A 131,932-nucleotide genomic window follows, 5' to 3' on the forward strand; every position below is an offset into this window, starting at 1 on the left:
GTTGGAGTCAAGCCGATGTCCTTTGAGCTCCCTTTTCATTTGCAGAAACAAGAAAATGTCTGGTGGAGCCAGGTCTGGACAGTTTAGTGGGTGGGACAACGTTGCCACGCCGAATTTCACCAGAAGCTGCCGCACAACATTCATACCGTGGCACGGCGCACTGTCATGGTGAATTTTTAAATTCTTCACAATAACTGGTTGCATGCGTGTTAGGTGATTTCGCAAGTGTGTCAGTAGTTGTACGTAAAATGCAGCAATTACGGTCGTTCCAGTAGCCACGAACCCCTCGTGAACAACGCCATATCGGTCAAAACCACGCCAGCATGGTTTTGGTATTTTGATTTTGACATACGAGCTTTTATCGGGCGAGGGGATCCCTACGTGTGTCATTCTGACTTGTTTTTGTACGTGTTTTTGTTTTGTTTCTGGGTCGCACTGGAACACCCTCGTATTATAGCCGGAAATAACGTTGTAGAGAAAACTTCATCTTTCTAGACGCAGTCCAAAATGTCCACCTGCTACAGTTTTTGTTCCTCGCTCAAGACTTTCGGCACCAGCTTCGCGCACACTCATCACAATACTATATTACTAAGGTCTGGACAGTTCCGACTGAAAGGCCGGTCTCCTCACTAATAAGGGCGATGGTTACACGCCTGTCAGAGTCCAAAACTGTTTTCATTATAGCCATCTAAGGTTCGCCACCAAAAACTATTGTGCGCCTTAATTCATCATCCCCATAAGTCTGTGTAATGAGTTCGTGGGTTTCGGGCGCGGATTTCCCGATTTCAAATAAAACTTCACAGCCTTGCGTTGCTCGATGGTTTGCTTTATGTTGGCATGATGACACAATATAAAATTACATGTCACAAAAATTAACGTCCTGTCTCAACGTATGCCCACAGGCTACTAAATTAGGTACTAAAAGTGCGCCTGGGTGTTGGGAAACTCCTCTACCGAGGCCTACTAGTCCGGACCCCCTCTCCTCCACCGCTACGTTGAGGATACAGCGACCCAGTCCCGATACTTATTGAACTGACCCTGTTTATTTGACTGGCACAACAGCATAACGCTCAGACGGTTAGTGCAAAAGTCTTCTATAATGTGTTGTGGTCACTGTTAGCCTATTAAGGTAATCGAGAATCTGCATACTGGTACAAATTTAAATGGTCTGAACAATAATACATGTTTAATGATTTTACATTCTAATATATTTTCCATTGTCACCCAATCCATGTTGGAATAGAATGTAATAAAGAAGTAAATAGATTAGCAGAAGAGGTTATCTATGATAAAACCAATGTTTTAATTTCTCAGTCCAAAAAAAGACTTCAGGTCTGTTTGTAAACAAAAATATATTGTAACACGTTTGCTGTTACTGTGCGACCATCCCTTAAAACACGTTGGTTTGAAAATATACAAGAGAAAGTTATCTCTGCATAGTTCGGTTTTATTAATATTAACAGATAAAATACAGTTAGTATTTATTATACTGTATAAGAATAGGTAATGAATCTACCAATAACACAACACATGCTTTGTAATGTTTTATTCCAGTCCATCATGAGTATTGATTATAAACTAGGTGTAAATAAAACTATAGTATTTTTTAGTTATTCTAGATCATCGTTATATTGTTGTTTCGAAACAATTTTTTACACTAAAAAGTGCAATCGAGATTTAGTGAGTGCGCTTAAATTGCGTGACTATAAAATACTTTAAATTATTAACTGTTGTTTACTTTTTGAATAATATATAAAACTATCTATCATTACTTATATGTTGTTAATATCTGTATGTGTTTCAAAATATATGTCATATATAACTTCTTATTGTTATGCCTGTGTTGTGAATAGTATGTCGAAAATAAATGTGTTGCCATTTTTAAATTTGTTGTTGCTGTGTGTTCATATTTTAAGTAGTTTGTATGTGTGATATAGTAGTTGATTTCTAAATTGTAATGGTTTATGAAAATAAAGAATATAGAGGTGCAAAAGTATATTACAGTTTAAAAAAAAAATATGGTTACTGAAAACTGATTATATGCAGAGCTACAAACTCATTTCGGGTCATTAGGGACATAAAGTATAAAAATTTGTGACGCCCTCACGGGGCTTTGGAAAAAATAAATTGTTCATCACGATTTTCTACCGGTACTTGGTATCCATCCTTGATCCTTCCTTTATAATTACTACACTGATGGAATAAGTACATTATTGTTGATATATTTGATAATCTATCAATAAAGTATCTCAATCTATCTCGGTTATAGTTAACTTAACAATCTATTTTTGAACCCATGATTCAGACGGGGATAGCGATAACTCCCCAACTCAGACCGTTTTATAAATATAAATATTTTATGCTTTCCAGAATTTTAATTAAAGCCTTTTATATCAAGAAATTAAAAGAGGAGGAACCACATACTGTTTTAAGTTTCAAGACGCTCCCTTAAAAGTACAATGCAGAAAAACTAAACTATGAATTTGGATTTCTTGTTCAGTGATAAGAGATTTTGTTTTAATAGCAGAATAGAACGATTCTTTTTTATTTAACTGAAATTTAAAGTAGTATAACAGAGAACAACAATGCCGCATAGTGTACAACTAAAGTTTTCCTATGTATATAACAAAAGGATGAGACAGTATAATTTTGTTCGCTGCTGACAGCTGTTGTTACTTATGTGATTTGAGTACTGACTAGCTGTCGGTGTTTTTGTTATTGTGTCTGTGACTGTGTCAATAGTTTTGAGTTATTGGTCTGACATTCCATTACAGATTAACTCTATAATATTTGTTTATGACTGTAATATTGAGAAAATCCATTGTTTTTTGTTATTTTTAATTGTAATGGTTCATCTTACTGGAGAAGAAATGGTAAGTTCATTGTTATAGGTCTGAGACATGCCTGATGTTTATGATAGTTAAATCAAAGAACTAGCTTATTTGGTAAATATTACAATCTTATTTGCCTATTTTTAAATTTGTATGGCTTATGGATTTTCTGGAAGAAAATAAATTGTGTAGTAGCTATTAAAATTTTCAAATTGTTTTGAATTACCATTATGCTGAAACCTAACCTCCAGTTTTAGCCAGACTCCAACACTGATAATTATCATGGATAATTACAAATTAATTACTTGAACCTTATCAAAGAAACTCCTTATTAAGGGAAGAGAATCCCTATTTGAGTTTCCTCGTTTGACCCCTAGAAGCATCGGTCCACCCATAACAACACAAACAACTCAATCTATATTTGTGTTCATTTTTCAGATATTACCTGACACTGGCTTCCAAAGTTGTTTAGTAACTGGCATTGGGTAGCACAGTAGATTTAGCTTATGTAAGCTGTATGTGGTTGAATGTTTTATATTGATATAGCTCAAGCTGTAGTATGTACACAACTAATGCTATCAATTTGGTTCCCAAGCTACAGTGTTTAGTCATAGCTGGTGAAGCGTAGCTCGATAGTGTGTACTTCAGGGGTGAATTGTTTTGGTAGGCTTTACTAGTTACAGGTTCCTGTCATTAATCTATTTGGCTGCATTATAAGTGACCACAATGACAATCAAATCATTGGACCAAATTATCAATTAGAAATATCTAAACTATTGAATACGAAAACATTCTAATTATGGTTAATTATAATTAATTTTTTGATGTATTAAAAAAGCTTTTGTGATATATTAAATTTTGATTATTTAAATTACATTCAAACAAAAGTAAATTCACTTACATTGTGGTATTTGAGTAAGAGCTGCAAACACAATAGCGATGAACATGCGTTTTCTGTGTCACATTCTGTCAGATTGTACATTTATCATTCAAAATAGTTAACTAAATTTTACACTACTTTTGTTACATTTAATAAATACACATAGATAGTTTATAATCCATTATTAAATTGTTACTTCTTTAAATATAAAAACAGCTACACCAGGGTTTAAGATGAAATGAAAATTCTCGTAGCAAAAGTGCTACAAGCTCCTCAGACTTTTTAGCAAAAATGTTTTTCTTGTAACACTAATTAATAGTATTGGTATCCTGCAAAGATTACAATAATACTTATCGAAAAACAGTCTGCAGTTCTATAATACTTTAGCCTCCAGAACCATTATTTGCTTTGATAAATATACTGGTGTTAAAATATTTAAAACCTCAGTAATTAAATGATTTTTTTCAGAGGTTTTATTAAAAGCAATATAGTTTGAAAATAACGTTTTTAACTCATTGTCAAAAAATATGAAAAACAAAATCTTTTCCTAGTTTTAAACACAAAATAAATTAAGTGATATGGTTTTTTTTTTACAAAACAAGGCCTTTTATCTTTAAAAAACTTATTAGGCCCTACCAACATCATTCAAACTATAGCATTCTTTGGTTTGTAAACACCAATGTTTAATCCTCATTGAAATGGACCTTTCTATTAGTGCCTTCAACACACATCATTAACAATTTGCTTAGATTGGTTATGCTTTACTTTTTATGAATGTCTGACATTTCAAAATAAAATCTGACTATAACATAACCTCAAATCTCCAGTGCTAGTTACAGACGCCAAGACAAGACATTTAGAAGTATCAGCCACGGCACTGTAGTATCAGTGTAAATAGTACACAGGCTAGTCGTCTAGTCAGACGTCCCTATATTAATAAAAATGTTAATTTTTATAACATTAACTTATTATGTTTTTATTGTATGTTTTCGATTTTATAGCAACAAGGATGGGTGTTAGTTGGATACTACTCTCGCATCAAAAATTACAGATAACCTTGTTTGAACGTTGACCGCAAACTAACTAGTTTATCAAAAATCACGAGTTAAATCTAAATGTAGCTTGTTTATTTCTGCATCTAGAAATAAATCAAATAAATTGTTTGCAAACATTAAATTTAGGTTTTATGTTGGTAAGAACGAAAAATGGTACCTGTTTTGGCACTAATTTACAGTTAATGCACTACAATTTTGAACATTCATAAGCAGGAAAACTTGTAATCCTATTAAGACCAAAGTCTTAAACAAGATATGTACAACAGTACTAACTTAGAGATTGTAATTTAGAATTTTAGAATTATATGGATAAAAGTTGTTGTCAAACCAGTTCTTTGTAAATCATTTTAACTTTATTCTCAGTCAGGTTCTGTTAAAAAAATTAACTTAGTCATGTAATTGAGCTTAGATAGTCATTATTTTTGTATTAAAGGCCATTTATTTTCATAAACACAAATTTAAAAATATAGTTTTTAACACTACTTTAACTTAACTAAACAGATTTTGTTCATTTGCCACGGCTGGCACCTGCTTGGAACGTGTGAACCGTCAGACCGTTGTTGCAACGATCATGCGCGGCCCACTTGTGCCCTTAAGTGCGAGAGGAAGCTGTAGTAAATTATATATTATTCTAATATATTGGATCATTTACCATCATCTTTTTCATACGAGCTTTGGGCCTCCAATGGCAGGTTTAACAATGAATGCTTTAACTTTCAAAATTACAGTTTAGTAATAAAGCGCCAAAAACCGGTACCTTCTTTCTTTGTTACAGACACTAAACTTGGTTATTGTTTGTAAGTAATTTGCTTTATACGTCTGGATGCAGACATAAACAAGCCTAAGTTTAATGTAACTCCCATAATTTTATCTCTATTAGCTAGTTAGTGGTTAACGTTCAGACTCGGGTATCTATTCTTTTTAATCCGAGAGTAGGCAGGCATTTTCCATCTAGACAGTTTGTTGACCGGCTTTCTTGCTTTCATCGCAATTTTACAAGATCTTTTGCAAAATGCAACAAATTTTATCGCAACTTAAACCCTGAGTTACAATATACCATAGTTTAAAATATCAATAATGTAACTTTGTTCAACACTTTGTCACCTGATCTAAGCCTAGATAGCTCCAACAATATGGATTTGTATAAATTTTATTTTTTACAGTTTATTGTAATAGTATGTTAAAAAACAAAAGAAATAAGATACATACAGTATATTCAATAAATCAAATATGATTTGATGCACCAGCAGCTTTAATATATACATTATACTTGAGATTTTGGATAAAAAACAAGAACAAAATATGTTTTTAATTATTAAATTATAAAGTAAAAATATAATGGTGTAACAAAAATCATTGTTTATACCTTGTTCAACTCTACATAAAAAATCATGCATTATTTTTTCAAAATAATGTTAGTTAAAAAAAATACAACACAGTACTTTAACCGAAAATTTAAATACAACCAGATAGAGAAATTAGCACTTCTTATTGAGTCCCAAAAGGGTTAAAGATAAAAAAATACTTAAATTTAAAAATCTAGGTAGTATTGATAGGTGTAATGAAAGCCTTACTTTGCTATTTGAATGTTTTTAGGTTTTATAAGTGAAATGTCCTAAATTTGAGCTATTAAATAAAATTTAATATGCTGAAAAGTGACAACTGTAACATATTTTTATAAAGAATACTTCTTTGGTAACCTTGGTTAAAGTTTGGATTTGCTAAACATTTTAACAAAGTAACAGTAACAAATTATGAAACCATACAACTTTGACCTTTTGGACAACCCTGTATACAAGGAGTGAAATAAATTAAAACTTTTTTCCAAAATAAAGCAAACAGAGACCTTTAAAATGAAGTATGGCTTTAGCTACCTTTACATTTGAAAATCTCCCAAAAGTACCACTTTATCTTTGGGTGTTTAAAATTATTTTTCCAAATTCTTTAGAGTCGAAATATAATGGTTTTCGTTAAAATGAAGAAGGTAAGTTTCTCGTTCAGCCGTTTTAAATCGCAGAAGGATGGTCTGCCTCACCCTGTGCATAGTCCTCTAAGTAATTTTCACTATTTGTGTCTGTATCATCATCATCATCATCATACAAATGAACTAAATAGTCTATTTTGTATTGAATATTTTCATGATACAATAAACACTTGAAATAAAACTAAAACATAGTACAAGGTGGGTGACATGCAACAATAACATACAATAGCTGGCTGCAGTATGCAACTGTAGAGAACTCACCAAGGTGCAAATACTTATTATAGAGGACCAAGGAAGTGCTGATATCAAGTAGAAAACACTAAAACTATTTGTGCAATGTGCAGTTGTCATGGAAATGCTTCTTGTGTAATAGTGTGTCAGTAGCACGTTTTACGCAATCACTACAATCATAATATTATGTCAAAAACATATGGTATTAGATGTTCATGGAAGGTACTTAAAAGTAAAATCATGTTGAAACCATCTTCACGACTGTCTATATGTCAAGTGAAAATCTCTAAAGAAGGCACATGTGCACTATTATGAAAGTAACTTCCAAGGTATATCAGAACTTTTAAATTAGTATGTTTTTTGTGTTAGTTTTATTTTAGTTTCTTTTTACCTTGCATTTTAACCATATATCTGCCCATAGTAACTTCTGTACTGTTAAGCGCATGTTGGCTGATTTGCAAGGGTTTTTCTGAACTTTTATAAAATACACATGCTTCATGCTTCATGCTTCATACACAACTCTAACTCTGGGTACACTACTGATGCTTTGTTAACTTACCCCTATATAATTAGTTAAGGCCTATCTATATAGATGTGTATAACATAATCAGTAATAGACTATGTATTTATTTTCCAGAGCTTTGACAAACCCATTTTCCCCCCGGGTACAGCGACTCTGCTGGATGAACTGGACAGTAAGTAACACACAAAAATATACTATTTATCATAAATTTTTTGACATGATAAATGTATATTCCAAGTTGTTATTAAAGGTGGAATATAAAGTAGACGAAATTTCTGACTCAAAAAGTATCAGTGAGTGGTAAGAAATGTTTGAGCATAATTTGTTTTTGAATATTGAGGGAGGGCAAATCAACATAAGTCACTTGCCAGAACTTATCTACTGGTAAGTATCATGTTTGAGTAAGAAGTGCGCATCGTATTATTGAACAACATTATAATTTAAGTAATATGTTTAACCTGAGAACTACCTGTTTTGGTGTAAAAGCGTGTATGTTCATGTAACCACATAATAATCACAACCCCATTATAATCATAATCTAGCAAAAAGATAAGAACAAAAAAGTTAGTTTTTATGGATTACGTTGCAACTGATGATACATTGTTAATTAATTCTGTAATGTTTACATTATGTTAATTGATTGCATGGTTTATACAAATTTAATTTATTGGCAGATTTACTGGAGAAGGGATATATTTTCAGTTATGACACATCCATTTGACAATACTTTCCTGACTCCAGGCTCACCGTGGTGAGGATTAGGCTTGCCAGAAAGCAGTCAACAGCAAATATTAACAGTCACTGCAGGTTCATGCCCAAATGTAAGAACAATAAATTCAGAAAAGGTCACTGTAATGTCAATCCAAAGATATCGCAGTGATGCAGCTGTCACCTGTGCACATTGCATTTCAGGAGATATACGCTGAAAAATACATAAGTGTCGGTGTGGCTGTGATGTTCATGAAAGAGTTTGGGAAACAGAATAAGTAAGATTTTCTTCAGAATAAAAATTTGTGTACCAACATAGCACAAGTGGAGCATCAGTGTATGGTTTGCTCACAAAATCATTTGAATAAATAATAAATCATTTGAAGTTGGACAGTTTCCCTCTGCTCTAACAATAAGCAAAGTTTATCCCAAACACAAAAAGGGCCCAACTACAGATCTCCAGAACTACCGACCAATCTCCCTTGTCTCCACTTTCTCCAAAATTACAGAAAAAATTGCTCTAGCCAGACTAATGCAACACATAATCCAAAACAACTTACTGACTGATAAACAGCATGTTCCTAAAAAAGAAATTTACAACCACAGCTCTGATTGACTTAACTGAATTCATCATTGACCAAATAGACAATGAGCAGTACGTGTCAGATGTATTTTTGGACTACAGTAAAGCATTTGACTGCTTGGGGCACGAATTACTGTGCAACAAATTGGAAGACCTAGGAGTGAGAGGTTTGGCCAATAAATGGTTTAAAAGCTACCTAGAGGATCGGTCACAAATCGTGGAATTACAACACTCATGGAAAGGTCAAGTCTCCATCTATCAATCCAAACCACAACAGATGACAAGAGGAGTGCTCCAAGGCTCAGTCCTGGGACCAATACTCTTTCTATTAGTAACAAATGACTGCCCCATAGTAATGCAGAGCCAAAACACAAATACAGTTATGTATGCTAACAACACCACACTACTAATTAGCAACAACACAGCTATTGAACAATCCAACCACATAAAAACAGCCATGAATACAGCAATACTACTGCAATATAAACGACCTAGCAATAAATCCCACCAAGACAACCCAAATACACTTCACCATAAAAAAGACCAAGTCCCCAACGAAGTAGGCATAACAGAATCAAAACAAACAAAATTCCTTGGTGTATTGCTCGATAGCAAGTTCACTTGGACGGACCACATCGACCACTTGTGTAGAAAAATCAGTACAAGCATATATGTCGTCTGAAGAATAAAATGGATTGCAGGACTAGCAGCAGCCAAAACAGCTTGATTTGCATTAGTAGAATCTTATATCCGCTATAGTCTACTAATCTGGGGAGGAACCTCAACACACAATATCAACCGGATTCTCCTTCTACAGAAGAAGGCTGTCAGAGCATTGGCGAACCTTGAACCACGTCAAACCTGTCGTCAGGCATTCCAAGACCTAGAGATTATGACAGTTGTATCTCTTTACATACAAGAAAGTATCCTCTATGTGGACAAACTTACACCACCAAAAAACAGAGACTTCCACTCCTACCACACTCGTCATGGCTCAAGATATAACTTGACAGTCCATCACACCCCCTATCAGAGAAAAAACCATCTTACGCCGGCTGCAGATTTCAAAACCATCTACCTGCATTCATGAAGGACTTCACTGGAGATCGGCTAAGACGAGAATTGAAGACATGGCTAGTGAGAAGACCATTCTACAGCATAAGCGAATTCTTAAAAAACAACGGAGAACCCCTACAATCTGACTAAAGCTGAAATGATTTCTGTGTATTGACAATATTGTAATTCTTGATGAATTTACAATAAAAATATTTTGACTTTACTCCTTGTTAAGAATCAGCAGTTCATCAACATTAATAAATTTATTGGTGTATTTTAAGAGAGGAATGGCACTCAGTAACACTTTTATTACTCAATTATTATTTATCAAAGTAAAATAAACTTTGTATCAAAATAATCATTTAAAAAAAGCTCACACTATTCATACACAAAATCTCCTGATCCCAGTTATTACAGTTTGAAGCTTTTGTATGGCAGCCATTTTGAAACCTGATAAATCAAACATTTTTCGGAACCTCTCAAAACAGATTCTAACTGGTCTAAACATTTTGCTGTTTTAACTCATATCTTCATCCAATTTAAACACTGTCACACTGAATAAACTGGTTCATTTCAGCAGTGATGGTGCATTCACAACCGAAACTAATATCTATTTCCTGGTAATTTTCTCAAGTTTGTTCTAATCTAATCGTTCAACATCTAACCCAACCTATAACATAATTTCATCTAATGAGAAATTTTAAACTTTTTAAAGATGTCCTGGTTTATTTGTGTCAAATATTGACTGGTTACATTGATATTATGAGTAATCATGTAGGTGATGAGAAAAACACAGAATAAACAAATTAGGAAACAGAGTATATTGTGAAGATTGTTACTTTTTATTATTGTTACTTTACTTTTTTCCAATAACTTACCAATACGTGTGAAGTTTTTTTATTGGCTCTGTACAAAGCTGAAAGATTTTAGCAATCTACAATGTTATTTTCATAAGCTAAATAGTAAAAGCCTTTTTACAGTCTTATGTTGACTAAAATTACTGATTAAAACTGAGATAGGCGTAGCATGAATCTCAAGTATGGTAGTGTAAAGTTTCTAATAACTCTCTTTCTTGTCTGTAAAGCACAAATATTGTACTGACTTTAAACATTGCAAAGACTTTGAGCCTTGTAGTTTGGAACATGCTGTAGCTCAGAACCGGATAACAGTGTAATAATATGCTATTTACTGCTTTACATAATAAACACCCTTATAAACTTATACAAAATTTTGCATATTCTTAAAACATAGAGATTACCTTCAGCCACTTAAAGATCAATACTATTATGATTTGTCCATCCTTAAAAATAATCCATTTTGACTGAGTTAACTTTTATGGTTGAAATTGGGTTTGAAACTTCACATCTACTACCTCCATATTAAAATGATAAACATTGGTTCATTGAGAGTCATTCTCCAGGCTAGGATCTTGTCTGATGTGTGGAAAATGTGAAGCCTTCCACACTGACCTAAGGTCTGGCCAACGTTTATCTAGTTTATGTATACACTATATTATATGCATCTCTGAATGTGAAATAAAGATCAGTAAAAGATACTAATCTTTCTTCAATAATATACTGCATTTGTAAAATATAGAGTTTTATTTTGCTTTCAGAAAAATTAATGGTTCTACTTAGAGATGGAAGAACCTTAATAGGATATCTACGTAGTGTGGATCAGTTTGCCAACTTAGTCCTCCATCGAACCATAGAGAGGATACATGTAGGGAACGAGTATGGCGATATCCCACGTGGAGTTTTCATTGTTAGAGGAGAAAATGTTGTTCTCTTGGGAGAAATTGTGAGTTAAATATGCTTTATCTTCATTTCTTGAGTGATAAGTTACCTTTCTTGTTTCATGAGATATTTACCAAACCTATAATTTAATAGTGTTATTAAAAAATATGAAAGATCTTAACAATATATATCATATTGTAATGCATGAGTTAGTTTTGCATTAGACCTAGACAGTCTGCACACGTGTTTATGCTGTTTCTCTTAGACACAGTTATTTGAAAATTGTGTAAAAGCAAATCAGGTAGTATATTTTCTTTTGTTATCAGAGGCAGCCTAAGGTAAAAGTTAGTTCAGATTGAAGGAGGCTCTTTGTGTAGAGTAAGAGCTATGCTGTTGATTAAGCTATAGTAGTGTTCAGATCAATAGAAGCTTCATTTATCAGTGCAATATTTAATATATATAAATCTCATGCCATGTGTTTGAGGTCGTACTTCTCCAAAATGCCTTGACCAATTTTTATGAAATTTTGTGTGTATTTGGTAGGTATGAAAATAAATGATAAAGTCTATTTCATACCACTTGGTGATTAGGGTGTCCCAATCCAGAAATATTGTTCTGTATTTGATGTTAACAATATAAAGTCTGGTTTTCTTTAAGTTATAGTAAGTTTTTGCTGTTTATAATATTGAAACACAAGAGGTAGCCTTTTGAATGTTGAAAGGTTACACCTGGGTGATAAGTATCTCATAGGACTACTGATTGCTACAGGCAACTCATGAAATGGAAGTTGGAAACCAGCATCAATAACATTCAGATAGTTTCTTATTAGCCATTTTCTTTTTCTTTCTATTTTTAGGCTATATCATTTTGTTTAGAATCAAATTATTATTTGAAACTGTAACAATAAAATTTTTTAGAACTTGTTGTCTAATGAGAATATTTGTTTTACAGGACAATGAGAAAGAAGTCTCTCTACCTCTGGTGGAAGTGACAGTAGACGAGATATTGGATGCCCAACGCCGTGAACAAGAGGCCAAACAGGAACATGACAAATTGTTAGCTAAAGCATTGAAAGAACGTGGTCTCAGGTTAATACCTGACCTGAGTCATGATGATATGTTTTGATAATGGCTTTCCAACTAGGAGAAACATCAGGCAACATTGAATTGATTGGCTTACTGTACATCATTAATGCTGTCCAGTTATATGACATAGCTGTGTCATTAAACCTATACTCTGTTCTGAGTGTATTAAGGAAATCTAACGATACTAATTAGATTTAATTTATGTTGTACTTTATTCGGGTATATACTTCATAACAGTGTTGCACATAAATTGGTTTCCATCCTAAACTCACAGATTTAGATGTCATTAGATTCTTTAATACTAAATGTGGGAACTTAAGATTCTAAGGGTTAATGCAAAATAATGAAACAAGATAGAGACAAATCATTCTTCTGAAGTCAGGAGATTTTAATAATGTGCAATGTGTTAGAATTCAAACATTAGAATTGAAATACATTTTCTTTATAAATAATATTCTGAATGATCGTTCTTGTTCACTCTTAAATTTATTTAAATCAAGTTTACATACACTACAAGTTTTATCAAATTTTATATGCTTAACTCGATTGATTGTTGTGTATGATACTTGAAAGACGGTTTTCACTATAATTTTGTTATGTATATACATATACCCTCTCCTTCTCAGCAAATATTCGTATTGCCATACCCAATCAACCACATTATAAAGTAATGTAATATAGCCACAAGGTGTGATTCAATTATTTTATCATTAAAGTAAATATAATTCTGATGTTTAGTTTTATTCTTTACACCTATAAAAACAGGATTTTCCTTTTATTTTTATTATTTACTGCATGTTAAGGTTTTAAAGAAATAATTTTATTTTGTTAAACATGTCAGAGCACAATGATACTAGGTGGGGTCACCCAATATTTTATATAGGTGAAAAATAATTTTTAGCTTAATGTATCATCTTTGCATATTGTGTGACAAATCATGTATTACATTTTAAAGTAAAAATGACAGAATTAATTTGCTGTACTAAGAGAAAACTCCATCTGCTGTTTTTATTTATTAACACTTTGGCTGTCAGCCTAATTCTGTTTCACACAATCTCTACCAGAATGTATGTGTCCAACACAAATAATTTGTGTTAAAAAAGCCAAACTGTATTTTTAATAATTTGCAAATGGTCAGGGAATAATGTATGATACTTCAACAAACTTATACATGGCCTTACATGTATTAACATATTCTTTGGCGAAGGCTGTAACCTAATATAATATTGTATAGTAAAACCTGTCATATCCAGCATAATGTGGCATTGGATATTGTTAAAGGGAATGTGGAATTGAATCATAAAGAATATAATTAATTTAATCCAAGTGCTCTACCGATGTGGTTTACTATATGCAGACACTATGAAATCGTTTAATACTGCACTGTGAAATGCATCCCATCCACAATTTTATAAACTTATAATACAGCAAACAATTACTCCAGTTGAAACATTAAAATTAAACTAATGCACTGGATAATTTTACTTTTTGGAGTTACATATGTAAAATAAAACACAATTCAATAGATAATAAATATAGGTTTATTTTAGGGAAAAGGAAACCTAAAATAATTACTAATTAATTTAGTAGTGTTTAATGATGCGCCAAATAGTGGTTTCACCGAATAACCGAATGCTATTTGTTTCAACCTATTCTGAACCGGAAATTCGGCCGAATTATGTTGGTTTACCATTTTATTGTATTGCTGTGTAAACAGGTTTTAACATGTCGCTGCTTACTAAATGACGAGTGAGCAGTACCGCACAGCCCGCCACCCGCACTGTCAATTTGCTTCAAAACATCGCACGATTACGTTACCAACTTACAAATAAAAAAAGGTGCATATTATTGCAAAAATATTGATAATACTAACTTTATTGTGTTTGCAATATGAGTGGGCGTAAAAGATCACATGCTTGGGTTTTTTTGACGAAATGGGAGATGATAATACAAAAGTTAAGTGCATTTTGTGCAGTTGTGTTATTTCTCGTGGTGGAACAGGGTGCAGTGCTTCCGGCGATTGGTATGACAAATCATTTGAAGCTGAAACATAAAGAACAACTGCCAGTAACCATGTCTACTTCTGTAAGTGCTTCTGAACATAGCTCAGACACTTTACCTACAACTTACAGTGTAAAGTCCAATAAAGGCCGGTCTCATTCAGAAAGTACTCTAGAGGAGGCTTTTATTACAAATTGGGTCATAAAAGATTCTCAAGCAAAGGAAATCCATAACGCCATCGCTGAAATGATCGCAACTGACAATCAGCCTATTTCAATTCTGGAAAACAAAGGCTTTAACAGATTACTGCATTTATTGAAGCCTAAATATAAGTTGCCTGGAAGAAAGTATATAAGTGAAGTGCTGATTCCGGCAATTTATGAGAGAGTACAAAATTGATCCAGGCTGTTTCGATTACATCTGATATGAGGACTTGCTTAAACAACATGCTTAGCTTCTCTGCACACTGGCTTAATGAGGACTTCGTTCTACAACATAGAGTTCTGCAAATAAAACTTTTACTGGGTCTCACTTAGTTGATTATATACGTTCTGTATTGGAAGAGTTAGCTTCAACTTGGGACATTGCTTCGCTAATCCACATGATTATGAGAGATGGTGGTCCCAGTATGGTTAAAGCTATCAATGATAGTTCATTTGTTGGTAAGGGCTGTTTTATACATGCATTGCAATTGGCAATTAAAGCTTCATTACAGGTTGAAAACGTAAGTGATGCTTTGACCTCTGCTAGAAGAATAGTGACACACTTCAACCACTCCAGCACGGCGCAAGAAAAACTGAAAAATATTCAGAAAGAACTAAATCTAGCTGAGCATCAGCTTATACAGGACGTCACAACGAGGTGGAACAGCACCTATTATATGTTGGAAAGAATCATTGAACAAAAACTTGCAATTTCGCTTTACATTTACAATTCTGACTCAGTTAACATTCGAAATTTTACCGAAAGACAGTGGCTGATTCTCAAAGAATTTTTAATTCTATTAAAACCGTTTGAAGAAGTCACCAAAATTACCAGTTCTAGACGTTTGTCAATTTCAGAAGTGATTCCCCATAGTAACACTCTGAACAAATATTTTACAAAGCCTGAAATTTTAGAAATATGTCCAAATACACCAGAAATGGTACAGAAGCTGCAAGAAGTTCAAAGTCATTTTCAAAATTTGGAAGAAGACAAATACTACTGCCTGTCTACATTATTGGACCCTCAGTTTAGAATGAGATTTTTTGCTCCCCAAAATTGTGAACTGGTAAGAAGAAGGCTTTTTCTAGAAGCCATTCATAGAAGCGACTCTGATTCTCAAAACTCAAGTGAAGATCAATCTGTAACAAACCTTAAAAAAGAGACCTCTACAAGATGTTACACATTTTTTAGAAGAACCTCATGTGACATTTTGGAACTGTTATGAACTTGCATCAAGAATCAAGAATTTTATTGCCATTGACAATTTACATTGAATAGGCAAAGTCAACCTAGTTTGTAGTTATATAAATATTGCAAGAATAATAACGAGAAAGTACAGAATGAGAATCATTATAAATATAACTATTACGAAACAGTTAACCTAGACATCCCTTTAATAGTTTATAGATATATATAAAAAGAGAGAGAAAAAAAAAAAAATTATTATAATAGTAACAATAAAATATAAAATTCAATCTTAGGCACAGTAAATTAAGTTATTTAGTTAAAATTGAACATCTATGTTACAATTTAAAAATTCATTTATACTATAAAATGGGTTTTGAAGAAGCCAATTGTATATTTTATGTTTAAAAGGTCTAAAACTAACAGACTTTGCACCATCAGGCAGCCTATTGAAAAAATTAATACAATTTAGCTTGAAAGAGGTGCCAGTTTTAGCCAGTCTATGAGGAAGTATATTGAGTTTATTCCCCCCTCTAGTGTTATAATGATGAATATTATTCCTAATTGGAAAATTCTGTAGGTTTGATTTAGTGTATAATAGTACTTGAAAAATATACAAATTGACAACTGTGGGAATCTTAAGCATCGACTAATCTGGTCATTTCGGAAGATCCTAAAAGCCCAATCGCTGTGGAATTGGACTGCTATGTAGCTGAAAGTCTTTTACCTAGAACCCAGAGCCCTTTTGATTGGTGGACAAAGCATAAGTCTAAATATGCACATTTAGCTAACTTAGCCCTAGTATTTCTAAGTGCTCCTGGTAATAGTGTGTATTGCGAACGATTATTATCAGAAGCAGGGAACCTATACGAAGAAAAACCCAACAGACTCTTGCCGGAGAGTGCCGAAAGCTTGGTGTTTCTGCACCATAATTTACCATTAATTAATTATAAATATTAGAATATGTATGGTTCCTTTTTGCTTGTCTTTTATTTTATTTCAGATCTCTATTACATTTTTAGTTTTTTTTTCTTTATATATATCTGTTATAGTGTATTATTATCAATTTGCTACTTAATGTGTTCATTGAAAAATTTAAAATTTTGGTTTGAGGTTTAAAAAGAAATGTGGGTTTGATAGAGATTTACAAAATTTTGATTTGAATTTAAGTTTAAGTATAAAAGTTGATAAGTATAAAAATAGATGCTGATTTAAGGTTAAGATATAAAATACAAGTTGACTGTAAATAATTACAGGTTAAGAAATAAATATTTTGATTTGAAGTTTAAAAAAAATATTGATTTGAAATTTAATGGTTTTATTTTATTAGCTTTATTCAACACATTATTCATAAGATTTCTTTGGCTTATAAAATGACATAAGAAGTTTTGTCTTTTAGTTAGATACCGTGTTGTGTAGCCAAAAAAATAGAAACATTCGAACCGAATATATTCGGCACAAAAACCGAATAATTCGGCCAAATACAAATAGTGGAAAAGGTGCTGAATACCGAATACTATACGAATATTCTGCGCATCTCTAGTAGCGTTCAATATTTAAAATTCAAATCTCAACTTCAAAATGTATAAAGTAACTATCCCATAACTACAACACATTGTGATGCATATTTATAAGATAACACAACAGCACTGATAGTGTTGTCTCTCAATCCTGTACCATCCCTGCCCCGCCAACTGACATGTGGGAGAGTGTGATCACACGTGAGAAATTCCTTGTTTACAGAGCAAAGCTTACAGTTTCCACACTTTATCATTTTTCATCAGGCCGGATATCGCATGGTTGTATTTGACAGGTTTTACTTCATTAGACTATGTAATGGCTGGTTATCAGTGTTAAGTTGTATTATTTTGGTTTACTCGAGTACTTTGTTGAAAATATATATATATTAAATTAGATTCAATAATTACTCCCTACAAGGTTGTTGGAATATTAAATCATAGTATGTTGTGATTTTCCATAAATTAAATTAGCAAATTCTTCTTACATAATATTTTGTGTTTACGTATTACTGAAAGTCATAGTTAAATGTAATAAAATTTATATATGTACATGACTAACAGTACAGCTTTACATGTAGTAATTATGTTTATGATTATATTACCTATGTTAGAGATAAGGCTTTTTTTCCCTACTCACATTTTGTATCAAATAGCTTTAAAACAGTTAAGAGATTATACTTAATCTTTTCCTAAAATGCTTAAAGCAGTTTAAGTTTAGTTATGTTACAATAGATTATAATATAAAAAGTGAGCAAGATAGTGATTGAGTAAGAATTTCAATGTAGTACAAATTATAAAAGTATATTGTTTTAAATTATAAAATGCTGCAGACTTGGGTTGGCATATGCTATATTAAAGTAATGTAAAGTCAAACTTTTGAATGTAATATTGCATGACTTTACTTAGATATCAAGAATGTATTTACATTTGTTGTTGCATGATTCAAATACAAATAAACATTGTTATTTTTCATAATGTGTATATGTCTCAAGTTAGAAGAAATTACAGAATTATATAGTGTTTGATTGGTTCTTCTCTTCTCAACCTTTTAAGTACCAACCTTTTTAAGTTAATTTTTGTTAGAACCATAATTATTAATCATTAGCTCATAAAAAGGAATATGCAAAAAATAGCTGTTTATAAAAAAGTTTGATAAAAAAGTCATAAACATTTTGAACCATACTTCCTGAGAAAAATACTAGCCAGCATAAATTTAAATATATAAATAAAAACATTTTAAAATGTTTATGTAAACAATTAAAGTATATATACACAGGGTGATCACAAACTTTGGAGCTGATAGTACTGATGATTTGAAACAAAAAATGTTGTATAAATATAGGTAGAGAAATGTCATTTAGCCATTAGCTGCCATTTTGTGTGTTGTGTAAAAGAATATCTCTAGAACTAGTAAAGCTACAGGTGCCAAACTTTCAAAAGAAATTTACAGCATATTAAAGGTAAAGGTATTTATGGTAAACAAAATGTATGGCTTAACTCTTTAACTAACAATCGATCCGATATTCACCAGTTTTGACAGTTCATATAGTCAACATTACCACCACTATTTATATACAAGTTTGAATAGAAAGAATTGCTGACTGTAATGGTGACAGGGTTTGGGAGCTATAATAATAGTGATACGTCATGGGTATAGTTTTTACAGTTCATATAGTCAACATTACCACCACTATTTATATACAAGTTTGAATAGAAAGAATTGATGACTGTAATGGTGAAAGGGTTTGGGAGCTATAATAATAGTGATACGTTATGGGTATAGTCTGTAGCTTGTTTTAGGCTCTCATTTCAATAATGTCCCAAAATTTTGCTGATAGGTTGTCTGACATGAGGTAATTTGTTGACCTGTCAGATTTAGACAACCTACACCTTGACAGTAACACCTATGTTTCTCTTTATGCTTTCTGGAACTCCAAACTAAGCCAATATTAAGTTCAAAATTAATACTTATTTATTGAAAAATTAATACAATCAGTGAGATTTTGCAATATCAAAATTTAAACAAGAAACTTGATTTATCAAAACATGTTGCTCTCAACATCACTATCCACTACGCCTATGTACCTACGAGCCTACATTAATACCAGGTAGTGATTATTTATTATTTTGAAGTGCACATAATAACTCTAAATTTTGGTATATTTAGTGTACAATTTATATTTTTTGTAAATAATCGAACCCATGGTAACAAATTTAGCCTTTCATGTACTATTAGTAGATTTTACAATATATTTAATTTTTCTTCAAAACAACCTGGATACCATTATACATTTTCTGAAACTATATCATATAAATAATTTTGTTATCTTATATTCTAATATTTGTTATATTATCACACTTTACAAGGTCCAGTTTCAACACTTTTCAAAAATTAAAAAGATTTTAGTTAAACATTTTTTGAACTATTTATGCATAATTTTTGTATACCATAATTATCTCTACAGTCCCCTGAAAAATAATCTGTTACACATGTAAATTTATAATATAAATTTATTTTTTACAAACTTCAAAGAATGGGTACAAACCTTCTAAAATGGCCTGCCAACAAGGGTCGGGGTGGGGTGGGAAATATCTGCCAATTCTACAGTTAATTACGTTTTCATGGTAAATGGAAACCCCGTGTTACAAAATTTGCACGATTAAAATATTTTTTCTGCATAAAAAACATTATTTCTGAGCTCTACGGGAAAGGGAGATAACCCTAAACCCCCTTCCCTCACTGCGCCAATGGTTTTATCTGCTTGTCTGCTCACTGTAGTCTTCAGTTTATGGTCGTGTTCACTGTGCAGTTGTGTATCTTGAATAGTAACTTTCATGAGTAACTTCTTTAGAAACAAAGTGGAATGCTTTGAAGAGACTGGATAAAGGTGAGTTTATTAAGAAGACATGTTAAACAGAGTATGGCAAATAACCATTAGTGATTGGAAGAGGAAGTGGAGAGAAATTGAAAAGTGGATTAACAAAAGAGCTTGTACAAAAGGAAGTAGTATTTTAAGAAAACTAATGGACATATGTCTAGACAAACATTACAAGCATTGATTCTTGTGTTTTTTTAGATGTAAGTTGAGTTTCCACAAAATTGAAACAATTTGGGATTTATAAAAAGAAAATGATATCACTAAATCTTCAAGATGCAACTGAACTCTTGTAGCTTATTAATCCTCCAACATGCAGATTTCCAAAAAAGGGTTTTAATAGTTATTGTTATAGTTATTATCACACTATTATCATAGTTTCTAAAATAAAATTTGAACAGAACTCATTTTACTCAACTAAAAAAAGTCCAGCATATTCACAAGACTGGGTACGATTAGATATTTTTTGTTTGGAATAAAACCACCCATAATTAGGTTGATTAATTATTTTTATTTGTCATAAAATTATGAATTATGATACAATTTGAAATTAACATGCTATTTGGCTAATCGAAAATTACACAAATGTAACATTCATTTTTAGACTAACCTTGTCTGATTTCTATGTTTTACTAAACAGTTGATTTCAATAATGCGCAGTGAAATATCACTCAGGTTTATTAACTATCCCAAAAATAGAATAAAAATTCCCTTTCCACAAACCATACAAAATCAGGTTTCATGAATTTTTTTATGAAAACTGTAATCTACTTTCTTTCGATTAAGTAAAAATTGGATTGTTGCGTCAAAAAAATAATTCAAACCCTACACCTCTTGCCTTGCTTGTCTAGAGAACTTTTTAGTTTTTAAAAACTAGAAAAAAAATTCATGCAGATTTCATATAAAAAAAAGTTTTAATATAGCTACTAATAAGAGAGCTGCTTCAGATTGAAAATTTTGACCAAAAACCGTTGTTGTGCGCAGCGAGTGAACGCTGCAACCAATAATTAACTTTACCACATTAATTTGTTGGTCTTATTAATTTGCACAACTTTGTCCATCAGTTCCTTTGGTGTATCTCTTATAGTTTCGAAGATCCCTTCTTTGGCAACTATTATTACCAAATTTGGCACTAGTCTTGTTCAGTGGCTATCGACTCACAACATTTTAGTTGTTCTACGTTGTGTTTTCAGTTTTCTCAAAATGTTTAAGACAATTAGTGATCCCGCTGATTGTAAGATTCGTTCTGTAATAAGATTTTTGAACGCAAGGAATGTGAAAGCGGCTAAAATTTATCGTCAACTTGTTTACAGGAAGACGTGCTGAGTGAAGGAATGGTGAGAAAGTGGATTAGAATGTCCAATGGCGGCCGAACAAATGTGCAAGATGAGAATCGGAGCAGTCGCCTTTTCTCATCACCGATGATATCTATCGATGAGAAAACTTTTTCACCATAATTTGTCCTACCCAAATCCTTTATTGACTGGGCAAATTCATCATTAATACCAACTTTGTCTGAGTTTGAAGCTCAGTCAACTTTAGAGATATAAGAATCACAGACCCTCAACTAGAGCTAGACGTAAAAGAAATGTAAGTAATTTTATGAATTATTGTTAAAAAGGGACTGAGGATTACAGACATTACAGACTAATTATTTCATTCATGTTGATTTAATTTATTTACATTATATTATAAAAACATATTTCTACCTCTTGGTTGTGGCTTATAATTAACCTACAAATAAGAATACACTTACAGCCTCCCAATCACAAGAGTTAGTACTAAAGAATACAATTAATTACATGTAACAATACTGTACACGACATAATATCACCTAAATAGTGAAAGAAGAAAGATAAACTATAAGAGAAGATTACCAGGATTTTATGTATGTGTATTATCTTCCACATGTAAATGTTTGAAAACAAAAATATTCAATGTAACTGTTATTGAAGTTGTTCAAAAAAGTATTTGGGTGTAGCTTATAAAATAAACATCAAGTAACAAATTAATGGTTTTACTTCTAGATTTATATATTTTGTATGTTAGTGTGTTTTACGTAAAATATAACACAAATATTACATTCTACTTTTAAAAATCGATTAAACAACTGATTAATGTAACATAACAAAAATAAAGATGGTAACATTTTTTTTAATCATACCAATATTACACTTTTATAGCAAATAAATATTCAGTTCATTTCATTTTTCTTTGTTACACAGAAAAAACTGTTTAGTACATATTGATATTAACAGTGAGCTAAAGATTCTTGCTTTATTAAATTAAACACATGTCTTTGATTAAAAAAGCAAGAATTTTAAGAAGTTCAAAGCATCTAATCCAGTTTTATTTTGTTTACTAAAATGAAATCCAAAATAATAATAAAATAGGGGATCTATTTACAAGTTAGTAGTGTTAACAATGATACAGATTTGGAAATATAATACTTGGTAATTTATTTAGGAATGTGTGAGCCTTACTGTTAGGTGTGGTGTTTAATTATGAACCATAATTTCAAAATTTGTGCCACTAATTTAACATTTTGGACCAGGTTCCTGATAGGTCTAATAAAAAATCATATTAAAAATTATGAGTTATCCAAACTGTTGGAGTCAATTTATATTTTTGCCAGTAGAGTCTGAGTCAGTTCTACACTGAGAAATACACAAAAAATGTTCAACACAAATGCAACAGATGTTAAAAAGCTGTTATCAATATTATAAACAGCATTGCAGTATTTTAGTGACAATTAAAGTGCCTAATAAACACAATATTGTATTGAGAAAGTTATTTTCTTAATTCACCTCTTGCTCAGTTAAAATTCAGATATGTTTCAATAATGTGCACATTGTAAATACATGTAGAAACAGTAAATTTGGCTACAAAGCATGGGTAAAAAGTTTTAAAAAATGCCAAAAAAGTTATCATTATTCCTTTACAAAAATCATATTTCATTAATTTTTAAAATCCGTACTTTAGTGTGGTTGCAATTGGCCAGAGTGGGTAATCTAAAAGCTAAGATACTAAGCACTGGTTAGATCAAGATGAACTACTTACAGTTTGTTACAATTAATTAATTAAACCAAAAATATAATTAGAAGAGAGCTCAGCTGAAATTTTCAAGAAATCAAAATTCCTCACCTTATTCAATGAAATATATATTTTCTTTAAATAGATTAGACTATGATCAATGATTAAACTTCAAAGCAAAAATTGCCTCAATATGCAGTGAATTAGATCATCATTCAAGTGGTAAAGCCACATTCTTATGTTGAGCATTTACACATTTTTATATTACCAAACGTATGGAAGCACTAAATAAAACTGAGATAAAATTTACAGGACTATGCACAAATAGGATTAATCAAACTTCTCATTAATTACAGCTACAATAGTTGTCACAGAAACCATTGTATCTATTGCTTGTTTGTTTTCTTACATTTTTGAGAGTGATTATCTCAGGATTGATATTAATGAATAATTGTTAGTACAGTAATAATTTATAGAACCTATGTATTATATAATTAGTATAACAATGAATAAAAATCCTTAAAAGTGAATAGTTAAAAAATCATGAATTAACAGATTTAAAGCAGTTAAGATGGGGAGGGTTGATTCAATATGACTGTTCAGTTTAGCTCAATTTCATTTTCCTCTTAAATCAACCATTTGAAATCTGATGCTGTTGCTAACTTGACTCCTGAAATCTGGAATCATGTTCGTCTGAAGGGATAAAAAATAGTCGGCAATGAAGAAGCTCCCTGCATTGTTTCGACATCGGAAACACTCAGACTACAAAAAGTAGTGCAATCTAGGTCAAGAGGTATTCTCATTGTCTAATCAGATTTCAGATGTTACATATAAGAGGAAAGTGAACTGGAGCTAAACAACATTCGCATTAACTGATTTACATAATATATTGAAAGAAATATATGTAGCTTAGTGGATTTGCTTCTTTACACATAGTACCTATACAAAGTTCTGAAGTGAAAATGTTCTATTATTTTCATGTAAAAATATTTGTCATAAACTAAATATTTCTAGAACCAATAAATGTTACAATTTATTTATGTTAATTTTTTGTTGTATCATATAAAATAGATATAAAAAACAGAATTAGGCAGTACAGGTTTTAAATATTTTTTATGTTACTTTAATTATACATAATTAAAATCAAACAATAACGTCAAAAATAACGAAACAGATTTAACTGATCTTTTGTTAATAACGATCAAATACATCCATTTAGATGTATAACAAATTATATTTTGAGCATTGGATTTGGTTAAAATAAGCTTTAGACACAAACATACAAGCAGATGTTTTGAACTGTTATACAATGCAATTCCTTACTAATTTAACCTAAAAAGTGGCTTTTTAAAATTTATTGTACATTTTATTTTAAAATTGCTTTAGAACATGTTTAGTTTCATTATAGTCACAATTAAAGTAATATTACATTTTTTCAGGATATTACAGAGAAAGAAATAAAATTTAAACTATTAGTTTATTGCATTAAGAAACACCAGTTGCTAAATAAAAGCTACACTACTTTCAGTCTGAATTGATAAAAATATTGGGCAAAGTGAACAAAAGTAGTTGTTCCTGATACATACCTTTAAACAAATTATAACTAGGTTTGATATGAATAAGAAGTAAGTAGAAGGGTAATAGTAATTATTCCCTAGTTGAAGCTTATATTTCTCAGGACGTGCTAGATATTAATTTACTTTGAAGTGAATAAAGTTGCTAGTTCTTCGGTCTAGTTGTATCTTATATTTTTCAAATTGGTAGAGCACACTTACTTTTCTTGCCATCTATTAGTTTGTAACAGATTGTCTGTTTGTACACGTTATATATGAAATTTGTCACTATATTTGAAAGAGTGCCAATAAGATTATTCTACTGTAACAACTTAATAAATAAAATTTTGATAGTTTGTTCCTGATGGTCTGAAATCTAACTGAAAACTTTATTTTGTTAGTTAGTTTCTAATTGTATCATAATTTATAATTTTATAAAATATAAAAATAAAAATCATCAGACACAAACAATAAAATAACCTAATTAAATTTGAACACAGTTTTTTTACTCTAACGAATAAAAGTCTGCTGGTCCCCACATGCACAAGACACCACCATTGGATATTTTTATTTTTAAATAAATCACCAACAAAGTTTAAATGCGGTGTTGAAATTGTTGTAGATGTGACTTATGTGAATTGAACATTTTGTAAATTAAAAGCTATTTCAAAAACTGAGTCTTTACATTAACATTATTACATAAAACAATTGTAAAACAAAATAATTATTATATTCTTTTTCAGTTAGAATAAACTTAGCTGTGATGAATTTAATTAGGTTGTTTCATTATTTTTATATAATGGTGTTTAGTTTTTATAAAATTATAAATTATGATACAATTAGAAACTACCATGCTACTTTGATAATCAATTATAAAAATGTCAGTAACAGTCATTTTTACTCTGACATTGTCTGATAATTTCTGTTTTACTAAACAGCTGATTCCAACACTGTGTGCAGTGAAATATGTCAGGTTTACCAACTATCTGAAAGTAGAATAAAAATTCACTTCTCACAACCATACAGAAATGAGATTTTATGAATTATTTGATGAAATCCATGAGGAAAGAGTATAAATATATGATATTTTTGAAATCAGTACAAAATCTACTTTCTTTTACCTGAGTAACAAAATGGGCCTTTGCACTAAAACAATTGACTTGAACCCTACACCTCCTGCTTGCTGGTCTTGAAAAAATTATAATTACAATATTTAAAAACTAGAAGAAATTTCATACATATTTCAACGCAACAAACGTTTCAAAATATGTACTAATAAGAGAGTTGTGACAGTTTGAAATTTTTGACCAAATTAAGTTTTTTGTGTGCAGTAAGTGGACAATGCAACCAATAATCAACTTTACCACAATAATTTGTTGGTCTTGTTATCATGCACAACTTTGTCCATTTAAGCTTTGTTGTATCTCTTACTGTTTTTGAGACCCCTTCAATGTGCATAACATTTGGAACACACATATATATGATATTTGTTTAATTTGGCCCAGACTAAAATGTTATAGTTTGTTGAAATTAATGTAGAATTTATTTTTAACAGTATAACTTATTAATTTTTGTCTAAATATTACTATACTGAAAACTGGCTATGTGTTTACGGTATGTGAATGATTTATATCTATACTGTGCTCTATCGTTAGGTAATTGTTGTTTCTAATTTTGCAACTATGATAAAAGTTTGTAAATAAATTTGGTTCAGAATTAAAATGCTAAAAATAAATGTTTTCAAAAAATGAAAAACTTTTAAAGTAAAATACAATAACATTATAGTCTATTGGAGAACAAACACCAACAATAACATTATGTTTGGTGTTTTTGGAAAATTATGACCTTTTATACGTACAACAATTTACAAACAAGAAAAGTTACTTTTTTACTATTTCGAGAAAATGCAAAGCCTAGAGAAAAGTTGCTCTGTAATGTATGGTATTATTATAAATGAATTTAAAACGTACCAATGTTTGTAGTTTCACTTCATAAAAAGTTATTCCTATGTCTAGGCAGTATATTTTACTGAGTAGATTCTAATTTTTATTCCCTTTGTCCACTAAGATTATATTAGTTACCATTCTTGTCAGAAACATGTATCAGAATTTGTACCACCATGGAATAATCATTTTTACTTTGTGTCTTTTAAGATGAGCATTCCCAGTTTACTTATTCAATTTCAAAGTATTTGCACAAGTCTTAAATTAATATATAACATTATTTAAAAAGAATATTTTTTAAAGATTTGCAAGGCAAAACTGGTTATCTTAATTTAAGTGCTTTTAGGCACAATCTTCACCCCATTAAAATTTGTTCAGTTTTTGACCATATGTTGGCCATTATTACAATTATTTTTCTTATAATACTTCCTTAAATAAATATGAGTAATGCAAAAAATTTGTTGCGTTAAGTCAAATGTTTCATTTAGTATTTTTAATATAGAAGAATAAAAACTATATTACAAATATACTAAACAATTTCTTTTAGTTAGTATAATAAAATAAATAACCTTTAGTAGAATATTCAACTGAGTATAAAGCTAACACTTTGGATGTACTTGCAGGTAGAGTTCATTATGACTATTAAATATTTGGCTATAATGAAGTCTCATGTGGAACTTCCCTCACTGTCTCTCTGCCAGTTACAACAATATCACGTGGTCCAAACCTTTTGCTTGGTTTGTTATCACCTCCATCTGCCTCCCTCTTTCTTGACCGGATATCTCCATAACCAGAAGAGTCCGAGCTTAAGTCTTCTGGAGCGTTCCCGTCGAGAACATACAAGAGAGATTCACTGAGTGGCGACCTAGGTGGGTCCTCATGGCTTGGTTCTGATGAAGGATCAAAGTCACCTGTACGGCTAGAGAAACTGAGGTCCACTGGGCTTGCAGAGAGGATGCTGCGGCTAGACAAGTATTCCTTGAACGCCCCTGCCAGTGAATCACCTGTTTCGCTGAAGGAGTCTGAGGTCTCCTCCCCCTTCACCCCCCAGGTCAAGTTGGCCAGGTGACACAGGTTGGAGGCAGAAACGGCTACAACAGGCTTGCGGCTGCGAGGTGTCATCATTGTCTCCTGTAACAAGAAAATTGTGGTTACAATCATCTAAAATATCAATAAGTTTGTACTTGCTAATTCAATTTGTTCTTAAACTGATGACATGTTATACAAGCTTATGCATCATATTAAAGGCCTTTGACAATATAATTGCATCTGAGAAGAATAACATACCAACGTCAAGGTGGCTCCCAATACCAAAAACATATGTTGACTGAAATTTTAATTTTAAGATCCTATATATTAAAAACTTGACTAAAAATTTATAAAAAGAACTGTTATATTTTAGAAATTAATCGTCTTTTTTAAAGAAAAATATTTTACAATTTATTTTGGGCTGCCTTTTGTCACATTGATTAAAATCTTGTAAACCTTAAAAATATCCTATTTTATTTGGCTCATTTGCATATTCAACAGTTTTTGCTGCGGAAGTTACAGACATAATCTTTTGTGAGTTTGCTCTTTAGAAAGACAAACTCTTAAAAGTCCAGAATATTATATGCACAATACCTTATCCTGGCCTTCATGAATATATTGATACATTATAGTCAGTGTTTTAATGTTATGGAGAACTAATCACAGCATCAGAAAGCTGACATCTCTTTCGCCAAGGTTCTGGTTTAGGGAACTGCTAGAACCTTTATGTTGACTAAAAGTCAGCGCACTCTGTAGTTAGCCATAATTCCTGGCTTTATCTCCATATTGTTCAACAAATATTATTACAATAAGTTTTACAAAATTTTCATATAAAATATCCTCTACTTATGGATATTAGAAGTGTCTATTTAAACTTTTAAGCTAAAAGTGACTAAGTAATACCAAGTTAGTTGATTAACGTTAATATATATTCATGCACAACATTATACCCATGCATCTGCACACAGACTATGATGATAATAAGATTTCCCTAAGTTATAGTTTTAGAAGAACAACACTTAATATTACAAAACAAGATACAATTTCAATAGACTACTTTAATAGTAGACTAGTGTACCAGTTAGTCCCTCACCAAAATTAGGTACATGCTAGTAAGCTTGTTGAGGTTTCCTGTTTGAAACTCAGTTGAGCCTCATTTTTGCTGTATGTTTAATTTTGTGTTTCTAGACATAATTTAATAATATGAGTTAAATACAATTTTCAAATACTCCTTGTGTATAAAAATCATTATTTAATTCAATGAAGGAAGTCTGAATGCACAAAATATTAATGGACATTGTATAGAATAAGGTCTATAAAAGTTTAGACTTTATGATTTAACATTTTTATCAATCTTATTTATGTTTTTCAAAATAAAAGATAGAAAAAATTTTCAGTTTTCAAATTGGGGTTTTTCAGTTTAGGTGACAAATTAATATGGTATACAATTAAAACATTATCTTAAATTTTACTGGTCGATTCTTTAGATTTAAGAACATGAGTCTAACCCTTTGCTTCCTCTCTCTTCTTAGATAATATACACCATAACTTTGGCCATGGCCATCTAATCATGCATACATATAAACTGTATCAGTTAACAACATAACACAACTGAACACTTACCTGAATGTTGTAAATGATGTAAGGATCTCAACGTTAGATGTTCAGATTCAAATTTTACATTGCAGTTACAGCTGTGAGGTAGTTGTTAAGCCACCATATAGTATTTATCACTTCATTTGTGTGTACTTAACTTATATATAACATGGTTGGATGAGCTGAACTGTACCATATTAAACTGTTGAATTTGAATATAAGAAGTTAAATGCATTATTGAAGTGATAAAACAATTTACTTGTACAAATTTGTTAAAGGTAATTAAAAATGAACCCTTCAACAATAATCATTTGTCTGACAGATGGTATGAGTTTTCCAAAATTGTGGTTCACTATGGCGTGGTAAACTAGAATAGAGTATTATTCCTTAGGAGTTGGGGTATGTTATTCACAAGACTATTTCATTTAAAAGATATTTGAAACCTAATTTGGTTGTCTAAATCTCAAAGAGATGTTCTTCATAAGTTTAGGTTTCACTTCTCAGGAAAATCACTACCCCATTCCATTTGCTTGGTAGACGGGTCTGTTTCTAAACGTATGTCACTATCTATAGAAACAAAAGGCCCTATTTTTAATGCTTTAATGTAATATAGTTTAAAGTTTAACCGATCTGAAATTAACTGTTGAAAAAGTTTCTGTAAGTAAAGTTCAGTGAGATAGTGTAGGCTACTTTCAGCTATTTACCTGGTTTGTGCCTTATCCTGTTTTAGACAGAATGTTTTACAGAACTGTGTGTTGACCTTCTGCAATTATGACATTTTGTTCTATATGGCTTGGTCTCCATTCATAGCATGTATACATTATACATACACATTGTAGAAGCTTCTTATTGGAATTCCTTAATTGATTTAAATGCAATAATAATTACATTTTTATTTGTGTGAGGCCTTTTGTTTTCAATGAAGATTTTAATCTTACATACGAGGTGTGTTCAAAAAGTATCGCGAATTTTGTGTATTTTCAAAAATTATTTATTTATTCGTGAATATCTATTTTGTCCCATTCAAAGTAATCCCCCTGGGATATTATACACTTGTGCCAACGTTTTTTCCAATCTTCAAAGCACTTCAAAAAATTATTTTTGTTGTATCTTGTTCAGCTCCTCCTTCGATGCCGTCTCTATCTCGTCAATCGTGGCGTAGCGTCGTCCTTTCATGGGCCTCTTCAGTTTCGAATGGCACGAGCCAATCGATATGCCTAGGTCCTCGGCAATTTCTCTAACAGTGATTCGACGATTGGCCAATACCATTTTCTTCAATTCATCAATTTTTTCGTCTGTTGTCAAAGTGCTCGGGCGTCCAGCACGTTCTTCGTCGTTCACATCTTCTCGGCCTTCTGAAAACATTTTGTACCACCAATAAACGTTGCTTTTGTCCAAAGTAGCTTCTCCGTATCACAGTCAACATTCGGAATGCATCCGCGCACTTAATTTCGTTTTTCACACAAAATTTTATACAGGTTCTTTGTTCCATTTTTTGAATAGGTAAAAATCGAAGACGAACCAAAACACGTGCAAGCAAAGCAGCTGTCAACAATTAACTGAACATTCAAAATGGCCGAAATTGTCAACATAAGTGAGAGAAATATATACCAACATAACGCCACAAAAAATTCAAAATTCCCGATACTTTTTGAACACACCTCGTAAACCCAAACTATATTGTACATTTAGGGTATCAATTTATTTACATGTTTAATTAAATTTGTCATTTCAACTAAAACTAAGGAAAAACCATAAATTAAAAACTTTCACATTGAAAAAGAAAATGCTTTACTATAAATTAACTTTTTACATTAGTTTTCAAATCTTTGGTTTAATGGACAAAATTGTGTGCATTTTCAGTAAAAAAAGAAATATGCTAAACAAAAAACCAGAGAGTTATTTTTTTTAAACATCTTTTTAAAAGCTTATATAAGCATTTTTTTTTTACTTCGCAGAACATTTTTGTAAACATAATCTTTAGATCTGGTGTGGCCTCATGTACTTGCACCAATGATCGCCTTCATAATCTGATATGCCAACACATCACTTATATCAGGGGTTCTCAATCTTTGTGCCTCCCTCAGTACACTGACTTTAGATTTACAAGTGTTAAAATTACATAAGTAACGATACTATTATATCAGTCACTTTGTATATTAATGAGAAGGTTGGCACTGTTTGTCGTTCACTTTCGACATCCATCAATATGTCTTGATCAATATGTTGATTTTAGATAAGCTAATGTTGATAATCCGGACTCACAGAGGTATGAGGATGAAAATTGCACTAACTACTACAATAACACCTTGTCTGTCTAACTTTTTATGTTTACTTGTTCAACAAACTACAGTCCATTACTAACAAACCGTGTAAGCGTCACAGTATCACACAATTGTAATTGTCTCAGTATTATTTGTCAAAGTTGATTTTGCCTTGACCAAGAAGAAATATATAGATACACAGGTCTGGGAAGCCTATTTCTGTCAAAAGACAACTAAGAAGGATTTTATAACAGTCTTTAAATTTATAGTACGAGCTAAAGAGTAACTTTGTCTTTGATATCTGTATAGAAATATTAGACCAAGCACCACATGTTTACTATTTGCTCAAATGTACAGTACAGTTAAAAGCTAGATATTTTTACTAAAAGGTTGAATAGGAAGTATTGTTACTACCAAGCTTACTCTATGCTTTCAAGACTATAAATGTAAACAAATTGAAAATAGTGGTTAAATTAATTAAACATATGATTGTGCTGTCACAAAACAGTGTTTACACAGACCAGTTGATTACATTAACATGCTCTTTCAATTAATAATATTTTTTGCTGTAATGGAACTTAAGAGACCAAGATGGCATTTTTCACAACTTTAGAGACCAGTGGGGTGTAGCCTGGAGGGATTTTTGAAATACGAATAGGCCTATATATTAACCAAGGATCCCAAGAATGTCCATGTAAAATTTCAGTACAATCTGTACTGTAGTCTTTATCTGATTGAGTAACACAAACTGTGTGTCTGAACAGACACAATTAGAATTTTACATAATAGTTCTGTATATTAAATAAACTTCAAATGCATTGTTTATGACATCTAAAGTCCATTTCATAATTAGCATATAGTTTATGTAAATTGACATGTTGTATGTTTACCTAAGCCTAAGCTTCTCATAATGTCAACTAAAATGAATAATAAATAAATAAAAAAATCTATGAATAGTATGGAAAAATTGTTCCTTTGTTTAGATGTTTGTGATAATTCTATGAAGCAACCCATGATGTGTGGAATGGCAGAGCATTATCCCGCAAACAAGTTATGACCAGATTTCTGAGATAACAACTACAGCAAGGTGGTGGGACACTCATAACTTTGGTAGATGGGATGCTAAACAGCCAAGTGTTTCTATTTAATTGTCAATGTAGAGTAACTTTGGACGTTTATTTCAGGTATTTAAGGAGAAAGCACCCTCATTCAATAAATGGGTAAAGACAATATTTCTTTCATTTTAGAATTCCTTGACTACCCTTCCATCTCCATTCTAGGGAGAAGCATAACAATTAGTCAACTCCTTTATTCTTGACAATGGAAAACAAAAAATTCAGTTTTGAAATAAAAATTATTTAAGATGTGCAAATATGGAAACGTTGTGGTGACCCTAAAAATATAGTTGTAATACCAGACAGATAACATCGCATACGGTCTCTATCAACCAATTTTAGAATATTAAATTATCAATAATATATTTTATTTTCATTCTACATAACTTTTAATTAATGATGTAATTGTAATAATATACTATAAGTATAATGCAGTCAGTAGTATTAGTTTAAGTAAAGCAGAGGGAGAAGATATATAATGTAGAGTAGCATATCTCCATAACTCCAGTCGTGTTACCAATAAGCCTGAAAACTTTCCATATATATGGAATATATATATAGGCCTAGGTATAAAAGAAAACAAAACACGTTTCTTCAACTCAAAATGCTTAATATTTCGTTTTATATATATATATATATATATATATAACGAAATATAACTTCAAAATCTCAAAATTATTAAGTTTGCCTTGAAATATTGAATTGTAATGTCATTTTAAATTGCAATCACTGTCTTTGTGCCAAGCTGTGGAAACTCTAAAATAAATAAGTACGGATATCACTCCAGATACCACTATATATATATATATATATATATATATATATATATATATATATATATATACAAAGACAGTGATTGCAATTTAAAATGACATTACAATTCAATATTTCAAGACAAACTTAATAATTTTGAGATTTTGAACTGGTGAGAGAGTGAGTGAAATACATGTGAGCTTAACGTGTTCAAAATCCTGCCATGACTGTGCCAAATAATGGCCATTACTTCTCCCCCCAATAGTTTACTGCCTCAGAATGGAATGGCCAAGTGGACTCCCCTCAAAGTGGTATCGTTCCAGACACTAGCTAAACAGATCTCAGTAAATTCCTACCTGTTTCTAAGATTTAACTGTGCACCTATTCTGCATATGGAAAGTTTTCAGGCTTATTGGTACCACGACTGGAGTTATGGAGATATGCTACTCTACATTATATATATATATATATATATATATATATATATATATAAAACAAGACATTTTCAATATATATATATATATATATTGAAAATGTCTTGTTAAGACGAAATATAGAGAAATTTTATGCTCCTTTTTTCTATTCTTATTCAAGATATATATATATATATATATATATATATATATATATATATATATAATGTATTTGAATTTGTTTACATTATAATACATAATTCATCTATAGCAGCTTTTATATACAACCCAAATAAACATATGAGCCTTGAATACAATATGGATGTGCACTACTCACAATCAAAAGATGGCATACACTCACAACAAACATTTTGCACAGATCTATTGTTTTATACCGTACAAAGGTGTCAAAACGGGTGTTGGTTACCTATTATTACACTACATTAATTATAACAAGCTGTGATTCCTGAGAAAATTGCATGATCTGTCAGACAAGTGATTATGGTTCTAGAAAGTTGATAAAAGTGTAAAGTGAATGGTTCATATTCCTAAGTGATAACAAAAATACATTTCTACTAGAACTGTTTCTAAGTCCTAAAATGAAAGACTAGTCTAGATGCACTAAGTGCAAAACAAAAGCTGCTTCTACTGCACGATACAATACTCATTACTGCAACTACACTGTACTGATACAATCTGAACGAATTCGGGCCAAAATTTCCCAGTTTTCAGAATGGCAGTCATTACCTGCATGGCCTTGGACATCTGCTGGGTGGAGAGGGTGATGGGTGACATATCGTCAGCCGACGTGAGCATAGGAGAGGGAGTGAGCAGGCAGTTGCCACAGGCTGGCGTGCTGGTTAGTAAGGAAGTATATCGGTTAGCGGGGGTCAGCGGAGGTTTACTCACGGAGAGCTGGCGGTGCCTTCCCAAGCAGGGGGTGGTGGGGGTGAAGAACGGGCTGTTCTCTTTACCAAGGGAAGGGAGGGGAGAGGCCAGTTTAGGAAGGAGATTCTCAGGTCTGTCCTCCGATTCAACCAGCCGCTCAGGTAACTTCATCTCTCCCACAGTATTTTTCTCTAGAGGTGACTCCAAACAATCCACTTCTATATTGTCGCAACTCTTCCCGGACTTTAGTTTTTGGAAGCATTTTGGTGTCTTTGAGTCTGGGCTCTATAAATAAATTTAATAAATGTCAACCGGGTTCATGCAGAAAGCTTTTTAAGATCTATCTTAAAGCATTTTTTGGGAATTCCAAATGAAAGAAATCCATTCAGTGAAAACTGGAATAAGCACTGAGGCCCACTAAATAAGTATTCAAACTATTATTTAAACTATAGATAAAAATAAAGTATTAATAAAAAGCCATTCTTTCAATTCACACAAGCAGTAAGACCATTAGCAATTCATTAGCAGTAGGTAAAGAAAATTTGTTCCTTATTCCTCTGTATTTTTCCAAATATTTGATTATTTTAAATACAAAATAATATTACATCCATATGTTTATATAAAAAACATACAGTATTGGACCAGATTTTAATCAAATATCTATATTCTGAATTGTAAATCCAGATGTTATTAAAACAAAATATAAATTATTTCCTAAAGTTTAATAGGAGCAAGCATTTTTATTTCTCATTATTTAATATAGTATTTTCACACCCAGAAATGTTACTAAAAAAATACTTATTTAGAGTGATAAATTTAAAGTTGTCTAAATTCTACAATACATTTCAAACTAAATAAAATACATAAAAACACACAAACACAACCTACATTTAAAATTCACAACATTAAATATAGCTCTTTAGGAGAAGATAGAGGTCCATTGCTGATAAATCACAGCACATGGAATGGAACATAATATAAAGCTTTTACTTGTTTAAGTGTGTCATAAAATAAGTTTTACTTTGCTTGTATAGTCTGGAGGTACTACTGAATGTCACAAACAGATGTTTGTATGCCACAGTAGATAAAAAAAACTAGCCTATCTGCATTTATTTTTGACACACAAGAAATTTTGGTATAGCTGCTATATTAAGATGACTTTTATATTTGTATTTCTGTCATTGAGCATTCACTGGCATGATGTAACTGGCAGAGTGCAAGTAGCAACTATAAAATTCACATAAATATTTAGTGGACTTACATTGAGTACTTCTTCACTAGAAGAACGTTTCTTCAGTTGACCGATCTCACAGAAACCTCGAGCAGGTTTCAAAGTCTTGTTGAATATGTGTTTCTGTACAAGGAACCAAATATATACTGCAACTGACACTAACGTTTATAAACAGTAAAAAATAACTAAACATATAACACTCAAGCTAGCTTAACACTGAATTCAAACTTTAATTTTGTAATCATGTAAATACATTGAAGAAATTGGTATCATAAAATTTAGTGAACTATACTTAATCACAATTACTATGTTTTTGTGGAGAAGATTTGCACAGGTCAGTAAATGCAGTCATGTTCATAAGATAAAAAATAGAACAACTTATTCTAGATAATTTAAATATTTAAAACAAGGAAACTCTTCTTGGTGAATCTAGTTACACTATTCTCTATAGGAAATTTATTAAAACTATTAAAGTCTTAAAAAGTGGTTTTCTGCTATTAATACAATAATTCTTTTACTTTAACAGATAGAATTACTGTATAAGTGATTGTTACCTTGATAGAATCACCGAAGCTCTTTGTCCTAGTGTTAGGAGTGCCATTCCCATTCTCCTTGTTGAATTGTTTGACAAGCCTGCGCTTCTTGCTGCTCTCTGGCAATGACTGTATATGTGCGTAGAGTTGTGCTAAGGCCGCCTCTGTGGGGTTCGAGGTGTTCTCTTGAGCAGTCCGCTCACGGTCCACAAAACTGAACACAGTTGTGGCGGCACTGCTCTCATTCAGCTGCAACAATGGGCTCAAATATAAATTATGCACAAAACATTGTTAATGTTCAACAAATAAAACCTTTAGGTTACCTTCTAATCTAATGTAATTATACCAATCACAACAATAACCTCCTTTTGTTAAACACTCAGATTGAAAAACTCCACCATAAAATAACAAGTAAACTTCATTGAAAATCTATTTCAAACTTGTTCTAAAAATCATTGAATAGTGTAATAATTGTAAAAACTTGTGTAAGCCTACAGTCTAAGATGAAATTTTTAACCAAACATTTCTAAATTGACTTTATAAACTTTAATTTAAACCATGTATTGTAATTATAACATTGTTAGGCTACAGGCCAATATCACTCATCCCGACATTCTCGCCAAAATAATTGAGGAAAATTGTCCTTGCCAGACTCCTACAAACCATCTCCAACAGCATAATCTACTTACAAACAAACAGCATGGATTCCTTAGGGGTAGGTCAACAACAACAGCCCTGGTACAGCTGACAGAACACATCATAGACCAACTAGAGGAAGGATGTTCAGTAACTAGTCTGTTCCTTGACTTTAGTAAAGCTTTCGACTGCCTCAATCACGATCAGCTACTACAAAAACTAAGAGCCCTAGGCATAGGAGGTAAAGAAGCAGATTGGTTTTAAATGCTACCTCAAGGGAAGAAAACAACTGGTAGAAATAAATCACAACCCACAAAATTATACAAACTATAAAATTCAATCAGCAACAACTGAAGTGAGAAGAGGGGTGCCTCAAGGATCCGTTCTCGGGCCAGTGCTCTTCCTCCTCCTCACGAATGATATGCCAAACAGCCTGGGATGATGCCTGTTCTACTATAATGTATGCAGATGACACTGTGCTTACCATCTCTAATGAAGTCAATGAAATGCTCACAATAAACACGGACTGCATGCTTCAACCACACTAAACAATATTGCACAAATAATGACCTAGTATTAAAAGAAAATAAAAACCGTACAAATAGTTTTTAACACAAAAAACAAAATTACAAACTTATAGCAACCTCTCCCGGACCTGGAAGTAAGCAATGTGACCAAATATCTAGTCATCACAATTGACTCGAAATTGTCATGGGAAGCCCCACATAGACCAACTAAGTAAGAAACTCTCCTCAAGTATCTATGTAATTCGCAGAATTAAACAAGTATGTAGCATGGAGGTAGCCAAAGTTGCCTACTTTGCTCTTTTCGAAAACGCATCTAAGATACAGAATAGTATCATGGGGAGGAACATCAGCGTCCAACATGGGAAAGATTCTTATTATTCTACAAAAAACAGCAATTAAATGCCCTAGCAGGGCTACATCACCAAGAAAGTTGCCCCGGGAATATTTTAAAACAACTAAAAATTCTCCACAACAATCTCACTCTACATCCGGGAAACCATTCTGCATGCAGTCACTTCACACAGCAGTTAAGACATCAGGAACTACATCCATATAACACAAGAAATGCCACAAACTTCGCCCTGCCCTTACACCGCTTAAGCCTCTCTGAGAAGAAAACCCTCATACCAAGGAGCGCTGTTTTTTCAACCACCTGCCCGATTATCTAAGAAATCAGCCACCTCAGTGTTTCGCGAACCAACTAACAAAATGGCTACAAGAAAGGCCCTACTATTCAGAGTCCGAATTCTTGAGCACCTGACACAGTGCAGCGCAAGACAAGAGCTTCCTCTGGGACATCAAAAAAACAACTTTGTATTATGTAACTATGACACAAAAACTTTTTTACATTGTATAAATTTTACTAACCACAACTTTTTGTATTATGACACATGTACTACTATTCTCTATGAATATGTAAATAAAGAAAATTGTCTATTGTATATTGTCTATTAGTTGTTGAAAACATAAGAAATTCAATGAAATCAGTGAAAAATATTTTTAGTTTAAAATTTGATGGCTGAAGAAGACTCCACAGTGAGGCCAAAAGTGTTTTCTAGAATTTAATTGTGTTAACAATGTTTTGACGTGTGAGTTGGAAAACTTGGATGATAATCATTACACCGGTTAGTCTAAGAACTAACATACACAAAGTTACTTAGCAATATTTTTTTTGTATTTAAGCAACAGAAAACAATCTATAAAATCAATGGGGTTCTGAGTGAGATAGGATTAATTAGACGGATCCCACAGGGTTCTGTAATTGGAGCAACACTATGTTTTATCTATGTGAATGACCTTTGCAATACTAGACTAAATGCTCTAATTACAGTATTTGCAGATGACATAACAAAGCCCTTTGTTATGTAATTGATTCACAGGGTGAATAATATACAAATGCTTAAATTGCTTAAGCAAGCAAAATACTTGTAGAAACTGCTCTAAAATTAATGGAATTGGAAAAGTAAAAATATCTGTGTAATTTTGGAGAGTGGAGTTGGAAGTCTCATATTCTCAAAATGAAAGCAATGCTCTTATCAGGAATTCGACTATTCTGTCATTTATGAGACATATGCCCTCTCCAGACCATGTAATATCTTTATTTTGTGTTACTAAAGGGTAGGCTACAATATGCAATTGTCTCCTGGGGTGGAATCTACAAATCTGTTTTAATATTGAGGAATAAAATACCTTTGGAAATTATTCAAAAGTGGTATATAAGATTAGTGTTAAAGAAAAGTTCACATGATCTACCTCACCCATGGTTTATTAGTTTAAAGACATTACATGTAAGAATAGACGTATTTTAAAAGGCATTTTACTTGAAGAGTAGAAATTTTTTGTCACATGTACATGTATAGATGTGGACTAAGGAACACTTATAATTTTAGAGTCTCTAAACCAAATTTAACTTTTTACACAGACATTAATTATATAGCTCTTACCTCATTCAATAAACTTCTGCCAATTCTAAAAAATTAGCTAAAAAGAAAACCAAAAGTATCAAATGGATCAGATATTTGTAATAAACCAATGCGGAGTCACAATATGCTTTTAAGAAGTTCATCTAACATAAACCAATAATAACAAAAGGGCCCATTCCTGTCCCCCTTCCTTTTTATTTTCACCATCTTGTTTTTGTCTGCCGTGACGATTACCATTGGCTAGTGCCCTCTGGTCAGTCGTAGGTGGTTAGTAGACGAATGCAGACGTATTGTGACCTGTATCCTGTAGTTCAGTTTTAATGATTGGTGTTGTGTATAGATTTTTATTAAGTGCATGTTTTTAGAGTTAGTGAAGTTAACAAACAACATGGTGGTTGTGATTCCTGACTTAGGCGTGCCACAACGCTTTGGTAACATTTGTTTATTTTAACCTAGTTTGTAATTATGTATTAGGTTAGTTATCTACCTGAAGAAGAGATCAGATTGCAGATCTCGAAACGTAATGTTACTGATTTCTTGTTTCACTGAACGATGGCAAATGTCCGGAAAAATCCTGTTTCCTTCATTGAAGGTGTCCTGATTTAGATTTTTCATTACACTTATTGAATTCTTTTGCAGTAATAATGTTGAACACACAGTTACATACATGGACATTGCAATTGTTTTACATAGTTGAACCAAACTCAACTTTTCATAATAAAAACAGTGCATACATTAGGACTTAAACTTGTAAACTCACATAAGCATCTGGTGACTGTTTTCTACGCTCCCAGTACATCTTGATGTCCGTGGCTAGAGCTGTAGGTATCCGGAACAAATCCAGGCCTACTGAGATCATGAGAGCCACCACTTTGCTTAGACTCTGTGACGTGGAGTGTAGAGCCTCTGGTGGCAACTGCGACACACATCAGTACAACATTACGGTCCTCCAGTGATATTTTTTTTTATTACATCAAAAAGAAAACTGTTATGAGAAATCTATACATGACACTTTTTAATCATAATCTACGCACTATTTATTTTAAAAAATGATAAAAATTAAGATCAATTCATTTGACTGAAACACATACTTTTCTGGGACACAAGAGATGAGGTGTGAAAAGTGTTGCAAGATTCTCTGGAGACATCTTGTTCTCATTTTGGCGTCTTGCCACAAGGTTCAACAGTTGTAGAACATCCCGCAGAATCACCCAGTTGTCCTGTGGCAACAACAGGACCAGCAGTTGCAGAGCTTGTTGCAACCGATCATCGTTGGGCTTGTGAGAGCAAAGTTCTGGACACAACATGTATCGTTATGGGACTGTATGTTCTCAGTGAGAGCATATCTTAGAATAATAAATCTATGGAACTAAACTCACCAGCAATCTGGCAATATGCAGGAAAGTAGGCCTCTGTCAGAAGGGGTTCCTGAAGATCTGCAAGGTAGGTTTTAAGAACAGACGCACAATCGTGGACTGAATAATAACCATTGTTCAGGTCAATTATTTCTCCACTAGTTAAATGAGACTTAAGTTCTTGTTGTCTTGTTAACTTCCCAGTTCTTCTGAATATACCCTCTTGAACAATATCTAAAACCATAAACATTTTATTACAGAATTATCAATTTTTCTCAGCAATCATATAAACTCCAGTAATTATATTAAAAACATTTTTTACTCTTTACCAGATGTATTTTACTTAATAAACATGGGGTTATGCTTATAAAAGGAACTGTCCAAACTTGTCTGGCAAAACTTTCTACGGTGCTCAAGATATTTTATTAGGAACATCTTCCACTAAATTCTCAGAAGCTAGAGTAGACCTTTTAGCATAGGTACTTCAAAAAATATGAAAATTCATGAAACTGAATAGAATTTAAAGGATTTTGATTTTAATTCACAATTGGTAGATTAGAATGGAATTTGAGTTCTTGTACTGCTATTTACTTGCAACCAGAACAATTTTTACAACTTATATAGTAATATTATTGGTTTACATAAATTTTACTGTTATGTGCAAATGTATAAAAACTATGAAATATAGCTTTAAATTAGAACGGTTAATTATAATAAAGCTATACAAATCTAAAATTTCTGGCATGCATCACAGATATTTAAAATTAAGCAAATTGTTGGTTATGTTTCGGTAAATTAGTTCAACCATTATAAGAATTTTATAAGATTCCTAAAATTTATAAGATACATAACAAGATTCCAAAAATTTTATAAAATTCTAGAATTTTATAAGATTCCAAAATTTATAAGATACATAAATTGTTAAACCTTTAAATTACTATTATTAGACTACCTAGAACGGCATAAAAGTAATAAGGTATAATCAAATTAAATACAATATCATTAAATACAACTTTCTTAAAAGGTGGATGATAAAATTAGACCTTCATTAGCTAATCACAAATGAAAGCTAGATGAAGATTTCAACTTGAAATAGTGAAGCTCGAAAAAGAATTTAAGTTGACAAAAAATTAATTTAAATAAATTCGAAGGAAAAAGACAGCTTAATTTTTAATCAAGCTTTAGTAGATTCTCCAAAAACAAACGTGCAATAAAATTTAAAATTCTTCAAATGAACGAATTCAAAGCAACTTGGAATATAATTAGATCGAAGAGAGGAAGATGTAATTATTATTATTAGTTGGAAATACTACAGTACTATAATTGGAGGTGATTTCAATAGCAGGTTTTATACTACCAAAACTGCAAAAGACTTTCTTAACATCTTAAGACCTTTACCTCTTGAATAAAAATGCAACAAGAGGGAAAAATATTTGTGTTTCTTTTGTAATTTCTTTATCATTTCCTTATCCAGTCCATGAGGGGGTTCTTCTTAATACATTTCAAAAAGAAAACTCTCTTGACAAGAAGTATCTCACAACATGTAAATAGCATTAAAAGAATATCGAAAGTCTCTCTTTATTTTGGGTGTTATGATTGGTCACCCTCAGTGAATACATCGAAAGAGCTTCTGAAACACCATTTATTAAGATGTTTGAGGTTATTCTGAATAGTTTAAATCATTACCAAGTTGTTTCAAAGGTAAATACAGAAAGAACAGAACACAAAATCAAAAATAAACAGGAATGGTACACACCTGAATTAGCTACTATGAAGGAAAGGCTTTTGTTTTTGAATAGATTAAGGAAATGTACAGTTAACAAAAATAATACAAATCTAAATAAGAGTTTTGTGGTTCTGTGGTAACTACTTTAAGTGGTTAATTTTAACTATAAATGATGTTCTAAACACCATCAAGGAATGAGAGGTTCTGACAGTCTAGACATATACAGTATGTGTAATAATTTAATGAAAAGTATTATTCGTTGTGTGGCTGAATTTGGGCAGTGTCCACTAATCATCTGCTCCATGACTGTATTTCCCCAATCAACTTAAAATCTCACAAGTACGTCTAATTTTGAAAAGGGACCCTAAGGACCAACCTCAAAGTTACCTCCCAATTTCTGTAACTCCTGTACTAGGTAAATTCATTGAATCATTAGTTTGTAAGCAAATTGCCTCTTTCTGAAAAAGTAATAACCTTTTAAATCCTTCACAATTTGGGTTTAGAAAGGATAAATAAATTTTTAATGTATTAGATCAGCTAGTTAGACTAATTAACTCATCTTTTGAGGACAAAGCTTTGTTCAGGCTACTTTTGGTGACCTGAACAGAACCTTTAATTATTTTGATAATAAAATTCTAATTTCTAAATTAAAACATTATAGATTTTTGGGGCCTAATCTGGATTTTGTTTGCATTGTATCTCAATAATTACAAGCAATTGATTTATAGTAATGATAAATGGTTGAAAAAAAAAAAAACTCTTAAGTAGAGGGGAGGTTCACAGGACTCCGTCCTATAGGCATACTTTTGAACTACTTTTCGAATGGTAAAAATCTGCTACTAAACTGAAAAAATTAAATGTATTTTTCAACTAAGCAAAACCAAAAAAAAGTAATCTGGATATAAAAATTAATCAGGACTTATTAGCTGGGATGATGAATAAAAACATGTTTAGGGCTAACTATTGATAGCAATTTATCTTCTAGACAAATCTTGTACAGAATATAGTAAGTACAACATCAAAAGAAATTTATAAATACATTATGATAAATGCCAAAAATATGTTATTTAGCCACTTTAAATACCATTCATTATTCTTTAATACATTTAGACTTATCATAGGGAATATGTATATATGGAGCCACTTCTAAATATAATTTAGATAAAATTCTTGCTATATAAAAAACGCTATAAGAAAAAATACTGGGTTTAAAAATTTAGTTACTATAAAAAACATATGTTCAAAGCTTAAAATCCTTACGGTTTATAATTTATATGTCTTAGAAACACTAAAGTATATCAAAGAACATCACAAGGAAGTTCTATTTGAAACAAACCTCTGCTGTAACACTCAGATCCAAGTGGTTTTGGACAGATATAATCTGGAAGTTTTACAAAAATAAAATTCTTTACCCAGTTGCCAAATAAAATTAAGATGGAGCAAAATTACAATAAACTTCAATACAAACTAAATCAATATTTAACCAAGAAAGTAGCCTGCTCTAATGCTAAGAACATAAAATAAAGAGAATATGCACCCCAAAAAATGATTAGAATCGATAGAAACTATTTTAAATGTTTCTGTGTTGTTATCACCAGTATTTTTGGCCCTTTTCTATTCTATAATTTAATATAGTTATTTCTCTTGACTATTCAAATACATTGTTATGACGTATGATTTATTGAATTAAGTATATTTTGAATTTGATACTTTTTAAAGTCAAACTAAAAATGGTATTTTTTAAGGTTTTAATATAGAACATTTTAATACTATTTCTAATACAAACGTTCCTCAGAACAATAATATAGAAATTCTGGTTTTATATCAAAATGTCTAAAACTGGGCTGGCAGTTTTAACACATGCCTCTGATGAAAACCAGAAAGACTCGACAGTTTTGGAACAGGCTTTAAAGAAATCACTTGACAGAGAAAGGGTTAAGAGTTCCAAAATAAACGCTTTACACACAATAATACAATACAGTACAACACAGCAGAACTCTAATCATCCTAATTGACTTTCTGTAAAATAATAAAAACTGTTAAATCAATAAATAGCAAAAGTGAGAGTGTGTGGGGCATAGAGGTGCAGTACAATGCATGTATATCTGCATTGTTACTATGGTCTATGATAGTCCACAGGTCTACGTGAAAGTAGCACACTCTATTCAAGATATTCAATAAAATACAACTTTACCCAAACAAACTAAATTATTAAATTTAATCTTGCCATTTCATTTATATTTTAATAATTCTTTAAACATTATTTGCAGCATATTGCTAACATTCTATCGACTACATTTAACTTCATCAAAATAATTTGAGTTTTCCAATTTATTAATACTTTTTGCTTCAATCTAATTTATGAAGGCCCAATCGTCGACTAATTCAGATCTAGGCTAATCTGAATCGTATTCAGCATCCTCATTTGTAAACTGTTTTAATTTGGTTTGTGATATGTATATGGTGATAAACAAGCAAGTGTAAGTAATAAAATTTAAAATAAAACATTAAACAATTTAAAACAAAATTCAATACATTACTATATAAGTACTTACTTTCTTCTTTACTGAGAAATTCTATAAGTTGGTAAACTTGAGATATTCCATCTTTTGTCAACTGAGGACCTTCTGAAGTTTTCCCAGGAGGTTTGGTTTTCTTGGTAAAAGGAACAAAACTCCACTTTACTGATCTTAGCTTTGATTTTTCTGGCTGAGAATCACAGCTGGAAAGGCCACCATTTCATAAACAAAAAGCAAAATTTCTCTTATTTTGTATTTAAATCTATACTAGTACTTAATGATCGCAATCTATTATATCTTGTCAATATCTATCTCAATACACTTCAGTATTATCCCATTTGTTCATTTTAGATGAAAGTTAAAGCATTTTACGAAAAATTAATGTGAAGGACTTCATTAGCCACATGAGTACCAAAAACAGACTTTTGTTAGTAAAACTATGTTTTGTAAATAATTTATCTACAGTACTTCTATATGCCAAAAGAGCATAAGGGATCATTATGTACCAACTCAGCACAAATGTATTGTTTTTACATCATCTAATACTTCAATAACATTTAGTAGGTATATTGCCTTCATAAGACTAGACAAATAACATGTTAATTACATTTAAACCATTTAAAAACCATACAGAAGCATTCAAATTTCAGCTGTAAGTAATGAGGTAAGGTGGCCAGTTCTCAGGTAGGTCTGACAGTAAGATAGTTCAATTAGGTGTTCGTTTTCATTACCTTATCTCCAATAACAACAATAAAATTGTATTATAAACAAGTCGATCCTTGGCCAGGTCCAACAATCAGAAGTTAGTTTACGTGAGTTTGAATTCACTCAAGAGATTATTGATTGCTTTTCCTTGTGATGGCATTATTACTCAGTTTATACATAAAGCCAATTGAATAACCAGCTGTAGTAAAAGAAAGCTTTCATATATTGAGATCCATACCGTTTGTCTTACACTAGTGCTCAATTCTGGCCAAGGTTATTTGTAGGAGACAAAGCAACAAGTGAAAATATGGTCTTACAGATTGTTAGATCAAATGCAAACAATACACAGAAAGAGTAAATAGCTTGAACTATGTCATCAATAAAAGCAAGATCCTTGTAGGACTCTTGAAGTGGCAGGAGTACAAGCGTTGGGTAGGGTACGATAAGCGGACCCGGTTTTTTATATCGAAATTGGCTAACAATATTACTTAACCATAACCATCGATATAATCAATCAATACTGATTAATTATTTTGAACAGTTAACTTAAATAATCCAAATCAACAGCTGTAAACACTTTAAAATAGTACACGTAAGATAATATTCCAATTTTACATAAGTAACATTTGATTATTAAAAATGGCAGTAAAACTACATTGACATTGTTTTTTGAAAGATGATAAGACACGTTTTTCGTGGCTTCAACATGTTGGACTAGTACCGAAAAAACCATTATGTGAAATTTGTGGGAAAGAAACAACTGTAACTGCAAGGGGAGCAAATATGGTCGTCTTCATTTTCCTAATTTTGGTTATAATAATTTGTTTGATCACTGTATAAATATTAAATTCGTTTATTAATTTAAAACATATGATTGTTATTGAGGACTATAGTTACTTTTATATCGACTGATAGTCTAGGATTTGAGATTCGAATATTAGGTATCGATGATTACATTCTTCGATATAAATAACCGGGTCCGCTTATCATACCCTACCCCAAGCATTTAGAAGTAGAGCCCATGTATCTAACTATAAGTGTCCTGTTGCCTAAATAAGAACTACATTACTGCAATAAAGTGCCATCATTACTGCAGAATAAAGAATTTGGCTATCAGGTGGTCATTAACAACAGTGTCAAAGGACTTTGTGATAATAAATTGCACTTAAAAATAAAGTGACGTTAAGCCTCAAGTGCCACTCATTATCATTTGTAGAGTTAAATATGTGGTTGTACATATTTTTCTAAACCTATATAAAGGCCTATAAATTATAGATTTATTACCTGGGTGCAAGATTGACATAGCCTAGTTCTAAAACCTCTTAGAAGGTACCTCATGACACACTATCTTGGCTAGCTAAAATAAAAAATAATACTTACTCATCAGTATTTAAATCCAACACAAATGATAAGTGCATCCGAACTAAAGTGTGGAATTGAACAGGATCTTCAGATTTCAATTTTTTTGCAAGACTCCAATCATTGCTACTATCACGTTGTAATAGACTTGCATCAGTTTCCATGTTGATATTTAAACATTTGAGTCTTAGTAGTTATTACAGTTCAAACTAAATAACATACTGAACGTGATTTTATCACAAACTTAACTCCTGATGAAAAGATTAAACATTTTACTATCAAAATAAATATATATATATAAATATCGCAGTCAAACATAAGTATCATCGTTATCGTGAGATGTTATTAGGCTTCCCTTATGCCTATTGGAGCAGTTTGAAGGATGCATTCTTGACATGAATCGTACAGGTCCATAATAGTAAACAATTTATTTAACAGATAAATAATAAATGCAATCATTACGACAAAATGTTAAAACTTTTAAATAAAACATCGTATAAAATCAGTATATTATTCATGATGTAACGTACTTATAGGTTAGTATTTTATAACACGTATAAGCAAACTAAACAAACAAATCGTTTTCAATTTATACAGTTATGTCGTAAAATGAATACTTATTCCATGTGACACATATATGGAAGCCACGTTAATTCTTTTGATTTCTTGCACTTAAAAAGAGAATCTTCAAACCTAAATTAATGAATTTGAAATTCAAACCTAAACACAAAACCGTTCAACTCAACAGTTTAGTGTCTGGTGAGGGGTGTTTGTTGGTGTGATTCTTGAGACAGACCACGAAATAAATTGGCAGGCCACAGCAAAGAGGAAGCCAACACAATCACTACCACCGGCCACCACACATAAAAATCACAATGACGTAATTGTATGATTATATTTTTGTTTTCTCTATAATAGGTTAACTAGTTACATAAGATAAATTAAATGGGTTAGATTAGACACTATTACAATAATAATTTTTCATCCTATTAGTGAAGCGCGAGAAGTGTAGAAGTGACAGTAACTATATATTTGTCAACCTTACGGGTTGCAGAGACTCGTCATTCCAAAACATTTACTAAGCACGAGTCTTATGTTTTATTATGCTGTATATCACCTGGTATAGTTAAAATTTCAAAACAAATCAAATCAGAACTGAGTTAGGATACATGGTTCAAAAACGAGTATACTTTCAGTTTAAGTCTTAAAATATACCTTGAATATTTTGTATCAATGGCGGTTACAACCCTCAACCTCCCGCCATGGATATGCCTATGCATGTCTTAGCCTCTAGATTGCGATAATGATAATTGAAATAGGCTTTTATGTACTTTTAGGCAGAAATATAAAACCAATAACTCACTTACGCGTTTCGATGTAAAAACATCATTGTCAAAGCAATACAAAAACTTGTTAAAACTTTACAGCAAATAATGGCGTCGTCATAACTGAAATAAAACAAACACGCATACATAAAGGAACATGAATATGGAACTAAATATTGAAAACATTTCAAAAACGTTAGGTATGCTCCTCTACGGCTCGTAATCAGCAGGGCAAGGGTTAGGTGATTCCAATGTATTGTAACGTTGAATATGGAGTGTGACTTGAAGTTTAACCTGTCATTCATACTTCGTACTACTTTCGTACTTCCAATTCCGCAGGAGTTGGCCCAAACTGGGCTTCTGCAGGTCAAACTGCCCCAGGAAAGGGTCAGGGTGGGTAAGGTACAATGCCCTCACAAAATTCAAAAAATTCTTCTACACTGTAGAAACAATTTAAGACTAAAAAAGTTCTTTAGCTCACACTTGAATTTTTTATAGAATTTAAATCTTTTACACTAGAAGGCAGAACTTGAAAAATTTTGTTTCCAGAATAATAAGGGTTATTTTCAAAAATAGTAACCCTATGGTATACAGCAAAATTGTTTCTATGCCTGGTGTTATACGAGTGAACATCATTTTGGTATTCAAGATTTTGTGTTTTAATATACACTGCACACTCATAGACATACAAACATGGTACTGTTAGGATATTTAAATCAATAAAAAGATTTCTACAGTGAGTCAGAGGCGGTAAACCCAGCATAGCTCTGACTGCTCTTTTTTGCAAGGTAAAAAATCTGTTTGATATTTGTTGTTTTGCCACCCCAGAGGATGATTGAATAGGATATGTGTGACTCAAGCAGGCAGTGGTATACGCTTTTGACTAGGTCTAAGTTATTGAGTCCAGAGAGACACCTAAGAACAAAGGTGCCCTTGGATACTTTTTCCAGCGACTTTTCCCAACTGCCTGCCCCAGTCCATAACATCGTCCAACACCACTCCTAGCAGCTCAGATGACTCTGAGATATCCACTTCAGTGTCACCAATGAACAAGGATGGAGTCCAAAAGTTTTTTGAAATTTTCATTTGTTTGGTTTGGATGCAAATGCATTTTGTTTTTTCGGGGTTCATTTTAAGACTGTTTTTTTGAAAAAAATTGGGCTAGTACATTTGTTTTGTGAAATAATTCTAATTCAAGAATTTCACAATCCCTACTTTTGGTCACAAGAGTGGTATCATCTGCAAAAATGTAAAGGTTTTCTTTTGGAATTTGATTTTCAGTGGATAATATTCTTTGTTTCATCATTTTAGAAGAGCCGGTATACCTCTTCCTTCCTTGATTTAACAGTGAAGAAAGTGAAGTCTTGAGTTTAGTACTGTATATAAAGAAAACCAACCACCGCCCAGACCATTCACGCTATATACTATCATCTATACAACCAGAAGGTCGCTGATTACAATTCAGTGCTACAACGTTTGTTAACAGTTCCAATAGAAGACCACAAAAAGAATTAGACATATAAACCATATTATAGAACTTGTACATTTTTATCTCAAAAATATGGTGGAGAAACGCATTGAAAACACAAAAATAAAATAAACGAAAAACTCTAAAATAATAGGGATAAAAATAAGTTTTCGTGAACACGATAAAGAAAAATGAGCTGGAATTAACATTTGAACCCTTCTACCTAACTAGGAATCTCCTCGCACCGAAAAAAACAATGGGAATGCCTGAAAATGGGAGTGTATGAAATTAAATCTTCTATTGCCCTAACGCTTACATCGGTCAAGTAGGTTGTTGTTTAAAACACGTTACAATAAACATAAGCCTGAACGAAAGAAACCCAAATAGGTCTACTTTCGCACAACGCTTGGTGGACTATACAATGAGCAACATTAATGATGGTCTTGAGGTGTTACATGTGTGTTTAAATGGTATAAAATTAAACATGCTGGTAGTGGTTAAACCAGCTCTTCAAAAGTGAAGAAACGAAAACTGCGTGAAGAATGAGAAGCTAAATAAATCACACTCCATCTTCAATGCTATAATGCAATGGAAGAAAGGCCGACCTCGATCAACTGACCCTACCGAGCCGAACCAGAAGGCCTAACGATCGAAAACAAAACAGCATGTATCATAAAACTTTTCATAAAAATCTACCAAAAAGATTTTTTTAAACTGGAGTTGTTGACCCAATGTTTATCAAAATTTTTCCATGTAGTCTTTTATACCATCGTACATTTCCTTTGGATGACATTATTCATTAGTACTGGAAAATAATACGTTTTATTCTGTGACATGTTTCGGAAAGATTTCTTTCAAACATAACCCCGATTTAAATATGTTTCAGCCTTAACTTTTAGTTCAATCATCTTCATAGTCTGCTTATATGCTCTCCAATTTATCAACCAAACCCACCGATTTGATCAACATTTAATATGCTCTTCCCACTTAGTTTTCATATATAATATTATTATTCTACTCTCACTGAAATATCTCTGCTGATTTTAGGAATTTATACGCGTATGTATGAACATATATAATTTAACACGTCAATACACTTAATTCTTGTTTTTCCACACTTCTAATACAAAAGTTAGTTTCTTACAACTTTGATAATCCAGGTTTTAGTTCCTTACTTTATAAGGCGTGTTTTAAAAGCTGCAGGGTACCCTAGCTGCAGGGTATACGCCGCATCGGGGTGCGATGTTGAACCTGGGGGGTCCGCAGAGCACACAATATACAGTGCTACGTCAGAGTGTTTTCCAAGGAATCGTACGCCGCACCCCGCCAGCGGGGTTCAGACTGCGGGCCGCGCAGACTCAAGGCGCGTTTTCCTAGCTCCGGGGTATACGCCGCAGCGGGGTGCGACGTTCAATGCATTTCAGACCGCACCACTATCAACGACGGACTAGTGTTTTCCTAGACTTCGAGGGGTGCAAACTTCAAATTTCTCCCGCAGAGTATAATGAGTGCCAAAAATAGGAAAAAACTGTGCAGTGCATTAGTAATACAAGAACTAATTACGATGAATAATGAAACTTTATTTTTAACGAGTTTATGTGAAAAAAGAAAGTCTAAGTGCTGTGTATACAGAAAGAGAACGTGAAGGAGTATTGAACCTCCTTATACATAAACATCTTTTAGACGATGAAGTCAAATTTAAAGCGTATTTTAGATTTACACGGGAACAGTTTTATGACTTACTTCATCTTGTAGAAGGCGATTTAAAAGTCGATTCTTGCAACAAAGTCGTCAAACCTATATCTCCAGCTGAAAAACTCGCTGTTACCTTGAGGTAAGCAGTACTTTTAATGTAAATATAGATTCATGTCAGCATGTCTAAATACCTGTTCGTATGTGAGAAAGTTTGTACTAGCTGCCATTTTCAGTAACCCTTCTTACTTTAGACAAGTGATAATTTAAATTTCTCTTGTCTGGTTCTTCAATTGCTTGCTGTTTAGAATATGCTTTTATGAGGTGTTTGTCCAAGCGAAAAGCCTCATCACCCAATACTACATGGGGTAATATGATATTTGAATTAGGTAAGTATTGAAGGTCTGGGAAAATCTTTGTTCCGTCGGCAATCATTTTTCCCATGGCTGATTTATTAAAAATTCCAGCATCCCCTTCCTTCCCATAGGAACCAATATCCACTACCATAAATTTGCAATTCGCATCAACTAGGGCAAGCAAAACAATAGAAAAGTACTTTTTATAATTGAAGAATAAACTTCCACTGTTGTCTGGTGCAACAACACGCACGTGTTTACCGTCTAGTACTCCAACAGCATTTGGAAAATCCCAACGCTTTAAAAATTCGTGAGACTTATTTTTCCAGTCAATGTCTTCAGGACGACACAAGTACAAACTTTGCAGTTTAGTTTTTAAAGATTTCAATACTAGTGGAACAATTTTTGTTAAGTACGAAGGTGAAATGCGGTATGCAAACGCCAATGATCTGAATGACTCCCCTGTAGTTAGGTACCTGAAATTAAATAACAATAGTTAAAATTTAGTATAGGAATTGCCAAGTCGCAGCAACCTCCGTCTAGCGAATTTTCATCTGTATCATTGAAGGTTCATTTATACAGCATGTATACCTTGACAGTAAAACAAGAAACAACTGTAGCTACTAACAACTAATTCCGTTTGCGTTATTAGTTTTTTTGTTGAATTTTTTTACGAAAATTTGCTACAAATAAAATATTAAAACAAAAGTACAAGAACACTAATCTAGACGTTTATTTTCAGGAGAACAATGCAAAAAAAGATGGCGAAACATAAGAGACCACTATAAGAAAATGAAATCACAGGACAGCAATATCTCGACCGGGTCGGCTGCACACAAAAAAGAGCTACTTATTGGCATTTACTACATTTCTTGGATACGGTGCAACATGAACGGAGCAGTTTTTCAAACGCTACTGAGAGTGATATTGAAACAGCGCATGTCGAAGAAACTACCCATGTTCCAGAATCTGAACAAGTTGATGAACCCCTTCCATCAGAAAGTAATGAGGGGGCAACTTCTGGTGCTGTATCAGGTAATTCGTCTACGTCTAAACGCAAGGTAAAGAGGGCTTTTAGTAAGGTTGGGGAATCCTCTTTTGAATTAGAAGGTGTTCAGCCAAAAACTAAGAAAGTGTCAAATAAACAAGAAATAGTGACGTTGCTAAAAAAATCTGCTGATGACCGACAAATATTAAACAAGTACCTAGAACAATCGATTGAGACTGAAAAGGAAGACGAAATAGATGCTTTTGTAAAAAGTATTGGCCTAACCATAAAAAATTTTATGAAGAAATGCAAGCTGAGGTTAAAAGCCAAATTTTTAACCTTGTATCACAATACGAATTAAAGCATATTCGCAAAAATAAAACATCGTCATGCATGCATTCTGCATCTCCAGCTACTTCATACAGTCTATCACCTAATAGCCTCAGTAGTGACGTTCTTTTCACAGTTACCCAGGGCGGCAATGAAGATGAAGAACAGCCCACTTACACTGACCTAACAAACGTTTATTAAGCTACATTGTTTGAAATCAATTAGCTGTCATATTATGTGTTAATATAAACGTATGTTCAAATGCCTATGTTTTCATTTGTTAAACCTTATTGTTTTAACCAAAGGTATACATGATTTATATATTTTCCCCGATTGTACAATATTTTGATACGCTACTAAGGTACACACAAATATTTTACTAATTATAAGAAAACTAGACTCATCAACTGGAGATATAGGTTTGACGACTTTGTTGCAAGAATCGACTTTTTAAATCGCCTTCTACAAGATGAAGTAAGTCATAAACTAGGAAAATGCGCCTTTATGAGATAGGTTCAACAACCTCACTTCAGTTAGTCACGCATAAGCAGATGTTTCAAATTTGGAGGAAAATAAACAGATCTGTAAAATTAGAAAATAATTACGAAAGAAAATCAGAAATAGGAGGTGATTATTGTTTGCCTTTGTCAAAACAGGCTAAAAATAAATAGCCAGAGGTCAATGTAGAAGCTATATTTGTCTTTTGGAAGGAAACAGAAATCAAATCTCTGGTTATAGGTTAAAACTAATAAATTGTTATTTAATCGTATATTGTTGTTAAAGTTTCAACTTGGAATTCCAGTAAAGCTAGGCTAGTGTCATATCAGTCAAAAGAAATAATGTGCTGCAACACATGTTTAAATTATAAAATATTGTTAATAATTGCTACGCATAACTAGTTTCGGTCAAAATATGTCAACGTCAGCTCCCGTACAAGGATAGTCAGACTTGTTGATTTTACAAAATAAGATTAAAAATAAAGAAAAATAACTAAACATATTTGATGTTGGTAAATAAGATCTTATACTGTAGTTGAATATTTAAGAATGGTTATGTTAAAATCTATTAATATTATCATTATATTAATATTATGCCAATTGTAATTAAAGAGTATTCTTTAAAATTGCATTAAACATACTTCTTTAGTGTGATAATGAGTCAATTCTTAATTAATTTATATCCACTCCAATACTTGTATAGTGAGCTATATTTCTTTAAGGCTAGCCTGATCGATTCTTTAAAAAAGTTGAAATACATTTATATTTTTGTAATTTTTCATTAAAAATGGTCAACTTTAAAATTGTTTAGTTTCAGGATATTCAGTATTAGCAAAATATTTATTTGTTTATAAACTTGAATAAACTGACTATGCATGTCTTTGTTTGTCGCAAATTAGACATTTAGTGACGAAGGAGTAAACGTTTTCTAGTTGTGAATAATTTGATACTGTAAACTGAATTCTAGTTTTCCCACACTTCTAATAAAAGTTCCTTTTCCAGAAGTATGAGGTAATACGTGATCTTGAAAAAACAACTGTGATATAAGAAGATCACAGAACTCTGGATACTTTCTTCATAGTTCCTTACAACTTTATGGAAATCGTGTAGCTGGTTTACGCCGTGGAAGTTCAACTGGGTTAATCGGAGATATCCAGCACGAAATCAGTGATCTATTGAAGTAATGCGCTGGACTCAACTACGAAATGTTGAGTTATCTTATATAGCCATAAATACGCATATAGATATGTGTTAAAATAACCAAACAAATGATCGGAATTTCAAATACCTGTCAAATTTAAATATATGTATATGTCAAAGATATTAAATTTGTATAAACGGTAACAGCCTAATTTAATTTTAATAAAGATTGAATCACAAAAAGTACTTTCTCCGCCTGGACTCGAACCCAGATCTCTCACTTGCAGGGTGAGCCTGCTACCAATACACCACAGAGCCCTAATTCTTGTATGATTAAATGATTTTCTATTTGAACGTTTATGTCACATATACGAGCGTATAACCAAACTAACATATGATCGGAAGGTCAAATACCTCTCAAAAGTCTTATAACATCCGTTAAAATTTTATTCATATCACATGTACTTAACCAACAATTTACCAGTTGTACACAGTATACCTACCATACCTTTGAATTGGAACAAAATCGATAATCTTGACACTTAACTTTGACAGTTATTCTATGAAGCAGTTAACCATTATAAACCTTAGGTGGCAATATCGACGCAAGGCGAGAACCAATTTTATGCTCTAGACCCCTGAAGATGTTTTAGGGTTTTACAACTAAAATATTGTACTATAACCAGGGAGATGGGTGCAGTAGGTTTCGTTGGGAAGGTGGTGGATATCCAGATAACATATTTCTAATCTTTGCTGATATCTGGAAAAATTTAAGAACTATTGGGAAACAATGGTTTTTGTTGGATTGTGCATTAACAGTTTAATAAAAACGTAACAATTTTTCAAATGTTTCAGTGTAGCAATTATAGAATCATTGAAGTCACGCACAAAACAAATAATTAATTGAAGTTGCCACAAGACTAACTGTAAACAATCTTGTTAAAATATAAACATATTAATATGCTCCATTCAGTTACATTTACAAGTTTTAGTCATCTACTCAAAAACTGTTAATTAACTATTTTCAACAATCATCCAACAACTACAGCCAAACAATCACTAAGACTACGGCGTACAGCGCTGTCATGCTTGCATTACGCCTATACCGGGTGAGTTTTTTAAAGTGATCCAATAACTTTTTAATTACACGACTTAGTACCGCACTTTAAATTTGGAACTTGCTCAATTTTAAGTTTCACTCAGGAATACACTTTCAAATTTTTTGAAGATGGCCGCCATTTTCCAATATGGTGGCCAACATTAAAATCTTTTATGGAATACCCTGTATTTTATGTTGTTTTTAGATTATAATCTAAAAAATAAATCATTTTTGCAATTGAGAATTTTTCATTATCTCTAATGGTTCAGGAGCTATGTGGATTAATGAAGTAATATTTTGACAAAATTGACTCAGAGTATTTTAGTTCCATAATGTATTTGGGTTGGCAACATAGTTTACAAATCTAATTGTTGCATTTTGTCACTATCCAGCTGTCAATTTCTAATCAAATTCAAACCTGATTCTTGAAAGTTACGGCGTTCGATGAAAAGGGGGGTATGCTGTTAATATTTGGTGAGTGTCACAAGAACAAACGCGATGCTGCAAATTTGTATTCTGCAAGGTATCCTGATAGACCACATCCATCATGTAGTGCGTTTTCTCGTCTTGAAAACAAGCCCGATCTACAGGATCTTTGGCTTCTCGAAAGCGTCAACGTGCAAAGCGAGTTACAAAAGAAGAAGCTGAAATTGATGTTTTAGCATCAGTGTATGACTGTCTACATATTGCAATTCATGAAATAAGTAATGGATTAGGAGTAAGTCAAACTTCCATTGTAAACATATTAAAACGGCACAAAATTATGTTTTTTAAACGAGTTTACATCAAGAGTTATTGGATGCAGACTTTCTCCTTAGGTTGCAGTTGTGTAATTGGTTGCTACTGGAAGTTGAAAATAATCCCATGTTTTTTAGGACTGGTTCTCTTCTCAGATGAGGCGAAATTTGTGAGTACTGGTGAGGTAAACAGGCACAGCATCCACTATTGATCTGTTACTAATCCTCACTGGATGCGCACCGCAGATCATCAGAGGCGATGGTCGCTTAACGTGTGGTGTGGCATTCTAGGCAGTAAGATTATTGGTCCCCACTTTTTTGACGGAAACCTAAACGGTCCGCAGTATGCTGAATTTCTCAGAGAAACTCTCCCTGTCCTATTGGATGATGTTCCTATTCAAAACCTGAACACCATGTGGTATCAGCAAGATGGCACCCCTCCGCATTACGCTCAAGCTGCCCGATTTTCATGCGGAGAGTGAAAGATTTCAAGAGCGATGGATAGGTAGAGGTGAGCCGGTAGCGTGGCCTCCTCGATCACCTGACCTTCCTCCTTTGGATTTTTTTTCTGAGGGGAGCCATAAAGGATAAGGTGTACCGCACGCTCCCTACAACTCCCGAAGACATGCGTGACAGGATACGCAACAAGTGCAACTCAATTGGCGAAGACGTTTTAATCAGGATACAAAGAATGCATGTGCAACGACTCAGAAAGTGCATTCAGGCAGAAGGGCGGCACTTCAAACATTTGATTTGAACTTGTAAAGTTACTAAGCTATTAGAACCGGTCCTTTGTTTTGGTATTGCTATTACAATAATATTGTTTTAGATAATTTTTAAATGTGTTCAATAAAATATGTATTCTTTAAATGTGTTTGTTTAACTGCGATCTATCTAAATCGCTGCTTCTGAAATCTTTTTTTATCAAATATTTAGTCGAAAAGTTAAATGAATATCAAAGCAAAATGATTAATGCTCAGCGTAAAATATGTCTAATATCAAAACACATACAAAATACACACATAACAAAACACTAACAACACATAAAACTAACATTGATTAAACGTGCTTTAAGAATTCATGCAACTGATGATGAAAACGTCCAGTCCACGTAGCTTATAAACCGTTAGAGATATTGAAAAACTCTCAATAGCAAAAATGTTTTATTTTTTAGAGTAGAATCTAAAAACAACATAAGATACAGGGTGTTCCATAAAAGATTTTAAAGTAGGCCACCATATTGGAAAATGGCGGCCATCTTCAAAAAATTTGAAAGTGTATTCCTGAGTGAAACTTAAAATTGAGCAAGTTTCAAATTTAAAGTGTGGTGCTAAGTCGTTTAATTAAAAAGTTAGCTATTGGATCACTTTAAAAAACTTACCCGGTATATTGGAGTGAAAGTATACAGTAAAATATGTAACACAATAAGAACACAATATATCAATATAAAATTAAACTAAAACATGTTTATGAGAACACTATTTTACAGCATTCAAGAGTTTACATTAGTACACATAAAAATATTCTATGATTCTATAATTCTATGAAATATCCTATATATCAAAATCTATCCATATTTCAAAATTTTTGTGTCATATATACAGTGTACATTGCAATAACAATAAAATACTAAATTATATTTTAGGAGACTAAATTAAAAGGATTTATATTTTAGACTTATTAATACACGTTTAATTGTAATGATTGTTTACTTCTGTCATATGTATAAACCAATAATGCATTATTATTAGTTTCAGTGTCAATGCTACTGTTGAAGAAGCATAGTAATAACAACACAATCTGTATAAGTTTTCTTTTGTCTTCATTTTCAAAACTGTTTAACATAGTGCAGTATGAATCCAAATAAGAGTGATGCAAAACTCTCTTTAAAAAGAAAAGGTGAATGCGCACCATTTGTACCAAGAAAAATACCTATAGCTTCTTCTCACGCAACTAAAATAAAAAACGACGGTATACATAAGCCGAAGATTGTGGATTCCACTGGTGTTTCTGCATCCAGTAAATATAGAAAACTCCACAATTGTTTACCAGCCGAACTGACACCTATATCAAACAAAACCAAAATATTAAATTCTAAGCGAAAATCTATTTCCTTGGTCGAACTACCCAGTATCCAGAAGATATGCACTCTCAAAAAGCGATACAGGTAATGATACGTTTACACTTATAACTAGTTATGAAAATAAAAGTATTAAAACGGTCAAATGATCTTAATTTTAATCTTTTAGTCCTGTAAGTCACTGACATACGTGTGCGGTTGACCTTGTAAAAATGAATTAGCATAGTTCCTAACACAAACCATTTGAAAATGCAATTTAACTTTATTGATAAAGCAAAGTATGATGATTGCGTGACTTCAGGCTAAAGAAATCTCCGTATATACAGGGTGGCCCATAAGTCAGTTGTCAGAAATGAAAATACAAAGTTACCAGAAAAGTACAAATACTTTATTTGTACAAAGTACAGTATTATTATTGTAATTAGTATTATTTATTTTTAATTATTATTTTAAAGACTAACCTATGGTAATCCACATATGGTAATGGTTCTTGGTAATCCATATTCCTTGGACGCTTTCCTTTGAGATTTAGTAGGCGATTGCACAAAACATTGCGCAACAACATTAAGATTGTCTTCTGTAGTTACAGACACTGGCCTACCTGAAAGATAAAGCTCGCCACTGACCCAGTTTCTTCGAACCTTGTATTTAATTTCCGAATACCTTGTCGAGATGGAGGTCTAACGTTTGGAAAACGTTCCACAAACGAATCACACACATCAATGTAATTACGATCATATTTCAACCATGATTTTAACACAAATACACGCTGTTCTGTACTTAACGTCATCGTTGACTAAATAATATACAACAACATAACCTCGAACTGCTATTGTAAAATAACTTAGCGTAACTGCTGCCGGGTTAACAACTGTAGTCAAGTTCACAATAGACTGCAACTGCGCTAGTCAAAACATCGTCTAAAAAAATTGCAAGTGACAACTGACTTATGGCCCACCTTGTATTTTAACAAAATTAGTTATACTGCTTTATACAGAGTAAACTTTGTGATTTAGAACTCAACATTGTTTTGATATTGCAGCAAGGAACAAGGCGATGAAACAAAAATGTCTATAATAGCTTCTAAAAGGTGTAACATTACATCATTGAATAGTGTGGAAGAGTTTGAACTTGCTAGAAAAGTGTGCAAAATATTCATTTTGCATTCTTGGAGGAAGCGGAGATATGAAGTAACGAAACTTCGAATTGACGCACAGAAAATAGAGAATGAGGTTAGTTTAAAAGTAGGTTATTAATTTATTGAACATTCTAGGATTATAAAGAAAATAAAGTAAGCAAAATTACCAACACTGCTACGAGAGTAATAATTCTTGCAATTATTAGTAATATGTTTTGTACAGTCAACTCTCGTACCTCATAAACGTCACAAAATATGGGGACGGTTCGATTACTCTACTGATCGTTGGGCCAACGACCCTTCTGGAAGAAGTGTAAATCGGTCCAATTACACCACTGATCGTTGGCCGACAACCCTCTTATTTAAAACTAAACTATATTTGGGTTGTTGGGTCAACGATCGGTGGAGTAATCGAACCAGACTCCAAAATATAATGTAAGCAATATTTTTAAACTCCGCATGATATTATTGGTGATAAATATTGCCGGAACTAGCAACAGTAATGAATTGCTTGTTAACTTTTGTGTAGTAGCTTACAAGCTAAAACGTGGTAACTTTTGTGTTCATTTTGTATATTTTAAAATATAAAAAGTAAACATTCTAAAACAAGAACAATATTAAAAAGAATAAGAATTGTTTGTTTTCCATTTAAAATATAGATATAGAATAAGTATCTTCAACACTGTGTTTAAAGTTATTGACAGTTGGAAGGATTTATAGGATAACAGGATTTCGGACATTTGCCATCATTAAATGTTACAAAAGGTATAACACAATGTTTCCAGGATTGGAACGCTCCAATGGGACACTATACCTTTTATAACATAACGATAGTAAATATCCGAAATCCTTTTGTCCTATATTCAACAGCTTAAATTACAAGTTAATGAAATTAAATTGCTGTCAACAGGCACCATTTTGTATTATTCTTCATGCGTTTGTACTTAGATGAAGCAATTGCATAATTACTGAACGAGTGCCACTTAATCAAAGTGTTAATCTTCAATCTTAGGAAGAATCAATTTGGCAAGTTATTATAAAATCTAAAAAATCAAGATCTCCCTGATACTACCTCCCTAATAAACTTTTAATAAGTGTAGTGGGGTGGGGGTTAGAATCACCGGGATCAATACAACATGTTTATATGTAACTCTTGTTCTGTTATTTAGGTGCAAAACCTTAATGTTCAAATTGTTGTTTTACGAAATCTTTTGGAGTCAGAAAAGCTCAGAGTTGCAGTTGCTATGAGTGATTCAGGTCATCTAAAACAACGTCTGGAAAACGAGTTGAATACTACAGACCAGTTGAGAATGGTATGTACTCATCTACCGACCATATACAAAGTTATTGCAGATATACACAATAACTCAGTTTTGTAATGTACACTATCATCTGTGATTATTCACCGCAGAATATTACTTTTATACAGGAGAAATTTGACTCTGAACAATTAATAATCAAATTAAAAGGTTGTTAAGTAAAGCCCAGCTTCTCAATTTGTTTCCTACAGCTGAGTCTTAGTATTTTTTTAAACCATATTCACTAATACTGACTGTGGGTTTAAGGATTCAGAAGCCATATAACAGTTCATCTTAATAAAACATTTCTATTCAAAAGAAAAAATACGAAAAAATACAGAACGAGAGAACTACATTGCTCAAAAATAATATCCCCCAAAACACGGCAAACATGTTACTATTTCATTAATTGAGAAGGCTATGATAGTTATTTAATTACTTGTTTAAAAAGATTTACACCTAAAAATGTTCATTGAAGGTTCGCAGCATACTAAAACAAACCGCAGAGATATTTCTGTTTTTATTGATATTACCAAGACATTTTACTAATATAAAAAACCTAGTCTCCAATTTGAACTAATTTACCATAGTTGTATTAGTGTAAACTTCTTCAAATTCCTTGAAAGTGACCAACGTTTTTTTAAATTGATCGCTTCAGTAGTGGATCCAACTGTGCCCTCCAAAGTTTACTAATCTGGTAGAGAACCTGTAATGAGATCATTGTGCGTTCTCTCCTGTCAGTGAAGAAGTAAAAGAACTGGAACTGATAATCTTCAATACAATATTCTTTACGTTGTCAATGGCTTGGCTACTTTTACTCAAAATGTGCTGTTGGACTATTCATTTCAACCCAACAACAACAACAAATTTAATCAATATTTCATTTCAGGTAAAAGTTTTGTGGTGGTAGTCATCTGAAAATAGGAAAATGTTACTCATTAAGTTCAATTTAGAGGTGTTGTTAATGTATATTAAAAAATAAAATTGGCCCAAAGTACTGGATCTGTACTACGCCGTAATTAACTGGAAGAGGTTCGCTCTCTGTTACACATATGGTCACATACTGTTGCCTATTATTCAGATAACTTTTAAGCCATGAGACGGCCCTGCCACGCACCCCTATTGCTTCCAATAATTTATCTTTATGGACAGAATCAAAAGCTTTTTATATATCTAAAGCTTAAAAGATATATAGAGCGGTAATTATTTCTGTATCTGTGATCGTTGGCTTTATATATATATATATAGGAGGTACTTTGGCAATATTAAAATTTTCTGGGAAAAGGTCGGTAGTTAAGGTAAGATTTATTAAATGAAAAAATGCTGTAAAATAATGTGTAGGTTTTCTTTAAGCATAAGAACCGAAAACCCGTCACGACCCAGAGAGGATCCTCCGCGCATTCCAGTAACATAATGTACGAGATCGAGTTCAGAAACAGTATGAAAGACGAAGTCAGTCTTAAGTCTTAAGTCTTAAGTCGCCCGTTTACACAAATCATGGGTGGAAGGAATACCCGGAAAATGTTTATCAATAAGAAAATAAACTTTATTATTTACCTTCCCAGATATTTCGCTTATTGCACTCTAAATCGCTTATTTCTTTGTTGCTGTATGTAAATTTGAAAGCGAAGCCGTGTACTTCTCAAAGTCATCTGTCCAGAAGTAGTTGATAATCTTTTGTTTATAAATAGTATAATTCCGTTGTTCTTGTTTTGTAATGTAGTAGTGCTCAAGAAGTTAAAGTTAACCTCACATACGAGGAACGTCAAGCAGACGCTGTCGCAAATGATCAGATTACGCCATGTCAATCGGCCAATGGTAAACGATCACCCGATCTAACGCCTTGGTTCAAGATAAAACTCAGACCAGCTTACTGATTATTTTAGAGAAGGAATATGATAATCAATCGATTTTAAATGATAAACTTAAATCTGATTCTAACCAAACATAACTACAAAAAAATTGTAAATAATATACAACTTGTTTGGCGATTGGTTTGGAATAAGTCCTAACAGTTTAGATGTTTAAATTATTATTTTACATACTTGTTTGAATTAAGGATCATTCTTGAGCCTTTTTGTACGTGTGAATTATTATACAGTTTTATTCTGATGTATTATATTATAGGACCTGAAACGACTAGAAACTGAAAAATATGCGCAAGAAAATAAACAGTCACAAATGGAGGCCGAAATCAAATCACTGAAGAATGAATTGTTGTCATTGAACTGCATGAACAAAGATTTCAAAGAAAAAATAGAAACTTACGATAGGGATCTAAACGAATCCAGAGAAAAAGAAGCGCGTCTTTTGAGCAAGGTAAGACGTACAAGTATTGCCTCAATAAAAAAAATGTTGAATTTCACTGTTACAGCTTAACATTTAATAATAGTATAATTCATTTAATGTAATAAATTTATTTTGTAATCTGCAAGTAGGTTGAACCCGAAATATATCGCTTTCATGTCATAAATCCCACTAATATTATAAATGCGAAAGTTTGAATATTTGGATATTTGAGGTTTGTCCTCGAATCACGCTGATACTGGTATACGGATTGTGCTGAAATTTGGAACAGGTATAGCTTTTGGTCAGAATTAACACTTAGAGTGCTTTTTACCACCCATAACACATTCATTTCACCAAATAAAGTCGAATTCAAATTGAAAAATTAGTTTGTTTACATTCGAATGTTTTGACAGCTATAGTTCGACGAACTTTCTGAAACATCTGTTTACATTTGAATTTTATCATTAATAAGTAAACAGTGCTTGATCGGTAGTGTAATGCAGATAGTAAATAAAACATTAACATATAAATTTTACTCCAGATTTCGCCAATGACGAATTAAAATTATCTAATGCATTAAATACTGTTATAAAACTAACCTTTATGAACAAAGTTATGAATGTTTTCAAAACTATGTCAACACGATTTTGACCAAAGTAGATTTCCGAGAACTAGATAATCGAACGTATATAAAGTTTGATCGAGGCAATATGGCAAGCTAAACTGTGACATAGTAGGTAAGTGAATTTAAATGGTCTTAAGTAGGCACTATTTAACCGAAGTAGACATCTCGGTCCTACGTAAGTATATACCAATACATTAAATTGTATAAATGGCAATAGCCCTATTTAATTTCAATAAACATTGAATCACAAAAAGTACTTGCTCCGCCGGGAGTCGAACCCAGATCTCTCACTTTCCGGGTGAATGTGCTACCATTACACCACAGAGCGCTTACTTTTTCCGATTAAATTATTTTGTATTTGGCCGTATCTGTCACATATGCGTTTTTAAATAAGCAAACTAACATATGATCGGAAGACCAAATACCTGTCAAACGACTTTTATTTACTTTAAATTGTATAAATGGCAATAGCCCTATTTAATTTCAATAAACATTGAATCACAAAAAGTACTTGCTCCTTCTTCGTCAGAACAACAAGGCAAACTCTACTATAGTACTGGAAATATCTTAGACCTGAAATATATGACAAGGACTGGAAATATACGCTTTTTGACCGAAGTAAGTTTCCGAGATCTGTGCGATCTGAGATTTGTGTTTTCTTGATCGGGATAACAAGGCAGATTCAGCTGTGACGTTATGTATATAATTAATTAGAACCAGAAATGCTCCTACACGTGCCAAACATGATATAATAATTAAGTTAAACTCTGATACTATTTACCACGAACTTAAATAATATCTACCTGATGTATACCTACTTACGTTTTAAAATTTTTACAGGACTCCCATCATATTACATCATAATTGCTTTTACTAAGTAATATAAGGACTTTGGTCCTAAGATTGCGTGCGAAGCCGCGGGTAACAGCTAGTTCTTCATATTTTAAAATAAACTTTGTAGTTGGATATACCATGCGTTTATCCAATTTCTAATACATTATTAAAAAACTAGAGTAGGTATTTAGTCTTTTGCAGTGACTTTTTTCTTACTTCCTTCTGCCCATTAAATTGAAAATAAAATCTGTAAGCTATAAGTTAATAACTATGTTGTAATGGATAATTTAAACCATAATTTAAAATTTCGATAACATAACAAACCAAGGGAAAGTAACACGAAAGTTTTTGTTTTTTTTTTCTTTTAAATGATGTGTATGGGTAGTTAATGAAAACAAAGAAGTATTTTATAAATTTTGATCAAGCACAGAATAAATTTTAAATAAACAAAATTAGAATGCTTTAAAATTTAACAAAATGTGAGTTGTTTTCATTAAACATTCAAAATTCAGCTGCTTTGTTTTAAAATAAACTGCCATGGATGAAGTGTAAATAATAATCGTGTACTGCAGTAATTTACAATAGTGAAGCACAACGATCGGTCGTGGATGATGATGATTAGTGCACTCTTCCTTAATACCACCATTCTAACCTGGCTTCAGTTTCAGTTAGCTTATTCCTAGTGCTGCGATAACTGAAAGGTCTGTATAAACGTACACCCAATCAGTTATTTCTGTCATTAATCGGTTATTTTAGTCGAAATAATAACCGACTAAATCTTCTAATTCGACCCAGATTAACTGGCTTAGCCGGTCATTTAGTTCTCACCTCAGTCAAACAAATCTCATGCAATAGTAGAATTTCAACGTCAATTAGTTTAGTAATATCTCTCATTATAATTATGTTATTGTTGATTCAGAGTTTATTTATACATTATACTTAAAAAAATATTGTATTATATATTTAGTTACATTTAAATGTGCAACTATACATTTTGATATTTTGGATTGAAAACCCATTGATTCTCAAACACCTCGCTATATACGCAAACACCTTTTTATGTCATACGAAACAAATATTTTGATACCTGTTACGGATAATCTTTGATAGGAAATTAACTGGAGAGTTTCCGTTACATTTTACAAAGAAACTAGAATTATATTTGGGCTATTTTAAAATCTTGTGATAAATATGAAAACAAAAATGTATGTAAATTATAAAACCACTAATTGCTTTTATTAAAACAAAATTAAGTTGCGCGTAAATTATCAGGCAATTATGCAATGACCAATAATCTCAGGGTATCACGAATATGGCGATTACATCAGAGTATCAAATAGTCACAATGTTGGTACCGTAGACGGAGAGATGGAATGAGGATAACCCACCTTCTAATAAGCAATAACAACAATGCCCATTCCTGTTGAGACAAGATCACTACTCGAACAATAAATAAACTGTGTTTTTGAGCCGTGTTAGATGTATTTGTAAACATTTATTTATGTAATCAAATGAGTTACCTTTCACTTTATACATAATCAATGATTTTTATATAACATAAATTATTTATATTCTAATATAACATAAATAATCTATTCTAAAAATAATTAACTAATCTGTTAAATTAATACAACCCAAATAACCATTTATTTGAGATCTAATTTAATCACTACTTATTACCAATCTATTTATTACTTTGTTCTTTGTGTAATATGCCTTTTAAATGACCTTGGCTCCTTACATCAATTTTATAGTGAGTTTTTTTTTTACTTTTAAGCCCTTTGTCTATCTATGACCATCTTTAGTTAAACTTCTTCTAGAGTTGTTACAGGAAATTAAAATCATTCCATCAAATATTATTTAGAACCAGGTTAAGTACCAATACTTAGGCTTGAGCAATGCAGTAGATGAAAATTTGTATTATCTCCTTATTTTAGATATATTTTTATAATGCAGTAGAAAACTTTCCAAAATATATTTAGGATAACTTATCAGATTCATGCAGTGAGTAGTGTGTGGTCTCGTGATTGTATAGTTTGTGTTTGTATAAATATTTCCTGTTTGCAGGTTGGGTCCACCATAGATATACTTAGTTGTACGATTAAAACATATTGCAGCAAATCGAACATTTAACTAACTTGTAAATATTACTCATTTACTTTTCCAGCTTGAAACAGGGGAAATTCAATTGAAAGACGAGATCAGTAACTCGAAAATTATGACTGAGAAATATATAATACTGCAGAAAAAGATTGAGAGCCTTGTAGGTGTGAATCGAAAACTGAGTAACGAAATAAAGAGCAAAGAGTAAGTATTTTTGTGTTTCAAAGATTGTAAGCACAATAACTTGGCCCAATAAATGAAAAACAAAAGATTTCGAAGAAAGAAAAGAAAGAAAGTCCAAAGTAGCTTATTATAATTTTATCTCAATACCATATAAAATGAAATCGTTTAAATACTAAAATCTAATAATTTGGATTAAATGATACACGTTATACTTCCAAACCTAACTATATTGAAATTAAAATAATATAGAAATGACAAAATTTTAGCACACTTAAAATAAACTTCAAATAATCTAATGAACAGCCCTGCGAACCCCCAAGTTACCATCGCCCTTCTATTTGAGGAATAACCAGTGGAGGGGCCTTGCAAATTGGAGCTCTTCAGGAGACAGATCGACAACGTCGATTGGGACGAAGAGGATAACCTCGATCCGACCGTGAAACGGATTGAGGAGGTACGGGCAGTCTGTCAGACCAATTATAATAGAGTGCCGTTCGTACTTAAACAGGAGTGGACCACATCACTGAACTGGTCAGATAAATCCAAGGGTATTGGTACATTAGGCAGAAGGCGATGGAATAGGAAAGGAATGTGTTAGTACAGAACCTCATTTCTGTCGAACATGGGTCCCGGAAAAGGAAGAAGGGATTGTACAACGCCCCTTCGGAGACCACTAAGGATGGAGATTGTAGACAAGAGTACGGCCTCGACGCCAGGATTGTCCATGAGACGAAGTGACTGGTAGGAGCGCATGCCACTGCTACAGGAGCTCAAATGCCTTCATCATCGAGGTAGGATGCAGTCAGGTATTATATCACCTTAGCAAGGAGAGTCCCTGGCAGGTTACTTCGGCTGACCGAGGGAAAGCTCGAAGAAAGGATAAGCGGGCGGCTAAAGTAGAGAAAGCTGCAGGGAAACAGCTTGCTGTTATGTCGTCCAAGATGACACCAGCAAGAAAGGAAAGCGGTCTGGAGGCGGTCCTGCGGACAAAGTGCTTCCGGTTTCGGCCACCTCCAAGCGGACTGCGGACAAACGACATAGGAGGTCAAGACCTTTGTTTTAAGCATGGGGAGACGGGTGATAGGCGGAGCGACTGTAAGATGGAATCACGATTTAGTCTTTGGTTGGGGCTGAACGTATCCCCCGAAACTTAAACACCTTCCTGCACGAGGGCCTGTTCTCCTACAGGCTCTGCACAAAGCCAGTAAAATTAAATAAAAACCCTCCAAGTAAATCTAAAACTGAGTAGAGTTTCAAACGGTCTCCTCTTGCAGTTTGTTCGGGAACATAAAGTTAACATTGTTGTAATAAGCGAGCATTGCCGTGACAAGGACGAGCCGTGCTGGTTCCATATCTTAGACACCTGTATACCTAACACGAACGCGTTCGTGAAGAGTCACGGTACATGTCATGGCTTCGTTTTCGTGAGCAGGAATAAGGTCATTCTCGTAATTTATCCCACACCAATTAAAAACGTGATCGAAATTTTATTGTCGCCGGTGGTGACGAAAGAGCAGCCGGGTGAAATGAAATGAAATGAAAAATGCCTTTATTTACAGAGGCGAAGTTAGGACTTAAAAGTCCTCTCTACCACTTAACCTCCAAAAAAAAAAACAAACAAAGTAAAATATTATCATACCTATTACAACATTGTAATTGACACTTAAACTAAATCACTTTAATAATTAATTACATATTGGATGTAACATAATAATGTATATATATAAATTATAATTAAAATTAACCATTTAGATTAAAACTCTAACATAAATCTATTTACAGGCAACTAATAAAACTATCCTATCCTAATCAGCTTTTCATTCCCCCATCCACACAACTCACATACAGTTACCACAAGTGTGACCACAAGAACCACCAACCGTCACTCCCGCCGAGTCCCGCAGCAGAAAGGCCCGAACCTCCGCCCCAAAGCGATCGCGCTGTCAATAGTTCTGATGTTGTCTGGGAGAGCGTTCCACAATCGACATGTCGGAAACAGTGAAAGAATTATTATATAAGGTTGTCCTATGAATTGGAGTTGATAATAAAGATGCACCCCTAACGAGTTTCTACGTGCACTAATATCAGACATAAAAACGAAACTTTGGGCCAAATAACTTGGACAACCATTGTGGATTAGTGCGTGCAACAGACTAAGTACATGAAGATCTCTAAGTTCTTTTGATTTAATAGGGATAATTGCTCAAAATAAGGAGATACGTGATCATCACGTCGTAAGTTGAAAATAAACCGAATACAATAATTCTGTGCACGCTGAATTTTACTAGAAAGGTCAACAGTCATGTCATTGATCACCACGTCACAGTAATTGAAGTGAGGTAAAACTAGAGTTTTTCACCAACATCACTCTAACATCCAACGGCAAGTATTGTGCAAATCGCTTGAGGCCATGTATACAGGCAAAACCCTAATACAAATTTGTGACACCTGATCAGCCCCATCCAGGTTTTTGTTTGATAGTTATTCCCAGGTTTTTTTACTTTTTCATTGTAAACTATTTCTTTATTGTTCAGTATCAGTCTTGGAGCAGTATTAATGTCAATTTTAGTAATAAGCCTTTTATAGCCTATTAAAATACAGTTAGTCTTGGTTTCATTAAGTTTCAGTCCATGTCTGCAAGTCCAGTAAGCTATTGAATCAATATCAGAGTTCATTACCTGTACACAAGTGTCCATCTCATTAGGTGAAAAGTGGCGGTAAATTTGTAAATCGTCAGCGTACAGATGGAACTTTGAGTGTCCGGATGCTAGTAGTTATGTCATTAATGTAGAGTGTAAAAAGAAGTGGTCCCAAGTACAGAACCCTGAGGCACCCCTCGGGTGACAGGTTTCCACTCGGAGCACCCATTGTCAGTCTTGACACGCTGCTGTCGCTCGGGAGAGATATGACCCCACCCACCTGACACAACCATCAGAGAAACCATACCTCTTCAATTTGATCAGTAAAAGAGGGTGATACACGCAGTCGAAGGCCTTGGAAAAATCGAATAGAGTCAAAAATTGTAGCTTGTCGCTTGTCCATAGCAAGTCCTATATCTTCTGTGATTTTTAAAAGGGCTGTGGCAGTACTGTGGTGAGGGGCGAAACCCAGATTGAAATACCGACAAAATATTGCCACTGTCAATAAAACGGGAGAATTGTTGGTGGACTATTCTTTCTAAACACTTGGATAGCGCAGGCAGTATACTAATAGGTCTTAAATCAGATGGAGCTTTAGGGGAAGAACACTTATTTAAGGGACGGATTTGAGCTCTCTTCCATATATCTGGAAAAGTTGAGGACATTAAAGATTTATTAAATAATTGCAGTAATAACTGGGAGGGTGACTGGCAGAGTGCTCTTAATGAACTTGATTGGAATGTTGTCGGCCCCGACTGCAATGGCTAGACATCCTCATGACCGCCCTGAACACCTCAGCCTCAGTCACCGGAGTGAAAGAAAACTGATGAACAGGTCCGTCAAGCGGAGAAGCCTCTAGCTCTATGACATAATCACGAGCACGGGACAGATCAATGGGGACGTTAGCAAAAAAGTTATTGATTATATTTGGATTTAAATGGGTTTGTTGGTCACCATCAGATTTTGCCCACTCCCAGCTCTTTCAGTTTCGTCCATAGGGGGTTTTAGTTGTTTGTTTCTGAGAAAGAGAATTGTAGTAAAATCTAATTTTAGAATTTCTAATTTGTTGCTGTGTCTGATTTCTCAGTCTTTTATATAAGCTCCAATCGTGCTGATTCTTTGTTCGCTTAGCCTTGCGGAAAGCAGTGTCTCTCTGTCTTTGCAGATGGCGAATAAAGTCAGTAATCCAGGGAGCAGGCTTTTTTGTTACACGTTTGAAGACTATTGGAGCATGTTTATCAAACAATTGAAGAATTAGGGAATTAAATTGAAAAACCATATCAATTCACGTCATCAGAAAATAGTATTTCATGCCAAGAAATATTGGAAAGTATCGAAAAATCAGAAGGTCAAGATCAATGTTTTTGTAGTTTCTGTATTAATAAACTTGGTTTGGGTTTGGGGGAGAAGAAGTTTGTAGATGCAAAATATCAAATCATGTTTTGAAAGTCCAGGGGGCAGGCAGTTTGTCCATGGTGCGCAATGAGGGTCGGGTCACCGACAGCAATTATGTCCAGCCAGGTGTCGGCAGCGGCAGTATGGTGAGTGGCATGAAGTGGTAGTATAGTCCATGTTACAAGAAAAAAACAAGTCGGATAAAAAGGTTTTGATCGTAGGTAACTGGTCCAAGTAAATCAGTGTTAAAAGTCCCCCATCACAATAACATGACTGCAGCGAGCCAAGAGGTTTAAGAAGTTCATGTTCGAATTCAGCAAGATAGCCAAGGTTAGGAGCTCTGTAACAGACGGCAACTAAGATGTGTGATCTGTTTAACACTGACATCTAGAAACATATATTCTGGGCGTCCCAGCTCTGGATGTGTCAGATGATAGAAGAATAGAAGCAGGAAGGTGAGACTTGACATAAACGCGACACCTCCGCCACCCTTATGTAGACGGTCATTCCTGAACAAGGAGTATCCCGTCAACTCAACAGCCCTGTTACTCAAAAGAAGGTTTGAGCCAAGTCTCAGAAACTAGAATTAAATCAAACTGTGAAGAGCAAAATATAGTTCTGAAATCGTCAATATGAACAAAAAAGCGATTGAGCATTAACATGAGCTGCCTTAAGAAAATTATCGTAGGGAGAAAGTGTTCGGCAGATAATTTGTGAGAGAGGGAGAGCGCTATCGCCCGGGGCGGGACCATCAGCCGGGGACCCCAGCCCGACAGCGCGGGCAGCGAGCGGCAGGCGACTCCGACAGACACGAAATTGTGGGTAACCCTAGCATACAATATACATTCTCACATACATTCGTAAAAACATTGTAAATTTACACAAGATGCACACTTAAACTTACGGCTAATCATGACACTGACAAGGTATCGGCAAGATACTTACTTGAATAACATATTAAATTTTGAAACAAATAAGCAATATGTAAACATAAAAAATTTATTTCTACTTATAATAAAAAAATTAAATAATAATAATCAGAACTGTAAAATATTTGAAGAAGAATATACACATACCTACTCACATATACATACATACACATATATACACATATAACATAAAACACACATACGTACATGTGCACATAAACCTAAACTACAATATGTAGTAAAAAGAATTATGGAAACACTTGTTTCAAAAGAAACATGAAATGTACAATTATTTGCTAAAAAAGTAATATAATAATAATAATTATTAAACAGCACTATGCTGTGTTTTATACGAAACTAAAAATATATATCTGAGCTTACAACAAACTAAATTAAATCATTGCTAAATTAGTAATTGGAATATAAAACTGCATATTTAAGTAAATGATCATAAACAATATATATATATATATATATATATATATATATATATATATATATACACACACACACACACACACACACACACACATACATATATACACAACATACATACATACACATACACATGTGCGCGCGCATACATACATCATAAAGTGTTTGTAAAATTGACAAAATAAGTGTATTACTATACTGTAGCTTGAATAAAATACTTGAGTATGGAATTTGTTTAAAGTAAGATAAAATTAGAAACTTTAGATTTAAATTGTAGTGCAAGCATTGTTGGTGAAAAATTTATATTTAACAGTCAAAGAACCTGAATTTAAGGCATTTAACATTAAAAAAAATAAAGATATATATAAATATTTATGTATACCTATGCTTTGTGAAAAATAATAAACTGGAAAAAAATAAATAGTAATTTAGCATTTGTAACTAAAACTAAAAACTTTATTGCCAAATTATAAATAAAAGCGGAAAAAAGAAATAAAACTTACAACTAGTTAACGTTGCCGAGACGCTGCGCCGAGGTCAGCTCTGCCAATCTTGTCGCCGCGCCTTTGTTGCCGTGTCGGTCGACCCACAGAACTCTCCCGTCCAGGGTCCAAGTACTCCTCGGTCCATGTTGTGTGACTGCTGCCCTGTAGACCTCCATCCGGCTCGCAGTCAGGTCTTCTTCGGATGGAGATACCGGACCCTTTAAGGTTCTTCTTGGCCGAGAATGCTCGTTGACGCTGACGATAGCTGGTGAAACCGCACTAATGATAGGGCGGTGCCGTTTTCACTCACTCCGTCAGCCGCTGGACGGGGTTGCTGACCGACGCGGTGGCTTCTTCTGCTGATGGACTCCGGTGGCAGCTCAACCCCCAACTTGTCCCGACACAACTCCTCCACCAACTTGTCCGTGTCCTCACCAACAGTCTCCTCGATTTCCGAAAATCCGCAGGTTGTCGCGCCGCTGGTATATGTTCCAGAATCGTCCGTCCTTTCCGCCAACCTACTGTCCAGCTCAGTTACCACAGCTGTCAAGTTGGTCACCTCATCTCGCAGTTTTTCTCACTTCTTCATTGACGGCCGTAAGGGCTGCACGCACCGCCACTTCAACAACGGTCCTTATTTCTTCGGACATCCGCGAGACAAGTTTGCCGATAATATCCTCGCCCGACTGGGTGGGTACTGCAAGAGACGAATACTTATGACGTCACTTTGTGGAGATGGCTGCACGTGTTGGTCTGGTTTTTGTGAATTTGGGGAACACCCCCACATTTCGACGGCCGGGATACACCTTTACCATTCCGGATATATCGAAAATTTCTGCCGAAGAATTACGGAATGGAAATGATGGAGGATTTTACTAAATCTGATCGTATATAACCTTCAGTATTGTGTCAAGGAATCAAGAGTTTCGATCTGGAGAACCCCAAAGACCTCAAAGTTGGAATGTCGCCAGACTAAGCGAAGATACCCTAAGTGGGATTATCGACAGGAGAAAGGGCGCTGTCTTAGAAGTAACGAGGGACGCCGGAACGTGAACTCTTACGATGGAGCTTATTGTGAGAGGCTGTGAAGCCTCGATGCCGAAGAGTGACTCAAATCACGGTAGAGCTCCAGTGTACTAACCCCAAGAAATCGCACTGCTCTGCAGAGAGTGCTTAGAGTGCGCAGATAACTCGCGGTTGGCGGAGGGGCGAATAGTTTCCGAAGCCACCGCAGAGTAATTCCGTACAGCAAGAAAGGCTTTAAAGAAAGCAATCATCAGGAGTAAGTTCGATAAGTAAGACGAGTTAAGGGAGGACAAAGTTTCAATGCGGAGGCTCCGTGCCCATTCAGCCGGCCCAATTATGAGCTCATCTCTAGGACAATATAGTGGGTGCCTTGTACCACCCACCCGGTCAGGGAATACGAGGACATATCAGTCTACTCTGCCCTGGTTCCCTTTTTTATTGATGTGTAGCTGCCCAAGGCCATCGGACAGATGCGGTGCTGTATGGTACCTGGCCCCAATGTCGTCCCGAAGGAAGTGCTGAAGGTAGTAGTTCGAACCAGTCGTAACGCAGCTGCTGTAAGAAGGCACCTTAGATGACTGATGGAAGGCTCCAACGCCTTGCCCTCATAAGTAAAGGCAAGGGAGAACCGGAAACTCCGTCGGCATACAGACCTCTCTATGCTTGATACAAGCAGGAAAGCTTTTCGAGCTGCTGTTGAAGCCGAGGATCGTCGAAGCGATCGATGCTGGTGTTGCCTTTCTGATTGTCAACACGGATTTCGGGCAAGCCGCTCCACAAATGGGGTGGTAGCATAGGGTTTGGACGCCTTCGTTGCAGCTCAGCTTGAAAACCATAGCACGCGTAGGCTGGTCTCGCTGACCGCGCATTCTCTGCCTCCTGAGAATGTTTAACAGCTATCTCAGCAATAGGCAGTTGATTTATATGACTCCTGATGGGCCATGCAGGAGAAAGATTACGGCCGGAGTTGCACAGGGCTCGATTCTGAGATCGGACCTATGGAACATCGCCTACGACGAGATCATCTGAATGGAAATGCCAGTAGGGAGCTACCTCGTGGGATACTGAACAATATTGCCGCGGTCATCACTACGAGAACCTACGACGAAGCACAATGGCAGCTCGACCGAGTCATACTGAGTACTGGTCTGGATGGGTGAGTGACGGCCTGTCTCTGGTGCCTTAGAAGACCAAGATCACCAGGCGGAGGATTGATAGTACAGGCCCAGGTAGGCCAAGGGACTATCGAGACAGAGAAAATATCTCGGCGTGATCCTTGATCCCAAACTCACTTTTTGGGACTAGATCTCTGGGGCGGTAGTTGTTACCTCCTCTTTGAACCAACTGATGAGGAATATCGGTGGACCTATCGCGAGTAAACGGCGGCTGTTCATGTCTGCCACGCACACAGTGCGCCTGTACGGGTGCGAGATACGGGCAGACACTCTACGTCAAGGGTGATACGGCAAAAGATGGTGACAGAACAGACAAAAGTGATACTTCGAATCACGATTTCTTATCTAAATGTTGACAAACTGGCCGTCCTCGTTGTGGCCGGGTCATCCCAACAGACCTACTCGCTTTCGAAAGGAAACATTATGGTAACGCGTACCGAGGATTGAGAACAATACTATGGTTTATGCAAGATCACCATTTAACTACTTTTTTGTTATACCATTTAAAACAGAGTTTAATTATACAACGACTTACTTGTCATGGCGAAACAGATTTACAAGTGATTTAGAAAAGCTATACACTTTTAACATCTGAAGGGGCATAGGAGACTATGTACAAGGAGGAGAAGTGTAGACTTTGAGTAAATATAAAGGGTCTATAACCAGAGAAAAATTCAGCTTTCCATAGTATTTTTGGATGTCAGATGATTTTAAGCCTTTATTGGCCAAGATTGAAAGGGTTTCAGAAAATGTACAAAAATGTTTGATACTACAGATATATCAATTTAAAAACCATACCAAAATCCTAACATTACTTGTGAAACAAAATTTGTAAAACACAAATCCTATAGTAGTACTAGAGCAACATAACACAATACCACTTTTATTGTTTTATTTAAAGTTTAGAGTTTTAACTAAAAATAAGGTATTTTAGTATTATATAATATGAGTGTATGTGTATATACGTATATTAAAAATTCAAATTGTAACTAATTATTGTACTGTTTTTTAGGAAAGCAATGGAAAAATTCGCCATTGAGATTAGAAATCTTGATGTAGAATTAAACAATGTAAAAAACTTGAACAAAGTTCAAAATGAAGATAATATTAGTTTAACAAAAGCAATCAGCATTGGAAAAGATAAAATTAAGGAACAAGAAAAACTCATCTGTGGCCTTACATCAGCGATAAACCAATACCAGTAAGTAAAACTAGAGTGCTCTCTTATCCAAACAGTTTATGTGACTGTGTCTTTGGTTAGACACAAATTCACAATTGACCTGAATCACTTGAATTTTTTAAATTAATGTTCATTTTATATTCACAAATTTTATAACAATATCAAGCAAACATTTGTTGAGCAGGTTGTTGAGAGAAAACATAATTCTTTTTTCATCTATAAGATCTCTATAGAAAAGTAATTCCATATTTGTATGAAATATTTAATTTTGGCTTTATATATATATTCCGGCTTAAACCTAAATACAGAATTATTCCTTATTATCTTCTGATTTCTTATATACCTAAAATAACAAATAAAAGTTCAAGTTTTCTCCTAAATTCAACCAGTAGCTTGTTATTTTCCTATTTTTCATTACTATTTTCTAAAAGTATAATTATTATACAAAAGAATATTATAAAGATACCAAATGAATACCATACGATACTCAAAAAATAACTTGTAACCAAATATAATATGTATAATGTGAGAAAAAACATCAGTGTGAATATTAATTAAGTGAATCAATATTTATATACTTTAATGAATGTATGTTGAAAGTATGTGAATACAATTTCTAAATACATACTGTAGGTTTTAAACATTTCTTTATTTCACATAGGCAATGATAAACCTTTTACGCACTCAAATACTATTATTCACCCACCTCCATAAATGTTTACTTCAGTTAGCAAATCAACTAGGCAAGGAAATGTGAGACTTGTGTGGAATAGCTAGGAGTAGCTGAGTAACTAGCATCTGTTTTGTGTATTTAATGTCTGTTCAGGTGATCAAACTAGTCTGTATCTTATGGTAGGTAGAGATTTTTATTTCAGGAAACAGGAAGAACTGTGTTAACTAAAAAGTTAATTTTACACACACACACACGCACGCACGCACACACACACACAACTTTTAACATTCATAATCATTGCTGTACCTTCAAATATTATTTATATTAATCTGTATTTTCAGATTAGAGAAAGATGAGTTTGAACAAAGACTTGTAAAAATGAGAGATGGAGCAGTTTTTGAAGCTATTAAAATATGTTCAAATCTATTTTTCCCATTTTCAATTTAACTGAGTAGCATAAAACAATTGAACTCACGTATATGATACCATTCCAAATTGTACTTGAGGTTTACTTCAGTAGTTATACACAGTATTTACTTGTGTACATTTAGTACTGTTTAAGGCTTGTATATAATAATTATAGTAAATAAAAGATTAAAAAATTGTTTGGATTTTATTTTGTCAATTGAGATAGTTTGATCTTAACTGCTTTAAAGCTCATTCCATCAGCTGTTATAGAAGTTAGCACAATAACCAGCTGATGAAAATATTCATGGTCTTATCTGGTACATATAGTGCAGTCATTGAAGCGAAAAATACGGTCTTACCTCCGAATTTTTTTACTGTGAACCGATTTGCATGAAATTTTGGAATTAGGCTCATCTTACCCTTAACTTCAAAAGTGAAAATGATCTGAACTCCGCCTATTATTTTTAAGGGGTGTAAACAACCCCTTAATGGAAAAATCGACATTGGGCCATTTTATCGCTAGAAAACATGTTTAATACTAAGTGGTGAAATTTTAAAGTGTTTTCTAACACAATTACCTAATATCAAAATCATTTTCAACCCCTTGAACATCTTACAACCCTTGCAAACAACCCCTAAATTAAAAAAATTACAAAAAAATACTTTGGTATGATATAAAAAGATGTAAGTATAGAGTTAGTAATATTTTATATTTTCTATAATAATTATCAAAATTTTTAACCCCCTTTCAGCCCTTGAAAACTACCCCTTGATAAAAAAATTGTTAAAATTTTTTTTTTATAAAATGAAAAGGATTTAAATATTATTCCACACTCTCGAAAATGATTATCATATTCTTAAGCTTTTCTACCCTTAAAACTACCCCTAAATTAAAACAGTAAATATATATGATTACATATTATTTAAAAATAATTTAATTTAGAGTAAAAAATTGCCATTTATTGGATAAAATATTTACAAATTATACAAAATTCACTCAAATGTGTTATATATACATATAAGAAAGCATGTATTCATGCGTACGTTTCCAAAATATATGAGCCATATTATGTATATATATACACATTACAATAGTTTTGGGTCTCTATTATACTGCGTACTTTCACATTGCTCCAAATATTCACAGTCCGAAATTTTCAGTTACTAAGTAGAAAAAAATATGATAAGTTTTTTGACCATAACTCCTTCAATTTTCATGCTATCACAATTTATAAAAAACCATTGTAAAGGTAATTAAGAGAGCTACAACATCCTTTATTGCAATATATAGTAAAAAACCTTTTTCTCAAACGGTGAAGGGTTAAGGGCTTAAGAGAGGCTGTGATTGCGCTGCCACGCGCTCTCAATCATATTTCCGTAAATTTTTGTTTTACAGAAAAATAAAAATTGTTTGCCAGAAATATACCTACATTTTTCATACTTACACTTTTATTCGTATATGTCGTCATTTTTGAGATATTATGAAAAAAGGTGGTTTTTTAAAAATTTGAAATTTTTTTTAATCGTGACTTTTTTGAAAAATATGTGTCCTGAAGCAGCCAAACTGATACAATCTATTAAACTCTTCATAATAAAGTTGATTCTAGGCGGAATACGATTAATTTTAATTTTTGTGGAAATGGCACTTATGAAACCCAATGATTTAAAAGAAAAAACATTAGATGCTCCTCTTATTTGCAATACAGCTCACTTATTTTACGTGCAAAAGACTTTTAATAGTACTAATTTTAAAGCTTATTTCAAGCAATATAAAAATCTTTTTTATTAGAATGCCTAAAATGCATCTGCTCGCCGCTAGATGGCATTGACCACATCGATTAAATTTCAGACAAAATAAAAAACGGCTTTGATTTTTAATATCTAGCTTAATATTGCACTTAGAATACTTTATAAAAAACAAAATTGTTCATTGTTTTACCTGTTACAATTGTGTTCTTTATAACATTTTCGATAAACGTATATTTTTGGAGATATTTGCAAAAAACCGATGAAAAAACGTGAAACAATTGCGAATTTTCAGTTGCCAATAACTTGAAAAGTATTGGATTTTTCGAAAAACGTTATAAATGATTTTTTGCTTAAAATTAGGCCTTCTATCGATATCCGAGGTTATTTTGAAAAAAATAAATTCACTCCCGAGAAGGGGTGGCAACCACCCCCAGGGTGGTTGCGGAGTTCAAATCATTTTCACTTTTGAATTTAAGGGTAAGATGAACCTAATTCCAAAATTTTATGCAATTCGGTTCACAGTAAAAAAATTCGGACCAATAATGCTTCAATGACTGCACTAATAATTGTGTCAGATGCAACAATCCATGTGTATCTGATGTTGAAACAATGCAAAGAGTTCGTTTTGAGCTTCTGTCACAAATTTTTTTGGTCTCTTCAGGCAGACGTGGATTCGATTCTAGGGGTCAAGTCTGTGACAGTGCAAGATTTCAGATACTGCACTAACTGGAAGGTGAAGTGTTGCTAAACTGAACATTAACATTTATTGTTTTTATTGCTATAACGACAGAAAACCAATAAACTTATTTCCTATTATTATTAGGAAACCTATCATTTATTTCTTGTAAAACCATGGTAAGAGTGAGTTAAGTGATCGCATTGATGAGTAGGATATTTGCTGAGATCTCGACAGAATATGTTACCACCATGCTCAGCAACATTCTATCAACAGTCAAGCACATAAAATAGCAAATATTTGCTCTTTTAATCTTTATTTTAATATTTTATTTTTCTTATTTATTTAATCTTTGGTAAATCTTCACAAATGAGCTACTGTCAGATTTATTAAAAACAGGTATAAAAATAGTCATTTTGGTAAAATTATCTATTTAAGTTATTCATGTAAAAGTTTTTGAGAGGGCAAAAGTTTTGTGAAATATTGACTATTTTGTTTTAAGTTTATGTAATTGTTATAAAGTGTATGGAAAGTTTCAAAATTATATATTTAATGCAAAGTTGATAGTTACAATCACTCAAAATTATTATCAATGCCACATAAGGGCATGGTCGATTAACCCAATCCATATTAATAAAAATTATATTTTAACCGTAGATTAGTTATTTGAGCTAAAACACAATGTAATTAAATATTGCCTTATACACAAAAGAAGTTGAATCTAACCATTTAAGGTCTCCAACCTCCTGGTTAGTTCTTGCGCCAACTACAAAATTTTCTGGTGGGCGCCCATGAAAATCATATCCGTACTAATATTTTACATGGTAATTTCTTATAATTAACAATTAAAATGTAATAGAATCCCATGGATTTACTGTAATAGACAATGTGATAAATTGAGCCCACATCTCATTCATCAAATCATTCAGATCAGTTCCTCAGAATTGTGACACCTCAAACTCAGAACTTGGTCGATCTAAAAACATTATGTCTTCATCATTAATTCTATTAGTTTGTTCTGTATGAACCAAAATACTAACAATAAAGACAACTCTTTGTTTAAATTTTGTTTTTAACGATGTAGGGAAACAGGATATTTTCATACATTTGCTATTGTTCAGTGATACGAAAAATCACTAATAAAGACAAATCACTTTGATAGAAACTTGCAAAACACATTGCACAATGTGGTGTATATTGATTGCTTAATATAAATATAAGCTTTGGTAATATTTTCATAGTTATGTATTAGAATCTATTTTTTAAGATTGCAATAGCAATCAAGCAGTACTACAGATGAGTTTTTTCTTCAACCAAACACTCTTAGGTTTTATAGTTAACAAATGTCATGCATCACGTAATAACAGGAAGTCGTTGCAAATGTGAACAAAGGTATTCCAGTAAAATTAGAGAGAAAATTGATTAAACCTCTACATCGAAAAAGTTTTATTTTATAGCAATTTGCTCAATATCCTTCAAGCAACCAGTGGATAAAAGTTTTCTGACCTTGTGTCAAGAGTTAAGAAAGGGGTAAATGGTCTGTTCTAACAGTATTTTGCAAATATAAAAAAAACCCAAGGTTAGCGCAAACATTGTGGGATACAAAATTAATCTACTTTAAATTTTTTTAAAGGGTCTGATGCATTTTCATGCTATTCATTTACAAACAATAGAATGTATCCAAAACTGTTAGTGCCAAAAAATGTTCAAATAAGTGGAATGTTATAAACATGTCCTTTCAAGTGGAGTGGGGGGAAGATGTACCAAAAACAAGGCGGTGGTGACCAAGGTACATCAAGCGTGGTGCATATGAGGAACAGAAAAAGTGAAAATAATAAGGGAATTAGTGTATTTTAAACTATTTATAAAAACTTTATTTGGAATATAACATATTTCCTAAGCTCCCAATTACTAATTTAATCCATTTAACTGTGGTGAGAGTATAGTGTTAAATGTTGGTGACATGCGGTGTTAGAGAGTGATGTATTGTTTAAGGTACAGCCATCATATCCCCCTTAAACACAAGCACTCAAATTATTCCAAGAAAATTTTATTTAAAAAAAATAAACTCACATTATTTTGATTTCATCTCAATTCATATAACGATTCAAACCTGTATGATCTCATGTCTTGAATTGTTTATCTGTTTTGCACAACTTGATTACTTAACCGAGATTCTGCATCTGTAAAAGAACCCATTTACCAGTCTTCAAGCATTGTTTCTGTTGGAATACATAATGATAACTCTCTATAATAGTATTATACTTTCAAATTGTCCAATCGTCAATAATGATGGTACCTTCCAACTTATCCTTGTACTCTCAGGTCCCAAAGGGTTTAATCATTAATAAAAACTTTAAATAAACAACATGTGTTTATCAATATTAAACAGATACAGTATGTATGCTACAGAGGGCCTTGTCAGTAGGAAGATTTATGATTATTGGGGTTCTGTGGCAATACCTGGCAATAGTGTTCCAGAAAATTGTAGGGGCTTCATTATTTCATCTCAATTTTTGTAAGTAAAATTCCAAACATTTTGTGCAAGCTGATTCCTGTAGAGTATTACAATAAATTCAAATTCCAAGACTAAATTGTTCTTCTGGCTTCCAAGACAAACATTTTACAAAATTAGGTCTTTGAATTAGATAAAATATTACTTTCATTAAGAAAGTGATTCCATTTGAGAGATGCAATGTCAATATTTCTTTGAGTTTTGAAAATGTTACATTCACTTCGTCAGTTTACAGAAAGATTAACCTTCCAAAAAGTAACTAAAAAGATCCTTCAAATACATTAAAAAAAGGACGGTTTTGGTTTGCAAATTGTACATTAATTCATACTTTAAATTAATGTTTCATACCTCAAAAATTGAAGATACCTTAACACTGAGCTATGAATTATTCAACTTACTAATAGTTGAGTAAGAAATTTTTAAAAACATTTTACATACACTTGTTTATTATATAATAAAACTTTGTTGTTTTCTTTTGAGAGATAAAATAATTAATACAAGATACAAAACTGACTACATAGAGAACTAATTACTGAAATAGAATCACCAAATGATACACAACTCTAGGACAACTTGCAATATTGTTCCTTCCCACTTATGAGTTAACAAGGACTTATGACAAAACAGCAAAGTTATATATATATATATATATATATTAAACTGGGCTGTTTTATATATATATAACAGAACTTCTGCTGAAGGTTTTTCCAATGGAAAATGATTTGTAGTAACAAGGATTTTGGTTGTACAAAGTTGGCTATACTTCTGTTCTTTTTTCCACCATTCTGCTATATTTTATGCAGTGTATATTAGAGACACAAAAACAGTGGTGCTGCTAAAATAAAATTATAAAAAGTTTTCCTTAAATTGTACTGATAATTATCAAGTCAAGTCATCCAACTAAAATCCAAGTTTAAAGCTTAAGGAAATGTGATAAAAAACAACACATTCACAAAGAAATACTTATTTTGTTTACAAAGCTTTTACTTGTTTCATATTATGGTACAAACTTTACAATAGTTACTGTAAAATATTTGACATATTATATGCTAACTGACCTCATAGGTAATAAAGGTATCTGAATTGAACTCCGTGCTTCAGTGATCTGATGTTAGTTGCAGTATAATTTCACTAATTTATCATAACATTTGTTTCAGACAAAATTTTCACACGTTCTATATTAAATTTGTCAAAAAAAAAATAAAATAAAAAAACCTAAACTTCTGATGAAAGAAGATTTTAATACATAAAGACTATTTGTTATCCCTGCTTCTACTGATATGATTATATTTTTAAACACAAACAAAACTCCCACAAGTAGTTAAAAAGTATACTTAATTGAACATAGAAGAATATGTGCAATCCTTGAGATCTACATGTAGCCTACGCTATGTTTCTGTATTGAGTTACACGTTATATATTATGTCTCTGTATTGTTTTGGGACTTCTATTCTGTTTGTTGAAAATGGAGAATGTATTTTTCATTCTTAGTTCATTTTTTAAAATTGTTTATATTTTTAATTAATAAAAATATTGCTAAATGAAACGTTAAACTTACGTTATTAAAAAAGTTAACCAGGAATAAAAAATATATTCGCTATGTTTTAATTTAAATTTTAATATTTTCTTTATACTAACTTTAAAAATATTAATTTATATACAACTTTAAACAAATTAAAATTCAACTTTATGTTTATAATATGCTATTGAAAAATAAAGAAATTTAAATCTAGAAGGGTCAATAATTGTACTAATGATGGAGAAACTTAGTTTCCACAATCATATATAAGTCTTGTGAATCTGTTGTCTGTATTTGTATACTTAAAACAGAGCTTGTTACTCAAAGAAAAATATAGAAAAAGAAGAAATAAATGGTAGCTAAGAATGAACCATAATAAATATTCATTCTGTCTAATTATTAACAGACATTACACTGGCTATTACTAAAATTCTATTCATCTTATACATTACTATTTTTATTAGATTGAAAATACAAATAAACCTTATATACTGAATATTTTTATTAAATTTCAGTTATACACAGGGTGTAAATTAAGTCCAGATACGCCTGGATATATTCCACACGGTATGAGATATCGATGTAAAATCTTCACCATACCCATTGAAATACTTTTTTGGACTTTTTAGAGGGTAACAAAAATTCCCCTTCCTTTTTTAAAAGGGGTAGAGGGGTATCACTTTAAATTTTCAAATTGCAACCCCTATCTTGTGACTTGTAATTTGAAAGGTAAATTAAAAAAAAAAAAAAAAAAACACAATTATATGGAAAAACATCTCTATGACGATCCTAGCAAAAGTTATGGGAAAACAATCCCTGGATGTCATTGTGTTTCTTTTGAATTTACCTTCCAAATGACATGTCACATGATGGGGTTGCAATTTAAAAATTTAGAGTGACCCCTTTTGAAAAAGGGGGTGAAATATTTTTACTCTCCAAAAATATTTTAATAGGCATGGTGAAAAATTTACCTCGATATCTCAATCCGTTTAACAGGATTTAATTAAAACCCTGTATATATATATATATATATATATATATATATATATATATATATTCTGAGAAAAGGAGAAACAATTCCCTTTTAAGTATATTTTATTTTATGTTTACTAGACAAATTGTGTCCTTTGGTTGTGCAAGGGTTTTTTACAAACTGTATTTTTAAGAAACAGCGGTGTATTAATGAAGAAAAATCCTCTTTAACCCTAGAAGTGTGGAACCAGCATATTTTATGTCGGTTGTAATTTATGTATGTTGTGCGGAACCAGCATATTGTATGTCGGTTCAGTTTTTCATTAAAAATAATTATTTATCTTTAAACAATCACCATGTTTTTGGTATCATTGAAATTGTGAGATTCCACTCTACAATTTTCATATAAATGTTTTTTTTCTAACATCAATATTACGGTCGTGGTGAAATGTTTTCTGAAGAAGTCATCATTTGAGTTGAATTTCGCGGGTGGCCGGGTCAAAGAAATACGTCATTTTCAACCAATCACAGCAAGTTACTTATTGCCTGCAAACAGGGCTGCCATATGTCAATCGACGTGGAATGAAATATTCTTTCTTCCAGTGTAAACAGAAAGTCATTAGAATGAATAGTTGATTTACTATGAATATTCTAAAAAGGGACAATTCTAAAGTTGTAAACCAGCATATTTTATGCTGGTTAGTATAATAACATTCACACAGTTATTTATTGTCAATAAAGAAAATAAAATAAAAAAAAAAAAACAGTGTAAAGTGAAAGAAACGATCTACCGGTACAATCTTTCAGCGGTAAATTTAGTTCAGTAGGTTTCCGGCAGTGCGAAACGAAAGAGATGAATCACGGCGTCGCATCAAGACCAACCCAACCCATCCCTGTCGGCCATTGTTGACCATTTTATTTCACCACAAGCTTATTTTTGTACCGATTTTCATAATTTAGGTCTCTATTTTTTCAGGTTGAAATACTCTACTGCATAAATGCATATGAAATGACAAAAACATTATAAAACAATGTTATTTTGAACTATAATATCTATTGTTTATATATTGTCAAAAATTTTACAATGCAAGGTTTTACAGTATTTGACGCACAACATTTATTTTTACTCAATTTCAAAAATTATTGAGTGTATTTCTTTCAAACATTATGAGCTAACATAATATAACAAGTAAAAAAATTTAAAAAATGTTTTCATATTTTTTTTACATTGCAAACCAGATTATTTTTTATGAGTAAATTCTTCAACGTGTGACTGTTAACAAAAAATGTCATAACTCAGTTCCTTCTCAAAGTATTTGAACATATCTTATATTTTATTTTAGCCAAACAAACATACTTACTAAGGGTATATTCAAAAATTACATAAACATAAAGTATAAATAAAAATTTGTAGCTTGTTTCTGAATTTTGTTACAAAATATTTTCATTTTTCAAAAGATTTTTTTTTGTAAGCTTATAATAAAATAAGTTTATTTTGTTGTTGTTTACTTTTAGTCTTTTCAAATAGCATGTATAATTTACAATAGAAAACTGTTTTTCATATAAATATATAGTCACATTTGGATGTAAAAAAAAAATTAAAAGCCCAAACCCTTGTACATTTTTGTACATTTTCGCTTTTGTAAAAAAAATTGCAAAATTACAATTATTATTTAATAAAATTTTTAATCTATTTTCTAATTTGGCATAAAATTCTCTACATTTTATACATTTAACATTTTGACCTTACTGTAATATTTCAATACCTTACAGAGGTCCAAACTTAAAATTTTCATATAAAACTTTTTGCATTTTCTCATTATTTTCATGAAAATATATACTAAACCAAAGAATATCAAAACATTTATTCCTATTTCAAATAGAACAACTTCTGAGAAGAAAAACGAGATACAACAATATATGTTATCTTGATATTAAGTATTTTTTACGAATTTTGAAAAAAACCCTTGCAACAAGTCAAAAATGGACTGAAGTTTTATCCTTGGTAACATGGACACACTTCTAGGGTTAACAAATTATAAAAATTCACTCGTGGTAATCAACAAAATAATAACTATGAGTTAAAAAGATAACTAGACTACATGGATCATCATAATCTACATTTTTATACATATTTTTTATAAACAAGTGTTTTATTTTGATTTATTCTAAACAGCAAAAAAATATTATTTTAAAGATAAAAAATGTCTACAAACATTAAGAGATCAAATGCAAAAATCAAAGAACGTCTTATTATTTAGTAGAATATGTTTTATACAAAAAGGTAAGTTTAACTATCATACTTGTCTATAATCAATTGGTTTGGATCTTGATACATTGATATGAAACTTAACATAGCAATTAATTGCAACCACATGATTTAACGCTTTTAGTGCTACAGCATTGCCGAAAGTGACTCAGAAATTTAATATAAAAGTGCGGGGATCACTGTCTGCAATTCTACGTATTTAATTTTATACGTCCTAGTTATATAATATTACTGGTCGCTAAAGCAGTTTCCTGTTCCAAAGGATTCAACGTTTTGATTATAGCACTTTGTCTGTGGGCTGTTTACGTCAAAACATATGTGAGTAAAAAAACAAGTCATTCAGTTTGCACAGTTTAGTTGGTTTGTTTACATTCAGATTTGCCGGCAAGCAAATTGTTATGTTGTAATATTTAGTGCAATAAATGTTGTATTCTGAATTAGTATTTGTATTGTGATTAACATATTATGATTGTAAATCATGAAGCAGTTGATGACTCCCATCTGAAGGATATAGTTGAAAATATTCTCGGTTATGATCGTGGCAAGAGTTAACACACTTCTTTTGTAACTAAACCTTTTGTAACATCATATATGAGGATAATGATGTTAAGAGTTCCCAGTTATGTTGATGACACTTATAAGACAAAAACTATGACTCTTTGTTTAAGAGTTCTGACAGTTACAGTTTTGAAATTAAATAATTACTTCAACCCCAAAAAACAAAAAATATAAACAACTGCCCAGCACTGATACACCCATTTCATTACCATAAGACCAACAATGTGGATATGTCTTTGCTGTAACTGAAACTACGTACTGCCCAAGATATTAGTATTTCTACATCTAATCAATATCCTTCCGATACATTCCCATACTACTCTTAGTCCAAATGTTAATAGTCCTCCTCAACCCACTGATATGCCTACTGTTGATGAAGACAATGATAGTCTTTCACTTGCACCAACTGTGAATAGTGAATTAGCAGGACCCAGACATATGCTTCCTCATGATGCTCCACCGATTTCATATTTCAATCCTTTGTTTCCCAAATGCTCTTTTTAAATTTGGTAAAGAATACCAACAGATATGCCAACCAACGTTTAGTCCGAAATGAGTACAAAGACAATTCAATGATTTCAAAGTGACTTCGAGAAGCAGTGCATGAAATAAACTTCCATTGCTTCTATCATAAACTTGGACATCATTCTGAAGCCTTCACCCTTCTCCACCTGATCAATTTTTCCTTCATTATTAGCACCATGGTTTAGACAGATGTTCACCCATGATAGGTTTCAATTGATATTACATTTTTTTCATATTGTAAATAACTATGTTGTTGAATCCCAAACCCCACCTGTTAAGTATTCCAATTTTCATTACATTTGGAAACCCGGTAAAGGTGTCTTACTTGATTTTTATTACCTTTATTTTTGGAGGTAATTATTTTCTTGTTTTGTTTATTTTTGTTTTTAGTTATTTGTTATAAAGAAACTTTTTTTAAGTATTGTTTATATTATGATTTTACATTTAGGCATAATATTTTATATATTTCTACTCCCTATGTTATGATGAACAATAAAATTATAAAAATATCATATTATATAAGCATTTTTCAATCATGAAAAACAACTACATTTTGGTATAAATTGGCTAGCACTTTTGGAAATGACAGTTGGTTTAATGTAGCACTAAAAGGGTTAATGTAAAGATTAAATTTACCTTGTTTGCTTGTTTCAAATTAGAAATCTTAATAATCCTTAACAATCTTCAATTGACAAGATATACTCACTGCTATACTTTTATTATGTACAGTACAGTCACACTTATCTAACCTTCACATATTCATCGCGCCACAGTGGAAACACGTCTTTGTAATTGATTATGAAGGCCACAGTACATACACCAATCTAAATGTGCACCACTATAAACATAATTCAGTACATTTAAATTGTTTATGATTTATAAGGGAATAAACTATTTTAATTTGTACTTGTAATTCAAATAGTTTGTAATGAAATTGTAAATGTAAATCAATCTGAATATTGCAACTCGTAGGTAATATGTTTAATTTCCCAATACCTACACCTCCGCTAATCATCTATACAGACCACAAACATAAATTCTATCACTAAATTGAGAGTGATAGAATCACATATAGTTCAGTTGATAGGTAACCCCTGACACAGTCTGGCAATCTTTACATGACGAGCACATCTCTTTCTCCCTCCCCCTCCCTGGATGACAGCCTAGAAATCCCATGGACATCTCCATTGCAGCTTCCTTCACTTCTATGACTTGGTAAGTTGCACAGACAAACTCTCTCGTTCTTTATTGACTAAGCTATTGCATGTCCTAAGAGCGTGTATGACTGGCTCATTTATACCAGCTAGTATAACCTGCACTGGGTGACCCAATGGGTGTCCAGGAGCCACATAATCACAAATGTTGAGAATTTGAGGTTGATCAGTACATTTTGTTTACGGCAAATGATGAGGATAAGGACTGTTGGGAGTGGGTTAGACTGCCATGTGTTAAAAGGTTTTTGCCAGCTTAAAATAAGGGAGTACCACCTTTGATCAAGAAGAGGTTGAACCAGAGCTGTTCTCCCTTTTTCCAAGGTGACATGACTGATCCCTTCTCATCGTGATTGTAACATGGGATCTGAACAAGAGACTGCCCCAACCTTACCCATCCCAAATATACTCTGGAAACAGAGCAAAAGTCCTTTTAAGACTAGGTCAATTGAGATGTTTACTCAGCTACGAGGGTAATTTGGAAAAGTAAGGTCTGATTCGCGTTAACCAGACAAACAGTAAGCGAGCAGAGAAATGCGCATGCGCCCTGACACCCGGCATGCATTGCACGCAGAACGACGCCATTTGCAGTGAAATCGTTCTAGTCTGTTGTTGTCTGTGCCTTTTTAAAATGTTTAAAACTATTGAACGTCCCGCCGACTGTGAAATACGGTCTGTGATACGGTTTTTGACAGCAAGGAACGTTTCAGCAGCGGATATTCATCGATAGATAAGTGAAGTGTACGGTCCAAATGCAATGAGTGACAGCAAACTGCGGAAGTGGGTGAGAGCTTTTAAAGATGGACGGGAAAATGTCCATGATGAACCACGATCTGGTCGGCTGTCAATGATCACCGAAGATTTGGTGAAAGCCGTCGATGAAAAAATTCGTAAAGATCGGCGATTCACTGTTTCTTCATTAGCAATAGAATTTCCAAACATGAGTAGAACCACATTGTTTAAAATTGTTTCTGAAATTTTGGATTTTCGCAAATTGTGCTCACGTTGGGTTCCCAGGCTGCTTACTGAGGAAACACAAAAAAAGAAGGATGTGTATTGCTCTTGAATTTTTGATCCAATATCATCAGGAAAGTGATAACCTTTTAGACCACATTTTGACGGGTGAAGAGACATGGGTTTTCCCAGAAGACATAACCCCAGAAACGAAACGCCAGTCGATGGAGTGGCGTCACTCGACGTCACCGGTTAAAGTGAAAGCAAAACAAACATTGTCCACACGCAAGGTTATGGCGACAGTGTTTTGGGATAGATGTGGGATATTGCTAGTCGAGTTCATGGAACGAGGAACAACAATAAATGCGGCCACTTATTGCAACACTCTGACTAACCTTAGACGAGCAATACAGAACAAGCGACGTGGCCTATACAATACAATATTCTTTATTAACATATTCTTCAAGAACAGTTTTGCGTCAAATATAACATGTGGATTAAATTCATAAAAATGTACATTGTCAAGTGATTAAACATGATTTGAATCAAGAACAAAAAACGCATCAAGAGAATAAAATGGATGTTTTTTTAGCCAGTTGCCAAGCCGTTGTCTCAGGTGCTGGTCATCTGTCCCCTTCACTGCTGCTGGAAGATGGTTCCAAAGCTTGGATCCCATGTAGCTTGGCTTCTCTTCATATTTGGTCAGGCGGTGTACAGGGAGGCAGTAGTTTGTTGAATGTCGGGTGTTGTATGTGTGCAGTTGTGATCCAGTCTTGAGTGGGTTCAGAGTCTTTGTTCTAGCATATGTTATGATCTCAAGTATGTACAAATTCACTATAGTTAGGATTTTGAGCTCCTTGAACTTTTCCCTACAGGATTCTCTGGGTGATAGATCACAAAGTGTCCTTATAGCTCTCTTTTGTTGAATAAGTACACGTTGCACATTTGTCTTGGATGAGTTTCCCCATACCAATAGCCCATATCGAAGATGCGTCTCAAAAAGAGAGTAGTAGGCTATTTTGGCAGTATTGAGATCACTAATGGTCTTAATTCTTCATATGACGTAGATTCCTGTGCTTAATTTCCTACAGAGGTTATCCACATGAGGTGTCCAATTTAGATGTTCGTCGAGTGTGATGCCAAGGTAGATCGTGCTGTCAGTAATTTCCAGGTCTGGCAGTCTTGTCACTGTTTGTTTTTTGTTTCCAAAAATTAATTGTTTTGTCTTTGATTGGTTTACAACTAAGCTGTTCTGTTTACAATAGTTAATTGCTGTGTTTAAAGCTGTGGTGGCAGTGGTTGCTATAATATTTGGATTTTTATTACATAGCAGTAAACACCGTCTCATCAGCATACATAAGTGGTGTACAATGGCTTTGTACAGATGAAGAGAAGTCATTCGTGAATAAAATGAACAAGACTGGTCCCAGTACAGAACCTTGTGGCACACCTCTTGTTGTAGTCTGGGTTTTTGATTTCACAGACTGAATTGTTCCTTTATCCATGTGTTTAATCTCTACTATTTGTTTTCTGTTGAGAAGGTAGCTCTCAAACCAGTCAGCTGCTTTCCCCTCAATACCCAGGTTCCTAAGCTTTCCCAGAAGTTGATTATGGTCCAGAAGGTCGAAGGCTTTAGAGTAGTTAAGGAGTATTGCCATAGGAATGTTGTCAGATTCTAAGTGGTCAATAATAGTTTCGACTAAGTCAACTATGGCTGTAGATGTTGAATTTCCTGCCATAAAGCCATGCTGTTTGTTGTTTAACAGGTTATGTTGATGCAAATGTTGTAATAATCTGGCTAGGACAAGTTTCTCTATCACCTTAGAAAATGTGCTGATAAGGGAGATGGGCCTGTAGTTGTTTGCATCAGTTACATCACCTTTCTTAAATTTTGGGTAGACTTTTGCTACTTTTAGTAGTTCTGGAAATTTTCCTTGGGCAAAAGACCTATTAGCAATGTCAGTTAGTGGTAGCTGGATTTGTTCTTTGCAAGCTTTTACGATTTTTGCTGATATTCCGTCCACCCCTGCTGACGGTTTTGCTTTGAATGTGTTAATTACACTGATTACTTCCTGTTCTGTAGTTGGGTGCAAGAAAAGGCTTGGTATGTTGTGATGTTGGTTTTGGGGAACTGGGAGAGTAGTGTTGATCTGCCCATTTTGTTTTAGAGTGTTATCTGCAATCATGACAAAGTGATCGTTTAGATGGTTTGCAACGGCAGCTGGTTCATTTACTTCCTGTCCTTCTATATGCAAAGTTGTTGGTAGCATTTTTCTTTCTCCCATCTTCCTTTCATTGTTAATGATTTTCCAAAGTGTTTTAGGGTTTGTCATTTGATAGGGCAATACTCTTTGCTACTTCTAGTCGTTTAACAGTTCTTAGTTTCAGATCATATGCTTTCTTTTTTGCCATTGCATCGTTCTTGTCCTCTTCTCGTCCTGTCAGGTTGTATTTGTCAAATGCCTCAAGGAAAATGTTCTTCAGTTGAACTGTCTCTCTGTCTGCAGAAACTTTTTGCTTTGTTCTTTTCCTTTTTGACTTGGTGACAGGGCAGGTTATGTCCAAAGCATTTGTCAGAATCTTGCAAAAATTTTCATATGATTCATCTACAGAGACTGACTCGAGAACTATTTTCCAGTCTTGTAGGTCTAGCAGACTCCCCATGTTCATGATGTTTCTCGAACTGAGTATTCTATTTTCTGAAGTCAAGGACTGATCTTTGTGTTTCATTATGTTTCTAATTGTACATAATTGGGCAGTGTGGTCTGATATTGCTGTATTAATGATCGTCACATTTAAGTATTCATGGTCCAGGTTTGTACAGACACAATCTATGGAGGTCTTTGATGTAGGGCGTGATTCTAGTAGGAGGAAGAGACAGTCGTGTCATGCTATGACTTAGGAGAATTTCCGACACGTGTTTTTGGTCAGGTCCACTTTTTATAATGTCAATATTAATATCTCCCATTATTATCACCGGGTATTTTGATGTCGGTATTTTGTTTAATATCTCCGACATCATCTCAAGGTCTTCTTCCAGATTTTTTTTAAGGTTTTCTTTGGAGTATATTTTGGATCTTTCTCCAGATGTTGCATGGGTAGGGAGCATTGTCCTTTTTGTTGACTAAAACCTGGATTTACTTCATTACTTGTTTCTTCTGCCTTTTTGGCAGGGTGGAGTATGGGCTGTTTTGATTTGCTCTTAGCCATCTGTAGTGATATGCTGAAGTGATTTTTCTTGATGTTAAGAGTTTTATTTTTATTTTTATTGGGAGTGTTGGCTCTCTTAAGTGTAGACAGGCTATGGATTTTTAGAGAATGGGGTATGGTGAGATCAGTTTGCTTGTTTGCTTCCAAAGTTACTTCTTGTTTACTTTGAGTCATCTCTGTCTCCAATCTTTTTACTTCTTGCTCTAAAATGTCTTGTTTGGATTTCAGTTGAGCCATCTCTAGAAGCAGTAATGTAATATCAAGAGAAGATTCTGGTTGATTTTTTGAAAAGTGTCTATTAGTGTCTGACTCCTTGTAAGGTCTGTGTTCTTCAGTTGTACAGTCTGCAATTACTTCATTTTGCTTAATTTCTCTTCTTAGTTGTGTTATTGTTTTTTTCCAATTCTTTAATCTTTGTTAGGTATTCATTGAGGATTTGAGTTTGTTTACAGTCATATTCTTCAAAAACAGCTTGCAGATGAAGTCGGTGTTGTTTCTCTTTTTCAAGTTGTTTTTCTGTTTCATAAACGTTTTCTAGAAGAATTTCTATTTTTTTAAAAAGGTATTTTTCTTCAGTTTCTTTAGTCTCCTCCAATTTTGCTTCTAGAGATGCTAAATTGGCCATGAGATTGGTCTTTTCCCTTTCAAGAATTCTATTGACAGCTGGAGTTTCGTTGCTGCATGACAATGCCAGACCCCACTCTGCCAACCAAAATCAAATCTCATCAAATCGTTTGATTGGAAACAGCTAGAACACCCGCCATACAGCCCAGACTTGGCGCCGAGCGACTTCCACTTGTTTCGCTACCTAAAAGAGTTCCTAGGCGGGAAGCGCTTCAACATTGATGACGAGGTGAAACAAGCAGTACAAGACTGGTTATCGTCGTAGGCGGCCGACTTCTATGACACCGGCATTCAAAAACTTGTAGATCGTTATGACAAGTGTTTAAACAAAAGTGGAAACTATGTAGAAAAAATAGTGATTGATGTCAGGAATCAAATAAAACAAGTTTTTTGAAAAAATCTGTTGTGGTTTCTTTTAAATAAAAAAACGGGACCTTACTTTCCCGAATTACCCTCGTACTTGTCCTAATTGATTTAATTCAAAAATGTATAGAATATCCTTTTTTTTGTCACTTTCATTGTATACTTAAATAAAACCTAAAATTATGAAATTACCTATACAGTTATCAACCTCCTATTGAAATTATTTTAATATTTACAAAAATAATATTGTAAAAGTAAAAATATTGTTTACTTTTTGCCCCAAGATAGATACTTTAATTGTTTAGGATAAATTGAGAAAACATTACAATCTTGCATATCCCGATTACTTGGGACCAGAAGTGATCCAGATAAACTAGGAATCTCGTAAAATACAATAAATTACAGAGAATAAGACTTTTATTTGTAGTAAATATGTAAAAGAGTGCTAATTTATTTTCCAATTACAAAGATTATTTATAGAGAAAAGATATATTTACAAAACATTGAACAAGTCATTTGTTTTTACGTAGAATATTTTAGATTGTACACAGTCCAAAAAACTGTAACACAAACATTACTGACAACACTGGTAAGCATATTCATAGATTTTTATATCTTGAAATACATTAAATTATATTGCAAATAAAGCTGTTAAATGTATTCCTTAAGATTTATTAGTAGTTGAAAAGCTATATTATATAATCATATTTTTTTCATAAAATATAGTCCCTTATTTAATGACTTTTTATTGCGATTGTGATAATATATTTCTTTCATTCAACATATTTAATTATTTTGAGGTCAAAACAACTGCCACTTTTAAGTCATATAAATTATTATAATTAAATTAAATTATGAACAACTAGTTTTAATTGGATTGTCCTACAATCTACTAAATATAATAGATGAATATTTCTACTACTAGCAAGTTTCAAAAAATACAATTTACTTTATTAATAGAATAGTGAGTTTTCATCTGTAAATAAAATAGAAAGAATACAAAAATTAGATAATAGGATATTAGTTAGACTACTTAAAAATATATTTATTTTCCCCACCCCCCCCCCCCCCCACCCCCCCCCCCCCCCACCCCCCCCCCCCCCCACCCCCCCCCCCCCCCACCCCCCCCCCCCCCCACCCCCCCCCCCCCCCAAGAACACTATTTTACAGCATTCAAGAGTTTACATTAGTACACATAAAAAATATTCTATGATTCTATAATTCTATGAAATATCCTATATATCAAAATCTATCCATATTTCAAAATTTTTGTGTCATATATACAGTGTACATTGCAATAACAATAAAATACTAAATTATATTTTAGGAGACTAAATTAAAAGGATTTTATATTTTAGACTTATTAATACACGTTTAATTGTAATGATTGTTTACTTCTGTCATATGTATAAACCAATAATGCATTATTATTAGTTTCAGTGTCAATGCTACTGTTGAAGAAGCATAGTAATAACAACACAATCTGTATAAGTTTTCTTTTGTCTTCATTTTCAAAACTGTTTAACATAGTGCAGTATGAATCCAAATAAGAGTGATGCAAAACTCTCTTTAAAAAGAAAAGGTGAATGCGCACCATTTGTACCAAGAAAAATACCTATAGCTTCTTCTCACGTAACTAAAATAAAAAACGACGGTATACATAAGCCGAAGATTGTGGATTCCACTGGTGTTTCTGCATCCAGTAAATATAGAAAACTCCACAATTGTTTACCAGCCGAACTGACACCTATATCAAACAAAACCAAAATATTAAATTCTAAGCGAAAATCTATTTCCTTGGTCGAACTACCCAGTATCCAGAAGATATGCACTCTCAAAAAGCGATACAGGTAATGATACGTTTACACTTATAACTAGTTATGAAAATAAAAGTATTAAAACGGTCAACTGATCTTAATTTTAATCTTTTAGTCCTGTAAGTCACTGACATACGTGTGCGGTTGACCTTGTAAAAATGAATTAGCATAGTTCCTAACACAAACCATTTGAAAATGCAATTTAACTTTATTGATAAAGCAAAGTATGATGATTGCGTGACTTCAGGCTAAAGAAATCTCCGTATATACAGGGTGGCCCATAAGTCAGTTGTCAGAAATGAAAATACAAAGTTTACCAGAAAAGTACAAATACTTTATTTGTACAAAGTACAGTATTATTATTGTAATTAGTATTATTTATTTTTAATTATTATTTTAAAGACTAACCTATGGTAATCCACATATGGTAATGGTTCTTGGTAATCCATATTCCTTGGACGCTTTCCTTTGAGATTTAGTAGGCGATTGCACAAAACATTGCGCAACAACATTAAGATTGTCTTCTGTAGTTAGAGACACTGGCCTACCTGAAAGATAAAGCTCGCCACTGACCCAGTTTCTTCGAACCTTGTATTTAATTTCCGAATACCTTGTCGAGATGGAGGTCTAACGTTTGGAAAACGTTCCACAAACGAATCACACACATCAATGTAATTACGATCATATTTCAACCATGATTTTAAAACAAATACACGCTGTTCTGTACTTAACGTCATCGTTGACTAAATAATATACAACAACATAACCTCGAACTGCTATTGTAAAATAACTTAGCGTAACTGCTGCCGGGTTAACAACTGTAGTCAAGTTCACAATAGACTGCAACTGCGCTAGTCAAAACATCGTCTAAAAAAATTGCAAGTGACAACTGACTTATGGGCCACCTTGTATTTTAACAAAATTAGTTATACTGCTTTATACAGAATATACTTTGTGATTTAGAACTCAACATTGTTTTGTTATTGTAGCAAGGAACAAGGCGATGAAACAAAAATGTCTATAATAGCTTCTAAAAGGTGTAACATTACATCATTGAATAGTGTGGAAGAGTTTGAACTTGCTAGAAAAGTGTGCAAAATATTCATTTTGCATTCTTGGAGGAAGCGGAGATATGAAGTAACGAAACTTCGAATTGACGCACAGAAAATAGAGAATGAGGTTAGTTTAAAAGTAGGTTATTAATTTATTGAACATTCTAGGATTATAAAGAAAATAAAGTAAGCAAAATTACCAACACTCCTACGAGAGTAATAATTCTTGCAATTATTAGTAATATGTTTTGTACAGTCAACTCTCGTACCTCATAAACGTCACAAAATATGGGGACGGTTCGATTACTCTACTGATCGTTGGGCCAACGACCCTTCTGGAAGAAGTGTAAATCGGTCCAATTGCACCACTGATCGTTGGGCCGACAACCCTCTTATATAAAACTAAACTATATTTGGGTTGTTGGGTCAACGATCGGTGGAGTAATCGAACCAGACTCCAAAATATAATGTAAGCAATATTTTTAAACTCCGCATGATATTATTGGTGATAAATATTGCCGGAACTAGCAACAGTAATGAATTGCTTGTTAACTTTTGTGTAGTAGCTTACAAGCTAAAACGTGGTAACTTTTGTGTTCATTTTGTATATTTTAAAATATAAAAAGTAAACATTCTAAAACAAGAACAATATTAAAAAGAATAAGAATTGTTTGTTTTCCATTTAAAATATAGATATAGAATAAGTATCTTCAACACTGTGTTTAAAGTTATTGACAGTTGGAAGGATTTATAGGATAACAGGATTTCGGACATTTGCCATCATTAAATGTTACAAATGGTATAACACAATGTTTCCAGGATTGGAAACGCTCCAATGGGATACTATACCTTTTATAACATAACGATAGTAAATATCCGAAATCCTTTTGTCCTATATTCAACAGCTTAAATTACAAGTTAATGAAATTACATTGCTGTCAACAGGCACCAGTTTGTATTATTCTTCATGCGTTTGTACTTAGATGAAGCAATTGCATAATTACTGAACGAGTGCCACTTAATCAAAGTGTTAATCTTCAATCTTAGGAAGAATCAATTTGGCAAGTTATTATAAAATCTAAAAAATCAAGATCTCCCTGATACTACCTCCCTAATAAACTTTTAATAAGTGTAGTGGGGTGGGGGTTAGAATCACCGGGATCAATACAACATGTTTATATGTAACTCTTGTTCTGTTATTTAGGTGGAAAACCTTAATGTTCAAATTGTTGTTTTAACACGAAAATCTTTTGGAGTCAGAAAAGCTCAGAGTTGCAGTTGCTATGAGTGATTCAGGTCATCTAAAACAACGTCTGGAAAACGAGTTGAATACTACAGACCAGTTGAGAATGGTATGTACTCATCTACCGACCATATAAAAAGTTATTGCAGATATACACAATAACTCAGTTTTGTAATGTACACTATCATCTGTGATTATTCACCGCAGAATATTACTTTTTATACAGGAGAAATTTGACTCTGAACAATTAATAATCAAATTAAAAGGTTGTTAAGTAAAGCCCAGCTTCTCAATTTGTTTCCTACAGCTGAGTCTTAGTATTTTTTTAAACCATATTCACTAATACTGACTGTGGGTTTAAGGATTCAGAAGCCATATAACAGTTCATCTTAATAAAACATTTCTATTCAAAAGAAAAAAAATACGAAAAAATACAGAACGAGAGAACTACATTGCTCAAAAATAATATCCCCCAAAACACGGCAAACATGTTACTATTTCATTAATTGAGAAGGCTATGATAGTTATTTAATTACTTGTTTAAAAAGAAGTACACCTAAAAATGTTCATTGAAGGTTCGCAGCATACTAAAACAAACCGCAGAGATATTTCTGTTTTTATTGATATTACCAAGACATTTTACTAATATAAAAAACCTAGTCTCCAATTTGAACTAATTTACCATAGTTGTATTAGTGTAAACTTCTTCAAATTCCTTGAAAGTGACCAACGTTTTTTAAATTGATCGCTTCAGTAGTGGATCCAACTGTGCCCTCCAAAGTTTACTAATCTGGTAGAGAACCTGTAACGAGATCATTGTGCGTTCTCTCCTGTCAGTGAATAAGTAAAAGAACTGGAACTGATAATCTTCAATACAATATTCTTTACGTTGTCAATGGCTTGGCTACTTTTACTCAAAATGTGCTGTTGGACTATTCATTTCAACCCAACAACAACAACAAATTTAATCAATATTTCATTTCAGGTAAAAGTTTTGTTGTAGTAGTCATCTGAAAATAGGAAAATGTTACTCATTACGTTCAATTTAGAGGTGTTGTTAATGTATATTAAAAAATAAAATTGGCCCAAAGTACTGGATCTGTACTACGCCGTAATTGTAAACTGTAAACTGGAAGAGGTTCGCTCTCTGTTACACATATGGTCACATACTGTTGCCTATTATTCAGATAACTTTTAAGCCATGAGACGGCCCTACCACGCACCCCTATTGCTTCCAATAATTTATCTTGTTGGACAGAATCAAAAGCTTTTTATATATCTAAAGCTTAAAAGATATATAGAGCGGTAATTATTTTTGTATCTGTGATCGTTGGCTTTGTGTATGTATCTGAATGTGTGTGTGTGTGTGTGTGTGTGTGTGTGTGTGTGTGTTTGTGTGTGTGTGTGTGTGTGTGTGTGTGCGCGCGCGCGCGCGTGCATTACGCTTCTTCAGGTCCTATATATATATATAGGAGGTACTTTGGCAATATTAAAATTTTCTGGGAAAAGGTCGGTAGTTAAGGTAAGATTTATTACATGAAAAAATGCTGTAAAATAATGTGTAGGTTTTCTTTAAGCATAAGAACCGAAAACCCGTCACGACCCAGAGAGGATCCTCCGCGCATTCCAGTAACATAATGTACGAGATCGAGTTCAGAAACAGTATGAAAGACGAAGTCAGTCTTAAGTCTTAAGTCTTAAGTCGCCCGTTTACACAAATCATGGGTGGAAGGAATACCCGGAAAATGTTTATCAATAAGAAAATAAACTTTATTATTTACCTTCCCAGTTATTTCGCTTATTGCACTCTAAATCGCTTATTTCTTTGTTGCTGTATGTAAAGTTGAAAGCGAAGCCGTGTACTTCTCAAAGTCATCTGTCCAGAAGTAGTTGATAATCTTTTGTTTAGAAATAGTATAATTCCGTTGTTCTTGTTTTGTAATGTAGTAGTGCTCAAGAAGTTAAAGTTAACCTCACATACGAGGAACGTCAATCAGACGCTGTCGCAAATGATCAGATTACGCCATGTCAATCGGCCAATGGTAAACGATCACCCGATCTAACGCCTTGGTTCAAGATAAAAACTCAGACCAGCTTACTGATTATTTTAGAGAAGGAATATGATAATCAATCGATTTTAAATGATAAACTTAAATCTGATTCTAACCAAACATAACTACAAAAAAATGTAAATAATATACAACTTGTTTGGCGATTGGTTTGGAATAAGTCCTAACAGTTTAGATGTTTAAATTATTATTTTACATACTTGTTTGAATTAAGGATCATTCTTGAGCCTTTTTGTACGTGTGAATTATTATACAGTTTTATTCTGATGTATTATATTATAGGACCTGAAACGACTAGAAACTGAAAAAATATGCGCAAGAAAATAAACAGTCACAAATGGAGGCCGAAATCAAATCACTGAAGAATGAATTGTTGTCATTGAACTGCATGAACAAAGATTTCAAAGAAAAAATAGAAACTTACGATAGGGATCTAAACGAATCCAGAGAAAAAGAAGCGCGTCTTTTGAGCAAGGTAAGACGTACAAGTATTGCCTCAATAAAAAAAATGTTGAATTTCACTGTCACAGCTTAACATTTAATAATAGTATAATTCATTTTATGTAATAAATTTATTTTGTAATCTGCAAGTAGGTTGAACCCGAAATATATCGCTTTCATGTCATAAATCCCACTAATATTATAAATGCGAAAGTTTGAATATTTGGATATTTGAGGTTTGTCCTCGAATCACGCTGATACTGGTATACGGATTGTGCTGAAATTTGGAACAGGTTATAGCTTTTGGTCAGAATTAACACTTAGAGTGCTTTTTACCACCCATAACATATTCATTTCACCAAATAAAGTCGAATTCAAATTGAAAAATTAGTTTGTTTACATTCGAATGTTTTGACAGCTATAGTTCGAACGAACTTTCTGAAACATCTGTTTACATTTGAATTTTATCATTAATAAGTAAACAGTGCTTGATCGGTAGTGTAATGCAGATAGTAAATAAAACATTAACATATAAATTTTACTCCAGATTTCGCCAATGACGAATTAAAATTATCTAATGCATTAAATACTGTTATAAGACTAACCTTTATGAACAAAGTTATGAATGTTTTCAAAACTATGTCAACACGATTTTGACCAAAGTAGATTTCCGAGAACTAGATAATCGAACGTATATAAAGTTTGATCGAGGCAATATGGCAAGCTAAACTGTGACATAGTAGGTAAGTGAATTTAAATGGTCTTAAGTAGGCACTATTTAACCGAAGTAGACATCTCGGTCCTACGTAAGTATATACCAATACATTAAATTGTATAAATGGCAATAGCCCCTATTTAATTTCAATAAACATTGAATCACAAAAAGTACTTGCTCCGCCGGGAGTCGAACCCAGATCTCTCACTTTCCGGGTGAATGTGCTACCATTACACCACAGAGCGCTTACTTTTTTCCGATTAAATTATTTTGTATTTGGCCGTATCTGTCACATATGCGTTTTTAAATAAGCAAACTAACATATGATCGGAAGACCAAATACCTGTCAAACAACTTTTATTTACTTTAAATTGTATAAATGGCAATAGCCCTATTTAATTTCAATAAACATTGAATCACAAAAAGTACTTGCTCCTTCTTCGTCAGAACAACAAGGCAAACTCTACTATAGTACTGGAAATATCTTAGACCTGAAATATATGACAAGGACTGGAAATATACGCTTTTTTGACCGAAGTAAGTTTCCGAGATCTGTGCGATCTGAGATTTGTGCTTTCTTGATCGGGATAACAAGGCAGATTCAGCTGTGACGTTATGTATATAATTAATTAGAACCAGAAATGCTCCTACACGTGCCAAACATGATATAATAATTAAGTTAAACTCTGATACTATTTACCACGAACTTAAATAATATCTACCTGATGTATGCCTACTTACGTTTTAAAATTTTTACAGGACTCCCATCATATTACATCATAATTGCTTTTACTAAGTAATATAAGGACTTTGGTCCTAAGATTGCGTGCGAAGCCGCGGGTAACAGCTAGTTCTTCATATTTTAAAATAAACTTTGTAGTTGGATATACCATGCGTTTATCCAATTTCTAATACAGTATTAACAAACTAAAGTAACAGTGGCGTAATACATACCCCCGCAACCCCCGCAATGCGGGGGGGCGCGGCGTGTCAAGGGGCGCCACACGAAGGAATGAAAAAAATAAAAAAAATTATACCGATTTTAACCAAATTCTTAAGGTTGAATATCACTATTTTCATTGTAATTCCTTATAATTTTTTTTGTATAAATGAGCTAGCGAGGAATATCGTAGGCCTATTATCATTTCTTGTTTTAGTTAAACGCCTTCAAAACTAAAGCAGGCAAACTATTTGCTGAACCGCCACGGAAGTGTATTTTAAGGCGCTTTAGGACCGTGTGTGAGCGTGGGGGTGTGCGTGCGTGTACTGCCTTGTTTCATGTTGCGACTTGAATACTCCCCTCCCTCCCTCCACACTACCAAGTACCAATTATTGTTAGGTAGTTCCTTCACAGTATACTGTGGTTCCTTGTCACTCAGTCATATATTCATTACTCGTTACGTTTACTGCATTTTCGAAAGTTGTGATTTATTCAGTAGCCTACAACTGTGGTGGCGGTGAAAAGTGTTTGCAAACTACACCTCTTACAGGAAACTTATATTATGGGACGATGTACTAGAAAACTAAATCAATAATTAAACAAAAATGTCTAAAAAACCTAGTGGTGCAGAATACCGAAAGCGGAAGAAGGAGGAGGAAGAAAAAGCAAAAAAACACCAAAAAATTGATCTATTTTTTAAATCTGACATATCTCTTAGTAAAAACAATGACAGTGTAAGGAAACAAATAACTTCCGGTTTAATTTGTGAGTGTAGTGAAATAAGTTCTGACCTACCTACCATCGAGACAGAAAATGGAACATCTACTCAGACCCCACCTGAATTCACAAATAACGAACCAGACGTGAGTCTAGACGTTAAGATAAATAATGATAGCTGTAGCTGTACCGTAGACATTGATAAAAACTGTGTTTTGCATATTGATACTAATGAAATCAGTCAACAACGTGGTGTTTTTAAAACTGACATTGGGCTCTACACTAATGACGGAGTATCCCTCTTAAAAGAAGAAGATAAAACTTTCATTTTGAATTCTGAACCATGTAGGCCCACAGGGCCTTTTCCTAAAGACTCGACAAACAATAGATCTTTTAGCAGTGATTTTTATTACAAAATTGCCAAAACGGGCCAAAAACTAGAACGGTTTTGGCTTTGTTATTCACCTTTATTAAATGGCGTATACTGTGAACCTTGTTGGTTGTTCGCTGACAGAACTGACCCTAAATTTAAAGATGCTTGGTGTAAAGGTCTAATAAATGATTGGCAAGGTTTAAGCAAAAAAATTAAAGAACATGAAACATCTCGTATACACTTAAATTCATGTTTAGCATATAGTACCGTAAAAAATAGCCAAGATGCAAAATCACTTATTCAAAAGTATGAACCTGAGTATTGTGAGATTCTCAAAAGACTTTTAGATGTAGTAATAACTATGGCTACTTGTAACTTAGCGTTCAGAGGGCATCGGAATGAAAATATTGAAACAGTGGACACTACTTCTGGAAACTTTTTGAATATTATAGATTTGTTGTCACGATACGATCCTCTTCTAAAAAAGTCACTTAGAAAACGATCAAAGCAAAGTTAAGTATTTGTCTCCCAAAATCCAAAATGAAATGATCCATGTTTGCGTCACAGCAATGTTCTGGATGAAGTTGTAAGTGAAATCCAAGCAGCTCCTTTCTTCTCTCTGGTATTAGACACCACTCAAGACGTCTCAAAAACTGATCAACTATCGATAGTAATACGACATGTGGCAGTCCAAAACTACGAAAAACTTGAAATTAAAGAATCATTCTTAGGGTTCATTAGCTCTTACAGGCCAAAATTCGGAAAAAATTACTAACGAGGTTTGTAATTTTTTGGAAGAAGAAAACAACATTAAAATTGAAAAGTGTAGAGGCCAGGGTTATGACGGGGCAGCCGTAATGAGTGGAAAACTATTCTGGAATCCAATCTAGAATAAAGCAAAAGTCGCCAAATGCAGAGTACGTGCATTGTGCCTCGCATAATTTAAATTTGGTACTCAATGACTCAGTTACTGACATAACAGAAATGATTTTATTTTACGATTTGGTCAATCAAAATTTACGTGTTTTTCGGGGCGAAAGCCTGCCAAGATGGCAAGCTTTGAGAGAGAAATCTATGGAGCAAAGGGGGTCTATACTTAGCAAGACACTCAAAAGATTGTGTCCCGACCCGTTGGTCATCTAGGTACGATTGTTTACTGGCCATAAAGTGTAACTTTGTTTCTGTCTTAAGCTGTTTGACGAATATTATTCTGACTTCTAAAAAAGAATAAAGAGGTTTTAGAGGCAACTGGACTCAAAAAAACAAAATGACGTGTTTTCAAATTTGTATTGATGCTTACTTTCCAAAGTAAGGTTTTAGAGAGAATTAATATTCCATCTAAAACACTACAAAAAGAGGATGTATCAATTGACGAAGCTACAGCCCTTCTTGGAAAGAGTATGACTGAACTAAAGAGAGCAAGAAATGAGTTTGAAGGTGTTGTTAAAGAAGCTGAAACGCTAGCCAGGGGATGGAATATTGAGTCTTCTCTGCCGACTAAACGATGTAAAAAAGTAAAAAAACTTTTTTGACGAACTGACCAACGATGTTGAATTTTTCTAATCCATTGCAAGAATTCAAAGTAAAAGTATTTTACAGGAGCTTGGATATAGTTATTGCTCAAAATCTCCAGACGTTTTGAGGAGCATGGTCAGGATTAACGATCAGTTCATCTTTTTAACTCCAAAGTACCTCACAGAGAAAAGTGATGATGAACTAATTTTTTCAGCCAGGAAGTTTTGTGAGAAGTATGAGGAAGATGTTTCACACGGGTTGGAGACACAAATAGTGTGTTTCAGAAAACATTGTTTCGGATGAAATAAAAACAAGAGGATTGAAAAAAGTTAAGGATTTAGCCTCATATTTAATGATAGAAAACGTGACTTTGTCAAGCAGCCTTCCTGATGTCTGCACAGCGATGATGATGTTCTTGACTCTCCCCAGTTACGTCAGCGTCAGCGGAAAGGTTCGTAATCACCAAAATATCATAAAAACCCGTACTAACTAAAAAATTAATTTTTGTGTTAAGAAGAGTTATTATACCCTTTAATTATATACTTGTATTATAACCTGAAAATGGCATATATGTTACACAACATAGTTTTTTTAATCTTATATAAATTTTCAGGTCATTTTCTAAACTCAAGCTCATAAAGAATTATTTGAGAAAACACTATGACCAATACCAGGCTGAGCGCTTTGGGAGTCTTGAGCATAGAACATGAACGGGCTCGTAGGATCAACTTGAAGATGTTAGCTGAAAAATATTTCAGTTTTAAGAAGAGGAGAGGGTTTTAAATAAATGGAAATAATTAACATGTCTACAATTTTTTCTATTTTTATTTTAATGTTTGAGATAGTTTCATTAATAAATAATTATGATGAATAATTCATTTTAAAGTTTTCTTTTCCTTTTTGATCTTTTTACAAAATGTATAAAAATAAACATTGCACAGCACGGGACTATCAACTATTTACACAAATTTTAAAGCCACTCTTAAAAAGTAAAGGTTTGTTTTCTATTACAATTTACCGTAAGTAGAGTGAACATCATGAGAATAAAGGTAGACCAGGGGAAGTAGGCTATAATTATAACGATGCGTGTAAGGTCAGTAGGAGGAAGGGGGGGGGGGTGTTAGGAGCCGACAGGAGGGGCGCATTTCAGTACGCTGCGGGGGGGCGCGACTCTGTCTAGTTAGTTACGCCACTGTAAAGTAGGTATTTAGTCTTTTGCAGTGACTTTTTTCTTACTTCCTTCTGCCCATTAAATTGAAAATAAAATCTGTAAGCTATAAGTTAATAACTATGTTGTAATGGATAATTTTAAACCATAATTTAAAATTTCGATAACATAACAAACCAAGGGAAAGTAACACGAAAGTTTTTGTTTTTTTTTTTCTTTTAAATGATGTGTATGGGTAGTTAATGAAAACAAAGAAGTATTTTATAAATTTTGATCAAGCACAGAATAAATTTTAAATAAACAAAATTAGAATGCTTTAAAATTTAACAAAATGTGAGTTGTTTTCATTAAACATTCAAAAATTCAGCTGCTTTGTTTTAAAATAAACTGCCATGGATGAAGTGTAAATAATAATCGTGTACTGCAGTAATTTACAATAGTGAAGCACAACGATCGGTCGTGGATGATGATGATTAGTGCACTCTTCCTTAATACCACCATTCTAACCTGGCTTCAGTTTCAGTTAGCTTATTCCTAGTGCTGCGATAACTGAAAGGTCTGTATAAACGTACACCCAATCAGTTATTTCTGTCATTAATCGGTTATTTTAGTCGAAATAATAACCGACTAAATCTTCTAATTCGACCCAGATTAACTGGCTTAGCCGGTCATTTAGTTCTCACCTCAGTCAAACAAATCTCATGCAATAGTAGAATTTCAACGTCAATTAGTTTAGTAATATCTCTCATTATAATTATGTTATTGTTGATTCAGAGTTTATTTATACATTATACTTAAAAAAATATTGTATTATATATTTAGTTACATTTAAATGTGCAACTATACATTTTGATATTTTGGATTGAAAACCCATTGATTCTCAAACACCTCGCTATATACGCAAACACCTTTTTATGTCATACGAAACAAATATTTTGATACCTGTTACGGATAATCTTTGATAGGAAATTAACTGGAGAGTTTCCGTTACATTTTACAAAGAAACTAGAATTATACTTGGGCTATTTTAAAATCTTGTGATAAATATGAAAACAAAAATGTATGTAAATTATAAAACCACTACGGTAATTGCTTTTATTAAAACAAAATTAAGTTGCGCGTAAATTATCAGGCAATTATGCAATGACCAATAATCTCAGGGTATCACGAATATGGCGATTACATCAGAGTATCAAATAGTCACAATTTTGGTACCGTAGACGGAGAGATGGAATGAGGATAACCCACCTTCTAATAAGCAATAACAACAATGCCCATTCCTGTTGAGACAAGATCACCACTCGAACAATAAATAAACTGTGTTTTTGAGCCGTGTTAGATGTATTTGTGAACATTTATTTATGTAATCAAATGAGTTACCTTTCACTTTATATATAATCAATGATTTTTATATAACATAAATTATTTATATTCTAATATAACATAAATTATTTATATTCTAATATAACATAAATAATCTATTCTAAAAATAATTAACTAATCTGTTAAATTAACACAACCCAAATAACCATTTATTTGAGATCTAATTTAATCACTACTTATTACCAATCTATTTATTACTTTGTTCTTTGTGTAATATGCCTTTTAAATGACCTTGGCTCCTTACATCAATTTTATAGTGAGTTTTTTTTTACTTTTAAGCCCTTTGTCTATCTATGACCATCTTTAGTTAAACTTCTTCTAGAGTTGTTACAGGAAATTAAAATCATTCCATCAAATATTATTTAGAACCAGGTTAAGTACCAATACTTAGGCTTGAGCAATGCAGTAGATGAAAATTTGTATTATCTCCTTATTTTAGATATATTTTTATAATGCAGTAGAAAACTTTCCAAAATATATTTAGGATAACTTATCAGATTCATGCAGTGAGTAGTGTGTGGTCTCGTGATTGTATAGTTTGTGTTTGTATAAATATTTCCTGTTTGCAGGTTGGGTCCACCATAGATATACTTAGTTGTACGATTAAAACATATTGCAGCAAATCGAACATTTAACTAACTTGTAAATATTACTCATTTACTTTTCCAGCTTGAAACAGGGAAAATTCAATTGAAAGACGAGATCAGTAACTCGAAAATTATGACTGAGAAATATATAATACTGCAGAAAAAGATTGAGAGCCTTGTAGGTGTGAATCGAAAACTGAGTAACGAAATAAAGAGCAAAGAGTAAGTATTTTTGTGTTTCAAAGATTGTAAGCACAATAACTTGGCCCAATAAATGAAAAACAAAAGATTTCGAAGAAAGAAAAGAAAGAAAGTCCAAAGTAGCTTATTATAATTTTATCTCAATACCATATAAAATGAAATCGTTTAAATACTAAAATCTAATAATTTGGATTAAATGATACACGTTATACTTCCAAACCTAACTATATTGAAATTAAAATAATATAGAAATGACAAAATTTTAGCACACTTAAAATAAACTTCAAATAATCTAATGAACAGCCCTGCGAACCCCCAAGTTACCATCGCCCTTCTATTTGAGGAATAACCAGTGGAGGGGCCTTGCAAATTGGAGCTCTTCAGGAGACAGATCGACAACGTCGATTGGGACGAAGAGGATAACCTCGATCCGACCGTGAAACGGATTGAGGAGGTACGGGCAGTCTGTCAGACCAATTATAATAGAGTGCCGTTCGTACTTAAACAGGAGTGGACCACATCACTGAACTGGTCAGATAAATCCAAGGGTATTGGTACATTAGGCAGAAGGCGATGGAATAGGAAAGGAATGTGTTAGTACAGAACCTCATTTCTGTCGAACATGGGTCCCGGAAAAGGAAGAAGGGATTGTACAACGCCCCTTCGGAGACCACTAAGGATGGAGATTGTAGACAAGAGTACGGCCTCGACGCCAGGATTGTCCATGAGACGAAGTGACTGGTAGGAGCGCATGCCACTGCTACAGGAGCTCAAATGCCTTCATCATCGAGGTAGGATGCAGTCAGGTATTATATCACCTTAGCAAGGAGAGTCCCTGGCAGGTTACTTCGGCTGACCGAGGGAAAGCTCGAAGAAAGGATAAGCGGGCGGCTAAAGTAGAGAAAGCTGCAGGGAAACAGCTTGCTGTTATGTCGTCCAAGATGACACCAGCAAGAAAGGAAAGCGGTCTGGAGGCGGTCCTGCGGACAAAGTGCTTCCGGTTTCGGCCACCTCCAAGCGGACTGCGGACAAACGACATAGGAGGTCAAGACCTTTGTTTTAAGCATGGGGAGACGGGTGATAGGCGGAGCGACTGTAAGATGGAATCACGATTTAGTCTTTGGTTGGGGCTGAACGTATCCCCCGAAACTTAAACACCTTCCTGCACGAGGGCCTGTTCTCCTACAGGCTCTGCACAAAGCCAGTAAAATTAAATAAAAACCCTCCAAGTAAATCTAAAACTGAGTAGAGTTTCAAACGGTCTCCTCTTGCAGTTTGTTCGGGAACATAAAGTTAACATTGTTGTAATAAGCGAGCATTGCCGTGACAAGGACGAGCCGTGCTGGTTCCATATCTTAGACACCTGTATACCTAACACGAACGCGTTCGTGAAGAGTCACGGTACATGTCATGGCTTCGTTTTCGTGAGCAGGAATAAGGTCATTCTCGTAATTTATCCCACACCAATTGAAAACGTGATCGAAATTTTATTGTCGCCGGTGGTGACGAAAGAGCAGCCGGGTGGGTACTGCAAGAGACGAATACTTATGACGTCACTTTGTGGAGATGGCTGCACGTGTTGGTCTGGTTTTTGTGAATTTGGGGAACACCCCCACATTTCGACGGCCGGGATACACCTTTACCATTCCGGATATATCGAAAATTTCTGCCGAAGAATTACGGAATGGAAATGATGGAGGATTTTACTAAATCTGATCGTATATAACCTTCAGTATTGTGTCAAGGAATCAAGAGTTTCGATCTGGAGAACCCCAAAGACCTCAAAGTTGGAATGTCGCCAGACTAAGCGAAGATACCCTAAGTGGGATTATCGACAGGAGAAAGGGCGCTGTCTTAGAAGTAACGAGGGACGCCGGAACGTGAACTCTTACGATGGAGCTTATTGTGAGAGGCTGTGAAGCCTCGATGCCGAAGAGTGACTCAAATCACGGTAGAGCTCCAGTGTACTAACCCCAAGAAATCGCACTGCTCTGCAGAGAGTGCTTAGAGTGCGCAGATAACTCGCGGTTGGCGGAGGGGCGAATAGTTTCCGAAGCCACCGCAGAGTAATTCCGTACAGCAAGAAAGGCTTTAAAGAAAGCAATCATCAGGAGTAAGTTCGATAAGTAAGACGAGTTAAGGGAGGACAAAGTTTCAATGCGGAGGCTCCGTGCCCATTCAGCCGGCCCAATTATGAGCTCATCTCTAGGACAATATAGTGGGTGCCTTGTACCACCCACCCGGTCAGGGAATACGAGGACATATCAGTCTACTCTGCCCTGGTTCCCTTTTTTATTGATGTGTAGCTGCCCAAGGCCATCGGACAGATGCGGTGCTGTATGGTACCTGGCCCCAATGTCGTCCCGAAGGAAGTGCTGAAGGTAGTAGTTCGAACCAGTCGTAACGCAGCTGCTGTAAGAAGGCACCTTAGATGACTGATGGAAGGCTCCAACGCCTTGCCCTCATAAGTAAAGGCAAGGGAGAACCGGAAACTCCGTCGGCATACAGACCTCTCTATGCTTGATACAAGCAGGAAAGCTTTTCGAGCTGCTGTTGAAGCCGAGGATCGTCGAAGCGATCGATGCTGGTGTTGCCTTTCTGATTGTCAACACGGATTTCGGGCAAGCCGCTCCACAAATGGGGTGGTAGCATAGGGTTTGGACGCCTTCGTTGCAGCTCAGCTTGAAAACCATAGCACGCGTAGGCTGGTCTCGCTGACCGCGCATTCTCTGCCTCCTGAGAATGTTTAACAGCTATCTCAGCAATAGGCAGTTGATTTATATGACTCCTGATGGGCCATGCAGGAGAAAGATTACGGCCGGAGTTGCACAGGGCTCGATTCTGAGATCGGACCTATGGAACATCGCCTACGACGAGATCATCTGAATGGAAATGCCAGTAGGGAGCTACCTCGTGGGATACTGAACAATATTGCCACGGTCATCACTACGAGAACCTACGACGAAGCACAATGGCAGCTCGACCGAGTCATACTGAGTACTGGTCTGGATGGGTGAGTGACGGCCTGTCTCTGGTGCCTTAGAAGACCAAGATCACCAGGCGGAGGATTGATAGTACAGGCCCAGGTAGGCCAAGGGACTATCGAGACAGAGAAAATATCTCGGCGTGATCCTTGATCCCAAACTCACTTTTTGGGACTAGATCTCTGGGGCGGTAGTTGTTACCTCCTCTTTGAACCAACTGATGAGGAATATCGGTGGACCTATCGCGAGTAAACGGCGGCTGTTCATGTCTGCCACGCACACACAGTGCGCCTGTACGGGTGCGAGATACGGGCAGACACTCTACGTCAAGGGTGATACGGCAAAAGATGGTGACAGAACAGACAAAAGTGATACTTCGAATCACGATTTCTTATCTAAATGTTGACAAACTGGCCGTCCTCGTTGTGGCCGGGACATCCCAACAGACCTACTCGCTTTCGAAAGGAAACATTATGGTAACGCGTACCGAGGATTGAGAACAATACTATGGTTTATGCAAGATCACCATTTAACTACTTTTTTGTTATACCATTTAAAACAGAGTTTAATTATACAACGACTTACTTGTCATGGCGAAACAGATTTACAAGTGATTTAGAAAAGCTATACACTTTTAACATCTGAAGGGGCATAGGAGACTATGTACAAGGAGGAGAAGTGTAGACTTTGAGTAAATATAAAGGGTCTATAACCAGAGAGAAAAATTCAGCTTTCCATAGTATTTTTGGATGTCAGATGATTTTAAGCCTTTATTGGCCAAGATTGAAAGGGTTTCAGAAAATGTACAAAAATGTTTGATACTACAGATATATCAATTTAAAAACCATACCAAAATCCTAACATTACTTGTGAAACAAAATTTGTAAAACACAAATCCTATAGTAGTACTAGAGCAACATAACACAATACCACTTTTATTGTTTTGTTTAAAGTTTAGAGTTTTAACTAAAAATAAGGTATTTTAGTATTATATAATATGAGTGTATGTGTATATACGTATATTAAAAATTCAAATTGTAACTAATTATTGTACTGTTTTTTAGGAAAGCAATGGAAAAATTCGCCATTGAGATTAGAAATCTTGATGTAGAATTAAACAATGTAAAAAACTTGAACAAAGTTCAAAATGAAGATAATATTAGTTTAACAAAAGCAATCAGCATTGGAAAAGATAAAATTAAGGAACAAGAAAAACTCATCTGTGGCCTTACATCAGCGATAAACCAATACCAGTAAGTAAAACTAGAGTGCTCTCTTATCCAAACAGTTTATGTGACTGTGTCTTTGGTTAGACACAAATTCACAATTGACCTGAATCACTTGAATTTTTTAAATTAATGTTCATTTTATATTCACAAATTTTATAACAATATCAAGCAAACATTTGTTGAGCAGGTTGTTGAGAGAAAACATAATTCTTTTTTCATCTATAAGATCTCTATAGAAAAGTAATTCCATATTTGTATGAAATATTTAATTTTGGCTTTATATATATATTCCGGCTTAAACCTAAATACAGAATTATTCCTTATTATCTTCTGATTTCTTATATACCTAAAATAACAAATAAAAGTTCAAGTTTTCTCCTAAATTCAACCAGTAGCTTGTTATTTTCCTATTTTTCATTACTATTTTCTAAAAGTATAATTATTATACAAAAGAATATTATAAAGATACCAAATGAATACCATACGATACTCAAAAAATAACTTGTAACCAAATATAATATGTATAATGTGAGAAAAAACATCAGTGTGAATATTAATTAAGTGAATCAATATTTATATACTTTAATGAATGTATGTTGAAAGTATGTGAATACAATTTCTAAATACATACTGTAGGTTTTAAACATTTCTTTATTTCACATAGGCAATGATAAACCTTTTACGCACTCAAATACTATTATTCACCCACCTCCATAAATGTTTACTTCAGTTAGCAAATCAACTAGGCAAGGAAATGTGAGACTTGTGTGGAATAGCTAGGAGTAGCTGAGTAACTAGCATCTGTTTTGTGTATTTAATGTCTGTTCAGGTGATCAAACTAGTCTGTATCTTATGGTAGGTAGAGATTTTTATTTCAGGAAACAGGAAGAACTGTGTTAACTAAAAAGTTAATTTTACACACACACACGCACGCACACACACACACACAACTTTTAACATTCATAATCATTGCTGTACCTTCAAATATTATTTATATTAATCTGTATTTTCAGATTAGAGAAAGATGAGTTTGAACAAAGACTTGTAAAAATGAGAGATGGAGCAGTTTTTGAAGCTATTAAAATATGTTCAAATCTATTTTTCCCATTTTCAATTTAACTGAGTAGCATAAAACAATTGAACTCACGTATATGATACCATTCCAAATTGTACTTGAGGTTTACTTCAGTAGTTATACACAGTATTTACTTGTGTACATTTAGTACTGTTTAAGGCTTGTATATAATAATTATAGTAAATAAAAGATTAAAAAATTGTTTGGATTTTATTTTGTCAATTGAGATAGTTTGATCTTAACTGCTTTAAAGCTCATTCCATCAGCTGTTATAGAAGTTAGCACAATAACCAGCTGATGAAAATATTCATGGTCTTATCTGGTACATATAGTGCAGTCATTGAAGCGAAAAATACGGTCTTACCTCCGAATTTTTTTACTGTGAACCGATTTGCATGAAATTTTGGAATTAGGCTCATCTTACCCTTAACTTCAAAAGTGAAAATGATCTGAACTCCGCCTATTATTTTTAAGGGGTGTAAACAACCCCTTAATGGAAAAATCGACATTGGGCCATTTTATCGCTAGAAAACATGTTTAATACTAAGTGGTGAAATTTTAAAGTGTTTTCTAACACAATTACCTAATATCAAAATCATTTTCAACCCCTTGAACATCTTACAACCCTTGCAAACAACCCCTAAATTAAAAAAATTACAAAAAAATACTTTGGTATGATATAAAAAGATGTAAGTATAGAGTTAGTAATATTTTATATTTTCTATAATAATTATCAAATTTTTAACCCCCTTTCAGCCCTTGAAAACTACCCCTTGATAAAAAAATTGTTAAATTTTTTTTTTATAAAATGAAAAGGATTTAAATATTATTCCACACTCTCGAAAATGATTATCATATTCTTAAGCTTTTCTACCCTTAAAACTACCCCTAAATTAAAACAGTAAATATATATGATTACATATTATTTAAAAATAATTTAATTTAGAGTAAAAAATTGCCATTTATTGGATAAAATATTTACAAATTATACAAAATTCACTCAAATGTGTTATATATACATATAAGAAAGCATGTATTCATGCGTACGTTTCCAAAATATATGAGCCATATTATGTATATATATACACATTACAATAGTTTTGGGTCTCTATTATACTGCGTACTTTCACATTGCTCCAAATATTCACAGTCCGAAATTTTCAGTTACTAAGTAGAAAAAAATATGATAAGTTTTTTGACCATAACTCCTTCAATTTTCATGCTATCACAATTTATAAAAAACCATTGTAAAGGTAATTAAGAGAGCTACAACATCCTTTATTGCAATATATAGTAAAAAACCTTTTTCTCAAACGGTGAAGGGTTAAGGGCTTAAGAGAGGCTGTGATTGCGCTGCCACACGCTCTTTAAACAATCATATTTCCGTAAATTTTTGTTTTACAGAAAAATAAAAAAATAAAAATTGTTTGCCAGAAATATACCTACATTTTTCATACTTACACTTTTATTCGTATATGTCGTCATTTTTGAGATATTATGAAAAAAGGTGGTTTTTTAAAAATTTGAAATTTTTTTTAATCGTGACTTTTTTGAAAAATATGTGTCCTGAAGCAGCCAAACTGATACAATCTATTAAACTCTTCATAATAAAGTTGATTCTAGGCGGAATACGATTAATTTTAATTTTTGTGGAAATGGCACTTATGAAACCCAATGATTTAAAAGAAAAAACATTAGATGCTCCTCTTATTTGCAATACAGCTCACTTATTTTACGTGCAAAAGACTTTTAATAGTACTAATTTTAAAGCTTATTTCAAGCAATATAAAAATCTTTTTTATTAGAATGCCTAAAATGCATCTGCTCGCCGCTAGATGGCATTGACCACATCGATTAAATTTCAGACAAAATAAAAAAACGGCTTTGATTTTTAATATCTAGCTTAATATTGCACTTAGAATACTTTATAAAAAACAAAATTGTTCATTGTTTTACCTGTTACAATTGTGTTCTTTATAACATTTTCGATAAACGTATATTTTTGGAGATATTTGCAAAAAACCGATGAAAAACGTGAAACAATTGCGAATTTTCAGTTGCCAATAACTTGAAAAGTATTGGATTTTTCGAAAAACGTTATAAATGATTTTTTGCTTAAAATTAGGCCTTCTATCGATATCCGAGGTTATTTTGAAAAAAATAAATTCACTCCCGAGAAGGGGTGGCAACCACCCCCAGGGTGGTTGCGGAGTTCAAATCATTTTCACTTTTGAATTTAAGGGTAAGATGAACCTAATTCCAAAATTTTATGCAATTCGGTTCACAGTAAAAAAATTCGGACCAATAATGCTTCAATGACTGCACTAATAATTGTGTCAGATGCAACAATCCATGTGTATCTGATGTTGAAACAATGCAAAGAGTTCGTTTTGAGCTTCTGTCACAAATTTTTTTGGTCTCTTCAGGCAGACGTGGATTCGATTCTAGGGGTCAAGTCTGTGACAGTGCAAGATTTCAGATACTGCACTAACTGGAAGGTGAAGTGTTGCTAAACTGAACATTAACATTTATTGTTTTTATTGCTATAACGACAGAAAACCAATAAACTTATTTCCTATTATTATTAGGAAACCTATCATTTATTTCTTGTAAAACCATGGTAAGAGTGAGTTAAGTGATCGCATTGATGAGTAGGATATTTGCTGAGATCTCGACAGAATATGTTACCACCATGCTCAGCAACATTCTATCAACAGTCAAGCACATAAAATAGCAAATATTTGCTCTTTTAATCTTTATTTTAATATTTTATTTTTCTTATTTATTTAATCTTTGGTAAATCTTCACAAATGAGCTACTGTCAGATTTATTAAAAACAGGTATAAAAATAGTCATTTTGGTAAAATTATCTATTTAAGTTATTCATGTAAAAGTTTTTGAGAGGGCAAAAGTTTTGTGAAATATTGACTATTTTGTTTTAAGTTTATGTAATTGTTATAAAGTGTATGGAAAGTTTCAAAATTATATATTTAATGCAAAGTTGATAGTTACAATCACTCAAAATTATTATCAATGCCACATAAGGGCATGGTCGATTAACCCAATCCATATTAATAAAAATTATATTTTAACCGTAGATTAGTTATTTGAGCTAAAACACAATGTAATTAAATATTGCCTTATACACAAAAGAAGTTGAATCTAACCATTTAAGGTCTCCAACCTCCTGGTTAGTTCTTGCGCCAACTACAAAATTTTCTGGTGGGCGCCCATGAAAATCATATCCGTACTAATATTTTACATGGTAATTTCTTATAATTAACAATTAAAATGTAATAGAATCCCATGGATTTACTGTAATAGACAATGTGATAAATTGAGCCCACATCTCATTCATCAAATCATTCAGATCAGTTCCTCAGAATTGTGACACCTCAAACTCAGAACTTGGTCGATCTAAAAACATTATGTCTTCATCATTAATTCTATTAGTTTGTTCTGTATGAACCAAAATACTAACAATAAAGACAACTCTTTGTTTAAATTTTGTTTTTAACGATGTAGGGAAACAGGATATTTTCATACATTTGCTATTGTTCAGTGATACGAAAAATCACTAATAAAGACAAATCACTTTGATAGAAACTTGCAAAACACATTGCACAATGTGGTGTATATTGATTGCTTAATATAAATATAAGCTTTGGTAATATTTTCATAGTTATGTATTAGAATCTATTTTTTAAGATTGCAATAGCAATCAAGCAGTACTACAGATGAGTTTTTTCTTCAACCAAACACTCTTAGGTTTTATAGTTAACAAATGTCATGCATCACGTAATAACAGGAAGTCGTTGCAAATGTGAACAAAGGTATTCCAGTAAAATTAGAGAGAAAATTGATTAAACCTCTACATCGAAAAAGTTTTATTTTATAGCAATTTGCTCAATATCCTTCAAGCAACCAGTGGATAAAAGTTTTCTGACCTTGTGTCAAGAGTTAAGAAAGGGGTAAATGGTCTGTTCTAACAGTATTTTGCAAATATAAAAAAAACCCAAGGTTAGCGCAAACATTGTGGGATACAAAATTAATCTACTTTAAATTTTTTTAAAGGGTCTGATGCATTTTCATGCTATTCATTTACAAACAATAGAATGTATCCAAAACTGTTAGTGCCAAAAAATGTTCAAATAAGTGGAATGTTATAAACATGTCCTTTCAAGTGGAGTGGGGGGAAGATGTACCAAAAACAAGGCGGTGGTGACCAAGGTACATCAAGCGTGGTGCATATGAGGAACAGAAAAAGTGAAAATAATAAGGGAATTAGTGTATTTTAAACTATTTATAAAAACTTTATTTGGAATATAACATATTTCCTAAGCTCCCAATTACTAATTTAATCCATTTAACTGTGGTGAGAGTATAGTGTTAAATGTTGGTGACATGCGGTGTTAGAGAGTGATGTATTGTTTAAGGTACAGCCATCATATCCCCCTTAAACACAAGCACTCAAATTATTCCAAGAAAATTTTATTTAAAAAAAATAAACTCACATTATTTTGATTTCATCTCAATTCATATAACGATTCAAACCTGTATGATCTCATGTCTTGAATTGTTTATCTGTTTTGCACAACTTGATTACTTAACCGAGATTCTGCATCTGTAAAAGAACCCATTTACCAGTCTTCAAGCATTGTTTCTGTTGGAATACATAATGATAACTCTCTATAATAGTATTATACTTTCAAATTGTCCAATCGTCAATAATGATGGTACCTTCCAACTTATCCTTGTACTCTCAGGTCCCAAAGGGTTTAATCATTAATAAAAACTTTAAATAAACAACATGTGTTTATCAATATTAAACAGATACAGTATGTATGCTACAGAGGGCCTTGTCAGTAGGAAGATTTATGATTATTGGGGTTCTGTGGCAATACCTGGCAATAGTGTTCCAGAAAATTGTAGGGGCTTCATTATTTCATCTCAATTTTTGTAAGTAAAATTCCAAACATTTTGTGCAAGCTGATTCCTGTAGAGTATTACAATAAATTCAAATTCCAAGACTAAATTGTTCTTCTGGCTTCCAAGACAAACATTTTACAAAATTAGGTCTTTGAATTAGATAAAATATTACTTTCATTAAGAAAGTGATTCCATTTGAGAGATGCAATGTCAATATTTCTTTGAGTTTTGAAAATGTTACATTCACTTCGTCAGTTTACAGAAAGATTAACCTTCCAAAAAGTAACTAAAAAGATCCTTCAAATACATTAAAAAAAGGACGGTTTTGGTTTGCAAATTGTACATTAATTCATACTTTAAATTAATGTTTCATACCTCAAAAATTGAAGATACCTTAACACTGAGCTATGAATTATTCAACTTACTAATAGTTGAGTAAGAAATTTTTAAAAACATTTTACATACACTTGTTTATTATATAATAAAACTTTGTTGTTTTCTTTTGAGAGATAAAATAATTAATACAAGATACAAAACTGACTACATAGAGAACTAATTACTGAAATAGAATCACCAAATGATACACAACTCTAGGACAACTTGCAATATTGTTCCTTCCCACTTATGAGTTAACAAGGACTTATGACAAAACAGCAAAGTTATATATATATATTAAACTGGGCTGTTTTATATATATATAACAGAACTTCTGCTGAAGGTTTTTCCAATGGAAAATGATTTGTAGTAACAAGGATTTTGGTTGTACAAAGTTGGCTATACTTCTGTTCTTTTTTCCACCATTCTGCTATATTTTATGCAGTGTATATTAGAGACACAAAAACAGTGGTGCTGCTAAAATAAAATTATAAAAAGTTTTCCTTAAATTGTACTGATAATTATCAAGTCAAGTCATCCAACTAAAATCCAAGTTTAAAGCTTAAGGAAATGTGATAAAAAACAACACATTCACAAAGAAATACTTATTTTGTTTACAAAGCTTTTACTTGTTTCATATTATGGTACAAACTTTACAATAGTTACTGTAAAATATTTGACATATTATATGCTAACTGACCTCATAGGTAATAAAGGTATCTGAATTGAACTCCGTGCTTCAGTGATCTGATGTTAGTTGCAGTATAATTTCACTAATTTATCATAACATTTGTTTCAGACAAAATTTTCACACGTTCTATATTAAATTTGTCAAAAAAAATAAAAAATAAAAAAACCTAAACTTCTGATGAAAGAAGATTTTAATACATAAAGACTATTTGTTATCCCTGCTTCTACTGATATGATTATATTTTTAAACACAAACAAAACTCCCACAAGTAGTTAAAAAGTATACTTAATTGAACATAGAAGAATATGTGCAATCCTTGAGATCTACATGTAGCCTACGCTATGTTTCTGTATTGAGTTACACGTTATATATTATGTCTCTGTATTGTTTTGGGACTTCTATTCTGTTTGTTGAAAATGGAGAATGTATTTTTCATTCTTAGTTCATTTTTTAAAATTGTTTATATTTTTAATTAATAAAAATATTGCTAAATGAAACGTTAAACTTACGTTATTAAAAAAGTTAACCAGGAATAAAAAATATATTCGCTATGTTTTAATTTAAATTTTAATATTTTCTTTATACTAACTTTAAAAATATTAATTTATATACAACTTTAAACAAATTAAAATTCAACTTTATGTTTATAATATGCTATTGAAAAATAAAGAAATTCAAATCTAGAAGGGTCAATAATTGTACTAATGATGGAGAAACTTAGTTTCCACAATCATATATAAGTCTTGTGAATCTGTTGTCTGTATTTGTATACTTAAAACAGAGCTTGTTACTCAAAGAAAAATATAGAAAAAGAAGAAATAAATGGTAGCTAAGAATGAACCATAATAAATATTCATTCTGTCTAATTATTAACAGACATTACACTGGCTATTACTAAAATTCTATTCATCTTATACATTACTATTTTTATTAGATTGAAAATACAAATAAACCTTATATACTGAATATTTTTATTAAATTTCAGTTATACACAGGGTGTAAATTAAGTCCAGATACGCCTGGATATATTCCACATGGTATGAGATATCGATGTAAAATCTTCACCATACCCATTGAAATACTTTTTTGGACTTTTTAGAGGGTAACAAAAATTCCCCTTCCTTTTTTAAAAGGGGTAGAGGGGTATCACTTTAAATTTTCAAATTGCAACCCCTATCTTGTGACTTGTAATTTGAAAGGTAAATAAAAAAAAAAAAAAAAAAAAAAAAACAATTATATGGAAAAACATCTCTATGACGATCCTAGCAAAAGTTATGGGAAAACAATCCCTGGATGTCATTGTGTTTCTTTTGAATTTACCTTCCAAATGACATGTCACATGATGGGGTTGCAATTTAAAAATTTAGAGTGACCCCTTTTGAAAAAGGGGGTGAAATATTTTTACTCTCCAAAAATATTTTAATAGGCATGGTGAAAAATTTACCTCGATATCTCAATCCGTTTAAACAGGATTTAATTAAAACCCTGTATATATATATATATATATATATATATATATATATTCTGAGAAAAGGAGAAACAATTCCCTTTTAAGTATATTTTATTTTATGTTTACTAGACAAATTGTGTCCTTTGGTTGTGCAAGGGTTTTTTACAAACTGTATTTTTAAGAAACAGCGGTGTATTAATGAAGAAAAATCCTCTTTAACAAATTATAAAAATTCACTCGTCGTGGTAATCAACAAAATAATAACTATGAGTTAAAAAGATAACTAGACTACATGGATCATCATAATCTACATTTTTATACATATTTTTTATAAACAAGTGTTTTATTTTGATTTATTGATCTAAACAGCAAAAAAATATTATTTTAAAGATAAAAAATGTCTACAAACATTAAGAGATCAAATGCAAAAATCAAAGAACGTCTTATTATTTAGTAGAATATGTTTTATACAAAAAGGTAAGTTTAACTATCATACTTGTCTATAATCAATTGGTTTGGATCTTGATACATTGATATGAAACTTAACATAGCAATTAATTGCAACCACATGATTTAACGCTTTTAGTGCTACAGCATTGCCGAAAGTGACTCAGAAATTTAATATAAAAGTGCGGGGATCACTGTCTGCAATTCTACGTATTTAATTTTATACGTCCTAGTTATATAATATTACTGGTCGCTAAAGCAGTTTCCTGTTCCAAAGGATTCAACGTTTTGATTATAGCACTTTGTCTGTGGGCTGTTTACGTCAAAACATATGTGAGTAAAAAAACAAGTCATTCAGTTTGCACAGTTTAGTTGGTTTGTTTACATTCAGATTTGCCGGCAAGCAAATTGTTATGTTGTAATATTTAGTGCAATAAATTTTGTATTCTGAATTAGTATTTGTATTGTGATTAACATATTATGATTGTAAATCATGAAGCAGTTGATGACTCCCATCTGAAGGATATAGTTGAAAATATTCTCGGTTATGATCGTGGCAAGAGTTAATTAACACACTTCTTTTGTAACTAAACCTTTTGTAACATCATATATGAGGATAATGATGTTAAGAGTTCCCAGTTATGTTGATGACACTTATAAGACAAAAACTATGACTCTTTGTTTAAGAGTTCTGACAGTTACAGTTTTGAAATTAAATAATTACTTCAACCCCAAAAAACAAAAAATATAAACAACTGCCCAGCACTGATACACCCATTTCATTACCATAAGACCAACAATGTGGATATGTCTTTGCTGTAACTGAAACTACGTACTGCCCAAGATATTAGTATTTCTACATCTAATCAATATCCTTCCGATACATTCCCATACTACTCTTAGTCCAAATGTTAATAGTCCTCCTCAACCCACTGATATGCCTACTGTTGATGAAGACAATGATAGTCTTTCACTTGCACCAACTGTGAATAGTGAATTAGCAGGACCCAGACATATGCGTCCTCATGATGCTCCACCGATTTCATATTTCAATCCTTTGTTTCCCAAATGCTCTTTTTAAATTTGGTAAAGAATACCAACAGATATGCCAACCAACGTTTAGTCCGAAATGAGTACAAAGACAATTCAATGATTTCAAAGTGACTTCGAGAAGCAGTGCATGAAATAAACTTCCATTGCTTCTATCATAAACTTGGACATCATTCTGAAGCCTTCACCCTTCTCCACCTGATCAATTTTTCCTTCATTATTAGCACCATGGTTTAGACAGATGTTCACCCATGATAGGTTTCAATAATTGATATTACATTTTTTCATATTGTAAATAACTATGTTGTTGAATCCTAAACCCCACCTGTTAAGTATTCCATTTTTCATTACATTTGGAAACCCGGTAAAGGTGTCTTACTTGATTTTTATTACCTTTATTTTTGGAGGTAATTATTTTCTTGTTTTGTTTATTTTTGTTTTTAGTTCATTGTTATAAAGAAACTTTTTTTAAGTATTGTTTATATTATGATTTTACATTTAGGCATAATATTTTATATATTTCTACTCCCTATGTTATGATGAACAATAAAATTATAAAAATATTGTATTATATAAGCATTTTTCAATCATGAAAAACAACTACATTTTGGTATAAATTGGCTAGCACTTTTGGAAATGACAGTTGGTTTAATGTAGCACTAAAAGGGTTAATGTAAAGATTAAATTTACCTTGTTTGCTTGTTTCAAATTAGAAATCTTAATAATCCTTAACAATCTTCAATTGACAAGATATACTCACTGCTATACTTTTATTATGTACAGTACAGTCACACTTATCTAACCTTCACATATTCATCGCGCCACAGTGGAAACATCGTCTTTGTAATTGATTATGAAGGCCACAGTACATACACCAATCTAAATGTGCACCACTATAAACATAATTCAGTACAGTTAAATTGTTTATGATTTATAAGGGAATAAACTATTTTAATTTGTACTTGTAATTCAAATAGTTTGTAATGAAATTGTATATGTAAATCAATTTGAATATTGCAACTCGTAGGTAATATGTTTAATTTCCCAATACCTGCACCTCCGCTAATCATCTATACAGACCACAAACATAAATTCTATCACTAAATTGAGAGTGATAGAATCACATATAGTTCAGTTGATAGGTAACCCCTGACACAGTCTGGCAATCTTTACATGACGAGCACATCTCTTTCTCCCTCCCCCTCCCTGGATGACAGCCTAGAAATCCCATGGACATCTCCATTGCAGCTTCCTCCACTTCTATGACTTGGTAAGTTGCACAGACAAACTCTCTCGTTCTTTATTGACTAAGCTATTGCATGTCCTAAGAGCGTGTATGACTGGCTCATTTATACCAGCTAGTATAACCTGCACTGGGTGACCCAATGGGTGTCCAGGAGCCACATAATCACAAATGTTGAGAATTTGAGGTTGATCAGTACATTTTGTTTACGGCAAATGATGAGGATAAGGACTGTTGGGAGTGGGTTAGACTGCCATGTGTTAAAAGGTTTTTGCCAGCTTAAAATAAGGGAGTACCACCTTTGATCAAGAAGAGGTTGAACCAGAGCTGTTCTCCCTTTTTCCAAGGTGACATGACTGATCCCTTCTCATCGTGATTGTAACATGGGATCTGAACAAGAGACTGCCCCAACCTTACCCATCCCAAATATACTCTGGAAACAGAGCAAAAGTCCTTTTAAGACTAGGTCAATTGAGATGTTTACTCAGCTACGAGGGTAATTTGAAAAGTAAGGTCCGATTCGCGTTAACCAGACAAACAGTAAGCGAGCAGAGAAATGCGCATGCGCCCTGACACCCGGCATGCATTGCACGCAGAACGACGCCATTTGCAGTGAAATCGTTCTAGTCTGTTGTTGTCTGTGCCTTTTTAAAATGTTTAAAACTATTGAACGTCCCGCCGACTGTGAAATACGGTCTGTGATACGGTTTTTGACAGCAAGGAACGTTTCAGCAGCGGATATTCATCGATAGATAAGTGAAGTGTACGGTCCAAATGCAATGAGTGACAGCAAACTGCGGAAGTGGGTGAGAGCTTTTAAAGATGGACGGGAAAATGTCCATGATGAACCACGATCTGGTCGGCTGTCAATGATCACCGAAGATTTGGTGAAAGCCGTCGATGAAAAAATTCGTAAAGATCGGCGATTCACTGTTTCTTCATTAGCAATAGAATTTCCAAACATGAGTAGAACCACATTGTTTAAAATTGTTTCTGAAATTTTGGATTTTCGCAAATTGTGCTCACGTTGGGTTCCCAGGCTGCTTACTGAGGAACACAAAAAAAGAAGGATGTGTATTGCTCTTGAATTTTTGATCCAATATCATCAGGAAAGTGATAACCTTTTAGACCACATTTTGACGGGTGAAGAGACATGGGTTTTCCCAGAAGACATAACCCCAGAAACGAAACGCCAGTCGATGGAGTGGCGTCACTCGACGTCACCGGTTAAAGTGAAAGCAAAACAAACATTGTCCACACGCAAGGTTATGGCGACAGTGTTTTGGGATAGATGTGGGATATTGCTAGTCGAGTTCATGGAACGAGGAACAACAATAAATGCGGCCACTTATTGCAACACTCTGACTAACCTTAGACGAGCAATACAGAACAAGCGACGTGGCCTATACAATACAATATTCTTTATTAACATATTCTTCAAGAACAGTTTTGCGTCAAATATAACATGTGGATTAAATTCATAAAAATGTACATTGTCAAGTGATTAAACATGATTTGAATCAAGAACAAAAAACGCATCAAGAGAATAAAATGGATGTTTTTTTAGCCAGTTGCCAAGCCGTTGTCTCAGGTGCTGGTCATCTGTCCCCTTCACTGCTGCTGGAAGATGGTTCCAAAGCTTGGATCCCATGTAGCTTGGCTTCTCTTCATATTTGGTCAGGCGGTGTACAGGGAGGCAGTAGTTTGTTGAATGTCGGGTGTTGTATGTGTGCAGTTGTGATCCAGTCTTGAGTGGGTTCAGAGTCTTTGTTCTAGCATATGTTATGATCTCAAGTATGTACAAATTCACTATAGTTAGGATTTTGAGCTCCTTGAACTTTTCCCTACAGGATTCTCTGGGTGATAGATCACAAAGTGTCCTTATAGCTCTCTTTTGTTGAATAAGTACACGTTGCACATTTGTCTTGGATGAGTTTCCCCATACCAATAGCCCATATCGAAGATGCGTCTCAAAAAGAGAGTAGTAGGCTATTTTGGCAGTATTGAGATCACTAATGGTCTTAATTCTTCATATGACGTAGATTCCTGTGCTTAATTTCCTACAGAGGTTATCCACATGAGGTGTCCAATTTAGATGTTCGTCGAGTGTGATGCCAAGGTAGGTCGTGCTGTCAGTAATTTCCAGGTCTGGCAGTCTTGTCACTGTTTGTTTTTTGTTTCCAAAAATTAATTGTTTTGTCTTTGATTGGTTTACAACTAAGCTGTTCTGTTTACAATAGTTAATTGCTGTGTTTAAAGCTGTGGTGGCAGTGGTTGCTATAATATTTGGATTTTTATTACATAGCAGTAACACCGTCTCATCAGCATACATAAGTGGTGTACAATGGCTTTGTACAGATGAAGAGAAGTCATTCGTGAATAAAATGAACAAGACTGGTCCCAGTACAGAACCTTGTGGCACACCTCTTGTTGTAGTCTGGGTTTTTGATTTCACAGACTGAATTGTTCCTTTATCCATGTGTTTAATCTCTACTATTTGTTTTCTGTTGAGAAGGTAGCTCTCAAACCAGTCAGCTGCTTTCCCCTCAATACCCAGGTTCCTAAGCTTTCCCAGAAGTTGATTATGGTCCAGACAGTCGAAGGCTTTAGAGTAGTTAAGGAGTATTGCCATAGGAATGTTGTCAGATTCTAAGTGGTCAATAATAGTTTCGACTAAGTCAACTATGGCTGTAGATGTTGAATTTCCTGCCATAAAGCCATGCTGTTTGTTGTTTAACAGGTTATGTTGATGCAAATGTTGTAATAATCTGGCTAGGACAAGTTTCTCTATCACCTTAGAAAATGTGCTGATAAGGGAGATGGGCCTGTAGTTGTTTGCATCAGTTACATCACCTTTCTTAAATTTTGGGTAGACTTTTGCTACTTTTAGTAGTTCTGGAAATTTTCCTTGGGCAAAAGACCTATTAGCAATGTCAGTTAGTGGTAGCTGGATTTGTTCTTTGCAAGCTTTTACGATTTTTGCTGATATTCCGTCCACCCCTGCTGACGGTTTTGCTTTGAATGTGTTAATTACACTGATTACTTCCTGTTCTGTAGTTGGGTGCAAGAAAAGGCTTGGTATGTTGTGATGTTGGTTTTGGGGAACTGGGAGAGTAGTGTTGATCTGCCCATTTTGTTTTAGAGTGTTATCTGCAATCATGACAAAGTGATCGTTTAGATGGTTTGCAACGGCAGCTGGTTCATTTACTTCCTGTCCTTCTATATGCAAAGTTGTTGGTAGCATTTTTCTTTCTCCCATCTTCCTTTCATTGTTAATGATTTTCCAAAGTGTTTTAGGTTTGTCATTTGATAGGGCAATACTCTTTGCTACTTCTAGTCGTTTAACAGTTCTTAGTTTCAGATCATATGCTTTCTTTTTTGCCATTGCATCGTTCTTGTCCTCTTCTCGTCCTGTCAGGTTGTATTTGTCAAATGCCTCAAGGAAAATGTTCTTCAGTTGAACTGTCTCTCTGTCTGCAGAAACTTTTTGCTTTGTTCTTTTCCTTTTTGACTTGGTGACAGGGCAGGTTATGTCCAAAGCATTTGTCAGAATCTTGCAAAAATTTTCATATGATTCATCTACAGAGACTGACTCGAGAACTATTTTCCAGTCTTGTAGGTCTAGCAGACTCCCCATGTTCATGATGTTTCTCGAACTGAGTATTCTATTTTCTGAAGTCAAGGACTGATCTTTGTGTTTCATTATGTTTCTAATTGTACATAATTGGGCAGTGTGGTCTGATATTGCTGTATTAATGATCGTCACATTTAAGTATTCATGGTCCAGGTTTGTACAGACACAATCTATGGAGGTCTTTGATGTAGGCGTGATTCTAGTAGGAGGAAGAGACAGTCGTGTCATGCTATGACTTAGGAGAATTTCCGACACGTGTTTTTGGTCAGGTCCACTTTTTATAATGTCAATATTAATATCTCCCATTATTATCACCGGGTATTTTGATGTCGGTATTTTGTTTAATATCTCCGACATCATCTCAAGGTCTTCTTCCAGATTTTTTTAAGGTTTTCTTTGGAGTATATTTTGGATCTTTCTCCAGATGTTGCATGGGTAGGGAGCATTGTCCTTTTTGTTGACTAAAACCTGGATTTACTTCATTACTTGTTTCTTCTGCCTTTTTGGCAGGGTGGAGTATGGGCTGTTTTGATTTGCTCTTAGCCATCTGTAGTGATATGCTGAAGTGGATTTTTCTTGATGTTAAGAGTTTTATTTTTATTTTTATTGGGAGTGTTGGCTCTCTTAAGTGTAGACAGGCTATGGATTTTTAGAGAATGGGGTATGGTGAGATCAGTTTGCTTGTTTGCTTCCAAAGTTACTTCTTGTTTACTTTGAGTCATCTCTGTCTCCAATCTTTTTACTTCTTGCTCTAAAATGTCTTGTTTGGATTTCAGTTGAGCCATCTCTAGAAGCAGTAATGTAATATCAAGAGAAGATTCTGGTTGATTTTTTGAAAAGTGTCTATTAGTGTCTGACTCCTTGTAAGGTCTGTGTTCTTCAGTTGTACAGTCTGCAATTACTTCATTTTGCTTAATTTCTCTTCTTAGTTGTGTTATTGTTTTTTCCAATTCTTTAATCTTTGTTAGGTATTCATTGAGGATTTGAGTTTGTTTACAGTCATATTCTTCAAAAACAGCTTGCAGATGAAGTCGGTGTTGTTTCTCTTTTTCAAGTTGTTTTTCTGTTTCATAAACGTTTTCTAGAAGAATTTCTATTTTTTTAAGGTATTTTTCTTCAGTTTCTTTAGTCTCCTCCAATTTTGCTTCTAGAGATGCTAAATTGGCCATGAGATTGGTCTTTTCCCTTTCAAGAATTCTATTGACAGCTGGAGTTTCGTTGCTGCATGACAATGCCAGACCCCACTCTGCCAACCAAAATCAAAATCTCATCAAATCGTTTGATTGGAAACAGCTAGAACACCCGCCATACAGCCCAGACTTGGCGCCGAGCGACTTCCACTTGTTTCGCTACCTAAAAGAGTTCCTAGGCGGGAAGCGCTTCAACATTGATGACGAGGTGAAACAAGCAGTACAAGACTGGTTATCGTCGTAGGCGGCCGACTTCTATGACACCGGCATTCAAAAACTTGTAGATCGTTATGACAAGTGTTTAAACAAAAGTGGAAACTATGTAGAAAAATAGTGATTGATGTCAGGAATCAAATAAAACAAGTTTTTTGAAAAAATCTGTTGTGGTTTCTTTTAAATAAAAAAACGGACCTTACTTTCCGAATTACCCTCGTACTTGTCCTAATTGATTTAATTCAAAAATGTATAGAATATCCTTTTTTTGTCACTTTCATTGTATACTTAAATAAAACCTAAAATTATGAAATTACCTATACAGTTATCAACCTCCTATTGAAATTATTTTAATATTTACAAAAATAATATTGTAAAAGTAAAAATATTGTTTACTTTTTGCCCCAAGATAGATACTTTAATTGTTTAGGATAAATTGAGAAAACATTACAATCTTGCATATCCCGATTACTTGGGACCAGAAGTGATCCAGATAAACTAGGAATCTCGTAAAATACAATAAATTACAGAGAATAAGACTTTTATTTGTAGTAAATATGTAAAAGAGTGCTAATTTATTTTCCAATTACAAAGATTATTTATAGAGAAAAGATATATTTACAAAACATTGAACAAGTCATTTGTTTTTACGTAGAATATTTTAGATTGTACACAGTCAAAAAACTGTAACACAAACATTACTGACACACTGGTAAGCATATTCATAGATTTTTATATCTTGAAATACATTAAATTATATTGCAAATAAAGCTGTTAATGTATTCTTAAGATTTATTAGTAGTTGAAAGCTATATTATATAATCATATTTTTTCATAAAATATAGTCCTTATTTAATGACTTTTTATTGCGATTGTGATATATATTTCTTTCATTCAACATATTTAATTATTTGAGGTCAAAACAACTGCCACTTTTAAGTCATATAAATTATTATAATTCAAGCCAGATAAGTATTATAATTAAATTAAATTATGAACAACTAGTTTTAATTGGATTGTCTAAATCTACTAAATAATAATAGATGAATATTTCTACTACTAGCAAGTTTCAAAAATACAATTTACTTTATTAATAGAATAGTGAGTTTTCATCTGTAAATAAATATAAAGAATACAAAAATTAGATAATAGGATATTAGTTAGACTACTTAAAAATATATTTATTTTAAATGAGCAATTTTGCAAGAAGTAATTATGTATAGTTTTATTTAACAAGGTGCAACTCACCAATAAAAGTACCAATATATAATGATAATAAAAACTTCATCAAATCTATAATGTTACTATTGTAATTAATTGCTTAAGCCCGGAAATGCTAGAAAGGACACAACATGAAAGACAAACACTTTTATACTTACAAGTACAAAATAAAATGTAGAAAACACATACAGATCATAATGGTTACAGTGTAATATTTTATTAGTTTTAAAGTACATTACAGCTGTAAGATATTACATAATTTAATCAGCCTAAGATATTGCCTATAGTGTTGTATCTACATAGATTATTGGTGTTGATACTTTGCTGTTAACAGTTACTGAAATAAGAAAAGTGTGAACATAACAATTAGAGGTCTGCTGTAAAAAACGTAATTAATTACTTGTTTAAGCAAAAAAAGTGTAAATGGTTTAACATTCAATCTAATATCCACATCTGGTCTCTATTAAAGGTTTTAAAATACATTTCACTCAAAAGGATATTAAAATCCTTCTACTGGCCATAGATTAGAATCCAGTCACTGACTTTTTTGTTTTTGCCAAGTTTAAAATCATTAACTTAAATATCCACGCAAATAGATATGTCACTGTGTGGAATTTTTGCTAACTTTCTAAAGTAGTTTTTTTAATACAAGTTGTGTTACCTGCAATTTGCACACAATTTCTAAATCTAAGTCTTAACCTAATTGGTTACAGCACTTATGATGTTATATGATGGTGTCCTATGACATTT

At 33.1% G+C, this 131,932-nt stretch overlaps 5 protein-coding genes across 7 annotated transcripts; 4 read left to right on the plus strand and 1 right to left on the minus strand.

The window, feature by feature from the left end:
• The first annotated feature begins 2,689 nt into the window (after positions 1 to 2,689).
• On the plus strand, positions 2,690 to 18,602 carry LOC124373980 (U6 snRNA-associated Sm-like protein LSm1). Its single transcript, XM_046832290.1, has 4 exons — positions 2,690 to 2,873; positions 7,619 to 7,676; positions 11,467 to 11,651; positions 12,539 to 18,602. Exons 1-4 carry the CDS (start codon positions 2,847 to 2,849, stop codon positions 12,710 to 12,712), a joined length of 444 nt encoding a protein of 147 aa, XP_046688246.1. The 5' UTR covers positions 2,690 to 2,846; the 3' UTR covers positions 12,713 to 18,602.
• A 3,515-nt stretch (positions 18,603 to 22,117) lies between these two features.
• Positions 22,118 to 48,317, minus strand: LOC124373990 (rho GTPase-activating protein 19). Of its 3 annotated transcripts, none has more exons than XM_046832298.1 (9): positions 47,580 to 48,317; positions 45,531 to 45,697; positions 41,274 to 41,483; positions 40,986 to 41,188; positions 40,655 to 40,810; positions 36,831 to 37,058; positions 36,307 to 36,399; positions 34,905 to 35,330; positions 22,118 to 28,118 (listed from the first exon to the last, which is right to left on the minus strand). In XM_046832298.1, the coding sequence occupies exons 1-9, from the start codon at positions 47,720 to 47,722 to the stop codon at positions 27,642 to 27,644; spliced, it is 2,103 nt and encodes a 700-aa protein (XP_046688254.1). In that variant the 5' UTR covers positions 47,723 to 48,317; the 3' UTR covers positions 22,118 to 27,641. The 3 variants fall into 3 exon arrangements, with proteins under 3 accessions (XP_046688254.1, XP_046688260.1, XP_046688266.1); XM_046832304.1 differs by having other exon boundaries at positions 35,067 to 35,330; positions 47,580 to 48,315; XM_046832310.1 differs by lacking the exon at positions 34,905 to 35,330.
• A 10,612-nt stretch (positions 48,318 to 58,929) lies between these two features.
• On the plus strand, positions 58,930 to 78,282 carry LOC124374011 (WEB family protein At3g02930, chloroplastic-like). Its single transcript, XM_046832318.1, has 7 exons — positions 58,930 to 59,357; positions 60,313 to 60,502; positions 61,578 to 61,721; positions 63,834 to 64,025; positions 67,622 to 67,761; positions 76,837 to 77,025; positions 78,019 to 78,282. The coding sequence occupies exons 1-7, from the start codon at positions 59,044 to 59,046 to the stop codon at positions 78,122 to 78,124; spliced, it is 1,275 nt and encodes a 424-aa protein (XP_046688274.1). The 5' UTR covers positions 58,930 to 59,043; the 3' UTR covers positions 78,125 to 78,282.
• Positions 78,283 to 96,648: 18,366 nt separating this feature from the next.
• Positions 96,649 to 98,499, plus strand: LOC124353695. Its single transcript, XM_046803665.1, has 3 exons — positions 96,649 to 97,080; positions 98,037 to 98,238; positions 98,356 to 98,499. Exons 1-3 carry the CDS (start codon positions 96,767 to 96,769, stop codon positions 98,497 to 98,499), a joined length of 660 nt encoding a protein of 219 aa, XP_046659621.1. The 5' UTR covers positions 96,649 to 96,766.
• A 3,217-nt stretch (positions 98,500 to 101,716) lies between these two features.
• Positions 101,717 to 114,941, plus strand: LOC124355507. Its single transcript, XM_046806672.1, has 4 exons — positions 101,717 to 101,886; positions 109,333 to 109,472; positions 113,500 to 113,688; positions 114,678 to 114,941. The coding sequence occupies exons 1-4, from the start codon at positions 101,749 to 101,751 to the stop codon at positions 114,781 to 114,783; spliced, it is 573 nt and encodes a 190-aa protein (XP_046662628.1). The 5' UTR covers positions 101,717 to 101,748; the 3' UTR covers positions 114,784 to 114,941.
• Positions 114,942 to 131,932: the final 16,991 nt, after the last annotated feature.

This window comes from Homalodisca vitripennis, chromosome 1 (assembly GCF_021130785.1).
Source record: "Homalodisca vitripennis isolate AUS2020 chromosome 1, UT_GWSS_2.1, whole genome shotgun sequence".
Classification (NCBI taxonomy): domain Eukaryota; kingdom Metazoa; phylum Arthropoda; class Insecta; order Hemiptera; family Cicadellidae; genus Homalodisca; species Homalodisca vitripennis.

Coding starts and splice junctions, on each gene's coding strand:
- LOC124373980 (XM_046832290.1), top strand. CDS start 2,847: ATGGTTCATCTTACTGGAGAAGAAATG. Junction 2,874..7,618: donor ATCTTACTGGAGAAGAAATG/GTAAGTTCATTG, acceptor TTTATTTTCCAG/AGCTTTGACAAACCCATTTT. Junction 7,677..11,466: donor TCTGCTGGATGAACTGGACA/GTAAGTAACACA, acceptor TTTTGCTTTCAG/AAAAATTAATGGTTCTACTT.
- LOC124374011 (XM_046832318.1), top strand. CDS start 59,044: ATGAATCCAAATAAGAGTGATGCAAAACTCTCTTTAAAAAGAAAAGGT. Junction 59,358..60,312: donor ACTCTCAAAAAGCGATACAG/GTAATGATACGT, acceptor TTGATATTGCAG/CAAGGAACAAGGCGATGAAA. Junction 67,762..76,836: donor AACGAAATAAAGAGCAAAGA/GTAAGTATTTTT, acceptor ACTGTTTTTTAG/GAAAGCAATGGAAAAATTCG.
- LOC124355507 (XM_046806672.1), top strand. CDS start 101,749: ATGGAGGCCGAAATCAAATCACTGAAGAATGAATTGTTGTCATTGAAC. Junction 109,473..113,499: donor AACGAAATAAAGAGCAAAGA/GTAAGTATTTTT, acceptor ACTGTTTTTTAG/GAAAGCAATGGAAAAATTCG. Junction 113,689..114,677: donor TCAGCGATAAACCAATACCA/GTAAGTAAAACT, acceptor CTGTATTTTCAG/ATTAGAGAAAGATGAGTTTG.
- LOC124353695 (XM_046803665.1), top strand. CDS start 96,767: ATGAATCCAAATAAGAGTGATGCAAAACTCTCTTTAAAAAGAAAAGGT. Junction 97,081..98,036: donor ACTCTCAAAAAGCGATACAG/GTAATGATACGT, acceptor TTGTTATTGTAG/CAAGGAACAAGGCGATGAAA. Junction 98,239..98,355: donor AGAATGAGGTTAGTTTAAAA/GTAGGTTATTAA, acceptor TGTTTTGTACAG/TCAACTCTCGTACCTCATAA.
- LOC124373990 (XM_046832298.1), bottom strand. CDS start 47,722: ATGGAAACTGATGCAAGTCTATTACAACGTGATAGTAGCAATGATTGG. Junction 45,698..47,579: donor TTGGATTTAAATACTGATGA/GTAAGTATTATT, acceptor TGGCCTTTCCAG/CTGTGATTCTCAGCCAGAAA. Junction 28,119..34,904: donor AGATGTCCAAGGCCATGCAG/GTAATGACTGCC, acceptor TTCTTGTTACAG/GAGACAATGATGACACCTCG.